A 128,824-nucleotide genomic window follows, 5' to 3' on the forward strand; every position below is an offset into this window, starting at 1 on the left:
GCGAGGGGGAAAAGCGAACGTTAAAAGATGAGAGAGTTCTCGACGTAAAGCCACAGCGGCGGGGAGTTCAATTGGAGTATGTTGTACGAATGTTCGTCAAGCCTTTGTCGTGTTACGCACTATATTGAGATCTCATACAATGCATGTGCAGAGCGATTGCAGTGGCATCGTCTATTGCTGATGAATGGGAATTGCCAAGGCAGATATTCTGAATCCTGAGTCAGACAATGCGGGGTCAAGCTTGCGCTTGCAGAGACACACGTTATCCAAGAGACGAAGTCATACCTTGAGTCCCAGGGGTCATCTTCGACATTTTCTTCCCGAGCGCGGTCTGATACTACAATACTAGTCATCCCCTATGGCACCACTGCGGGTGAGATGTTCGAGTTACACGGGGAACTCAGCCGCGTCATCGTACCACCGGCAGGTACCATGCGGTGGTGGAATTCGAACAGGCAGATGAAGCGCCAAGGCTTTTCGAGCTGTAGCTTACCGACGTCTGGAAGTAGTGTCGTCTACTTGGAGAAGGGTCGATGGGCATGTTCCAGGAGACTGCGGATGCAGCAGGGAACTCTGACCGTACGCTGATAACTGCATTCAAGTCGATCACTATCGCCAAGCAGGAAGCTGGCAGCGGTGCTGATGCGGACGAGCTTTCTTTGTCTGCTGGGACGACTTATTCGTCAAGAATCTGGCTTTCAGTGCCACTGCAGAGCGTCTGGTGCGAGTCTTCCGGGGTTTTTCTGGTTTCTCGTTCGCGAGAGTACGGACTGAGCCTGATCCCAAACGACCTACTGTTCCTAGTGCTGAAGCCCCCAGGCTGAGTATGGGGTACGGGCCGTACACTGCCTTCATTGTGCTACGGTACTTCCTGCACTAGGAGCTCGGAGCTAGTGTTCGTGCGGCAAACCCTTATGCTCGTGTCGAGCAACTCGAGTCTAGTTCAAGTTTTGTACTCCAGCAGCCGCTAATCACTAGTCACTCTTCAACGATGCACAATTCCGACAAGCATATACAGATACCGCTCCCTCCGGCGAACCTGTAACGCGCAACCTCACAAGCAGTCGCAGAATATCGTGATTATCGTCTAAATAGTCGCAACTTTAGTTCGCTGACGGTGGCATCTTTAGCATGAGATTTTTCCTCTTATTTTTAAACGATGTCACACTTGGTGCTTAAAAATCTGCCAGAGCACCTTCGCCTCAGAAAGCACTTCGAACGAGGGCGCACGCACTCTGGAAGCATCATAGATCAGTGAAACTTCGCTCCAGCCAGACGGCACTTCACATCGATTTAATGTCGAGACAGATCGAGAAGCAAGAGCTGCAAGGTGGTTCGACCTCAACGTTATTGCATCTACCTGTGTCGTGAATCAATGTTACCATTGACGTCTTCACATCCTGGATGGCTGGGCTCATGAAGGCCTACAGTTCGGACGACCTTCATGGGAGATAATATCGATCTTGCATCCATACTTCAAACACTGTTTCTACCTATGTCACCTCCGATACTCGAAGTCAATTCTTTGGGGGAAACAATCAACTTTAACTTGTGCAAAAAAGAAAAGATTTACTGGTGAATTATCATCACGCCACCAAAACATCACGATCCTTTTGCACAGGAAGTGGAGAATCCGACTTAGAATTGAGGCATCATTCTTCACGTGCCCGATCGCAGGACCAGCGACTGTCGAGGACTGAGAGGCAGAGGTGGCTGATAACTGTGAGGACGACGACGTGCTCTTGGTTGTTTCGCTGGCTTGCTGTGTGGTCTTGGGAAGCTGAGAGGATAGACGTGTCTTTCCTCTTGCGTGATGGTTTCTCTGCGTAAAGACTGAGACAGTGAAAAGAACCTAGAGGAACGAACAACACACAGGCTGGGACACACAGTTTCTTCTTTTCCCGATGGCCATCACTTATAGGTACTTGACTTGTACAGAGAATGAACACGCACAGGTTGAAGGTTGCGAAGGAGTGGAGTCTGGACGTTTTGCTGAAAGAGTCGAATCAGGAGGTCACTTATATGTAACTTCTGCACAGGTTTTCGGGTTTTGTCACTTCATCACAACTTGAGTGCAGGCTGTGCAGATCGGACCTGAGGGTCAAATTCAGCTCCTGCCTTCCATTTGGACAAATAAGCCATCGATTACTTACAAGTACTTCCTGCTACGCGGACTGAAAACTGCTGTGGAGTGAATACTGTGCTTGATACAGAGAGGGAGGCCGCTGTTCATATACTTACTATGGACATATGATGATAGCATGATGCCTCGTGTTCGCTTCACAGCTTTACACAACGTAATAGTATGCTGTGGAGATCAATCTTTTGACGGCATGCAAAGTTTTTTCATCTCTGTCGGCATCTCAGCATCAATATGGTGTCTCTTACTGTCAAGTAAGTCCACACCCTTCACTGGGCCAATGCAATTATCTTGTCCTGGTCTTGGGTCCTACCTCCCGCGCTAGACTTCCGGTCCTGTGCTAAACAGCGCCTTCCTTGCCGATTCAACTCTGCATCGAGATTCCGTGTGAAGAAGCCAGGCAAGGGGATCTTCTTGAGCGCCATGTAGGTCCTTCAAACATGGACAGTGTTTCACATCTCAAATCGGGTGCGTAATCGAGAGTTGAAGCTTTCGCTGAGCTATGGTGAGACGAGCCTTGAGTTCATGGTGCGTACATGTCTGATTCGTGAGATGAAGAGATACTTGACGATCCGAGCAGCGCGTTCCTGCTTAACGGTAGGATATGAATACCGACGAATGGTCGGGAACGACTTGCTGATAGATGATTTGTGTTCAGTAGACGAAGGGCGATAGAGGCAGCCTATTCTATTTATTTGCTCGACACGTTGCTCCGAGTATAGGGACGTGGATCTGGAAGCGACCGCAAGTGACTGATTAGACGAAGACTAGAAAAATGTAAGCAGAATAACTAGAATGCGATTTAGTAGGGAGAAGAGGAAAAGCTCACGTAGGACGTTGAGAGTCACGATCGATGAGTCCATTTGTACTCAACAGAAATGTGGAAAGCAAAGATAGGTACGACAATTGCAGAGTCGCATTGGGCGAGCAAACAAACACTGGTCGCAGGATCGCGGGATAGTAGGACCATGATGCCGAGGCGTTAATGCGCATATTGTCATGACTGGGCGCTTGACTGCACGAGCAGTACTAAATCAGTAAAGCTAACACGAGGATGAAGCGAGGAAAACGTACCTGCAGAAGATTTTAACGACGACCTCCCTCCTGATTTGAGTCTCCATTGAACGAAACACCCACCCCGTCTGAGCTTTCGTTCTGCATTCCTCTTTCAGTACGAATCGAGTAGCATCTGGATTCTGAGTAAGTGATAGATTTGTACAGCGGTTGAAGGCAAGAGCTGAAATTAATACGCACCCATCAAGTGAATCCCGAAACCAAAGTCATGGAGCGACCAACCCCTGCGAAGCACGAGAACTTAACGACAATACCTTACCGAAAGATCAGAGTAAACTATGACACCAGCCACATCCTACACCTGCCCAGTGGACAGCAGATCCTCACCTATTCATCGAGTAATGGATCATTTCAAGTCTGGGACATGGAGAGGGACACTCAGTTTGGAGAGGAATGGGAGGACAAAGAAAGAGAAGTGGAGATCATAGCATTATCGCCGGATGGCAAGAAAGTAGCAACCGGGAGTCCTGATGGCGCAGTGAAATTGTGGAGCATCGACACGGGCAAGGTCATCAAAACATTGACGGGGCAGACAGAGAAAGCGGGTTCTCTGTGCTGGAGTCCGGATGGAAGACGAGTGGTGAGCGGAGAGTCTTGGTCTGGAAAATTCAGAATATGGGATGTCGAGGGTGGAGAAACTATCGTCGGACCAATCAAGGGAGGGGGATGCATGTACGCGGTTTGCTACTCACCCGATGGCAAGATGATTGCCACAACCGGGTTGACGGGGCTGAAAGTCTGGGATGCCAACACAGGCGAATTGCTCGAAACTCCTGATCGCGATGGTGAATATTGGTGCCTGGCATGGACCTTGGATGGAAGAGCACTTTTCGCCGGGGGATCCGACTTGATCGAGAAATTCGACACAGCCACGTGGACAGCTGTTAGTATCGACATACACGAAATATTTTTCAAAACCATTTCAAATGATGACATCGATGAGGGCGGAAAACTTCGTCCACATCCTCGCAAGCACATCATCCGTCGACAAGACAGCTGTGCAACTATGGAACATCGAAACCAATCAACCCATCAGAACACCACTTCACCATGAAGATGTATACGTGGAATTAAAATCTGCGTCCTTTTCTGCGGATGGAAAGTTCCTCGTCACTCGCCGCAACTACGATCTTATATACATATGGGACGTTTCAGCTATCCTCAAAGAAGCTGGCCTTCCATCAGATAATGTAAGCTTAGATACATTTCTTTTTCAATGGCATCATGAGCTCGCTCATCCTCCCAGGTGGTCTCGTGCACGATGCCGCCCTCTCATCTGGGCTCGAAACATAGTATCTGGCATGCTACGCGGAGGAGATTACTATTAGACGTAAGAGCACGTAGTTTTGGCAAGCCTGTACCTTTTTTCCACTCTCATTTATTCTTCATTACTGACTTTCACGCAACAAAGAAGAAGAAAGCTTCCGGCACCTTTCGACCTCCCAATACTTACGTTATGCCCACTGGAACACTACAGGGCACAGCATTATCATCGCGGCTACCACTCACCACTGCTACGACACCCAAGGGACTTCCTACAACCGCCACTACCGCGGTGGCAACTGGCACATCGTCACATTCTCATATTATCATAACTCGGGGCCGGGTGGTGGACTCGGTTCTTACTCTGGATTGGTTGCGTATCTTTTCAACACACAGACGGTCAACGTTAGGTACATCTTGGACATCCCTGTATAGCATGCTTCATGGTATATTCATTGTAACTCAGTCTGTAGTTAGTAGTCAGTTCTTGTGTTCTTAACCTTCGGCATCAGGCCAGCCATAAATGAAAGCCTCGTCGTGTGTATACTCGCGAGCTCATATTGCTCTTAACCTTCGCCAATTTGTGTGATTCATATGACACGAGCAGATCTCACCGTCCTTGTCGGTGTCAAGGAGCATTGCAATGACGGGGCAGCCGTGCCCATCTCACCGAATCCGATTGTGGAGAATTGTACCCAATTGCTGATCATCTGCGAGGTAGGTGCCAAGATGTGGGCTATCGTTTGTCGCGCTTGATGGTGTTGTTAACAGCCTTTGCCCTGCCATATTCGAGATTTTTACTGAAAGGCAAAGGGCGTTTGTACAGCTCCGAGTATTAAAGACATGAGTGCAGACAACGTACCGACGAGGATGACCAGTCTCATCCACGAAAATCGGAATCGTTATGGCCAGACTGCGATGTAGTTAGTAGGGAGACGAAGAAAAGCTCACGTAGGACGTTGAGAACCAAAGTCGGAGAGAGGACCAGGATGAGTCCAGTTAGACTCAACGAAAATGTGGAGAGAAAAGATAAATACGACAATTGCAAAATCGCATTGGGCAAGTGGAGAAAACAAAGTTTGCGAGATAGTAGGACCGTGATACCAAAGGATTAATGCGCATATCGTCATGATCGGGCGCTTAAACTGCATAGCCATGAGCTGAAAACCGCGAGGCAAACACGAGAGAAAGCGCACCTGCAGAAGACTTTATCGACCTCCCTCCTGACTTGAATCTCCGTTGAACGAAACACTCACTCTATCGCGGCTTTCGTTCCGCATTCGTCTTTCTGTGTACAAGTCAAGTACATCTGGATTCCAAGTAAGTGATGGATTCGTACGACAAGCTGAAATTGTCATGCACCCATCAAGTGAATCCCGAAACCAAAATCATGGAGCATCCAGCCCCTGCGAAGAACGAGAATCCAGCGACAATAACTTACCGAAAGATCGATGTAAAGAACAACATCCGCTACACCTAGGGTACCGCACGGGTAACACCGAGGGTCGGAAAGTTGACACCGCACCCGCACCCGCCAACACCGTACCCTTCACGGGTACGGGTACACACCGACCCGTCAATGTCGCGGTTTATGGAAAACACCGCGGTGTCTCTGAACACCGCGGGTACATTACCAAGAAGAGTGTATTAAGTATTAACAACAATGAAATAAAATAGTACTACTTTTCCTTGTCATTCTCCTCTGCTTCGACTTCATTTCGCTTCCGTTTTTGAGTCCTGACAGCGGCTAAAAGGTCCTCCATCACCAGAAGATCACTTCTGCCCCACGCTCCGAGGCAGAGAAAGGCACGAATTGTTGATGGTGCGAGTCGGTTGCGAGTAAAATGAAGGAGCTGCCGGCCCTGCGAGAAGACACGTTCAACCGCAGTTGATGTTGCTGAGCAAGATAATAAGTATTGATTGATTGAAAGAGGATTCGAAGGAGACATACCTGGGACAGAGAGATAGTCGAGTGCCATCCGATGCAGCATTGGATAAGCACGGCAGTTGTTTTGCCACCATGCGAGTGGGTCCTTGGTTTTCACAGTTGGTAATCGAAGAAACTCATCCAACTCGCTACTAGTAGTACGAGACATGGAACCAAGTGAGTAGTCACCAAAGTCATCCTCGTTCTGTATAGTTGTCAGTGTCAGTGCAAAATTAAATGTTGCATACGGACTGTGTCTGCTTCAATGTCATCAGTAATCTCGGCAGATTTCTCGTATTTATCAATAAACTCTTCGCGAACGAGCTTCTCGGCAATGTCAATCCATTCTTTCTCCCAGGAATGCTCACGGAAGTACTCGAGCTTCAAGCCAGGATGTAGGACTTTATGAAGATGATTAATCAATGATGTCAATGAAAGTTTGAAAGGCTGACCCATGGCAATGCGGTATACGTTGGAGAGATCTGTAATCTTCCAGTAGCGATCCATCTTGTTCTTTGCAAGCTGCATAGCCGACACAACTGCAGGGTGATATGCTTCCTTCGTCTGTTGATTGAGCTTGCTATCAAGTTTGTCCATTGCCGGTATCACGGCTGCGATAGTGGCTGAGTCCTGAGAGAAGAACAAGGTAGCCTTCTTGTATTGCTGGTGGATCAAAATAAGTGAGACAAATAAATACAATGTATGACGAGCGAGACCTACAGAGAGAACCGCAACGAGGTCAGCAACAATTTTCCACTCATCGTCATCCAATTCATATTTTTTAGCCCGCCTGAGGCTTTTATCACTCGTTATGCGATCAATGGGTACCTGATACTGTAACGCGAAGACCAGCATGTCATATGTGGAATTCCAACGTGTCGCAACATCACGTGGCATGAGCTTTTCTTTCAAGTGTGATGCTCCACATGCCCGTCGCCATGCTGGGAGCAAGAGAGTTGTTGAACGAATTACAGCGAAAGACAGACCACGAATCTGCCATATGATATTAGCTAGTATTAGATGCGGATCTAAGACACTGACCTTTGCAATAGTTCCTTTGACAGCGGCAGTGTCATCTAACATCTTCTCACGATTGGCTTGCGAGAGCATTTCCAACTCGTCAATATTGTCATCAGCGTCATCAAGCTCAGAGGTCAAGTCAACTTCCTCTACTTCCGAATCATCATCTAACATAAGTGGCGGCTCATCATCATCCACATCATCATTGGCTTCAGATGTTGATGCTGCTGATGACTCGGAGCTGAATGGTTTCAGCAAAGCTTTTGCCGAAAGCTGGAGAGTATGATTAAAACATCGAACACGGTTGACAGACTCAAACGAGTTGTCGAGGCTCGCAAGCTTTGTTGTTTGAGTATCATTGGCAGTCGCGTTATCAGCATTGACTGCAAGAATCTACAATCTTCACGTTAGCATGATTTCTGCAATATTCAAGATCGGCTTACTCTCTTCGTCAGCCCAAAGCGTTCAAGCATTGCTTGAAAGGCTTTCGCCATTGCAGCACCAGTATGTGACTATAAGATAAGATTGTGAAGATCGGTGGAGCATTCGAAATGGCCTGTGACGTACCTCGGCAACTTCAATGATGTCAAGCAGAAATGAAAACATTTTACCCTCATACTCGAGGTGGACTGTCCACGCTACAAAAGCACGGTGGTTGGGTGAAGTCCAAGCATCCGTGGCAAAGTGTAAGCGTCCAGGGTGATCCTAACCATTGTGTTAGCCAATTTTCTGATGTTAGCGAAAAGCTTACACGGAGAAGCTGTCCAATGCGTTCGCTACACTTCTCGAATGCTACTTTGATATTGCGGGACAATACATCAGGTGATGGAAGTTCAATGTTCGGGCGACCTGCACAAAGAAGCTCGCGGAGTTCACGATCATTGATTATATTAACTGGGCGATTACTTTCAGTGATCCATTTCACGAGACGAGCACTGAAACTAATGTTAGCATGCAAAAATATCCAGATTCAGATCATTTACCGAACTTCTGGGTTCGTGTGTGTCCGATGGGAGTAATGGACGGGCTGTTGGCCTTGGCGTGCAAATGCTGCGTAGACAGAGCCACTATTAGCACCAGCATCCTTGCCCTTCATGGCGTTGTTGACGGCATCCTCGCCAAAGCATCCAATGGCATGGTGCTTCAGATTAGTCGTCGAGGACTTATCCTTTGTATCCTGATAGCGGCGCACACCACCTAAAGCTGTCTTACACTTACGCGCACCACACGGGAAAAAATGACACAAGCGGCCATTGTGGTGTTGGACCACAACTTCGGATGAAAAGAAACTATAGATAGGTGACCGCCAAGTCTTCTTGAGAGCCTCTGTATCATTGTATAATCAGATATTTGCAAAAATCAATGGAAAGAAACATACCAAGATCTGCAGAAGGATCGGGATCAGGCTCGAATGCACCTGCCGTTGATTTGTTATCGTCAGTGGCAAGTGAATCAGTACTTGATCGCGTAAGATCAACGGTGTCTGTGGGGCTCGATCGAGAAGACCGAGACACAAATGACTGCTTGACCTTCTTCAAGGGGCGGGCCAGAGCCTTAGCACCCTTTGCAACAGCCTTTTTGAGTGACCTGGCCTTCTCGGAGATGGACGACGAGATAGACTTAGATGATGAGTGTGACTGGGTAGACGAAGCATCAGATGCCTTCTTTGTGAGCTTAGTTTTCATGGGGAGACGACTCAGTGGACTTACTGGTCTCGAGTTTTTGCCTTGGCTTTATGGTAGTGACTCGAGCTTCTCTGCAACGAAGTGTCAGCTCAATAAATTGCTAGAATGATTCACGGGGGTACAAAAGACATGACAGAAATCAGTATAGCATTCACTTGTGATCCTCAAGCTCTCAGAGGAAGGAAAAACAGAGAATCAAACACGGTGTTCAATGGCTGTCGCGCGCCTGGTTCCCGATTTGGTATATTATACCCGCCCAAACACCGTCAACCCGCGGTGAATGGCCACGGTATGCTCAAGGGTACGACTATCCTACTCCGTACCCGTACCCTCCAAACCCGTCAGCATAGAACCGCGGTGTTACCCGTACCCGTGCGTTTCCCTAGCTACACCATACACCTACCCAGTAGACAGCGGATCATCACCTATTCACGGGATGATGGCTCATTCCAAGTCTGGGACTTGGAGAAGGGCATGAAGTTTTGGGAGGAATGGGAGGACAAAAAAAGAGGAGTGCACGCCGTAGCATTGTCGCCGGATTGTAAGACCATAGCAAGTGGGAGTTCGGAAGGCGCAGTGGAATTGTGGAATGTCGACACGGGCAAGGTCATCAAAACATTGATGGGACATACAATAAGAGTGCAGTCTGTGTGCTGGAGTTCAGGCAGAGGGCGAGTGGTGAGCGGATCCTGGGATAGAACATTCAGGGTATGGGATGTTGAGCGGAAATACTATCTTCAGAACAATCAAGACAGCCATGGAAGCCATGAATGCGGCGGTTTGCTACTCACCGATGGCAAGATGATTGCGACGGGGCGGGTACGCAGTGTTGAAAATCTGGGATGCCAACACACGCGAATTACTCAAACACTGGACGCTGGAGTTAACATTACGTGCCTGGCATGGACCTCGGCCGTTCAACATCATGAAATTCGACACAGCCACATGGACGGCTGTTGTTGGCAAGTGGAAAATGTTCATCAATTACCATTTCACTATCTCCCAATGAGCACATCCTCGCATGCGCAAGCGGAGCACCCTTGGACAAGGAAGCACAACTATTGAACCTCGAAATCGACCAACCCATCGGAACACTACTTCACCATGAAGACCACGTGAACTCCGCAACCTTTTCTCCTGATGGAAAGTTCCTCATCACTAGCTGCGCCGACTGCCATATACACATGGGACCTTTCCGTTATCGTCAAAGATGCTACACCACGATCAGTTCTAGAGATAAAAGGTGCCCGTCGGATACCCGCAGGGTTTTTTTGATGGTGCACTGCCAGATACCAATGTATATGTCTCCATCTATGGTTGAATGCTTTGACAAATACGTTGGCAGTTGCGCACTCGTCTATCCCAATCCCATGAGCCACATAACCGTCCCACTCCAGCACCAAGTCAACACACCCTCCGCCGCTTTTCCTCCTTCTGGCGCGGCTCCAAGCCACATGTGACAACTGTTCTTTGGTACCTTCTAACTGGCAATCGTACCGCTTTGCTGTGGGACAGTACTCATTCGATGTTTTGGTGTATCTTTTCACAATCAGCATTTCATCACACGGGTCTTGTAGTTATTACACGTTTCTGTCGCCACGTCACCCAACATTCGATCTACGTAATTTTTTGGGGGGCTATAGGCGCCTACAGACATGGTCACTGTGTGATAGCAACAACTCGGTGCCTGCGTATGAGTATGAACGGGTCCATAGTATGTATACTGCATTTATGTCATGGAAAGAGCATAACGGGGCGCTTAGTTGCGAGGTAAGGGCCCGATTCCAGAATTCTGAACTTAAAGGATGACTCATTAGAAGGACGACTCGTGCCCGAGCAGAGTCAGCAGAAAAAACGATATCACTAACATTCAAATACACACGTTGTCATCGAGCAACGAATGACTTGGCTGAAGACTCCAGAACAGACAACAATACTTGCGAAAGCGAAAACAAGATAGCTGGAGCATGGGAGTGCGACAGAGGGCAGTACACTAATTCCTACAACTTTAAGTACAGCATAGACGAAAGAGAATAACCTGAAGAACTGTACGATATCGAAACAATGAGACATAGAACTACACACCAATATGTATGAAAACCATCCGCTGCTCGAGCGGCACTTTCGTCTTCACGGCATTTGTAGCACGGTTGAGTGCCCAGGCCGCCTTCGTACAGTCCATCATATCACCATCCTCCAAACCCTTGACCATCTTCTTGTAGAAAGCTTCGACAACATGTTTTGCGACAGCGTCGTCGACCACCCACAGCGTGCCAATGACGCTCTTGAACCCTGAAAATTGGAGTCCAGCTGCGAGGTGGATGACTTCGTCTGGTGTCTTCTCGTCGCCAACAGCGGTATGACACGCCGACAAGAATGCAAACTCAGCGTGAGGAATGTCTTTCTCCATGATATCGAGCAACGTGAGAGGTTTGTCTTTCATGGCGAAACATGAATAGTAAGGCTGCTCGCGGTCTTGCTTCCCATGACAAGCGAGGTGCACCCAGGTGTTGCGTTGTAAAGCATCGAGTGCACCTGCTCGAGTGGCATCGTCGCCGGAGAGAGTGGTGGAGTTGGCCGTCGCGGGGACGAGTTTGCGGACGAGCTCAAGCTCGCTGTCAACAGTCAACAGCGCCTCGCCTTGCCCCGCACCCGGTGAACTTTGTCCGATTGCGACGAATGACGGAGTCACACGTTTCTTCATCATCTGCCTAGATCTGATCAGAGCTGAAAGGTCGGCGTGTAAGAACAGATATAGACGTCCTCCAGGCATAGTTCACGCCGTCCGTCTGCCTTCGTTCGAAAGGGGTGAGCTGCGTGGAGAGGAATGGAAGTGAAGGTTGCAGTTGGACACAGCCAGATTCGAGAGCCACTCGTTACTCTGAGATCACGCTGGAGGACGATGACGATGGGGAGCATGATCTCGTCCCACACTGTCCTCAAGAGGACTTGCAATTCCTTCCTCGTCTCCTCTGGGCGCATAAAAGATGCAAGTCGTATCTCCCTGCAAAGTCACTCTTGAGCTTTTCCAGATGTGTGAGAGTGACACGCGAGAAGCTGACGTGGTGGGGCTCTCCTGAGGTCGGGACAACGATGGCGCTGCACAAATATTGACTCGCATTGAGGATGATGACTGGGCCATGACGCGCTGCCGCTTGCAAGTCTTGGTATGCAGGTGGGAGCAAGAAACCGCGAGAAACCCTTAAGATTCCGGATCTCAACTACCACTGCTCCCCACTGCTGCTGGAGTCTCCTGTGCTGTATCGCTGCTCGATCAGCAGCAGCTCGATCAGCACTGCCGGCGGAACCCTGAGCATCAGACAGACGCTTGCTGAGCTCCGAGAACTGGTGAGCAAGGTTGGCATTTGTCGACTCGAGGTCCTCAAGTGGACTTCTCAGACGAGAGGCCAAGGACCATTGCTGGCCGCGGCCCTGCTCACAAGTTCAATTGTGTCTCGTAGTTTGTCAAGGCGTATGGCACATGATGCCGCATCCACAGGCAATGTTCTGGCACGACGAAAAGCAGAAGCAGCTTCGCGCCGTGCAACAATTGAAGATCGCGTTGACAAATGTCTGTCGAGAAGCTCGAAAAAGATTTTGTAGGCTTCTAGTGCAGAGGCATGACTGTGACTCTCCCGCTGCAAAAGTCCAATTGATCGCCTCGTTGATGCGTTCTGGGAGTCCTTGAGTGGGATGTTGTGATGCCAGTCTGAAGTTTTCTACAGCAAGGGACAAATCAGCAGACTCGCGTTGCACCCTGAAACGAGATAAATAGGCTTCCTGCAGCCACATGTAGCTGAAATATCTCTTAGGGTGCAGTGAAGGCAAAGCCTCCAACGACTCTTGGCAGAGTCGAATAGCCTCCTCGATATCTTCATTCTTCCGAGTTTGCGTGAAACGAGAACGGAGCGCCGAGCTCAAATTGTTAAGAGTTGAATAGCGAAGTGGATGGCCATGCGGCCTTAACTGAAGTGAATCCCGGTAGAGGTTGATGGCCTCGTCGAGATCCTCGCTGGCATCTAATTTCTCATATCTGGTTTCGAGCCCGAGCGCAAGGTTGTTAAGCATGTAATCACGATATGGATTCCCAGGCGGGCACAACGTCAGTGCCTCGCGCTGGAGGCTGATGGATCTGATGATGTCGTTAACATCACCACGTTGCTTGAAACGGGTCCAGAGGGCGAGTCCTAGGTTGTTCAATGAGAAATCACGAGATTTGTGCCCAACAGGGCACAGGCGCAGCGCTTCTTCATACAAAGAGATGGCCTCATTGAGGTCATCTGAGTTGCCTTGGTGATCAAAGCGGGACCGGAGTGAGTAGGCCAAGTTATTCAGGTAGGTGTCGCGTTCAGAATGTCCCTTGGGGCACAGAGAAACGGCTTCACGGCCATGTTGTACGCTCTCTGCTAGATCATCAATGGTGCCGCGCTGGTCAAAGCGTGCTTCAACTGCCTGTGCAAGCTTGTCGAGTGCTTTCGGACGGTGTGCGCTGCCCAGAGGACAAAGCTCGAGTACGACTCGTCGAAGGTGGATGCCTTCATCGGATGCGTCTTTTGGAAGTTTGTTGCATTCGCGGATCACATAATCGACGCCATTTGCCCCTGCCGCGATGCTATGAAGGTAGGTGCCCTCTGGACAGAGGGGCAATAGCTTGCAGGACAGTTGCGCGCATTCCTGGATATAGACGACGGCGAAGTTCTCTTTGCTGTAGCGCCAGGTCAGCGCTTCAGTGAGGTTATAGATGGATAAGGGATGATCGGGGTGGCCTTGCGGACGCAATGCAAGGGCTTCGCGGAAGAGAGAAGTGATAGAGTCGATGTCTTGAAAATCGTTTCGAATGTAGCCTTTAAGGCGAGCCCACGCAAGGTTGGTGAGAGCCGCTGCCCGATGAAGATGGCCGACTGGACATTGGTCCAGGACCAACTGAAAATGCTTTACAGCATCATTCAGGTGAGAGACCGTCTTGCTTGTCACGTATGTGGCAAATCGTTCATGGCCCGCATCCGTGTCTTGAGCAATCTGACACTCAACGATGGACTACAGCAGGTGTTCCGTCTACAAAAGCGAACAACACAGAGGCTGATGTTACTCACGTCAGGCAGTGCGCTGTCCTGATAGTCACAGTCATGTAGAACCGTGGCCTTTAGTGTGAGGGAAGAGTGAACAGACGGAAAGGAGATGTCTACAAGATGTGAGTGTACGCGCATGAGTGGGAAGGAGGTTACTCACCGAAAGGCTCATTTCCATGATCTAGCAGCTCATCCCATGATTTGTCAAGTTTTCCGACAACTTCTCCATTGCCTAGCATGCAATCGAGCTCGAAGGAAGCCCTGATCTCCACTGATAACGTAGGCGACGCATCTGATGATCTACAAACACAAGATCAGTCCTCGAGTTGCGTCGGAAAGTCTGGATGAACATGTACAAGGTCACACTATCGCGCCACGTTATAGATTCGTCGGATGATAGGACACCGATTGTTGATTTCCAGCGTCTGCTCGAGTCGAGATTGACGGACACATGGATGCCTGCGGGGATGCGCAAGGAGGGAACTTTGATATTTTTTCCACTGATAACTGTAGATAGAATGTGAGGATAACAGATACGAATGTGGTATGAAGCAACTCACTCTCAAGTCTGATATATCGGCCTTCTAAGCTACCGGGCATGATAGTGCGATGAAGCAAAACGACCAGGATTGAGGATGGGCTGGATGGTAGACAGAAAGGGTAGTAGAAGAAGACGGGAATGGGGATTTGGGAACTGTGGATGAAGTTTGGGTGAGAGGGAGAGGAAGGGGTTGAGGGTTGAGGTAATGTTACACGTGTATTTCCATGTTGTTGAGGGTAGTCTAGGGCGCTTGTGTGGTTGCAGTAAGCGCTGAGGCGGACTAAACTAGGATTAGCGGGAGAGCAATGTCAAGGTCAGCCAACAGTGAAAGCGACAGGCTAATGTGAGTTGGGGGACGTGTTGTGACTCTCAAAGTGTACCGTGATGCAGATCGAACATGTTACTCTCATCATAGGTTGTTCGAAACGTGGTACTCATTCTAGTAGCACAAGGACTAAGGCAAAATGTGGGATCCAATGTATTGCATAGTGCACTGCATAGAAAAGCTGAACGATGCTATATGTACGTGATTGGCATGGGGGTAGAATTATCGAGGGTGTTATGGCAGGTGGTAACGGACACATTTAACAAAGGCGAGAAGTACTAGAGAATTCGAAGTACTCGAGGTCGGATTTTGAGATGACGTTCGAAAGGTGAACGCGTCAGAGAGAAACACTCGAGGTTTGGACTTTGAGATGATGTCGGAAAGTTGCCCCGATGGAATTTCAAAAAAGGCTCCAACACAGTACAAATAGGGTAATTCACTCGTTTCCGCGTACGTCATTTTGTCATACACATCGATGCATCTCACCACATCCAACAAATACCTTTTCTTTCGTTGAGGGCAAGAGTACTTACCAGTAGAGTGCAAGCTCGAACCCCGCTTCCAGTTTGTGCAATGACAAAGACGGGTACGTCCAGTCGGAGTTTGAATTGGTGTTGCTCTTGTCCTCACATTTGATTGTGAAAAATCTACCCGCGTACCTCACGCCAGATCGCCTCATAAAGCACTTCGAACAACAAGGTGCTCCCTCTGCAACCATCACAGATCTGAATTTTTCACTCAAGCAGGACGGCACATCGCGTCGATTCGGTTTCGTCGTTTGACTGCACGTTCATCGACTCGACTGCGAATTAATGTCATGGTTGTCGCAGTAAGTTTTCTTGCTTCCCAAGTGTCGGTGTTTCGTTTTACAAATATATCTGCAAGGCGTGAAGGATGCTCTAGCTCCTCGACCAAATAAGAGAAGACGCCTGGAAGATATCGCTGCGGACCCAGGACCGTCATCGCGACCACACGTTCACAAGGCGGACAAGAATGGTAAGACAAGCGCTCCAGCTCCTGCAACATCAGCCTCTCCGCTAGATCACTTCATGGATGTCATGCAACCCCGCACAATAAATGGTCCGTCGTGGGCAAATGAAACTAAGGAATCTTATCCAGTACTGCCGGTCGTCTCTCCAGAGACAACGGCGACGTCTGATGGACCAGATAATAACGAAACTGTATCGGACCTCGATTGATGCGACAACGCATGAACTTGGTATCAGATTCATCACTCGATAAAGTCTGAGCAATCAGACAACGAGCACCAGGTTGGCGCCATTCCTGAGGAACACCAGGACTCGACAACAAAGATGATTACGCACACGTCTCGATTACTTCTTCGAAATCTTACCTTCTCATGTACGGAAGCCGAGGTCATGGAGCTATTTCAGCCGTTCGGGGAAATTGCACAGGCGAGTATCCCGTAGCCTTGTCATGTATTCTCCATTTCTTTCGCTTTTTCTTGATGATAAACATTTAGGGACATCTGATCCTCCAAGGATTTGCTGATCCCCGGGAACCAATAGTAGAAAATTTATCTGATTTTTATTCCCATTTTATAATTTGTGTCGCTGATCACCTCGCTGACTCATCCCTATCCTAACAGGTCCATATACCCATCGACCACTTGTCTAAGCAATCGAAGGGTCTAGCCTACGTGACTTTTAAGTCTGCCGTCTCGGCGCATGAGACATTGGACAAGTTAGGGAAACGCACGGGTACGGGTAACACCGCGGTTCTATGCTGACGGGTTTGGAGGGTACGGGTACGGAGTAGGATAGTCGTACCCTTGAGCATACCGTGGCCATTCACCGCGGGTTGACGGTGTTTGGGCGGGTATAATATACCAAATCGGGAACCAGGCGCGCGACAGCCATTGAACACCGTGTTTGATTCTCTGTTTTTCCTTCCTCTGAGAGCTTGAGGATCACAAGTGAATGCTATACTGATTTCTGTCATGTCTTTTGTACCCCCGTGAATCATTCTAGCACGAAGAGTTTATTGATAAATACGAGAAATCTGCCGAGATTACTGATGACATTGAAGCAGACACAGTCCGTATGCAACATTTAATTTTGCACTGACACTGACAACTATACAGAACGAGGATGACTTTGGTGACTACTCACTTGGTTCCATGTCTCGTACTACTAGTAGCGAGTTGGATGAGTTTCTTCGATTACCAACTGTGAAAACCAAGGACCCACTCGCATGGTGGCAAAACAACTGCCGTGCTTATCCAATGCTGCATCGGATGGCACTCGACTATCTCTCTGTCCCAGGTATGTCTCCTTCGAATCCTCTTTCAATCAATCAATACTTATTATCTTGCTCAGCAACATCAACTGCGGTTGAACGTGTCTTCTCGCAGGGCCGGCAGCTCCTTCATTTTACTCGCAACCGACTCGCACCATCAACAATTCGTGCCTTTCTCTGCCTCGGAGCGTGGGGCAGAAGTGATCTTCTGGTGATGGAGGACCTTTTAGCCGCTGTCAGGACTCAAAAACGGAAGCGAAATGAAGTCGAAGCAGAGGAGAATGACAAGGAAAAGTAGTACTATTTTATTTCATTGTTGTTAATACTTAATACACTCTTCTTGGTAATGTACCCGCGGTGTTCAGAGACACCGCGGTGTTTTCCATAAACCGCGACATTGACGGGTCGGTGTGTACCCGTACCCGTGAAGGGTACGGTGTTGGCGGGTGCGGGTGCGGTGTCAACTTTCCGACCCTCGGTGTTACCCGTGCGGTACCCTATGGACAAGACGTCCTTCCAAGGTCGTCTTCTCCACATCATTCCTGCTGTTGACCATAAAGGTAAGTTCGAGGGCGAGGAGGAAAAGCGAACGTTAAAAGATGAGAAGAGTTCTCGGCGTAAAGCCACAGCTGGGCGGGAGTTCAATTGGAGTATGTTGTACTCGAATGTTCGTCAAGCCTTTGTCATGTTACGCACTATATATCGAGATCTCATGCAATGCATGTGCAGAGCTATGCAGTGGTATCCTCTATTGCTGGTCGGATGGGAATTGCCAAGGCAGATATTCTGAATCCTGAGTCAGATAATGCGGCGGTCAAGCTTGCGCTTGCAGAGACACGTTATCCAAGAGACGAAGCCATACCTTGAATCCCAGGGAGTCATCTTGTCGACATTTTCTTCCCGAGTGCGGTCTGATACTATGATGATACTATGATACTCGTGAAGAACATCCCTTATGGCACTACTGCGGAACAGATACGTGAGATGTTCGAGTTACATGGGGAACTCAGCCGCGTCATCGTACCACTGGCAGGTACCATGGTGGTGGTGGAATTCGAACAGGCAGATGAAGCTGCCAAGGCTTTTCGAGCTGTAGCTTACCGACGTCTGGGAAGTAGTGCCATCTACTTGAAGAAGGGTCCGATGGGCATGTTCCAGGAGACTGAGGATGCAGCAGGGAACTCTTACCGTACGCTAATAAATGCATTCAAGCCGATCACTATCGCCGAGCAGGAAGCTGGCGGTGGTGCTGATGCGGACGAGCCTGCTTTGTCTGCTGGGACGACTTCGTTTGTCAAGAATCTGGCTTTCAGTGCCACTGCAGAGCGTCTGGTGCAAGTCTTCCGTGGTCCTTCTGGATTCTCGTTCGAGACCAAGCCTGATCCCAAACGGCCTACTGTTCATGGTGCTGAAGCCCCCAGGCTGAGTATGGGGTATGGCTTCGTGGGGTTCAAGACGGCTGAAGATGCGAAGAAGGCTATGAAGGGTATGCAGGGCTTTATACTTGACAGACATTCATTGCACGTCAAGTTCGCTGGGCGCGGAACAGAAGACGAGCCCAAGGACAATACAGTCGCCAAGAGCAGGTCGACGAAGATGATAGTGAAGAATGTTCCATTTGAAGCTACGAAGAAGGATATCAGAGAGCTGTTTAGGTCAGTACAATTCACTGTCTACGTGTCTAATATCCCATTCAACCTGCACTTATATATAGTGCACATGGTCATCTCAAATCCGTACGTCTTCCGAAGAAGTTCGACTCGTGTTCGCGTGGTTTTGCGTTCTTGGAGTTCCTCACCCGGCAGGAAGCGGAGAATGCATACGCACGACACACGCATTTACTTGGGAGATATCTTGTACTTCAGTGGGTGGAAGAGGTTGAACAGGACATAGAGGTGCTACGGAAGAAGGCGGGCGTACTACGTAGGGTATGGTGATAGTGCTGAATTGCCTGTGCGTAAACGGAAACTTGAAATTGCGGGAGATGATACTGGTGGTGATGTAGAATGATATCGATGACGTATACTACCAGCACCACAATTTGGTCCCACTATTAGACGCGACGCGTCCATTTCCACGCCACCGACGTGAGATCAATGGCACTATGCATAATTTGAACTACGATCATGTCAACTACAACAACTTCAAACTAATCACTCTTCCACGATGCACAGTGCCAGCGAGGATATGCAGATAACGCCTCCTCCAGCGAAACGACAATGCACGAGTCACCGGAGGACATCCGAATCATTAATTGAGCAGTCACAGTTTTGGTTTGCCGATGGGGACATCGTGATTAGTGTTGAAGGGCAATCATGGAAGATTCACCGGAGCAAGCTCATGTGCTCTATCATTTTTGCGGACATGCTCGAACTTCCGCAGCCGGCCGACATCGAGAGAATGCATGGGTGTCCTCTGGTCAGTTTGTCGCAAGATTCCGCGAATGACTGGCTAGTCGTCCTAACATGGATGTACCAACGCGAGTGAGCCATCCCCTCATCCGTCAAACTGTGATCGTATATGACTATGCCTCTAGGAAGTTCAATAACCAAACTGTCGTCTTTGATACCATAGCTGGAGCCCTACGACTATCCAACAAATATGACATTGCAGACCTCCGTCAATGGAGCACACGTCAGCTATTTCTGCGCTGGCCTCGAGACCTCACCAAAATGACATATACCGCATTCCCTCATGCCGCTGGTGAGCTTCCCTTTTCTCCTGTAGATCGGTCTAAAATGTGTCCTAGAGGCCATATGCCTCGCACGAGAATGTAATGTTCCTGAGATCCTTCCTGCCTCATTCTATGCGCTTTCGATTCTCCGTTGGAGTCACCTAGCCGAGGGTGGCCAAAGCCACCTCCAATTGTCCTCATCAGACCTTCGGTGCTTCATAGTTGGACGCGAACGCCTTCAAGATCATCTATACACAATCTTGACTGGTGCAGACGAGCGTCCAGGTGGACACACGACGGCTATTTGCGTAAGTTGCGAGAATGCATCTCGGAAGTGGCTCAGCTCATCGTTGAAGCCGGATGCTTCCTCTCCGTATGGGGTCTGGCTTCTTCGTAACTTGCAACTTTTTGCTGCGAACGGCTGTCCAGGCTTGAGTTTACATCACGCCCGCTGTGATGTGAACTTTTGTCTGCGAATCACCGGGTTCGTTCAAGACCTTCACGAAGCGATTCCTAGATATTTTATGCTACGAGCATGATTATGTTATTCACCACCATAAGACAGGCATGCTCGAAGTTTGTTGCATCCCTTTCCAGGACACAAACGACTAAACTTTGGGTGCAACATTTTACCTTCCGTGTTCTTTGCCTTTTTTGTTTCATCTATTATTTCGTTTTCGTTCTCCATGACTGTTATCATTATATAGTATTTCTTGGATACATCAGCGTATAATAATCTGTGGGCTGTTGGGTGGTCTGGTATCAGATGAGTCGAATTGTTATCTACGGAGAAATCAAAGTTGTTTAGGAAACTCTTGTCGTCTTATATGAGGTTCATGGAACCCCAAAGCGTGTTATGACGCGACTCCTAGCAGATAAGATGAGCTCAGCCAGTCGCTTGAAGATATGTAACTCTCTTGATGCCCAGATGAACCACAATATAAACATGGTAACCACCGCACATCCACTGACAACTGATGCCAGCATGACCACTGTCGTAGACTTGAACACATTGTACAGTAGAGCAATTGAAAAGTAGATCATCCTAGTAAGGGGAAAGGTAACTGTCATTAGCCCTGGCCATAGAATATCAATCCCACCCACCCCCACATGAGCATCGCGTAAGGAAGACTGTTGACCGTCGCAAGGCCTTTATCCCCAAAAAACGTGTCAGTCATATTATACAGGAAGTCTCCCTGTGCAGACTGGTTAGCCTAAGAGAGATGCGCGCTAAGGCAACGATTTACCGCTTTGTCCACTGATTCACAACCATATCTTTGGTTTTGACGGACCAGCAGGACTGAGACGACCAAGGAGCCAGTTATCAAGATGATCGAGAGATAGGTAGCAATGATCCCGATCGACTGCGATGTGGAAATGTTCACGTTCGGCACTGCAAGAAAACTCACATCCACGGCTAACATGACGGTGGACTGGTGGGAATGACCTCAGGATAAAGTTATAAAGTGCGATGTTAAGTTGATGATACACACATAGATGGTGATTCCGGTCCACTCCGTCATGAGCTTTGCATTGTAGTCTTTCCACCGCGGTGAGTTGAGGCACTTATCTACCCACACCCTTCGAAGATCGTTCAAGTGTGCTTGTGGTGCCCAAAAAAGCATGGCGTCAAGGGCCAAAGAAAGACTACCGCTCAGTGGGTGAAAGCTAGCAATATTGTTGTACACAGGTTTATCGGCATCGAGACGAGCGCAAGGTAGGCCGCAGAAGTTGTAATACTTGGCTTTGCCTTGAAAATAAATGAGTTGAGTGCCGAAACGTCAAGACTGAGAACATACAGAAATAATGCATGAACCTCGCTATTGTTAAAAAAGTGAATCTCTGGGATATATTGCACCGTATATATAACTTCACGTACCAATGACACAAGTGGGATGAGGGAAATCAGTTTCCTGAGCGTTCTCTGGAAGTATGTAATATTTAGATTTTGCAAGATAAATAGTTCGAAGAGGACTTGTCATACCTTGAAGATGGTTGACCAGCTCCAGGATGCTGGAAAGTTCATCAGCACCAAAAGGCGACAAAGAAGTATCCGAAGTGATGATCTCTAAGTTTCGCGTTCAAAAAGGATGCAGAGATAATTACAGGAGGTCGATTACCTGCACTCGCATGCACAACAACCGCCCTCAGTTCTTTCAGGAGCTTGACTCGATCCAGCTCGTGTTTCGGGTAGCGTTCGCAATGCATCCTACTCGTTTCAATTGAGGATGGTCATATTGTATCTAAAAACGCATTAACAATCAAATTGGAATCGGTCCGACTAGAAGTAAGCTGGAAGTAAGTGAGACTCACGATTATAACCGACAAACCAGTATTGAGACTCCAAGGCATATCCTGTTGGTTAGTTCATATCATGAGCGCCACAGGTTGCCATAACGTACGAATATGACTCGGATCACAGACGCCTTGGAACCCATCGAATATATTCTCCGTCGCTCGATCATAATCGTGCAGCCAAAAGAGAGTTCGGGTTGCATGGTCAACAAAGTAGTACTGACACGAATCTGCTTGGTTCAGAACTACCTGCACGACGAGCTCGATATCATCAGCGTCAATGCTTGGTAAGTTTGTGCGTGCCAGGTCGTATAGCTCATCCGCACATCTGTCCATCAAGCGGAACGAATATTCGTTAATGTGTGCTTCAGTGAACGTTCTCTGCAGGCGTCATGGTCGATGGTCGAAGACAAATATGCATTACTTACCTTGCGGCCATTGTACAGATACAGTGCGCCTTCGGGATGTATACACCGCTGCCAGTCACCATTCAACCAAGAACATGACCTGTACCAGTCGTAATCCGCTTTAACATGATGCCTGGTTAGGTGTACTCACTGGTTGGGGAAGGACCTCGTGAATGCTAGAATTCCGCTAGAGTGAGATGTATCTCTAGAGGGCAACTTCTCAAGGCCATTCACTGTGATGAGCTGCATACACATACACAAAAGGACGATCGTCATATCGTGATTTGTGATCTACAGCAGATGGCACAAAATGGAGAGTGATGGGGAGGCCATTGGCAGAGATTGCATTACCGACAGCTAGAGGCAAAGGCGTCTGTGGCGGATTAACATGTTGGGGAGCGCCTGAAACAGGCATGGCACACGGAGGTGTTGAAGCCATAGGGCTTACTGCACTCGGCGGAGTAGTGTGAAGCGGCAATGGTAAGGTGGACTGGGAACATCGTGCACTAGAAGTCCCAGTCAAGACAGCACAACACGAGTCTACGGTGGAAAACTTGGAGTCAGTATCATGCAAAATTGGAGCATGAACCTTGGCCACAAAGCGTCGAAAGCATGATACGAGAATGAGCAGTCGCCGTGCAGATGAAGTTGCGAGCGTCGCCAACACTTGAAACAGACGTTTCAAGAGCTTTCGAATTAACGTCGCGTTCGACATCTGTTGATTCTTGTTGTTTGTTGTTCAGCGGCTCTTAAACACGTTGCCTGAGGAAGACGGAAGCTAAAGATGGACGTGATTGGAATTTGGCTGCACACGGGCACTGCTCTTTCACATAAATTTATGCACGGGTTTGATGATAAAAATACATGCATGGGACCTAGCTTGAATTTGAAGGCAGGAGACGAGTGTTAGCCGGAAGAAGGCTGCAGGGGAGTTCGGTTGATGTCAACTAGATAATCAGGCCTAGTCAGACAACTAGGAGTCAAACTTTGTAGTGTTGGAGTCGTGAAGAGTAACTGAGTAACGTTAGTAGAGAACATTACATAATAACAAGCGCGTTTTTCCCGCCTTGATCTCTTGCTGATGTGGCCATCTGCATCATTCCTCCGCCTAGCCGATGATTGTGAGGACTTCAAGTGAGTATGCACATGGCGCGCTCGGGAGCCGGGACTTTAGCAGTATCAGAACTTTACAAGTATGTGTTAGCCAATCCTTGTACTTATGCTACATCTGACTCATCTGCAGCCTCCTCTATTTTGATGCATACTTACTCGGACGTACATTTGCTGTTATTGTCGGGCCTATATGATTTGCTTCAACTGCCTGCATCTCAAGCTTCACCGTTTGCGTTGTCCTTCTTACCAGGGATAGGCATTTTGGGAGATGATTGTTGATGGAGTACTGGTGCCAGTGGTGGTTCTACAGCCTGGCGAGCCCTCGCTATTTCATTGATGTACGCGAGCTCATTCTGAATTCCATTGAACGTGACTCGGACTACAAAAGTCCCGAACCCCATAAAAACGTTCTGTCGCGACACGCTTGATTCCACAGATCAACTTGCTTAAATGCTTCACCTGCAGAAGAATGCATCTAATAGCAGGTGAACGAATCGTGTCTGGGGCTGTGGTGCAAGCTGAGACTCGGTGTACGCGCAAGAGTGGGCACTGTAATTTCGCGTGGACCGGATAACCGAGGGTGCTGATAATTTATGAGAACAAAACTGGTACTGCAATATGAAAGGACTTGGGCGCCTGGGCGTGTGATCTGTACAGTCAGCTCAATTTGCTGTGAAGCAAACGTGCGCTCGAGTCCGACTGCATTGAAACGTCCACTGCGAGGCTCAATCGCCTCAGCATATACAATGATAAGTTATGCTGGATTTAGAGATCCGAACGCCAATTGCGGACCTCCAATTCAGAGTTATTACAGTTCACCTGTGTGTTTTTGTTTTATTCTAATTTTTTTTACTTTCTCATTTTCAGGCAGAGGAACTATTATGCGGGAAGGGAGATAGTTGCAAAATTCCCTGACGCTGGTCAGCTGGCCACGCATCGCTGTCACAGTTCGCCTGTGCGTTTTTGTTCCATTCTAGGCTTTTTTTTGCACTGTCTCGTTTTCGTGCAGAGGAACTATCATGCGAGAAAGAAGATAAGTGAATCACAACATCCCAATACTCATGCCATGTATCATGCGGGAAGGGAGATAGTTGCAAACTCCCCTGACGTTAGTCGGGTGGGGATTCAGCCGCTGTACCGTCAGATCTCGCCTGTGCGTTTTTGTTTCCATTTTAGTGTTTTTTTTGGCTGTCTCATTTTCGTGCAGGGGAACTATTATACCAGAAAGACAAGTGACTCTCAACATCCCAATACTCGTGGCATGTGGTATCAACCCGGTGAAGCAACACAGAACATACCACCACCATCATCACAGCAACCACCTGCCACAACCGCATCGGCAGCTGGGACGTCATCGCGCCTTGATATTACCATAAAGCATGCTGGATGGTGGACTCGGTTCTTGCTCTGGATCAGCTGCGTGTCTATCCAAGACACAGACAGTCAACGTTAAAGAAGACATGTGGTGGATTTCGTGCATTATTTTGATACTTTTTATCCTGTTACATCTAACACTCCTTCCTACTTTTCTGATTGTTCCGCTACCTTTTCCCTCTTGAACCATTTTTTTCGTCCTGCGCAACGGACAGTATGTGCATGAATTTCAGCCTGAGCAGGCATACTATTATGTATGCTTGAAGGTCGAATGCGATGGTCGTTGACTATCCTATTCTGTGCACCTCATGATGCGACATAGCTATCATCTTCGGCTTTGATTGTGCTGTGCGTATTTCTACTAGGACCGAGGCTCAGCCCGGTTCTTGTGTGGGCTCATTTTCATTTTCTAGGACATACGGTTTATTGTCGGGGCAATTCATACACAATGGGGTTCACCTCTCCTTTAACTGTCTACATCTCAGGCTTCAGGGTTTGTGCAGTTCTCCTGCCAGGGATAGGCGGTGATGTGGAAGATTGGATGGACTATCAGGATCAGTGGTGATTCCGAAGTCTGATGAGTCTTCTAGATACTTCATTCTCATCTGGGAGCTCATTTCAAAGTACTGTACATCACGTGTAGGGATCATATGTATACTTCATGCTACAAATTGTCCAGCGTGTCCTCGCAGAATATGATTTTCCGTCAATGTTAATCTACAAACTAACTACAAAGTATTTTGACCAGTATTATAACGCTCATCTAATCAATCGGACAATACCAGGAATTTATAATAGCGCTGCGCCCCAGCATTCTCAATCGACTCGATCTCCTCGGTTGTCAATTCTGGAACATTGGCGGTATCAAGATACTCTCTCATCCTATCCGCTTTGCTCGAAGTGCTGATCGATACTATATAAGCATCTACAACATAGCATATCCGGAACAGATGGAACTTACGTGACGACTAGAATCCCGTACTGCTGCAACCACTTGTTGAGTACCTGGCCGATTGACACAGGTTTCCCTCGAGTGGACTCAAGGCGTGCCCGGATTTTCTCGATGACGGGATCCAGGGGTCCTCCGGGTGCGCGGAAGAGGGGCGTTAGGCCACCATAAGCGGACGTGATGATGCCGTGCTCTTTGTGCAACGCAATCACAGGCTGTAAAGACTTCCACGCATACGGGTGGATCTCAACCTTTCATTGGGGTTGTTCAAAAGTAATACTGACACTGAGGTGATTAACTCACCTGGTTGACCGAAGGCGGAAACTCAGCGCCCTCCAAGATCTCTTGCAAATGTGCAACTCCGAAATTCGATACCCCAATGGACTTCGCCAGTCTTTCCCTTTTACACTCTTCCATCATCTTCCACACCTCCTTCAGCCGGCCTGCATGGTGTCCTGGCGCGTGCACAAGGTATAGATCTACGTACTCCAAGCCTAATTTCTTCAACGACACCTGCAGCGCAGTCTTGGCAGTCTGATCAGGCTGTAGTTGGTTAAGTTTAGTTGTAACAAAGAGCGCAGAGCGCGGTGTTCCAGAAGCCTTGATTGCAATGCCAAAGCTCTCTTCATTCTCGTACATCTGGGCACCATCGAGGTGCGTGAAACCGTTGGCGATGGCGTTTTCGACAGGGCTCTGTACATCTTGCTGGCGGAGCGCCGTGCCGGTGCCAAATGCGATCCAGGGGACTTGATTGCCATCGTTGAGGGTGAGTGTAGATACCGTCATGTTGTCCGTGTGAAGTTAACAAAGAGATATAGATCATGGGGCAGTACTTATACCTGCAGCTATATGTTATCAACGTAGCTTGAGCGGAGATCGACCAGTGAGATCGCCAGTACCCAGGCTATGTCTTCTATCTAATCCTCAGATCGCTTTTGGAACGGGCTGTCAGCGGGATGATGCACAAAACTATATTTATACCTCGAACAGGATGGTATCAATTGACGTAGTTGTATAATTACAGATTCATTTAACGCTGGAGGTGAAGGTAGAAGTCTTTCAGTTACTTGCCTGTTCAGAGAACTGAATTACTGTGTTGACGAGTAGACCAATCTGAATGAAGCACGGGCACTTCCTTGATGCTAGAGTGACCTAAGGTCAATAGTTGAATGTACTAGGAGCAGACGAATGAGTTAGTGCAGACCCTGACAAGTCAGATGTGGGTCTCTATGCACACACAAAGGAATTAATCTTTCTGAAACATAGCTTGCCAGCGTGCTTGTGATCGAGTCCCATGGAAGGGAATGGAATCACGAGTTCACTTTTCCAGCCTTTTCGACCTTATTTGTTGAACGTCGAGATCTACAAATGCCGCATGCTGGCTGTGGTGAGCGGGAATTTCATCAGCATTTTTGATTGTCCTTAACAACTTGTTTGTGTAGGAATACTATGTATGTCGACTGAGTCTGTGATGGTGTTTATTTTGTATGGAGCGGTCCTCCGTCTGACGTCTCATACGTTTTTACCATACCACTATCATACTTCATTCCCACTCGGTCCCTTACTCAGCAAGGATCAGTATTTGTGAACGACAGGACGTGACAAAATGAAACACGGATGCAAAAAAGGCATGTCGCTTGTTGTCTTCCGGTACTAATTACCACGATTCGGACGACAGGGTGAGTTTCACTCTGTCAATTCCGCTTCTGCTCAGTGATCATGCCTGCAGCATTGGAGCATTTGTGTTTTATACCTGCAAGTACTTGTCCCCAGTGTTGGACTTCACACAAGTTCGACAGACACACAGATTCAAACGTACATTGCAATCAACAATACACCTAGCATCTCAAACTGACTTGTATCCTTGTAAGCACTGCTCATATTCTTCCTTGTAACTCGTTCTGCATAAAGACCCGATCCCGCACAGCAGTTTCCCTTCATACAATATCCCGTGAGTCATGGGGACCTCAGGCATCAGGCTCGGGCCTGTGGGTTCTACGAGGAACCTGCGGACGTCGTATGTCAATATGATAAAATTTCACGCCAGGAGAGGCTTACTGGCGGTTCATTCTCGAAGTCCTCAGGATCATGAGTCCCGCGAGGAACCTACGGACGGTGTCGTATGACAATATGATAAAATTTGACGTGAGGAGAGGCTTACTGGCGCTTCAGCGCTGACAAGAGCTGTCAGGCCAACAAGTATAACGAAAACAGTAGAGAGGCGGATAAACATGATGATAAGTTGATTCCACCTGTAGGGAGGTTGTTGTCAACTTGATTGTTAGTGCTGTCTATTTTGTACTCCACAGAGGAGGGCGTCAAGTCACGTTTTGGACATACTGGCAGAATGATGAGACGAAACCGTTCGAATGGTATTTGCTCAAAGGAGTTGGCTGTAAACTGGACCGAGTCGATGGGATCGAATGCTTGTTTAGCCAGCTGCAAGATTTGTAACAGAGCCAGATGCATGCGGTTAGTATTGCGGTCCGTGCACGCGTGAACTTTGATTTTGATCAATATCGTGCTTCCAAGTTAGTGGGGAGGGCTTTGTAGTAAATAATCGTGTTCCTGTCGTATCCTGGCACCAATGATGTCCCGCCGTTACTTTCCGGTCAACCCGCTGGCGCAGTGATAGGTGACGTCACCTTGTGCATATACAACTTTCACTTTTTAATGTTCATGGCTAGCCAATTGCCACGAAAGCGGAAGGAGGTTGCCACTACCTGCTAGGCTTAGTGCACCTACTACATCAATATTGGTGGCTAGTGATCCGCACTTGACAACAGCGACCCGAGCCTGCGGCATGAACGACTGATATGGTGAGTCACAGGTGAATCATGATCATGATATCACCGGTTGCTCTTCAAGTTGGGTTCATGAGTATGTCTGATTGTTTCCTTGCCCTGTTATATTCCGTCAATTGGCCAACACAATCTGCATGTCATCGTGAAGGTTACGCGCACTTGCCCGTGCGAAATCTATGTACTTACGATGTACATGATCGATGATCAGTGGGCCCATATAAAGCTTTAAGCGCTTACTAAGCCCAGGACCTCAACGCTGGCATCAGATTATGTAATGAACTTGTCTACCAAGTCGGCGCCATTAATTACTACTAGTAGTAGTAAGTGAATGGCGTAGGTAGGTGTAGGTGCGGATTCCAGGTACTCCATCTGTGACGAGTTCTCATGCAATCCGGGAGGGACTTGGCGAGCCGTAGCAGGAGATACCACTAAGAAGCATGTTCGATAGGCAAGTTTGTTTCCCATCCTCAAATTTTAGATAAAAGTGATGCCATAGTCTTGTCATCACAGATAAGACAATATTCAGTCGGTGGATAAGGATGGCGGGGGTGTACAGTGTTCTTGTTCGACCATGAAGATGAGGACATTACCATTATGCTGCGCGTAGCCTTTCCTCTGAGGATCGACATCATCAGCCAACATATTCCGTGAATGTGCTGTCGCAGAGCTCTTGAAAAAGAATGTGCAAAGAGAGTCAAGCTCGGTGGACAAGAAAGGTATGACCAGCAAACTCTTCCGCAACGAATCAATGATGATCTGAAGGGTCCTCGCTCCCGCTGGCCGACACAGTAATCATCAGGTCTGACAGTGTTTGTAGGATGGCAACTCTTTTCTGAAGAGGAACGTCTACAATGCGTGGCATGAAGTCAGCCATAGCATAGAGTCCCTGAAAAATCTGAGGGTAACATTTCGAAACAATGGGTTGATGGACACGTATGTTATCTCTGCATTGACACCGTCCTGGCTTTTGCGCATGGGATTGGGCGGAACCGCAGAGTTCCAATGCAAGACATGGACACGAAATGGACAGAAATTATTTCGGCAGATTGTGGACGTTCTCCATTCGAGAGCGCTTCTCATAACGGGCTTCTTGACAGAATAACGAGCATCCCAATCTAAAGCTAGATATGCTTCATGATTATGAATATGTCGCCAAAGGATGACAACACATGCCACATGCACAGCCTAAAAACCGAGTGCCACGTTCGATCCTGAGCTGTGGACTTGCCATACTTCCTGAAGATTGATCTGTTCGAAATCTTTCTCCTGCATGCGTCTAATATTTAATTCCGTTTGACAGCGTTTGACGTCAACTCTGGATAAAAGGTTGCCGCATCCCCGGGGGTCATAACGGTCATGACCAATGTTATCAGACTTTCCGCGAAGCATCGAAGCGGTCCATCGTCTCTGTGAGTGATGCGAAAGCCATGGAGCGAATGTGATCAAATCCTTCAGTCCCAGATAGGCATTGGCAAACGTGTGTATCCGAGAGTATCCAATATAAAATTTTCAAAGAGGCCCAGCCCTTCTAGCTACTTCCCCGATGCCATCTTGCACTATCTGCCTGTGATGGATGTATGCGGGTGTTTGAGATGCCAGATGGAACCCTCAGCTGAACAGAAGTTGGTGTTACAGACGGAGTCACAGTAGGACGCCTGCATTGTGCAGTCCCATGGTGTACCAACCCACTCGCAAGCGTCCGTCACCGATTTTGTTCAGTTGATCCTGTGCACCAGCGACTGGAGATGAATTGTGCTGTCGACGGGTGTGATCGGCCTGTGATTTGTTACGGCCAGTAAGGCAAGCTTCGCAATGCTTGCGAAGACCCTCTTCACATCCATATGGAAGCCCTTAATGTTGAATCCCTACGAACTGGCAAGAGTTAAACCCGGCGGCAGAAGAGGCAAAGTTAGATGATACCATGGCCCTCCTTCTATCATCCACTGGTATTGCTGGCGGTGCTCTCCCTGCCCAGTGTGAATGGGCGGTATGAGCCTGACGAACAGACTGGAGACACTCGACCTGTGCAGCCCGCAGTCACAATGTCTACTGACGTCTCAGAAGAAGCACCCGCCCAGTGTGAAGCGAAGGAGATCCAAGCCAAGCTCGAGGCAGTCTTCCGACGCCAGCGCACTAACGATAAACAGCCTGTCGTCCGTCCTTGTGGAATCATCAATGCGCGCAGTGCTATGCATCATCACGAAGCCGTGTCGAATGTCCTTGTAAGCCTCTTCTATTCTAATCATCGCATTCTTACTGAATCTCGCCTAGATCCTGATTGAGGAGATATATTCACTCCCTGTGCACACAAGCGACAACATTTGATCTATGGCTCTAATTGTAACGCATTGCGCGAGGTAATGAGAGACAGTGTCCCTGACTAGATAACCAAAATTAGCTAGGACACAGCGTAAGAGGAAGAAGAAATTCTTTAATGCACAGCTGCGTGAAACATATAGCTCGACTCGACCTGGTGGAGGTACACCTTAAAGATTTCGGGAGCGAAGGCAGTCACAAAGTGCTCTGCAAATACACCATACTCGTTCTGTATTGGTGACGGGAGCTGAGAGGGATTTACAAAGCTACCATGCTCTCAGACACACAGAATATGTGAAGAAGCTGCACACCGGTGGAACAGTTGACCGAGAATTCCATATGCCCGTTTATTGGCCTTCCACCATACGCATCTCTCCCGATCTTTCTCGTCGGTTGGAACTGCAGGGTTAGCTTTTAGTGCGAAGCGGTCAGACTGAGTAATTGGAACCTGGTCTGGGCATGGATTTTCCGGAATGATGTAGGAGGTAGCCTGTCGTGGATTCAGCATCTTGAAACTATTCACAGAAAGAATAGACTTGCAATTCAACGCCGAGGAGGTCGATGAGGAAAGTCAGAAGTTCCATGATAGAACGGTGCTTTAGAGTTGGCTTCGTGGTGGGCGGGGATGATCAAAGCATGGGGAGATCGACAGCGGCGGCAGCGTTGGGCGAAGGTAGGGTAATCTGCCGTGTGACGAGGACCATATAGCCACGTAATATTAGAATTTTTTCAACCTGTAAAATTTGTTAGGGTATGTTTGAAATGAAGCAAAAGGTATGACATTGGGTAAAAGCGTACCAGAAAGGCTTTAGAAAAAATACGGGCGCTAGCGGTGCGGCGAAGAACTTGCGCAGGGGGAGGAGGGCATCCGCATACAAGCCACCAGGTGATTCTCGCGAGGAAGTGTGCACGTAGGATGAGAGAAGCTGGCTTTGTTATGAAAGGTGACCACACGGAGATGGGAGGAAGATGTGTAGGGTTTATACCCCAGAAAGGAGCAAGATCGACGTCCACCTGGTCGTATTCGTCTGGGAGCTGGACATAGGCCCATCTGTTGTCAATCGAGGATGGTTTAGACAAGGAAGGGAAACGTACCATCTATCGAAGCCTCACGCGCACGGTGGAGATGCTCTTGCGCATCTGCGGGGGTACTCACGGACGGCTTCTGGTAGTATTTTGCTGACGCGTGCGAGTTTGACAGTTGCCCATGTAGGGTGGACGCTCACCGGCGCTTAAGCTTGAGGTTTAAAGTGATAATACTTTTTATGCGCCAAATAAATTACCATATTAAGAAGGCGTGGGGTACCGGTTCAAACACGGGCCTCGGAATTCCGACCATATATACAGTCTGAATCTTACATAATGATATGCTGTGTCGTGCCCCTATCTATGACCCGTTACTAAAAGCTTCACCTGGGGGGTTTAAAGATCCCCTTTCCCCATTCCGCGATGGCTACCAAGTCCGAGGTCTTCTATGACAGCAAGTGTGTTACCCACCCACCACCCCCTTACTACCAGAACATTTATACGCCTGCATCATCATCAACGGCCCGGGACTCCATACGCATTGAATACGCTGGAAAACTAATATCACCACTATTTTCGTTCCTCAGAAACAAGCAGAAACGGAAAACTGTTCTATCTCACATCCGTGACATCATTTCTGATTCCAATTTTGCCTCTTCTTCCATCGTCCCAACCGTTAATGCATGCGCTGCTGCTATCTCACCAACAGAATTCTCCAACCTTTTGCAAAAACCCAATATTGAAGGTCACACGGCGATGTATTGGGCGATTGTGAATCACCAGCCAGAAGCATTTTCGGCATTTGCTGCATTCATACCAAAATTTTCGTCTGTTTGCTCTTCTGACTTGCGTCTCGCTTGTATGTTTACTAGCAACCATGCATTGTTTACCCAGTTGAATCTGGGACGTGTAATCAATCGTAAGTGCATAATATTGTCTACCCGAGAGTACACCGACTCATTTCCTTTACACTAATCAGGCAAAGATAACGCTTTGAGAAATTTTTTGGGTTGCCCACCCGATGAGGTTCAGGTCCATGATGCAGGGGATGGACTGCACAAGATCAAATTTAACATTTGTTTCTGTATCAGAATGTTCCAGAAACGTCTGCTCATGAGACAACAATTGGGCATAGAATTTGTTGCCGCTGGTAAAGTCCACGTCTCTCACTGCTCCTCACACTGAACATCTCCATCCCTGTAGGACGTATTTGGCTATTCCAAATATTCTCAATGGCGCTCGACGGGCTGTGGCGCATTTTTTTAAGTCTTTCTAAGGAAAGCTTGCCGGCATGTCCAGAAGCTGTCCTAGTCATTGAGGCTCACTCGGGGAAACATGACTGCGCAACTCCACCTCAAGATCTGCGATTGCTACCGGTTACTAACAGCCAGTCTATGTTCCTTCAAGTTGCATCTCAGGAGTAGGTTTTTTGAATCATTTGGAGCTAAAGCACACTGACGGTTTTACGACTCCTCTATCTGCCATTGGCTACGCAGGTCGGTCGCTCTATCAGATGCCACCCTCTTCACATGGAGATTGAAAGATTGGTTCTTGAACGAGTAAGTCTTCTCCCGTATGCTTCGTGGATCCACGCCACAGAGTTGGGGCCGTTCTCCTATTTATATCAATTGTACTGACATTTTTGCTGCAGGAATACTATGTACGTAGATCGCAATGGCGCTCTGCATGCAAAGCTGGAGGTGACGTTAATATAGTAGTAGCATTTATGTTTTCATTGATCTTAACACGTGTCATTTATATCAATACCATATCAAAAAAGCGCTCCGCTCGCTTGCGGACGGTCTCAGATCTCTTTACAGTAGCAACGAAGAGTAAACTACATCTCTCTTTCTTCATTCGTGGGTGACCACAGCGTTCAAATATCGCGTCGATTCTGGACTCTTGACAGTTCAAGTTGACCATGTGTAAGCGCAAGCTTGCGCTTACCGTCGTTGTATGTGATTGACGTTGATTAGACACCGCACGATATTGTTCTATGTGTTTGGCTGCTCATACTGATTCTCGTTACGAGCTACTATCGCACACTTTACAAAAACAGTCAAGGTCCCTGCCGACGAAGTTCGACACCATTTCAGTAGACATCCACATTCCAGATTTTTGCTGAAACGCAAAGGGCGCTTGTGCACCGGCAATACAACTCCGAGTATTAAAGATAGGAGTGTAGACAACATACTGAAGAGTATGACCCGTCTCATCCACGAAAATCGGAATCGTCATGGCCAGACTGCGATTTAGCTAGTAGGAAGACGAAGAAGAAAAGCTCCCGTAGTACGTTGCGAACCAAAATCGGAGAGAGGAGCAGGATGAGTCCAGTTAGACTCTCAACGAAAATGTGGAGAGAACAGATAGATACGACAATCACAAGATTGGACGTATCTCCATTGCGCCCTGGCTCATGTACTTGTATCTGTGCTGCACGCGACGTGTCAGTTTCTACGCTGGCAACCAAGTCCATCGTTCGTACTTCTGGAGCAAAGTTATTCAAAGCAACCGTGCCCCTGGAGATCGGTCCGATTCCTCATCTTAGAAATGCAGTTCGGCAGGTACATATCACTTGTGCTTGTGTTGCCCTATGCGATAAGCAGCTGCTTTCCGCCAAGTGCTGAATTCTATCCATCTACACCTCTCCCTCAGCCTCACCCTAAGCACGTCATTCATTAGTCGTTCATACATACCTACCGAGAAGGGAAAGTGCAGAGAAGAAATTGAAGGATGGAATGATGGTGTGACCTACCATGTTTATATTTCGCATGATTTATACACTAGTGGCCGGCGTTGCTGTCTAGGACCTTGCTTGGTCGGATGATGTTGCAGTTGTGCGTAAGTACTGCGGACATGTAGAATTTTCGGCACCCCTGCGGATGAATCTGATGGAAGTCTGCTTAGAAACTACCATTTCCGAGTCGACATACAGGGAAGACGCGGCTGTGAAGGATCCAAATTGACCCTGGGTGACAACCTCATGATCTGATTCTTAGGCACGAACATGCTCCAAAGCGGGAAGAAATAAGCATATGGCGAGGTATCTTTTGAACCTTTCACAGATGCTCGTGATGTCATTAGAGGCCAACAAAGGCAAGGATAAGATCATGCATCTAAATGTAGGCGTCCTGGTGATGGACAGCCTGAGGCCTGAGGGTCTCTATGCACACGAAGGAAACTGCATCTCGGCGTCGAAGAACGAGGATGTATGTAGAACTCTTGCGCGACACATGGGCATTTGAATATGGATGCGCTCCTGAAGTCGGGTGGTAAGACAAACACTGAGCTCATCATGCGTAAATACCTAATGTGCGATACTCGAGGATCCTAGCAACGCATTCCTGCTTGATGGCAGGACGTCAATACCGCCTCCAACCGAGGGATGCGTGTGAAGACATAAGAAGGGCTTGCCAATACATACATGCTTTGAAAAGATACATGATGTTTTGTACTGAGTAGACGAAGGGGTGGATGATACTTTACTAGCGACGGAGACAGCCTATTCAATTGTTTGCTCGACACGGTCCTCCGAGAATGGGCACATGAATTTGGAAGAGACGGGAAATGGCTGATTAGACGAAGACAAGGAAAATGTAATCAGGATAGCCAGACCGGATTGCGAAAAAGAAAATCTCACGTAGGATGTTGAGAACCAAGATCGGAGAGAGGAGCAGGATGAGTCCAGTTGAACTCTGAGTCAACGGAAATGTGGAGAGAAAGGATAGATACGACAATCCCAAAATCGCATTAGACGTGTGGATAATGCAGGTTTGCGAGATGATAGGACCGTGATGGTGAGGGGTCAATGCGTATATTGGCTATTGAGCGCTTAAACTGCACAGCTAGTGCCTGAAGCTGTGAAACGAACACGAGGATGAGGCGAGGAAAACACACCTGCAGAAGACTTTACCTCTCTCCCTCCTGACTTGAATCTTCACTGAACGAAACACCCACTCCTTCGCAGCATTCGTTCTGCATTCCTCTTTTTGTGTACACGTCAAGTACATCTAAATTCTAAGTAAGTAATGGGCTCGTATTGGATTTGACTGGCAAGAGCTGAAGATATCCACGCACCCATCAAGTGAATCCCGAAACCAAAATCATGGGAAATCTAGCCCCTGTGAAGGACGATAATCTAGCAACAATGTCTTGCCGAAAGATCAAAATAAACAATGGCATCAGACACATCCTACACCTGCCCGGTGGACAGCGAATCATCATATGTTCATGGGATGGGTCATTTCGAGCCTGGGACTTGGAGAGGGGTGCGCATTTTCGGGATGAATGGGAAGACAAAGACAGAGGAGTGGAGGCCATAGCATTGTCACCGACAGGCAAGACAGTAGCAACCGGGAGTGACGACGGCACAGTGAAATTGTGGAATGTCGACACGGGCAAGGTCATCAAAAGATGGACGGGACATAGAGCAAAAGTGCATTCTGTGTGCTGGAGTCCAGACGGAGGGCGAGTGGTGAGCGGATGCTGGGATGCTACATTCAGAGTGTGGGATCTTCAGAGCGAAGAAACTATCATCGGACCAATCAAGGCAAGGGGAGACGTGCAGACGGTTTGCTACTCACCCGATGGCAAGATGATGGCCATCAGCTTGTACACGGTGCTGAAAATATTGGACGCCAACACAGGCGAACTACTCAAAACAATAGACGATGTTGCCTGCAAGTGCCTGGCATGGACCCTGGATGGAAAAACGCTTTTCGCCGGAGGATGGCGCATCAGGAAGTTCGACACAGCCACCTGGACTGCTGTTCTTGACGGGGGCGAAAACTTCGTTGACACCATTTCAATATCTCCCAACCAGCGCATCCTCGCAAGCACATCATTCTTGGACAAGACAGCGCAACTATGGAACCTCGAAACCGATCAACCCATCGGAACACCACTTCAACATGAAGATGAGGTGAACTCCGCAATCTTTTCTGCAAATGGAAAGTTCCTCGTTACTGGCTGCCCTAACGGCCACCTATACACATGGGATATTTGTGCTATCGTCAAAGGAGCTGGCCTTCTGTCAGATATTGTAAGCTTTGATGCAATTCATTCTCAACGACACTGACAACGGATCTGCTCCCAGGCTGATGCTGCACCGCGACTGGCTCCAAAGGTGAAATGTGCTCGCCGGATGCCCACAGGGATTTTTAAGGATGTGCAGGAAGCTAATGTATGTGATCTCTATCTATGATTGAATGCTTTGACAAATATATTGTTAGTTGCGCACTCGTCTATCCCGGTTTCGTGGGCCACGTAACTGCCCAACCCCAGCACCAAGTCAACGCATCCTTCGGTCCCTTTTCCTCCTTCTGGCGCAACTTCAAGCCGCATGGGGCAACTGAGCGCATTACACAACCCCGATCCCACCCTCTCAGCTGGACTCGAAACCTGGTCTCCAGCATGGTGCGCAGGCGAGATACACCAGACATCGAGTTGCAAGAGTCACCTGTAGTCGAGATCCCCTGCATAGCGGGCAAGCCTGTACGTTGTTTTACTTCACTGTTCTTCTTTATCGCTGACTCCTCTGCGCAGGAGAACTATCATGCAACAGGGAAGCCAGCTGCCAGCTGGTCTCGACCTCCCAAAATCCATACCACGCAAAAACCTAGCGCAACAACTCAAGACGCACCATCATTATCACAGCTACCACCTCCAATTACCACTGCTTTGACACCTTCCGCTGTCAATTGTATCGCTGAGGCATCGGGAACAGGTTCGAGTTCTCAAATGACCGGTGCTGGATGGCGCGCGCGTTTCATGGGCTGGCTTTACAGCATGCCTATTCAGAACACAGATGGTCAACATTAGAAACACAATCGCAACTAGCATATGGGCTACTGGAACGATATCGCGATGTGATACCACTCATACAGGCTGCGACTCGTTTCTTGCTCTGCATCAGTTGTGCATCTGTTGAGTACACAGACAACGAACCTTGGTGAAGACCTTCGTTGTTCTTATTCTTCATTGACATTTTCTATTCTCTACTCTAGTTACACATAGTCGTCCTACATCATTGTACTGTATTTCTTGCTTCTTCAACTACCGTTTTCTTTTTTGACAGAGTCTTACAGCTCTTTGCATAAATGATAGCAGTGGCGTGAAATTTTGCTCGTCGTACACTCACATTCCCTATCATCATGCCGCAATCACCGAGTATAATAAGGCTTACAAATTGGGCAACGCAGGTGGCCGCGTCACTTGCGCGTCATGCATTAATATTGCGAAGCGCAGTTGGTGCAGTTACAATGGACAATTATCGATTTCAACCGAAAGAAGCATAACTCGACATTCACTCTTATCTCAACATATTCAGGGCACAGTCAATTCTCACTGGGCGTCATGCCGCGTCACAATAGCTTATATAGAAGATGATGATGATCGCCGGTTCCAGACTGGTCCAGACTGCCGCCTGGCAGTGAACGTGACTTGGTTAGCAGGTCTTCGATGTGAAAATGTTTTCCGTTTGGAACACAGATCTATCCAGATTTGCCCCCCTTTTTCCGCAAAAACAACCGTAGTCGACTTGATATGACGTCCTTCTATGGAGTCTCTCCTTATTCCACTCAAAACCGCGCTTGTTTCTTCCCCATCAACTACGATCGCCAGTATCGTTGTCACTAGACATGACATCCGTGCTTGATACCACTGCCATCGGAAAGGTTCAACGCCCCCGCAGACATGTCAGGACACTTACTGGTATGTCCAATCCGTTTGGTGTTTCCTCGATAACATAGGTGATGTATTTCAAACAGGATACCTGCCAGAAAAGGACCCCGAAGGCAAGGAAAAGTGGCCTAGAGGCGAGGAGAAAGTCTGGAAAGATGGTTTGAGAAGCCTTGATACAGGTAGCTAATCAGAACACCTAGTTCGTGTATCGCTCGACCACCTCCCACAGGCGTGCCGTCCATTACCAAGTCGATCGTCAACCATGTCCAAACCTCTCTGGCTCGCCAGCCACACGAGATCGACAATTTTGGAGCTTACCAGGCTGCAGCTCTCTCCGTCCGTGATAATCTGATCGTATGCCCCCTTATCTTATATCATTCCACCCACCCAACTCATCGTCCGATCCACAGATCAACTGGAACGAAACACAACTGCACTACTCTCGCACCGCAGGAAAGCGGGCGTACTACTTATCACTCGAATTTCTCATGGGCCGCGCCCTTGACAATGCCCTCCTCAATCTCGGCCTCAAGCAGCAATACACGGAGGGGGTCGACAAGCTTGGCTTCAACATGGAAGATCTCCTGGCGCAGGAGCGTGACGCCGGGCTCGGCAATGGTGGCCTCGGGCGTCTTGCCGCATGCTACCTCGACTCTTCCGCATCTCAGGAGCTTCCTGTATGGGGTTACGGCTTACGATACAGATATGGCATCTTCCAGCAGCTCATCTCTCCCGACGGACAGCAGCTGGAAGCACCGGATCCTTGGCTGGATAATTCTAACCCGTGGGAGCTCCCTCGCATTGATGTTAGCTACGAGGTGCGTTTTCACGGTCATGCAGAGCGCTTGAACGATGGAAGCGGCCGCGCCGTTTGGGAGGGTGGTCAAGAGGTTCTCGCGGTCGCTTATGATGTGCCCATCCCTGGCTGTAACACGCGCAACACGAATAACCTCCGTTTGTGGGAGAGTAAGCCGAAGAGGGGATTTGATTTAAACAGTTTCAATGGTGCGTTTACAGCGACATCATTGCGTCTTCTGTTCAACTGATGGATTTTATTTGTAGCGGGAGATTACGAACGCGCCGTCGAGTCTTCGAATAGCGCAGCAGCGATCACATCGGTCTTGTACCCCAACGATCACACCACCTGTGAGTATACCCAACAATATGAAATGTACGTGGTACTTAGAGGCCCGTTTCAAGTTGGAAAGGAACTTCGCTTGAAGCAGCAGTACTTCTGGACCGCAGCCAGTCTCGCGGACATCATGCGCCGGTTCAAGAACCTCGGAAGGCCCATCACAGAGTTCCCTCAATGTACGCGAACCTGTTTCATTCTCAAATATCAAAGCTCACATTCCTTCTAGACGTCTCGATCCAGTTGAACGACGTAAGGCCGATTTATGCGTGTGCGCGTAGTACTAAGGACTGACTGTTCTTTACTGAAGACGCACCCAACACTCGCCGTTCCGGAGCTCATGCGACTCCTTGTTGATGATGAAGATGTTCCATGGAATGCTGCTTGGAACATCGTCACAGAGACGTTCTTCTTCACCAATCACACTGTCCTCCCGGTAGGTCGAGATAATGCCAAGTTCTCATGATATGGATGTTGACGCAAGACATTGATGATAGGAGGCACTTGAGACGTGGCCTGTACCCTTGATGCAACATCTCTTGCCTAGGTGAGCGTCATGTATTGCAACGATATAGTGGCAGTTAAAGCTGTCCATTTGTAGGCACATGCAGATCATCTTTGATATTGTGAGTCTTTGTGTTATACCAGTGATCCTCTTTACTGAACAACTTTGGATTTCAGAATTTGTGAGCAGCGGAAAATGTTGTGTTGTACGCTGACCCAAACATCGGACCTTAGGTTGTTCATGCAGTGTAAGAAAGACAGACTCAATCCCATATCGAACGTCCGACTGATCTTTTCCACAGCTGTCGAACGGAAGTTCCCTGGAGATAGGGAACGGCTTGCACGAATGTCACTAATCGAAGGTATGGTGATTTTACAACCTATGAATCGCGGCTCAAAAGTTTTCCTCAGAGAGCGTTCCTCAGAATGTTCGCATGGCTTACCTGGCATGCATCGGTGAGTTTCGCAAGACTCATTTCATATTCCTACTAATGTACATGTGTATAGGCAGTCGCAAAGTTAACGGCGTGGCCGAAGTAAGTCTTCACCGAGTATCCACCATCCGTCTGAATGTGTAGCACCATCGCTCCTCTAGCTGCACAGCGAACTGGTTCAGACGACTATTTTGAAGGATTTCGTAGAGTTCTATGGAGTTAGCAAGTATGTTCATTCAGCAACTAAATAGCCGCACGCTGACTGTGGTTTGCGCGCAAGGTTTGGAAACGTGACCAACGGCAGTGAGTACCATACCTTCAATGCATTTCTGCTTCTCATCACCTTGCAAAGTCACTCCTCGTCGGTGGCTGGACCAGGTGTGTGGCTATCTTGAAATAGGTGTGACATCGATGCTAAGTCACACATACCAGTGCAACCCCGGACTCAGCAGGCTCATCACCACGACCCTGAATATAGAGAAGAGCGTGTGGCTCAAGGACCTTCACCAAACTCGAGGGTCTTCTTGATTATGTCGAGGACGAGGACTTCAGGGAAGACTGGGCAGCTGTAAAGCAAGCTAACAAGGAGAGGCTTGCCCATCACATGCAAGGTTACTTTAGGTCTCAACGTTAATACCTAAAGCCATGTTCGACTGTCCAGATTAAGGTCAGTCAGACATATCATATTGCGGAACTTGAGGGCTGATCGGTGTTTCAGCGGTTGCACGAGTATAAGGTACGTAGACACCGATGTATGCCCTCTCGAAGTCCGATCTATCAGTCTTGTTAGCGCCAAACTCTCAATATTCTTGGTGTCATTCATGTGAGCATCGTCAATAGTATGATCGTTGAGTTTTGCGCTCAACTTTTTCTAGCGCTACCTCACTCTGAAATCTATGACTCCCAAGGAGCGGAAGACAATGACCCCGCGGAATGTCTTCTTCGCAGGCAAAGCCGCCCCAGGATGTAAGTGTTTGTGCGCGTCAACAATTCCATCGAACTGACCGGCGTTTAGATTATATCGCCAAGCTGGTTCGTTCAACGAGCGAGACGCACAAACCTGTGATGCTAACGAGCTTCTAGACCATCCGCTTGATCGTCAACGTCGCTCGCGTGGTCAATTCTGATCCTGACACAAGGGACTACTTGAACGTCTTCTTCTTACCAGACTACTCAGTCACCTTGGCAGAAGTCCTTATTCCAGCTTCGGACATCAGTCAACACATCTCTACCGCAGGTACAGAAGCTTCTGGCACATCCAACATGAAGTTCTGCTTGAACGGCGGGCTTTTGCTGGGCACTGTTGGTGTGTACTGGTGTTATCCAGTGCCATAAAGATCTGACTGTTCGGATAGATGGTGCGAACATCGAGATCGCGGAGGAAGTTGGCCCTAGCAATGTTTGTACGTAGTCTTGCATTTATTACCTGTGCTACGGACTTACTTTTCTCTCGTCGAAGTCTTCTTCGGTCATCTGACACCTGCAGTGGAAGATCTTCGTTACCAACACGTATACCACCCTGTTCCTGTCGAGCAGAAGTCACCTGCTCTTGCACGAGTTCTTAACGAGATCTCATCTGGGTTGTTTGGCGACAGGGGCGTGTACGAGCCGTAAGTAATGCTCCAGCAAGCGTATTACGAAGTTCACTCATTTCTCTGAACAGCCTGCTCAACACGATTCGTCAGGGAGATTATTATCTCATTACTGAAGATTTTGACTCCTGTGAGCAAATTGCTAGGCGGGCGATAGCGTCCCTGATGAACCCTTTTCAGACCTCGAGGCTCTTCGTATGGTAGATGAAGCCTATAATGACCGAACGGAGTGGATTAAGAAGAGTATCAGGACCACTGCAAAGGTATGGATTATCATTTTTAGTAAGGAACGGCGAACCACAATTTGGAACAGATGGGCAAGTTTAGTTCTGATCGTGCGATCCAAGATTACGCGCAGGAGTACTGGAACATTGAAAGCACCAAGGTCGAGTAAGCATCCGAGAAAGGCATATGGGATATCAAGGAAAAACGATGGGGCCGTGTGCGGGCGAATGACGATCCAAATGACAGTTGTATGAATAAAGTGGGAGAATGTGATATTTGGAATCCTGGATATAACAGTAAACGTGGATTAGTGGAGGCTAGCGAAGGAGGTATGGGTGCAGATGGGGACCGGTAAATGACAAAGGACAGTTGGAGGTTTCGCAACCAAAGTTCAAACATGAAACGATAAAATAAACCCAAGAACCAATCAAAAAGGTAATCACGATGGATCTTCAACAATGTTCTCAATATGATGGATGCTCCTCCGGGACGTTCACGTCGTCCTGCGCATCTGCAGATGATGGTAGTTCCATGGATGCTGCGCCATCGGTATATTCAACGGGCTTCGGCTCAGCAGCGGGTGGTATGGGTTCTACGGGGGTTTCTTCCGGAGTTTCGGCCTCGGCAGCTTCATAAACCGAAGCGTCTTCAGGAGTATCTTCGATGCCTTCATTAGCGAGCACCTCGGAGGGCGTTTCCTCGACAATGGAGGTCTGTTCTTCCGGCTCGATGAGTGGCTCAGGTACGTCGTCTACTACGGGGACTGCAGGGAGAGTATCATCCGATGCCGGCGACTCTGGAGTTCCAAAAACAGACGTCTCGATATCATGTGCAGGTTCAGGCGCTGTGGACACGACCTCTGGTTCTGCAAGAGACGCTGGTTCGGGCTGTGAAATAGATTCCTCGACAAGCGTAGCCTCAGACTCTGGAACAGATTCATCGGGGATGGCTGCGAGCGCGACAGACTCGCCAGTCTCAGGGGTCTCCTTGTCGAGAACGTTGTTGGCTTCTTCGACCAGGGCTTGTTCACGTAGCGCTGCTGCAGCATTGTCCTCCCGAGGCTGCAGGGCAGGTTCTGCGGGTGCGGCTACGGCAGGTGACTGAACAATTTCCTCGGGGATAGGTCCCTGTGAATGTGCAAGCGGTTGAACAGCCTCTATGGCAACTGAACCAACTGTGGCAGCACCAGCGATGCCCAGTCCAAGTTCCTTACTTGTACTCGTCCCAGCCGTCGGCGTCTCAGATCTATCTTCCTCAGGCAAGATCTCACCAAGCTCGCCGACCTTGGGCGACTTTCCCATTATACCCTTCTTGCCCGTTAAACCCGTCTTACTCGTACCACCAAAAAAGCTGAATCGCTTCCTCGTAGCAGCAAGTGTGCCAGAAATATCCGAGCGAAACGAAGGGCGGGGAGACGTACGACCACGCCGCTCGGGAGACGTCGGGCGGGGCCGCGCGGGCTGCTGGCGTACATATGTCTGCTCGACGACGAGCCAACTGACAGCTTCATTCGCAGGCAGCGGCTTCAGCCCACAGATAACAAATGAGGGCCAGTTCTCCGTGATGGGGTCTGTGATAGCGTCGGACCAGAAATCGATGAATGCCTCATCAACTTGTGTCATGTGGACACTCGCGAGCTTGGTGCTGAGGACTGTGGACTCTTTGGTGCTCGTCTCGTATGGGGAATCAGCAGAGCGCTGTCCTGAACGTGATCTTCCCCATCTCTTACTCGACTTAGGGGACACGAGCGGTTCTGTAATCTCAACATCCTTGTCTGTATCGAGGAGGGTTGCAGCGAGTGGTGTGACTGTACTTGTTTCACCGAAGCCGCTAGTGGAGAACTGTGCCCAGTCGCTGATGATTGGCGAGGAAACAGACGAGACGGGAGACGTTGCACTGTTCCCGTTTCCGTTCCCGTTTCCGTTTCCGTGGGTAGCATTGTCCTTACTACGGTTGAGAACCTTCTTGAAAGGCGAAGAGCGTCTGGGCACGGGCGATGCAACTTCAATTGTCGGGGACATGACTGGAGAAGAGGCGTTACGAGATGTGGACGCGAGGAGGTGGATCGTCTCATCCACGAACACCCGACCGAACTGTGGGCCATCCTGAGCACCAGCCGCCGAGGATGAAGAGACAATTTCGGTGGCGGCAGTCTTGAGCGCGTTCCACAACCCAACATGCTCAAAGGTTTCACCTTCGGAAGATAGGTTGAATGCATCCAAGAGAAGGCGAACGGGCGATGGTTTGGGCTGTGGTGCAGACTCTGACAAAAGGACCTCTATGCGCACAAAGAGGACACTGCAGCTCCGCGTAGAGAAGCGAGGAGGGGGAAGAAGATCCTCTTCAACATCGCGTGACCCTCTCGAATATGGATAGTGCTTGACAAGTTCCTGAAGTCGGGTAGGCAGTCGAGAGTTGAAGCTTTCCTCCCTGTGCTATGGTCAGACACACCCTCAGCTTCATGCGGCGTACACACCTAATTCGTGCAAGGAACAGATGCTCCAAAATCCGGCCAGCGCGTTCCCATCGAGCATAAAAGGTGGTCCAGTTGTCGGTTTGCTCGGTCCTCGTCGCGGTGAGTAACCATAAGCCCAAAAACTTGGAAAGCTTGCTACCAGAGATGCTGTTCGCTTCAGCATGCGAAGCTAATGCGGATATGATGTCAACAGTCGCGAGAAGCAACTCGATGTGCGCTTGAGGGAGCTGGGGGAGGAGCAATTCCGTGAAACTCTTGGGTGGATACGATGCCCCTTTTTCAGCATCGAAAAAGGACTTGTACCACGCCCATTCAGGTGCAGAGACATCCTTGCCGAAAGAGTTATTCTCAAGCACAAGGTGACGAAGGCCCCAACGGAGCACAGCTGCAACGTCGTGAGGAGAGCGGATGTACTCAAGCTCAGCCTCAAAGGCGGATATTGCCGCGGCAGGCGTTGGAGAAAGTGCGGTTGTGCGGCTTTTGGGAGCCAAAGAATGGATGAAGAGCGAGATTAGCTTTCGTTGAATATCGGGTGACGCGGAGTGCCAATGAGGGTGCATGATTCCGAGGGTTTCTAAGCCTGAGACGATCATGAACGTTAGATGGGTGTGTGTTAATTAAGTGGCAATAACTTACCTCGCTCAGTGATAGTCTGGGCACAGGCTCGAACAAGTATGAGGGCTTCCAAAGGATTCAGGAGCCTTGCACCGAGGACAGAGTCATCGAGAATCCTTTGAGATTCGGGATCAACTTCGAAAACGCCGAGTTCGAGAGACTCTGCATTGTCTTTCAGACTCGGAAGTTGGAGTGACAATTGAGGAAGGTTCTCCGTGCGTTTGTGCGAAGAGTGAGGGGGGGTAAAACGAGATTTTGGCCTAAACAACGAGAATCCTGCATGATCTTTTCCCGTCTGAACCTTTGACAAGGTGTTAATATTGGGAGCGGTAAAGTTCGGTGGAGAAACAGCCTCGTATTTTCCGTCCAGTAAGCCGTTGTCGTTAGAGTCCTGAAGCTTTGCTTGGATTCTATCATCACTTGTCTTTCTGCCAAAGACCTTGTTCAAGAACGAGGGCATGGTTTAACTTATGGCTTGGATCTCAGCGAGGGAACCGAATGAGCTGGATAGTCGCAAAAGCAGGCCGTGATCAGGGACTTCAAGGTTGACAACGAAATAAAGAATGAAAACTCACAAATCTCGCGTTTTTGAGTGACGCCAGAGTGATGAACGGTCGTCGTAGTAGACAGCGCGTATATAGCTCCTCAGTGATATCTCCTGCGTTAAAACGCAACTGTCCCATTCAAAATCTTCCGCCGCGAAACCACGTGCCAGCTTAAACCGATCAACAACCGCAAACTTGGCAGGCCCAGGCAGGGCCGAGCACCTGTCACAACCCGGCTCCGAAATGTTAGTTCGTACTACCAACCAGCTCAAGGAGAAAATCATGGCCCATGGCACATATCTTGTCGACAGCGATGACAGTATGTTTTTTTCTTAAAGATACGACTGAGTATAAGTCTGGGCTAAGTGTGCATTCAAATGATGTCCTTGGACCTTCAGGCTTCGGTCGATAAGCCTATTAATGCTATCACCAACACTGGCTAGAAGGATTTTTAAATGACCAGGGACTAGACACTGACGACTACTAGCGTACTATCTTACTAGGAGGCTGAACGACTACGATTCGAATTCCACGGTGACCAAACTTCTTTCTGCCTCCTAATAATTCTAATATCAGAATCAGCACACCTAATATGGACCCTGAGATGCGAAGGAGTAATACGAGACGCGAAACACAACGAAGAGACCGTTATAAAACGATGTCAACACGCAATAGACAAGCGACTACAGTTAGATAGAGCGATAGCAAGCAAATCCAGACGAGACACCAAAGCGGCGATGCGGGCCCAAGCCACGTGGATTAACGTCATAGACGACACAGCCTTGGCAACCCCTCCAAACAACTGGGTGCCTTGAGGTTTTAGTGAGTACCAGACTACCCAGGCCCTCGCAGCACGTGGCAACTAGAGTCCCACAGTGTGCATAAGTAGACGACGCCTAGGCGTCGCTATAAGTTATACTATAAGCGTTTACATAGGGCCAGACGGTGTCGGTTGTTATTATGTAATAGACTCTCTTTTCCAAAAACAAAAACAAAAATTTCAGCTTTCCCCTTCTGCGGGGATTCATCTACCGTGACCCCGTTAATTCACCGGGCAACTCATCGCTACCGGAAGAATGCCATGGTGAAGTCTGGCATCTCGGGGAATTAACTGGGCTTCTGTGCGCCAGTCAGCGTCAAAGAACCTGCTACATTCTTGAATTATCAGCGCTGGTGCCGCTGAGGGCTATATACTCCGAAGCCGCGAGCTTTTGAAATGCAATTTCTTGTTCTGCCTGTCCTTCAAGTTTAAGCGTTGATCTCTGTTCATCTGCAGGTGTGAAGCTCGTGACAGTAGCATTATGGCCCGGGGCAATTAACTCGGCTCGGTGCACAGTCCTGGAAGTGGCAGAATCGCAAGCCTATCCGTGTATCGAAAAGTAAAACCCCGGCGAATATGTTTTGGAAAATCCCGGAAGAGATGTTGTTGTACCCCTCCATGTTACCTGTTCCCTGGAACCAGATTCAGTACTTGGCTTCTAGATCCGTTTACGGATCTTCGTCCGCAGCGACATTCCGGGCACCTGATTAGTGTCATTTCCACCGCCGCTGCCTCACAGCTGTCACGGTGCAGTCCCCTCTATACCCACCCAATTGTTAAACAGCTTTGAAGCTTGAAGGTTTTCGTCAAACTTTGTATGCGCGAAGACCGGAGACTTCCCTTGTTTTCGCAGTGTCGATCTCTCCGGCACTCACATGGTTTATAATAGATGTGTACCTTCAAGAAGACCGGTAGTTCGGAAACTCCTAACTTGTTAGAGCGATCTTGTGTCAAATACCGTTTGGTGAGTACTGAGTTCGTACTGAAGCACAACCCTGCCTGCTCTTCGCATACTTGTATGTCAGTTCGTAGGTCCAAGATTGCACTATCATGGTCATCACAGATACAGGTGACCATAGAAACATTCGACAATTCACAGCGCACACTGATAGGGAACCAAATCATTTCGTAAAATGTTTGGGTTACTTCATGAGCAATGCAGGCTAGGAGCTATATATACTAGTGGCATCATGACGCCCCCAGAGACACTTTGTCTAGGTGCAAACCTTGTCAGACGTGCGCCACTTCAGGTATTGTCTATCAATGAATGGTGTACTAACTCGAATGATATGCCATGTGTCCTTCCTGATTCTTTGCAGTGACAGTTACGACAAACCGGTTATCTGAATACACACCTGGCAATAGGCCTGTTGTGCAACAACGTTTAACTGAGACATTGCAAGGACAAAGCGGCGAGAAGCTAACCATACTGCTTCTTCCGAGGCCGATAGGCTACCGTGTCCCCGACCCTTGCAATTTTAGGCAAATCCGATGGGAAAGGGAGTCCAAGTTAATTAACCATTGACATGAGGCCTAGGTTTGTCTCATGCAGGATACCTCACATGCTCACTGTATTACGTTACCTACATCATTATTGCATCTGGAGTATATGTGTTGTTCGTCCGTCCGCGTCAAGACTCGAGTGAATTACTTGTTTAACGTTAAGCGCTCAAGCTAAGATCAGGCTCAGGGCTACTTGGGGCAACTCCGCTTGTCAGGCAGCAGGCACACAGTCACTTGACACTCAGTAAGGCTGTCCAGCAAGTAATTGCAAGCGAACTGCAAGCGCCTGTTGTCTATGTGACCTTTCACTATCGCCAACATCTTCGAGAAGCATCATGTCATCTCAAAACGGAGCATACGACCAGAACCTACTTGATGAAGCTCCCGCAGCGACGAGGGCACAGAGGCAGGTGTGCAATACCTGTTCGCTTACCTGTCCCGTTTTGTCACTAAAATGTATCCAATTTCTAGGAAGGCTACAACGTTGATTTACTCGATGACCGTCCTACCCGCCCCGCATCTACCCAACCACTCAAACCACAAACAATTCCTGGTGATACAGACGTCGAAAGCAGCCCATTGACACGAGAAAAGATTGTTCCTCTTCCTGGAGCTGCTACATATGCCTCGCGCCCAATTCAATCTTTTTGGCGGACTCGCAATGGCAAAATCACCATCTTCGTTATTGCCATTGTCGTTATCGGTGCTGTGGTTGGTGGGGCCGTCGGTGGGACTGTCGGGAAAATCAGCTCAAATAACAACGCCCCTCCTAAGGATATAACTTCAAGCACTTCTACAGCCTCGGACAGTTCTACGACCTCGTCTAATCAGACAGGTGTAACCCCGGCTACGTCGCTGGGAAGTGGTACTTTTAGTGTACTACCATTCTCCACTGCCGCGAGTAGTACTGCGAGCATCATCACCTAATTCACCACCGTACGTCAGGGGACAGGTAAACAGGGGACGCCATAGTTAGGCAGAGGATGCAGAGAGCGGTGATGGCGCACTGGAGTTTTATCGACTTTGACCAGTAACTTCTCTCGCGGATCACTTTTTCGTTGGACAATCATTATACATATGTGCTACCCTTTTACTATATGAACAGAATACATATGATACCGAATACCATTCCATCACGCAGCTGCAGAATCCGTGTTGCACTCATTGCAACTTAAGGCGGTGTATACACCTAGATTTGTCAGTTTCCTGTCCGAACGTTTATGAGAACCAGCCTTTGGGCTGATCAACTTCATCCTGTTTCGCCTCCCCATCTCTCTGCTGCCTGATAGCTTCCAAGATTCCTTTCACGCCTTCAACGTCCCCTATACTGGCACGTCCACCAATCCTAGTCAACGACAACGGGCCATTTGAACACATTCGGGTTTTTGCTCCGCAAGACTCACGATACCTTTCACAGTTTGTGGCTGTTCTCCTAGGCCAGACGATGCCGGATGAGGCAGACAAAAAGGTAGACAACGCAGGGGGTGCAGTAGATCTCGGCGGAGTGATATACGTCAGAATGGTCTTCAGTTGATCGGCGGTCGGCGGTTTCGTTTCAACGACTTCTAGATCAAACTCAAGCGGGGATGCCGATTTCTTTCCAGGGGGATAAGGTGAGGAGAGGGCGTTCCGCAGTAGCGCGAGGGCCTGAATTGATGGTGGCGATGACGGGTGGTGACTGTAGAAGATATATTCAGTTATCATAAGGTTTCCTCACGGATGACAGATGGTGCACACAAGATAGAGATTTGAGGCTATAGTTGATGTTCAGCTTATGATCACGCCAGAAGCTTCAGGTAATTCCGGGTACTCACCAGTGACCGTTTGAATCCAGAGAACATATCGGAATATTTGTTGTGACAAGTTCTGGTCGACGTTCGTAATCAAGAAGTTCCGTCTATATGTGTCAGGGGCGTATGTATTGGAGTTCTAATTAGTCAGCTGTGTGTACCGGCCACCTCGAATTGTTCTCTTCGAATTCGAAATGGGGCGGCGCTGCCGTCAAATGAAGCTGCATGCTAGCTTGCAGTGACAAACACTCCATACCAAATGAGTCTTATTGAGTTCCGAGCCGTAGGCATGGTCATTTGCACTGACGAAATCTCGATAATACAAGAAAAACTATGCGTAGCTCCGTGCATATAGATCCCTGCTTTTAGGCGGGATCAGTGTATCACCGAGCTTGAGCAATAGTGGAGTAACGATTCGTGATCAAAACAATATGAGATATTTAATACAAGAAAATGGCACGTGTCGTAAGTGGGGGAGAACACAAAAGTGACCTGCACGATAAGTCCGCAAGGCCCAAAAACAATCACTGGTGGTATAGTATGTACTAGGTCGTGGGTGATAAATAGATTATCGATACATTTAAAGCTAGCAAGATGAACAAAAACGAATTATGATGACACAAGAGAAGTATACAGTATTCCGACTCGAACGGTTTAGATTGATAACGAATTTGATTCGTAGGCGTTGGGGTATGCCTGTGAAAGGTCGAATGCACTAGGTTCTGAGAATAGCGTCATGTGGTTCGAGAAGATGCCGTCAAAATTGAGGCCGCCGATGTCGAGCGCTCCATGCAGGTCTTGGCTGGCACCGAAGGAAGGCGCTGAGAATGAACGTGGCTGCGACGCCCTCAAGGCCTCACGAGACATAGCCTGTGATGAAACCGCTGAATTATCAAGAGAATGTGTGAGAGCACATGGGCTGGAGTGACTTGAACTGGGGCACGAATGAGAGGATGATGCATAGGGGTGGTAGTGTCGGCTAGAGCCGCTGGACACAGAATGCGAGCGTATGAGAGATGGGGTCGCGCTTCTGTGACGTCTGTGAGGTCCGACCTCTGAGGGTGCTACATGGAGAGACGTATTGTCCAGGGCAAAATCCTGTCTATGAGACGGAGCTGAAAGAGCCGCCATGATCGATTCCCCGTTGCACGTTGAAGTCAACGACGGAGAGTTCATGAAGGGCCTAGCCCAGTTCATCTCCGCTGACTCAATGTACCCGGTGTGGTTCCCGGTGCCACTTTGCAAAAAGTAGCTGTTACCGAGCCCACCATCTGAGGTGGCGTCGGTATCCATAACAGGGGAGACGCCAGGCAACGCAACTAGACCCTCTTCATCGCCTTGCACATCTTGCACCTGGCCTTGCAGTTCCATAACACACGTCTCCATGTCCTGTAAGCCACCCTCTGCAAAAGAGAGAGCGGCAGCAAAAGCAATATCGACTTCGTCTGCTTCCTCGTTTTCCATATCAATATCGCACGCATTTAGATCTGCGGACGCTGAGTCAGCCCGTGTGTGTATGCGAAGATGCTGGTTGAGGTTGTCCGACCGAGAGAACCGCTTCTTGCAAAAGTTACACGCGAATGGGCGTTCCAAGGTGTGCGTCCGCACGTGCCTCTTTAGGTGTTCCATGCGCTTAAACAAGCGACCACAGGAATAGAGGGGACAGACAAACACCTTTGAAGTGAGCGTCATCCCGCTGGTGGCGTGATGGCCGTCAACATCCGAAGGGAACGAAGATAGTGAGGGATCCTCCGTAAAGGGATGGAGATGAGATTGCGATGAAGGCTGCTTGATTGATGACCGTCCGAAGACTGATCCGTTTGGAAGGGTGGCAGAAGTCTGTCCTGGAGCGAGTTGCGGTGTAGCGGACCAATCGTGGGCTTGTAGCACAGCCTTCGCTCGTCTCACACTAGGCTCTTGTTCACCTCTAGCTTGAGAAGTGAACATATCGGCAGCTGTCATGTTGGAATCATTGGATCCATAGCCAACGCCAATCTCGTATGTGTGAATGGGCGTTTCTTCTGAGTCACTGCGCGTGACCGCATCGAGCCTGCTGACTGGCTTTTTGCGACGTTGCTTATAGGTGGGAGAACCTTCGAAAATAGAAGGAGGCAGGCACGCCATATGGGGACCATGCAGTGCTGAGGGAAGATGAGGGACGCCCCCGTCATCAATACGACAGTTACTAAGATGCAACTCCCCCAAGTTAGAGTTGTGCATCGCCCCCGCACGTGATACCGTTGATGCTGATCCGCTTGTGTCATATTTCCCATTCATTTGCGTAACGTCAAAATTGCTGATGACGTCGCCATCGACCTGTATAGCATTCTGTCCTTTGCTGAATTGTTCATACAGGCTGCGCTGCTGCTCGTATGTAAACGAGAGGGCAGGTTCACCGGTGATGATGGTAGTTGGTTCCAAGCCCATCTTCTCGCGTTTGAGATCGCGCTCGAGGGCATCTAGGAAAAGGCGATCATGAGGGACCGAGTACCTATCGAGGAAAGTGAGCCACAAATTTCAGGACAATGGGGAAGATACATACCAGTAGAACACCTTTTGCTTTTTCTGAGTGCGTATGCACTGGTATTTGAAAAGAAGATCCAAAAATGGTGACTGGTGTACATAAGATGGAGCATCATGAGAAAATCTAGACGATACTAACTTTGGGTTCCTCCAAGCAAGCATCGACACCAGGCTTGAGATTTCGCAGATCGCTGAAAACACCTTCCTCGAATTTTTTCATGTTTTTGACGGGTCTTCCAAATGCCTCAAAGCGGAAGACAAGCGCACGGACAATGTCAGTGCCTGTTATGTGGTAGCGATTATTCCACGAGACACAAGTGATGTATTCCGAAGAAGGAAGAAGGAAGCGGTTCATGGAGGGATGTGAAGAGGCTGGGTGGCCAGAGGAATCCATAGGAAAAGAATCATCTTGTGTTAAACCAGAAGGTGTCGACGACCATCGCGATGGCGCAGTAGCGAGAAAATACTTGAGGTTGTCTAGTTGAATGAGATTGTCTCGCTCCTGCACGGTCAAAAGCCTTGTGAGATTTTTGCATGCACTTAACCCAGTGGCTGATGGGTTAAAGCGAGGGACAAAGGCAGATTGATTGCGATCAGTTATGTGAGGCTGGTGGGATTGGAATGAAGCTGTTGTTCGTTGGGAGGAACGATGGCTATACATTGAAGGTGATCCTCCTGATGTCAGAGCGATGGAATTCGTTACGCGCCGATCAGACGCTTGCGTTAGATGGGCATTGGGATAGTCATTCAGTAGAGAAGGGGAAGAAGATGCGGAGTTCGATGAAGGAGTCAGCCTTGCGGCGCCTGTATCGAGTGAAGAATCAAACGATGGTAGATAAGGGTTCATGAGATCACTTGTTTGAGTGAGGTCGTCGTGAGCCTTAGAGAACAGTCAGACGCAGGGCTAACCTGGTATGATGGTGAGCTACAAAGGTTCGAATTCAATGTGATGATACGCACTACTTGAATGAAGAAGAGAGATTTGAAGACCTGGAGGAGGGAAGATGGATGCGATGACCGATTAGATGAAAAGTAGGACGGTATATGTAGTTATAAAGGGAGTAGGGTGATCTAGTTGCGTGTGCACCGGAAGATTTAAATTATATACAAACCATATCATATAGAAGTTATAAAAATATAGAGATGGGCCGGGGCAATCCAGAAATGATCATGAAATCATTGGATGCTATAGTTTGGGCGGCATCCACCATTGGAAAGGGTGTTGGCGCTGTACGGTATGTTGATGGCATCTTTACTAGGTCAAGATACCGGGGCAATGTGCTTACCCAATCAATCCACTTTTGTCCATTTTTAGTCATCTTCTCCGACCCTTTCACAGCCTCACAATGCCAGCCTGAGTGCTCAAGCGAACAACATGGACAACCCAGCGCTCATACAGCATAGTACAGTAAAAATCGTACCTATACATCCCTTCATTCAGGCAATTTCTGAACACCTCCAAAGGCGCTTTCGAACGGTCTTACTTGGTAAACGTGAACATAGCTGTGCTCCAAATCTCAAGATCACGTCCCAATAGCACCGCGGAGCGATATCGCGTAACCCCCGAACTTGTCGTGTTACTTTGATAAGCTCAACAAAATGCAGTGGTTCATCTACACGCTAAGCTGATGCGATGCGCTGATGCCTTGAACATGAACCTCCTCGTCGGATATTATCTCCTTCACCGGTATGCAGCCTTCGCGGGATGATTGTGTTCGTTATGCTGTGATGCGATCTACCGTTCCATGTTGTTGTATTCCACACTTCAAGCTGATACTCACATGCATTTAGTGATCCTTTAGCACCGCAAATTAATTCATAACCTATTATCCGGACACCTTGGAGTGCCCCGGATCGAAGACTCCCTATCAAGGTATGAGTCCGACCCAAGACTATTAGCGATCCGATCACCTTGATTATCGCGTATCCTGAACTCTGTCACTCAGTTCAGAATGAATGTTGTAGGTCCGACACATCTTCGTCCCGAATGCCGTGCCATCGCGTTTTGCGGCACTTTTATATCCGTCTGCCAATCACAAACTTAGTCCTCAAACACTTGTCTGGGAAACTCTAAGTACAACAAAATGTGTTCATCAAAATAACTTTGTCGAATATAATCACTCGTGAGGTGATCCTTCTGAAGTGGGTAGGCAACGTAAGCTACCATTATTGTTCCGCGACCCAGACGTTGACCCACACAGTGGCTGAATAGAGTAAACACCGAAGTAAGACTTATTTTCGAAGTGACGCTTCACCTCAATTCCCGGGGGCCGGCGGCAAGCCGAGCGGAAGATATCACTCGACTTACGCCACTAGTGATAGTTGCACACCGTGCCTTTTTGTTAACGGGCGTGAGTTCAGAACTGAAATCGAGTCGGTTGCTACGAACCTGAAAGGAATCGACGATCGTGATGATCTCAACGTCGCAGCATAATGTTTGAGCATGGAGAACCACATATATTTGGATATTACTGGAGGAAGAGCGTACCTGAAGTATTCATATGTCGAAACTGTGGGTGCGCATTTCGTTAATATTCGTCCGCCGGTCGAGTGAAGAATGGAAATCGCTAGAATACACCGCTTCAACAATCGCATACGCATCTATGTTGCCCGACGAGCATGATGAATGGAAGGAGCTATTTCTTCAGGGATGCTACCTCCCTGTAATTGCCGTAAGAATGGACTGGTTGTGCGCACAAAAAGCCCACACACGTGTCGTCCCTACTAGTGATCTGGATTGTCGCTGCGGACTACGACAGATACAATTCAAGCATTTCCGCAGCGGTCCGAGCAGCCAGCCCAATGAATTCCGGAAGTAAATGAGGTACTATCTCGACAGTTTCTCCGTGCTACGAAAGCAGCGGGAAAGATTTGTTGCCGAACAGTAATAGATTCTAGACCGATGTCCTCGGGATATTCACAATAAGAAACGTACAGATGAAGTGACAAGTCGGTGATGGAGAGCCGACGGTATAATGTTGAATTTTAGTTCTCAGGTCATGACACCGGAGGTTTCTGTTCTGTTGAGTCCTTGATTTACGGGATGATATCAATTCAGAAGCAAGCTCAGGGATTACATACACGTAAGCTGCGAAACAATCGGTCCTGAGGAGAGTAGGTCTCATCGAGATTTGCCTGTCCTGTAGTGAATGCATCGCGGCAACAACAGTTCTTTACCGAGGCAGGTGTAGATATCACTGTGATGTTGAAGCGCCCAAAACAGGTAATAGGTCGATCGATCGGGCGGCAGGCCGCCGGGCGTTTGTTTGGTTCTAAAGCTTTTGCCAAACACGCCAGAAATTAATGTGTGCGAGCCTGAAAAGCATTTGGACCAGAAGTCGGGTTCTTCGCTCATAAATCAAGCAACGTCATGACTTCCATTGCTGACCGTTAACAATCATCTGCTGACGGAGTTAGGGTTGCACTGTTTGTCCGAGTTCCCCGAGTTCCCCGGGTCGTTTCTTGGTCCACAGCATCTACCAACCAACAGTCGTCAACAACTCATCTGAAGCGGCCAATGTGGCACTAGCTGCAAACTTTGTTGTGGGGAATTTTCACAATTGACCATCCCAAATATATTCCAGGAAGAGGTTCCTCGACCACCTAACTTCTGACGCAGTCCCACTTCCGCCTCCTTTGATCGCCGATCTTTTGTCATCCCGGCAGATCACACCGTCAGCTTCAATAGCAGCAATCATTTCATCTGCAAGTCCAATCGTAATGTTCTCCTCATAGGCAATCTGACTTGTCGTCATCATACCGGACATGGCAAGATATCCCACTATGCGGGCCGTGAACGAGGCGTGGGTGTACGGCGGCATGTGGAGGACGGATAAGCCTGATTTAAACACTCTGCTGCGGATAGGTGGTGACGTATATGCCGGGAGGTGAGGGAGTACTTGCAGGAAGGTGGATGGCGGAATTAAAGCTGCGTAAGATGTGTGTTCAGTAGCTCACTTGGGCAGTGTTAAAAAGGTTTCCTTACCTACGCCCCTCGCGCGATTCCATCCACCCCAAACCTCATCCAGTCCGACAATCCCCCGTTCTTTCATAATCCCGACCGATTTCTGACCGGGAATATCATCCGGCGACCCTTGCAACACCCTCGCTAGTTCCCGCGCCAACTCTTCTACCCACCTTCTTTCGTCCCTGATCATATCTAGCGTGACGGGAGCATTAGACATTTGTAAACCTAGTTGCGCAAGTGAAGAACGTATAAATTTGGCTTCTTCAGGCTCCGTTGAGGGAACAAGCGTGGTCGTTGAAAATAGACTTGACAATTGGGTGCCTGAGGTTGATGGGGACGAAGTCATGGTTGTCGTAGAGGATGCAGTAAGTTTCTCGTTCAGCTCCCCCGCAAGGTGAACAAGATCCTTTGCTTTCATCATTAAGCCCTCTAAGTCTTTCAGGGCATCGTTCAAATCTGTTTGTGTAACATGGGCCGAAGCTTCTACGTTACGCATGATTCCATCTTAAGAACCAGTCATCAATGTCAGCGCCAGCGGTTCTAACAAAACAAATTTGTATTCCCTACCTATTCCAGAAGGACGCATGGCAACGGGTGTCGGCCCATAATTAGGGCTTGTAATGGCAAGGCTAGAAGTCCCGCTTCTCGCAGTATGACCAATACGTTTTCCCTAATTGTCGTGATATGTGATTAGTTATGTATTTTTTTCTTAAAATGATGGCACCATGCTTGCCTCCCAAGCCTGAGATTTAAGTGCACGCCTGAGCACGTTGTAAAATGGTTTGTCACCGCCCTTGCGGAAGCTTAATTTGACTGAGGAGATTCGCGGGATCGATGTTGTCACCTACGGGCGATACTGGTCGAGTGGAGGGGGCGGATTTTGCCCTCATACTCCCAGCGTGTTCGACATTGGGAAGTGGAGTTGTGCATATTTCGCAGACACGCAAAGACGGGTGATTAAGGAATGTACATGCAGGACACGCAATTCCATCAGAATCATCATTCGTTGATGGAGGAGATGGAGGTCCTGGAGAACTCGAGGAAGATAGAGAGGTGTATGAAGACTCGGTAAGGGAGGAGAACAAGGATTGGATTTGAGATGATGCCTCCGACGCTGTTGACCCCGCAGATGCGCTGCGCGGAACGCCACATAGAGCACATATTCGAGCTGCAGCTGGACTCAAACCTGGAGGATTGCGATGGCTGCAGACTTCGCATTCCCAGCTCTCGAATATTTCTGTTCGCTGCCCGGACGTTGTGGTCAAAGGTAGGGCAGTATCGGCGTCGAGGAAGAGTGAGACCTTCGACGAAGATTTGAACAAACCAGCATAATAATTCGTCCGTATCACATGAAGTAGACCCATAGTAAAAGAATATGAAGTAGGGTTCTGCGAATGAACGAAAAATAGGCGATGCGTAGAGACGTGAACAGAACCTGTCTGATAGTCAGGAGCTTTCTGCAGACTGTTGATCGGTGACATGAACACAGAAACCAGGTCAAAAACAGAAAGTACACGCACCCATCATATATGCCTACGCCATCCTGGGATGCCAGAAGTTCTTCATCGTCATAGAGGAGTGCAGAGACTGGAATGGTACCATCAATTGATGCTGTATACCGCCGAAGTGCCATGAGCAATGCGATTTGAAGCAAGTATGTATCAGAAGACCAAGTAGCAGAACAATGACTGTTGGCGGGTAAGGAGATGAAGGTATATCGGGATAGGAATACAATCACACGGCTTACCTCTCGCACTAAAGATAGAAGAAGTCGGTGCTCTTTACGAATGAGCTCGATGTCCTCTCAATGCGATACATTCGACCAGTTATTGAACTTGGGTATGTGAGATGTTCCAAATAATTTGAGATGTCCGCAATGCGCATAGAATCGACGTAGATATGCAGCGTCGAATCTGGAATCGGAAGAGTATTGTCGGTGCCACTGCCAATGGGGGTGACAGACATTATTTATGTACGCGTGTTTATGGAGATCAACTTGCTGGACCACTGGCAATACAGCCGTCGTTCAAAACATGAAACATACAGCGAGGGTAAAGCATGTGCGACTTAGCCATCTTTCTTTGCGTGATAATTTAACCGTTTCTAACATCATGCACCATTCTTAGACTCGTTCGGAAAACGACACCCCATCATTGCTAACTTGAAAGGAGTGTTGTTGGTGACAGCAACTTCACGTCAAGTGATCACATATGTACATAAGTCCTTGGTTCCGAAACCTCTTCTCCGAGGACTGTTTGAAAGGCTGCCTAATTCCCCTCCTTTATTCCTAGCCGATTAGTTGCAGCCCGCTGGCATCCAGAACCAGGTGCAGGAGAGGCTAAATATTGACACCTTGCGATGGTGTCAGATCTGAGTATTGAGTCCTGTCACTCCTGTGTTCTACACTGTCTTTTTTGCTCACTTTTGCAAGCTATCTTGCCACTTCGCACCAGCTTTATCTTTACCCAACGTTGCACCAGTTGCTGCTACCAAATAGGCCAACTTCACAGAAAGACGACTTTGCATCGACGTTCACGTCTCGCTCATCTCGCTTGCGGTTCGATTCCGTTCCCACTTTTTACAAACTTCTACCACTGTTGTGCCATCCAGAAGAAATGCATCGACTAGAACCCCGCTGACTACAAATGATGGGATCCTTGGAACAATCTCCATGTCGACTTCAATTGGAATCGTGGTATGTTCCGGATTACTTGCGCAATTATGGCTCATCAAGTATCCCAGTCTATCCCGTCTAGTGCACTTTGTTTCGCTTTTTGCCGTTCTCATTGACTGTTAATCAGTCTATTTTTGAGGAACAATGCGCTGAATCTTAAATGATGAGATCACTTGTCCTGTATGTCCATGAGAAAGCTGTCTTCTCAGCGGGTTGGTGAGTAGCGACCCCCGCAAGTCGTCCCTAGGGCCTCAACCAGGCTCCATGTTTCTTTTGGCTACGCGATTTGTTTTCATACTGGTACGTACTACCTCAAGGCATTGCACTTTTTTTTTCAAACGACCGACAAAGAGTCGGAACCGCAATCATATCGGATAATTACTGTCAAGCCGGACCCTGCGAATAGAACTCCCTCTGAGTCTTAACGGCGTATTTACTGGCAGTTCATTAATCTGTCACATCAGTCGAGTACGGTAACCCCTCTTTAGGACCCAACGTGCTATACCTGATACAGGAATAGTTTCTCGGCGCCAGACCCGCCCCGGTCTTTCCACGATCATCCCTCGGAATAGTTTGCACTGCACCGCCTTCAAGTTTATGATCGTATGATCCGCAGAGGTTAACTCACTGTTGCCCACCTCTCATCTGCCAGTCTTCCGCCTCTAGTGGATATTGGAGTTTATGATGAATGCCTGTGGCCCGGGCCCTGCATTACCCGTTGTCATTTAGGCTATTATCTTGCACCTCGATTGTCGAGCGTTACTATCGTGGCTGCGCACGGTCGCGTGCTCTGATCAGCCACATCACCATCCCGTCTAACACTATCAACAATCTGGTAGATCAGCACTGGGTACTCGGTACTCCAAGGCACCGTTGTTTGATTGGTAAGTTCTATAGCTTAGTGCTAAGTTAGCCTGTGTGAGACCGAAGCTAGACGTTGTATGTCTATTTCTATCGTTCCCATATGGATGGCTCAACATGCTTGCCTCTTGTATTAGAACAATGTAGCGATGATCAACGATTCACGATCGGTCGGGTACTGGGACTTCCGTCGTCCGAACGAATAACGGCACATTGACAAATCGGATCTACAAACGTTGGTCTCGCTCTGGTAATCACTGTGCACATTCACATTCGCTCCACCCCAGGAGATGATGCTACCACAAAGCCACTGGACGGAGACGTTATCAGACAAAGATGGGATAGCTGGGCCATTACGGCAGACTTACCAGAAGTCGCATAGCAATGTTGTTCCTACTTTTTCTTCTTTGGCTTCTTCTTCTTGACACCTCCAGCTGCAGGACCCGCAGGTTGTGCAACGAATGGAGACGACGAGCGCGTCTGGTCTGCGTCTTTAGTGGTATCAGGAGCACCCAGGGCGTGTACGATTGGTGTAGGGCGTTTATTCTGCATTTTCTGCATTAGTGATAGGTTCAAAGCTTCGAATCGATTGAGGAAGATTGAGGAGTAAGTTTTGAACTTTATGCACTGCAGAGATGTGTAAACATGTAAGTAAGGTGCAGATTCAGGAGTAAATAAGATAACGACACACTGTTGTGTCATCTGTAATCTTCAGGACGAGCTTGCCCTCTGATGATCTCCACTTCACACAGTATCGAGCCTGTGGGCATATCATCGGTGTCAGACGGAGATAGATATCAAAAAGACAAACTTTATTGGGAGACTTTGTATAGAGATTTTCAGCTGCTTCCTGATACTCTTGCCAGGAGGCGATGTATACCATGCTCGCATGAGTAACGCGCACTCTAGCAACTTGATGAAGTCCATTTGGTGCAAGGTTTGGTCACAGTCACATGATGTCACGCCATCACACTTTAATGGTCACGAGCAGGAAGCGATCCAGAAAGAAACTTAAAAAGTACTAGTGGTCGGCGTCCAGGCGAGCCGCATTTCCGTCGCGTTTACGTCCGACTCTTGTCCGGCTCTGTGACGAACGGTTCCCTTTTCTTCCTCCTCGACTTCATCCTGATTCTTCATAACCACAACCATAATGGCTACGGATCAGCGAAAACGTGAGTCAGGCAACTTGCAGTGTATTGCACTGTGCATGGTGCCATATTAGGCGCCATACTTGAGACTTTCTTGCTGACAGAATAAACTATAGCACTCCCTTTCGTTGCGAATTTCGCCGCCGGCGCAATTGCTGGTGTCTCAGAGATTTTGACATTTTACCCTCTAGGTGAGTCGCGTTCATCTAGCAAGGCGCCTGCTCACTCGTAACTTAGATGTCGTAAGTAAACATGTATATAGGACGCTTGGGTCGATGACGGAGCATGACTCAGGTCAAAACTCGTATGCAACTTGAGACCGGAAAGGCCAAGCATGGAATGGTTGGCACTCTATCGTCTATAGTACGGGAAGAAGGGTAAAGTCATGGCATTACGATGTTCACGAGACCATGCTGCTGATCTCCTCTTAAGTTTCGGCCGACTTTACCGAGGTCAAGGATACTCTTACAGTTTTCGTTACGGGGCCTTGAATTTTATTTACAGGCTTGGTCCCTCCTCTTCTTCTCGAGGCGCCAAAGCGCGCGGTTAAGTTGTAAGTTAGGCTCTCGCAGGTACTCCGGTGTATTGTCTCACCGCCTTGCAGCGCTGCTAACGACTTCTGGGGGAAGACTTATATGGGCTTTTCCGGAGAGTCTAAGATGACACAGCAACTTTCTGTTTTGACAGGGCTCAGTGCTGGTGCAACGGAGAGCTTCGTTGTCGTTCCATTTGAGCTTGTCAAGATTAAGTACGACCATCGCTATCATACGTCCTCTTTCTACTTCTAACCCGTGTCATTAGGCTGCAAGATAAAACTAGTACATTTGCTGGTCCCATTGATGTCGTCAAGCAGGTCATCAAGAAGGAAGGCCCTCTTGGTCTCTATGCTGGCATGGAGGCAACTTTCTGGAGGTCAATAGATTCACAATCTAGTGTCCCTGATTATTGATACAAGAGACTAGGCACGTCTGGTGGAATGGTGGATACTTTGGATGTATTCATCAAGTCCGTAGCATGTTGACACCAGCTGAGGCAAGTCTTCAGCAATACGTCGTGGTATTTTTCTCATCGCCTAGCTTAGACGCAGCAAGGGCAGCTGTTCAATAATTTCGTTTCTGGCAGTGTAGGTGGCTTCGTTGGAACCCTCATAAATACCCCGTGAGTGGTAATTCAGCAAAGTTAGTAAAATGAGACTAATGGGTCTCTCAGCTTCGATGTATGCTTTCCTTTGTAGTCCCCCAGTCTGGTCAATGACACCGCCACGTGTAAATTAGGTCGTGAAGTCTCGCATCCAAGGTGCTGCTAAGGTCCCAGGAGTTGTCCCAAAGTATAATTGGACATATCCTGCGTACGTTTCCTCCTGTACTGTCGAGGGAGATACTAAACAACGTAACAGACTAATGACTATCATGCGCGAGGAGGGTCCTGCAGCTCTTTACAAGGGCTTCTTGCCAAAGGTCCTCCGTTTAGCACCTGGAGGTGGCGTTTTACTCCTAGTGGTAGAGTTTACACTTGGAGCATTCCGGAAGGGTGAGTCTCTGCTCATTCTCATTCTCTGCCATAGTTGACTCTGCTTCAAGCCCTCGGTCCACCTTACATATAAAACTTGGAGTTAGCGCTTAAACGCGAGAAGGCTGAAACAGCACCGTAGCTAATAAATTACACCACACTGGATCACTTTCGTAAACATCTTCACAAGAAGCCGTAGTAGCACCAATCGGAACCAATCTTATGCGGAAACGGACCAGCCATGATTCTGATTCTGAGGTAGTTACCATCGGGCCACAGCCCATATGGCATAGCGATTGTAGTCGCCATGATCCAATGTCTCAACCGCACAATGTTCACACCACTGCAGGACCCATCTAGACATCAATAGTCACGGCAAGCACAATACACAACCGAAATTGGCACATGCAAAAAGGTTTCTACTTCCGCTGCAGGTCGAGAGCCGTCAATTACTCCCAAATACAACGGTATGTCGGTTTGGAACCCTCCTAGCGAAGCCCGATAGGGATAGCATAGCCCAGGTGCGACCCTATACATGCGGCCAAGGCCGTTTAAATTTGACGGGCCTTCAGAGAACGACAAGTTAGTAATAAAAGATGAATAATGACATCTCATTCTGGTTGTCAGAATCAACGGCACTGATAATGGATAAGTTTCCATGAGTTTCCAGAGCTTGCACATGCGTCTTTCGCCAGAGAATATATATCATCGTGCCGCTATATTCAAGTCAGCACAACTAAAAGCAAGCAGGGGGATTAAAGTATTTAATGGATAACTTTGGACACATAATATTGTGGAAGTGTCAGTCTGTGTTAGTACGTTCGGGACAACATTTGTCTGAAGTTAAAATGACCTTCACCGCTCTAACCACACATAACTTGAAGTGTACGCATCCTTGCATACTTCGAGGTTAGCTACTAGTAGATCGAACTTATATTTGGTTCTATTATTTTCAAAAGCTCTTGATAAATAAATCCAAATAAAGCTCCGCGGAGTTGTTACTAATAGCGGATGCGTGTGCGGATGTTTCAGACTCGCTGCAACTAAATTACATGACGCACTCATGAAACCCATCCACCCGCATTTATAGAGGAGGATCCGCTATGGTATAAAAAGGCTAACGCCACCGGATCAATCCGAGTAACCCCGCTGTTGAAAATGTCGACTTCAAATTGGACCTGTCCCCCTGCACATCCATTCATCCCCGCTACTCCGGGCGATCGACGTTCTCCTTGTCCAGCACTCAATGCACTAGCAAATCATGGGTACTTGTATGTTTTTCTTTGTTTCTGCGCAGGAGTTCCAAACCTAAACTTCATTATTGCCAGGCCCCGCAATGGACAGAATATTGGACTTTGGCATCTGATACGCGCGGTCCAAGAAGTGTACAACCTGTCCTTTATATTGGCAGCCTTGCTCGCCTTGGCAGGAATTCTCCTTTGCGGTCGCGCCTTTCATTTGGACCTTGATGCACTAGCGATACACAACAAAATTGAACACGATGCATCCCTCGTTCATGCAAATGCATTGGGTCAGCAACGTGCACCTACTGAGGTCGACCCAAAACTTTTGAAGTCATTTTTAAGCCATGCAGATCCTCGAAGAGGTATGAGTCTGTACGACCTCGCGCAAGTGCGCATATCTCGCGAGGCCCAGCTGGCTCGTCCACTCGACTTCATCCATTCCCAGATCGGGGCTGGCGAGGCAGCCCTGTGTTGGTTGCTTCTCAAGCAAGACAATGGTCGCATCCCGTCAAGCATACTTTTACAGTGGTACGGGGAAGAACGTCTGCCCGACAACTGGGCGCGACCACATCATATTATAGGGTTGCTCAATGCACGCACAAAGGCGGTGGAAGTGGCAAACATCATGAGAAGTCTCAAAAAGTCTAGTACTTGCCGTGGTCCACCATCGTCTTCCAACTTCGATGTCTCTTTGCTGGGCTTAAGGACAATACTTAACTGTGATTCATAGGATCTCTGCGCAATAATATTTACTGCTAATAGAGCCTTCCACCTTCCATCGTGCATCCTGAGAGTAAAATGCATGTTGAGAGCGTACTGATAGACAAGTGTTCCAAGTGCCTACCAGCGATCCCTGCTTCTATCGAATTGCTTGTGGACTTCTCCGCCCCTATTATAAGGTACGACTGCCTTCCTTCTTTCGAAATCTTCTAAGGTTTACTCTTTGTTTAACTATAGGTTCAATTGAGGTTCAAGTTGCTGGGATATCGTCATTGTGGATTCAACACCTCAGGTTCATCTTGCTGCTGTGCGTTGCAACTGTCTGCTGCAAGGCGTTTCACTAAGTACTCAGTACTCAGGGTGTGGAACATCGCAGGATACACCACAGTTCATAGTGCCCTCACATCCTGCTCTGACGGAATCTTAAATTAAGAATACAAACCTCTCATCTTCATCAAATCGAGTTTCTCGCTTATCACTGGTCATGAACCTGTATCTCACGGCAGAACCCTACCAGCCAACCGCTCTTTATCCACGAGACTATTACCATGTCTGGCGACATCAATTGGGATGATTTTCATTCTTCCTGCAGACGAAAAAAATCACGGGGGGCTGCCCTGAGTTGGGAATAACAATCATCCGACTATTTATATTAGCAAGTGATGTGGAAAGGTAATAAGAGGCAAGTTTAGGCATTGGGGGTAGGTGGCTACGGGAGATCGCTTCATAAATCTGTCGGACGTAGCGTGCGCAATTGAAGTGAAACAGAGTCGGTAAGAGGACCCCATGTCGTGATCAAAGTAAATAGACGACCGTAGGGAATATATTGGTCGGCCTACAATTTGGGTTGTAGAGGGGAAGGACATCGTCAGGGACTCTGTCCGTGGTCCTCCCAAACAGTACTTAGCGTTTACCCGTCCCTGAATCCTGATCACGAAAACACGTTTGTTCGAAAGTCGTCAATCGTGTGCCACTATTTTACGAGTAGTGGGCCAAGTGAGATTTCATGCATGAAATGTTGCACAATGGAGGTGCTTGGTTGGTTCTTGGACCATCAACATGTTCATTCTAGCTTGCGACTGTCCGTAGATTTGTGGAACAGCAACGTGTCTACCATGAGATACTCCCCAGCGGTGCAGATACCAGCCGACCAAACCAATAATAGAGATGTTATGCAAAAGAAGCTGATCGATTGTCCAATTTCCAACCACGATCCTGCATCATATGTCAATTCGGTACAATCTGACCACCAGCTAGCCCGCTCACCAGTATCCGTAACGTTCAGGAAAAACGTCATTGTCATTCCTGATTCAGAAGTTAGCGATTAGTGTAGGCCAAAAGGAACAACCTACCATCAGTGAGCGTCAGGGCAACCAAAAATAGCGAGAAGGGCGGTAGGTGGAGTCTTGCATTCAAAGTGGCAAAAACAGCTGACAAGATTACATATGGAGCGACGATTTTGAATATCTGTGGCAATCCATTCAAGCTTCTGGTATGCGAAGCAATGTTTGAAGAACCCACCAATAACGTTGCCATCAAGAATGGATTAAAAATTGGCACCAGACGGTAGACAGGTTCCAAGTAGAAAGATCTACAAGAGGTGAGCAGCAGAGCTGAATCGGCTCGTCGGGAAACTCACGAGATTGAAGCAACGCTGGACATAGTCAATCATCAACATCGGCACCACGAATGTCAGTCCTGTTCACTACTCACTTTCCAGTTCCAAAGAAAGCCACCTGAACGAAAAACAAGAAAAAGAGTGCTATTCTGATATCGTCGGTGTGAAATTCGTATCCTTGATTCTGCGAAGCGGTCCCAGCTCGATTCGACCGGACGGTCGCTTCAACTTCTATCCACAAAAGTAAATTGCATGTGAAGGCAGTATAAAATAGACCTTCAACACTAATCGACAAAATGACGAAACAGACGCCGAAGCCCAAGAAAAGCGACAGGATTCTGGAGGTCGGAGTGCTGTGCTGTGCTTTGGAGATGAATGGATATATCGACGATACAGCTGAGAAGCATAAAAATCAGATGAATAGCTGATGTCAGTTGATTAGCAAAGGTACCGAGTATGACCCATGCTGAAATCTGGTTAATGATGGGCAATCCCTGCTTCGCTTGTAAACTTTTCACCGAGCTTGCAGTAATTGTCATGGCGAGCAAGATAAACGATGCCTTGGATACGAATGAATTAATTACATAGCGCCATTTACGACTACCTACCTGGATAATCTCAGATGGCGTTAAGGTTTTCAGAGGACCGTTCGACGCCAAACGCGTACAACCTGCGCCAACTGCGAGGATCATTGCCCCTCCGCACATTCTAACACATAGCTGAGCATAAGCAATATGCACAAATCCGTCAGACTGCGCTCACATCATATATAAATCCTCTCTCTTGTTAACATCGAGTAGGGGGAATATGCCAGTTACAACACAGCTACTCATCCAGGAAAGTAAGAGTCTCGGGTGCTGCGACCGAACATGACTTGACCACGATGCATATGGCCATAAAATACCCATGACCAAAAACCCAATGCTCCAGAGCGACCGGTGAGTATAGGCAGCCTGGATCATTCGTAAGTCGAATGAGCTTCATGAAATGAACAAGGGTCGACGCACGACCATGCACTGGAGCACAACCACCACGATAACCAAGTGGAACAACACTCTGCCTATAAAAGGTCCGCGTCTGTCGCTCGACTTGAATTGTTGCACAACGATTGGAACTCCATGCAGCGCGAATTGCTGCCAGAAGTAGCAGGGGAAAGTCACATAGACATAAAACGTCCATGGAGCTCTCTCTGCAGTAAACAGTGCCCAAAATATTGCTAATATAGTTGCGGTGGCAAGTCTAATCGTGGTACGCTGCCTGCCCGAAACCAAGGAAGCTGGCGGGGGAAAGATCGACAACGATGCATAAGCAGACCATCCCAGATATGCTATCATGACGATGATCCGTATAAGTACTCGATTATAACTGCATTCTCTCAGCAGTTGTTTCTGGTGGTAGTCGAGCAGCTTACGTTTCGAGATATCGAAGACCTTGTAGAGTAACCTTGATGAGTTCAGCTGTCTCTCGACGGGCTTCGAACCATCTTTCATCACTGATCAAACGTTGTATTTTGGATAACCAGGACACTCTTGAAGGCTTCCCATCTCGACTGACTTCTTCCAAAGGTTCAAAACCTTTGTATAAAATGGTTTGTGCAGCCTTCGATTCTGCCAGGCAACTAGTTATGGACAGAAAAGCCGGATAGCGTATTTGAGACGCACCATGTTTTACTCGGTAGTGTTCTAAAATACTTTCTGCATTTGCCAATGCAAGCCGGACCAAGGCTGATTCTCCTTCTCGCGGTAGCAAGTAACCAGGTCGCGTAGGGTCTGCATCAGGGAGAATTCCTACTGAATTCACCGGGTAGTTAATGCCAAGCAGCGCAGCCATCAGGGGTGCAAGATCCGCTTGTTCCACGTCTCGTCGCAGAAAGTCGTCAAGTTGCCAGGGCCGAGAGTACTCATCATGCGAAGAAGGAATGATGTCAGGAAGTGGGCCCCTTATGCCTCGCCCCCATGCAATTAATGGGGTACGCGTGTTGTCCGGGTCTACAAACTCCTTCAGCACCTCATTGTTAAACCTGATGTAGCGCAGACCTCACCACCATCACCATGGTTGCCGATCTCAGACATGCCGTGATCAGCTGTAAATATGAAGCTTGTCTCTTCATCGTTGTAGAATTTGGAGAAAAGTTCTTCTGTTTGTCGGACGATGCTATCGACGACTTGGATATTGTTCATGTATTCCTGCAGCGGAGTAAATCTAAAAAAGCGCACTGATCGGGATGCTCACCTTCGAGTGTGGCCTGTACGAGTGACCAGTGGTGTCCAGACCAAGGAGGTGCAGGAAGAACACTACTTTGTCAGCACGTAATTCTGAATCAAGCAAGTCATTTGATGATGCGTTCTGAAACAACGTCTGAAGTTGGTCCAAAACCCAGGTATCTAGAGCTGTGGCATCTATCCAGTTGGTCCGATTCAATAACACGATTGCAGTAGTTTTAAACCATCGTGCCTTTAGTAAAGTCTTCATCCTCCTCATCGTAGCTCCAAGTGTCGACTTTTCCGGGTGTTGCACCTTGGGCGAACATTGGTAATATGTCTGGGGAGCCGAAGGAGAAAGTGTGACTGGATTGATTGAAGACAGAGTCAAAGTGAACCTGAAGAAGGAATGAAACATTGCTCGCGGTGTCCTTTGTTACGATACTGACCGGATTCGTTTTCCAACCCTGTCTCACGAGTCTCATCAGTAAATAATAACAAGAAGCAAGAAATTGACTATCTTTACCTTGGTCACAGCAGAGACATCCTCATACATACCCCCTTATGTTTTCTTAGCTCAGCTCAATATTACTGACGTATCAGGCAAGGCGTACCAATGATTGCGACATGCCCAGGTCGACTTTCCGTTGGTACTCGGGTGTGCGATAATCCAAACGCCCCCCGTGTTTGAATAATATCGCGCAAATGAGGCGCTACAATTTTTGGTGAGGAAGGAACAAAAGAGAACGCGTTCACACTAAATAAAAGGTCTGCGCGTAGACCATCTCCTGATAGAAATTGTTGGCTGAGCAGTTGGTGCTACGGAAGGTAAAGCTATACTTGCCCACAATGAGAACAACCCGTTTTGCTTCCCCAGGGCCAGCCCTGCGAGGAAGCATGCCATGGACGACTGGGCTAGTGAAGTAGCAGTCAAAAACAGAAGCAATGAATACAACGTGGAATATGAGTCCCAGTGTTAGCAGCTTGAGAACATTTTTATGGTTTGACGCTGTCATTTGCATGCTTGAACAGAAGCCGCCGATCTGCAGGCTGACCGGGCATATAGTATGTCTGTAACTGAGAGTCTGTTTGACTTTGCGAAATGCAAAGCGTGTGAATAATATGCCTTTTCCACATGGCACCTTTGTCAATATTCATGTCCTCGTCAACCTGTTAGAACCGATTGATATTCGCTAGACATGGGCTACACAACGTACGCATCGTTTGGACTCCCGTCATTCCTCGTTGTCATAGTTGCTTTGTATTTGCTATTCACTGGTGTGTCAGAGGTTGTCCTCTTTGTTCCGCAGTACTTATAAACTTTTCGAACAGATTCTGGAGAAGCGTTTGATGTTGGTCGGTTTCTTGAGGAAACCAGCCCGTTCGTCTGGGGTTCACTCGGAATTGGACTTTGCATAGGCTTGAGTGTTCTCGGAGCAGGATGGTGGGCTCGCACAGCTCCACTCTTGTTCAGTAACATTGACGTTGTTTTGTAGGGGAATATTTTTGACTGGGGCATCGATACTGGGTGGAGGAGTAAGGACTCCAAGAATTAGTACCAAGAATCTGATCAGGTGCGTCGTTTTCTCACATACATCGTGCACAGCAGTGGCTGAGTGCTACTCACTGTCAGCGTCATTTTCTGCGAGGTGGTTGCAATTTACGGAGTGGTGCGTAGTCGCTCCCTCGAGTTTCTGTATTATGCTTACCCCACTGTGGTAGATCATGGGTATCGTGTACTCGTCCAAACTCCAAACGGTGCCCGAAGCGCAGCTCTATACCAGAGATAACTATTTTACTGGTACACCCTTTCCTCTTAGCATCTTCATTGAATACCACTTATCAAGCTACAGGATATGCCCTATTCTTTGGTGGGCTCACCGTTGGATTCTGTAATCTTCTTTGCGGCCTTTGCGTCGGTATCGCCGGCAGCACTGCTGCGCTCGCTGACGCAGCTGATCCTACACTGTTTGTGAAGGTACTTGTAGTAGAAGTGTTCGGAAGCGTGCTGGGACTTTTCGGACTGATAAGTGAGTGGAAGCATCTGTTTCGTGATGCAATGCACTGACCCTACCGAAGTTGGCCTTCTGATGATTGGGAACGCGAAGGAATTCTTGCCAGGATCGCCTGCAGTGTCCATCATACGTATATGATTGAAGGCTTGTCATACATGCAAAGCGTACGCTCAATGTCATCTATGTTAATTCGCCAAGGTATGGCTAGTCAATGCATCGTCACCGAGCACCTGTGTCCGTACACATAGCTACCACAGGAACAGGTATTTTGAGCGGATACATCGCGTATATTTTAAGTATCGTCCTTCTGCACCATGCCCTCCGATATCGATACGAAGTCCAATGACTCCGAGTAATTGCAATATCTAGAGCAGTCCCTACCCTCAGGATACTAAATTCGAATGGCGAATGTCTGCACCTCTTGCAATCAAGCTCCCGACGCTGACGCACAGTGGAGCTGAGCAAATACTGGAAACGGCAATGATGGATCCGTGCATAGCTAGTCTGAATTCTGTGCAGGTCAAACCCTCGTGCTAACATTCCCATATGAAATGTCCCGTACTAATTGTCTCATAAGATGCGGATCGACAAGCAATGATACTCTCCGTATTCTGCGTCATCTGTAGGGTCTATACAAATTACACGGATATCACATCATCAGTGCTCACCTGCCGTTAGAGGCGCACAACTATTGCCCCTGCTTCTGCGCCTGCTTCTTCATTTCCCCAAACGGCTCATGTGCCATGCACGTGACCGACGCGACGGCAAGAGCCTACGGCAGCGGACTTTGTATGTAGGAATACAAACCGACGATGTAGTATTTAGTTCGGCCTGCTTCGTCTTCTCTCCTCAATCTGTTCCATCACGACCGAGGGTGAGTTCTAATCACGCCTACTTAATAGACAAGTGCTAACGATCGCTTGTTACTTGGCGTACACTAGTAACTTGAACTTCGCTGTGTTATACTACTTCACGAATCACGATGGAAACTCTCAACCGTGTGACTCTGGTCCGTGTCCGACATGCCCTTAGCACGCTGTGGCAAGCCGTCACTTCTCCGATTCGGCACCCAATGCGCTTCTGCAATAATATCCGAATAACCAGCCTCGATATTCTCCGACGGGCCCTTAGTCCGCTGAAGTCAGTTCTGGTGGGCTTCCTACACAGTGTATGGAAGTCTATTCCTGTGTCGATTCGCAACCCAATGCATTCTGTGCGTTCCAGCAATAAACTTCGGACGACTCCATTAGGACTTCTTGCCAACGCATTGTTGACGATTGCACTCTGGGCAAGATGGATCGTAGTCGCTGTTGCACTTAGCACTCTCCTACTAGGGCTGACTCACGCCAACAACCAAGGAATTCTGATCACGATCGTGGCTCTGGTTTTGGCCTTCCAAATCTTCTTAGCAACTAAGGTACATACCTTCACTTCGAATTTATGGTAGAAACATTCATCACATTATTTACTTAGCAAATCATCGCCAGTTACCGCCAGCTGCTCTGTCTGCATGTGGAGTTGGATCGTTTTTGGCGTCGGTCGAGCCATTTTCGGGCACAGTACCCACTTTTGCGGGCCAAGCTTGAGAATGTAAGTGGATCAACGACAGATATCTGATTCATCTATTTATAAAATTCTAGTCGAGACTTTGCCTCTTATTACTTCACGACCGCAACCTCGCGCAACACGTGCTGACACTCCTGGAGTTTCATTACGTATTGCTACAAATTCGAATCATCTCCGGTGATCTACCACGGCCCACCTTATTTAGCATCATCGATGACGCCGATCCGCTTGACGTTGGACCTGAGACATGGGAAGCAGACTTGCCTATCTAGGAGACCGCTCACCCTCACCGTGTACCCTTTTCTTCTCTCTGTCTTGTATCAGATCGAGTTCTTTAAAATTACAATCGGACATGTTCATTTTTTCGTCAGATATTTTTAAAAAAATGCGAGGCTTCAAAGCGTCATCCCGTTTGCATTCCCATAACGATTTTTCGCCTCACACTTACCCTAAAACCTGGCGTGTTTAGGTCTGTTGTTCCAGCAGGTACGACTAGACAATCAGCAAACCTACCTGCAAGATGATCTGTGCGTCGAGGAGTAGCGGAGATTCGGACTATTCCTGTACCCCTCGCGAGAACTGCATTGAGTGCTAACGTTCTACCACCTGAAGCTGAAGTTCATATAACAATTGCAAATAAAGCAAGGTCATCGCCGGCGACGGCGCCTAGTTTGAAATACAGAGTGTTAAAAATTCATTTTCCAAAACACCCACATGATACGTCCCAAACACGCTGGAGACAGTGATGTTTAGAGTACTTACGGTACGGTCCCATGCTCGTGATCACATCTCGCTGAAACACAGACCAGTCACCCGAAGCTAACTTTCGCAAAATAGGTGTATCGAATGCTACATAACGAGAGGGGTTAACAGATGGACAAACCGAAACCCAGTCTCTTTTCTTACCTGGCACCTCGAGATACCCTCCTTCATCGTTAAGAAACAGAACGGACCAAAGATCTCGACACTTCGCACTTCGGAAAACCATGAAAAGGTGGCCACTCACCCTGACACGAAGACGTCTGTAGGCTGCGTGAATGGTGTACTAGATCTTTCGTTCCCCCGAACGGCGTCAGATTTCTGGATGCCGTATGTCAACCAGGAAGCGATGGTCAATTCGCGCAGGAGGATGAGTTTCAAGAGAAACTTGAGAAGGCTTCAAGATAGTGCTATTTAAATCAAGTACAAGCGGTTTATAGGCATGCAGAATCACAGCCGACGATCATCTGAACCCTTTTTGCCCACACACTGATCGATCATGTCCTGATCAAGATAGATGTGCTTCCTGCCCGCCACCTTCTCGATAATATTGGGACCATCATGAGGGAGCCCGCCACCGATGGCCGCTGATTTACTACTAACAATCACCGGACAGTTGTACCGAAGAAGGCCCCGAATTTCATCCACTCTCGCGAGCTGTGACTGTGACGTAGGATTGTCTACGAAAGTGGAGTTTGCCATGTACTCCAGAGTGTCCCCGGAAGAAAGAAAACCTTGCCGAGTTTCGTCTACCAGCTGATAAAATGGATGATCTGGGAGAAGCTGTCCTCCACCATTGTCAAGAAAGATGCAGAGTGACGTGTCGGCACTGTAAGGAGGAGGGTTGTTTGTAGATGAGTTTGCAGTCATGACGGTCAAGTTCTGATATTCAGGGGCCAGTAACCTCTAATTTATATTCAAATTTAGGGGTTAACGTTCAACACGACCCATCATGACTATCTCATATCCTATATGTGTCTTCATCGAGAGTCGCGAACAAGGAAGAATATCTCATGATTATCCTTTCTATCGCCTCGTCGAGGAGACTATTCAGAATGTCATACATTGCCCTGTTGTCTTGCGTCACATGGCGAGGAGCACTCTCAAAAACCCCGACAAAGTTGCGGAGAAGCGCAGGGTTCAGGAGATCATCCAATATATACAAAATACCTGCCCCACAGTTTCTGGCAGTGACTCCCCCGCAATATATTCGAAATTCGTTGAGGTGCGCGCATACTCGGGCTGTCACAGTGGCAAAGATCCAAAGAGCAGGAAGATTGCCCGAAAACACATCTATCTACAGAAGCGCTTAGTGGATGACTGGGTGAAAGCATCCACCGAGCTTACATTAGAGTGGTATCCACATCGTCTCGAAGGATTTCTGTAAGTGCCTCCACCTATAGATTGTTGTTCGTTGCTGAATATACCATCTCTGTAGCCTTCTGACCGTCTTCATGAAGCTTTGCTTGGCACGTGGGCTCATGGCTACGGTCAAACTTGCATTTGCTTCAGAGGGCATTGACCTGAAGGTTCAGGTTCATAGTAGTGGTCCCCCATGCTCGCTGGACAATTTTCTCTCTCAATGGAACGGTTGGCTCGAGTTTGACAAATCTGCGTTTAGCGAGGCATTGCCATATCACCGCAGATTGCGCTCGATAGCAATTTCAGACAGAATTTCTGAGCTTGCTCTTGGTCACGTCCGCATAACATGTGTGTTGAAATTTCATTTCAAAAAGTACTGACCTCATCACCCCTTTGGACCGCCCTAGATGAAAGTACCGGTCTTTGTCGATTGGCTGCTGGAGATTGGACAGCATTTCCGCCTGTGTGTCCCATCCCCTACAATGTGTTTCAGCCGCACTGCCTACGAATGTGGGATTCTCAACCAATGGAAGATCCTAACCCTACCGTGACCGAGATAGAGACGACACTAATTCCAAGCACATCTATGATGGCACATGCTGGGTGGGTTACCAGGGCGAAACAAGCAGAACTTGAAGAGTAGTGGTTGGAGCTTTCATTCTATGTCCAAATTGTATCCATCTTTCTTCAGTTTCATTTTATTTCTTCATCTATTTTCGGAACTCGCCGCATCATCGTCTGACATGTAAGTGATCGATTGTGTTGCGACAGATGGGCGCAGTGTAGGTCATTTTTGTGGGGTCTTGGAGTTAGCGCATGAGGAGCTGGCGTGTATGAGATTCATGATTCGGACGGGAAGATGGAACATTCTTTAATCTCATCGCTAGCATATCTAGCGCACGAGATTCCGAATAGTGAGGTGCATGTAAAGTAGGAGACGACAAGCCTGTGCAGAATGATAGCATCAGGGACCCGCGCAACGCGCGAAGCGAGAATTGATAGTATTAATAATAGATGAACAATTGAACAAGGGTGGCCAACAAGCGTGTATGCGAGACAAGGTAACTATACTCAGCCGGCACCCGTAAAAATATGGCGCGCTTGTGCTAGTCGAGCGAGCACAGCAGAGTCTGTGTACGTGGAAGACGAGTGAGCGCTTGAAGGTGGGGACGAATCTGGAAGAGTAGTGAGTACCGAGTACGTGCATTGAACAAAAGACTACCAACGAGATTTGCGATGGTCTCTCTTAGCACCACTGCTGTGCTCTCTCTCCTTCCAACAAGACCGAGACCCTACCTTCTCTCAACGCATTTACCTCACTCATTTCTTCGTCCTGGAATACATCTGAGAAGCCCCTGTCCCAGGTCAGATCGCCTGCAAATGAGGGGCACCGGATGGTGGAATGTAGGGCTGAGCGGCAGAAGAGGTGCCACGCGTGATACCAGACGTCTGATGCACTGCATGCATGTACATTGACTGAGGTACGTTACTAGGTGCTGCATTTACCACGTATAATATCCCGTGGATTGTCTAGATCGGGCAGATGGCAGGAACGCCGAGACCCGGCGGGAGATAACGTGACATGTATTGGAGGCGTGGCTGTGAAGGGGGGACGGCAACGAGGTTGAAGTAGAAGGAATGTGTGCTGATGGTAGGGAGGCCACTACGCTGAGATGGGGAGGAAGAGGTACACGTATATCTACGGGATACAGAGAGTTTATGCTCGTAATGAGCACAAGCAACTTGGAAGTTTGATATCTGCGTCAAACAAGTTCCCAATTTGTGGTACCGGAGGCGGTGATTGTATAACGATACTAGTTCAAGCCGATGTTTGTTGAGTTTTGAATAGGGAGATAATGGAGGTTGACTGTGTCCCCGAAAAAATACAAAGAATCATCTTCATGCTCCAGCAGCTCATCGAGGACAACCCATCTATTCTGCTGAGAAGTTGTTTTCACGCTGGAAGTGAACTGATAAAAGTAATGCAAGCTTGCGTTCCAAGTGATGACAGGTCTCCGAGACTTCAGGGCAATAGGTTCGGCCACCGGAAAGTCAAATGAAAGCGGGTCCTGAACAGCAGGCATTGATGTGAAGGCACCAAATTCGGAATATACATGACCATGGAATTTATGTCTCGCTGCGGGCGGGACTGATCACGAAAGACAGGTATTTGGATTGCTGGGGGCGTTGCAGGGGCGAACAATGTGGCCAAACAGTTGATCTCAGCTGCATCGAGCGGGTTGATGCGTGGAGAAATTGATCGGGATTGTGCAATTGGCCTTTGAGAGGGCCGCCGTGTATGGTTATGAGAGGGTAGGGGGAGATTATAGCTCAACTTGAAGCTTGAGGTGAGGAACCGAAGGTATTTACGAGCATGGGTCGGCGCCCACAGGTGAATTGACACAGCAAATTTGGACTAGGGGCAACGTTGCACATCAATACACGGGAATGCTCAGTCCCAGTGCAAGTGAAATGTCGAATGCCGGCATTTGAAGAGCATTCGAATCCGTGCACCATTCGTTGAGATAAATTTTATAGATGACAGGCTCCAGTACTAATACTTAGTATGAGACAGAAAGCACACAATTTATTTGTTGCGACGTGTTGTGTTGATGTTGTGTCAACATGTGTTTTTCGCACGACTCTAAGATAGGGGTCTCATATTCGTCTCTTCAACACGACCTATCATGACAATGCCATACCCACTATGTGTCTTCATCGAGAGTCGTGAACAAGGAAAATTATCTGCTGGTCATCCCTTCTGTCACATTGTGAGGGAGACTGTCCAGAACGTTGTATTATCCCACCCTATCTTGCATCATATGGCGAGGAACACTCTTGAAAACCCCGACGAAGCTGCGGAGAAGCAAAGGGTTGAGGAGATCATCGAATATCTGAAAAACACTTGCCCTACAATTTCTGGTAGTGACTCTCCCGCGACAAATTCAACATTTGTTGATGTCCGTGCATACACGGGCTGTGGTAAGGATATGAAGAGCAGGAAGATTGCTCGAAAATATATTTATATCCAGAAACGGCTAATTGACGAATGGATGAAAGTATCCGCCAACAAGCGGATTTTTCTGTAAGCGCTTTCACCTCTAGCCTAATTGTTGTTCATTACTGAATACACTATTTTCTCTGTAGCGTTCTCACTATCTTCATGAAGCTTTGCTTGATACGTGGACTCGTCGCTGCCGTTAAACTTTCATTCGCTTCAGAAGACGTGAATGTGAAGGACGAAGCTCACGGTTCTCCATGTTCGCTGTAAAATTTCCTCTCACAATGGAATGGTTGGCTTGAGTTTGAGTCTGGTACCTTTGTTCAACGCAAGAGATTACCATACCGCAAATTGCGCTCTATAGTGTTTTCAGACAGAGCTTCCACCTTTACTCATGTTAGCATAAACGGTAAGGGTATATATCGATTTCACTAAAAGCTTCTGACATGATCACTCCTTTGACTGGCAGATTACGGTTGGCCCCGTCTTGAACCACTGGCTACTGCAGATTTGACAGCATTGGACGCCGAACTCAACTGCACCCCTTACAATGTGTTCCAACCGCACTGTCTACGAATGTGGGATTCCCCAATAGACCCCGAAGCTCGAAAGATAGAGACGAAATAGGAAAAATGCAGATTATTGGTGGTACATGCTCAGGCTGTGTCGCTTGAGGGCAAAACTTACTCGATAAGACCATAATCTTCTGTTTTGATTGATTGTTGTACTTTCTATGCACAATGGGAGTAGCTATTGAAGATCGAAAAACCACTCTGAAGGAAATAGCGAGTGCGATGGATGCGGTTGATAACCCTAAGTTGACGAGGATGACCACGAATTTCAGCGTGTCGAAGACTTCGATCGTAGGTTCGCTCTGCAGCGGACTGGCAGAGGTACGCCTCACACTACCAGAGCCTTTGTGACTTGTTGGGGACACTGGGGTCCCTTGTCCGTGAGGGCCGAAGAGACCAAGTAATATGGATGCTCATGCCTCATGTCGGATTCCGTGGTGTTAGAACAGCGATAAGTCGCAGGCGGGGGCAGACATGAGAAATGCATGCGGTAGTTAGTAACTTGGTTAGTGAGGGTCCCCGCGGAGTGTCTGGGGACAGTATGTTATTCACACGACTTTGCCAACTTTGTCGAAGGCGAAGGTTCTTTGAAAATGTATATCGCTCCCATGAACTCCCACCCTGCGTAGAATGGAATAATCAGATACGGTATGCATATTCCGGATCACTGGCACTGATATGAGATACTACAGGCAATTACAGGAGGCTAATCGAGGTGACTTGTATCGCCCGATTTCCCAAGGGCACTCATTTGCACATCCTAAACTCTCAGGGCACTGAGGGCAGGGATACCTATATAAACCCTCATCTATTAGATTTTATCTTCAGATAGTTGCTCCCTTAGTGGCCCGTGATTCTCCTTGCTGGTACGCCCATATTGCGTCCACTTTCTAATCAGTCGGTCTTACGTGATAAACAAATTTTACAGCACAAAACTTCACTAGACCAGATGACTTTAGCAATCTCTGACAATTCCACTGCGCGCAATCCGCCTCCCTTTCCTCCTGAACTTTGGATTACAATATTTAGCCTCGCCACCGATGTCCCTGGTCTGCTGAGTTATGATGGCCAAACCCCATCTGATCTTCCGCATCCCCTCGTCCAAGATCACGAGCACAGACTGTTAAAAGAGTCTTTTATCACAAAGAGGAGTATTATCCTTGTCTGTAGGTCATGGAACGCTCTCGCCACCAAGTTCCTCTATCGGAGCGTCGTAGTCACTCGCCCGGCTACCCTGTCTTCTTTGCTTGTCGCCCTCAACAGGAGATCCTCTGGGGCAGCCCGCTCCGTTCACGTAGGGTGGTGGACGAGACGACTTGATGTTTTGATACAGGATGACCATTGTGAGGCATCTGATTACGCCCTCCTGGCCAACATCATTCGACGGTTCCCAAACTTGTCGATCGTCAATTTATCTATGCCTATGCTTCCCGATAATGATTCCTGGCTTCGGCAGCTACCCGAATCGGTCGTTATAGCGCTAGTTGAATCCTGCGGTCCATCATTGCGCGTATTTGATTGTTCTGAGTCCATTTTGCGCCCCTGCAGGTATTGGCTCATCCCTATCGCGCGTATGGCACTTGCTGATCACTTATTAGAGAGGATCTGATGAAGTTGATGGCTGCAGCACCAAATTTGAGCGTGCTCCGCTGCCCAATTTGCTCGCCCAGTGCGAGGGACAAGTCTCCTTCTGTTAGACTCGATGTGCCCGTTATGACCAAGCTGCAGGCGGTGTCACTCATGTCGGTCTTTTTGCGAGATTACCTGCCAGACGATAGAAATGCCAACCACTTCCCGGCTCTCCGAAAACTTGCCTACGACTGCATCCCTCCTCCGTTCCTTGACCATACTTGGAAACATTTCGTGAGGCTGAGCTGCGCGAATGTTACTACTGTGCACCTCGACTACTCCCTTCAACCCGATTGTCTTCAAAAAGAGCTGGATCTGCTCAGTGAATGTTGTTTGTCTTTGAACGACCTCGTCGTTTACATCCGTTCATGGACGGACATCAATCCGAATCTCACCCTTCCTCCTTCCGTTTCATATCTGGGACTACACTCCAAGTTACGCAAGGCACCCGCGTTCCATTTTAAGCAACTATTTGCTGCTCTTCGTACCATATCGGGTTCGAAGCTCAAGATTGTTCGATTGCTGCACGCGGACGCCGTGGAAGATTTACGGGAGAACCACCGGGCTCTGTTGGAGAGTGAACTCAGCACTTCCTGTATTACATTCCGCATCGAGGACAACGAGGGTCATCTTCTGATGGCTTGATACATGGGTCATGGGTACAGCATAACACATGCGGTTTAGATATCGGTGTATTCTTAGGTGAGAATATCTACATTCACGCCACATATTGGCTCACTCACGCTCTAGGCTAATCTTCAGGGATCTATTTAGACCTATCATGGATTCGTGATTTGTATCCAATACACGTACACTGCTGCAAACATCGCCCTGGCATTGCTCCCGGCGTCCGCCACAGGCAGGAACGCCCTGATATATTATGCAACTGATCGCCTGACTCTTCGACCATCTGAAGGCGTCTTTTCAGTCGCTAACAATAGATATTGTCTAAGCGCCAGTTACATCGCCAGCCAAGTATTGCTTACTAAGGAATGAGTGCCGCATCCTCGCCTTCATGCTCGCCATCGATTAAGCTGATCCTCACCATACTCATCAATATAGTCGCTCACTACACGCTTTTAAATGGCTGATGTGTCGGATGATGGTGGATCTGTTGCTGATCAGATCGATAATTCTGAGGAAACCTCTCCAGATGAGTTGAACGCAGTCGCCAGAGAGAACGCGCTGAGAGTCGAACGTAACCGCAGACGTGCTGAGAGACGTGCTGATGTCGTCAACTTAACAGCCGTGTCTGACGACGAGCCACTGATTGAGGCACCCTCTCGAACAACTTCTCCCGGTCCTTCTCTCCCAGAGACTCCATCTTCCGTTGATTCATCCCCATCTTTGGTGATGCACCCGGCCTTGCAAAACTTTGATATCATATGCACAATCTGTTCACACGTGCACCGCGGGTCGCTTCCTGCCCTTGCATCCACATGCCGCATCTTCGAGCGCCCAGCGCTTGATGTCCTTTGGAGGAATCTGCAGTCCGTTGAGCCTCTTGTCAAATGTCTACCAAGTGACCTGTTTGCTATTGAGCTAGGTCGTATGGTAGGTGTCCCGATTTTATGTGATCATCGGCTTCTGACTAAGTTCACATGCGCAGGCATTACTGAAACCTCTCGACACCAGGATATGGGGTATTCTTTGCAAATACACGTCTCGCGTGCACTCCATCACACAATCAGACCGCTCAGCGGTTATTGAGCCCCTTGGTTCGATAATGCTGTCTTGTCCTTCGGCGCCTGCGTCCATGTTTCCGAACCTTCGCGAATTAACATGGCATGCAGATGGAACGCACTACGCTGCAGAGTTCTTGCGCATGGCTTTTGTACCCACCCTACTGTCCTTGGACATGAATATTTCTTCAGCTTCCACCGTATTTCTCTCAGTTCTTTCGTCTCTTGGAATCTTGTGTCCTCATCTCCAGACACTGAATATGCGGTTCCCATCTGCAACCAACGAGTTGCTTCGTAAAACTTCACCCTTCGTTGCACAATCCATTTCCCAGCTCCACCGTCTCCAGGTATTATTTGTATGGGACCTAGGAAACCAAGGCAACGAGCACCTTATGCAGCTGCAAGCTCTGCTGACACTGTGGTTGGACTTAAAAGCATCATCAGCTTGGGAAAGACAGTCGCTCTTGCAATTCCCCGGCTTTCACAATTTGTATTCTTTGGTCCTTTTCATCGACGATCTCGAGCATGCCGCGGAGTTCTTGCGTTCGTTTCAGGTCATCGACAGCAAAAACATTGGAATCCGCTTCACCGCTGCTCACCCCTCCACAAGTTCATCTACGACGCTATCCCAGTTCTTCACTGTCCTCGGGGAGACATGCGACCACAACAATCTTATGTCCTTCAGTCTCCGTGAATCGACAAAAGTCAGCACAAACCCGGACATCTTCAAGCCACTGTATACATGCCACAATTTAACTCGGTTGTTCGTTGGGCGCAGCTGGAACATTTCTATGGCTGATGAGGAGCTCTGCCAGCTGGTGAGAGGCTGGCCTAAGCTCCAAGTGCTCGACATCAGCCGATTTGTCGCCATCAATGAGACCACGATACCTACATTCCACGGGTTAATCAGTTTACTTCGGCTCTGCCCTGCCCTGACTTCGCTCACTCTTGTCATCGATACCACCAAGCTGGATGGTATAGATTTCAAAACCCCTGGTGATGGAATTTTCAACAACCATCTTGAGAAACTTGTTCTCACCAATTCGCCCATGACATCCCCGCTAAACGTAGCTCTAATCCTTAGTGGCCTCTTCCCCAACCTGCTTAAAGTTGATCTTGGTTGTTGGGATTCGGCCCCAAAGAATTTGTTACCCCAGAAGCAGTCAGCGATGCACCTTGAACAATGGGAGGCGGTCAACCTCTTTCTTCTCGGCTTCGGCGTCGTAAGGGAGAGATGCACGGGAAACATGACGCCGTCCGACTTCTAGGCTGCGCTTTCGAGTATCGCATTGTACACTTTCAAGTCTCTATGCCTGGATTTACGTGGTTTCTGCAGTACATGTTATGCTATGCGCTTAGATTTCGTTTAAATACAAAGCGCTCGCAAAACAGTTGCCAAATTCCGTGATCTCTTCTCTGGTTTTTTTGCGGGATTACCTGCCAGACGACAGACGCCAACCACTTGCCGGCTCTCCGAAAACTTACCTACGACTGCATCCGAGTCCCTCCTCCGTTCCTTGACCATACTTGGAAACATTTCGTGAGGCTGAGCTGCGCGAATGTTACTGCTGTGCACCTCGATTATTCGCTTCAACCCAACTGTCTTAAAAAGAGCTGGATCTGCTCAGTGAATGTTGTTTGTCTTTGAACGACCTCGTCGTTTACATCCGTTCATGGACGGAAATCAATCCGAATCTCACCCTGAGGCCTGAGGCCTTCCGTTTCATATTTGGGACTACATTAACCAAGTTATGCAAGGCACCTGCGTTCCATTTTAAGCAACTATTTGCTGCTCTTTGTACTGGTACATATCGCTCAAGATTGTTCGATTGCTGCACGCGCACGCCGTAGAAGATTTACGGGAGAACCACCGGGTTGTGTTGGAGAGTGAACTTAGCACTTCCTGTATTACATTCCGCATCGAGGACAACGAGGGTCATCTTCTGATGGCTTGATACATGGGTCATGGGTACAGCATAACACATGCGGTTTAGATATTGGTGTATTCTTATGTGAGAACATCTTCATTCACGCCACATATATGGCTCACTCACGCTCTAGACTAATCTTCAGGGATCTATTTAGACCTATCATGGATTCGTGATCTGTATCCAATTCGCGTACACTGCTGCAAACATCGCCCTTGCATTGCTCCCGGCGTCCGCCAGTATCGCCCCGATAAATTATGCAACTGATAGCTCTTAGCTTCATCGCCTGACTCGTCGACTACATCTGAAGGCGTCTTTTCAGTCACTAACAATAGACATTGTCTAAGCGCTGGTCACATTACAAGTAATTGTTTACTAAGGAATGAGTGCTACATCCTTGCCTTCATGGTCGCCATCGATTGAGCTGATCTTTCACTATACTCATCAATATAGTCGCTCACTGCACGCATTTAAATGGCTGATGTGTCGGATGATGGCGGATCTGTTGCTGATCGGATCGACGATTCTGAGAAAACCTCCCCAGATGAGTTGAACGCAGTCGCCAGAGAGAACGCGCTGAGGGTTGAGCGTAACCGCAGGCGTACCGAGAGACGTGCTGATGCGGTCAACTTAGCAGCCGTATCTGACGACGAGCCACTGATTGAGGCGCCCTCTCGAACAAATTCTCCCACTCCTTCTCCCCCAGAGACTCCATCTTCCGTTGATTCATCCCCATCTTTGGTGATGCACTCTGCCTTGCAAAACTTCGATATCATATGCACAATCTGTTTATACGTACACCGCGGGTCACTTTCTGCCCTTGCATCCACATGCCGCATCTTCGAGGGCCCAGCGCTTGATGTCCTTTGGAGGAATCTGGAGTCCGTGGAGCCTCTTGTCAAATGTCTACCGAGCAACCTGTTTGGTATTGAGAAAGGACATATAGTAGGTGTCCCAATTTCATATGATCATCCGCTTCTAACCGAGTTCACCAACGCAGGCATTACGAAAACCTCTTGACGCCAAGACATGGAATATTCTTCGCAAATACACGTCTCGCGTGCGCTCCATCACACAATTAGACTCCCTGGCGATTATTAAGCCCCTCGCTTCGCTAATACTGTCTTGTCCTTTGGCACCTGCTCTCATGTTTCCAAACCTTCGCAGATTAAAATGGCATGCAGATGAAACGCACTGTGCTGCAGAATTCTTGCGCATGGCATTTGTGCCCACCCTGTTGTCCTTAGACGTGGTGATTTATTCAGCTTCCTCCATATTTCTCTCGGTCCTTTCATCTCTTGGGACCTTGTGCCCTCAACTCCAGAGAATGTCTGTGGAATCTCGATCTCCAACAGACGACTCGGACATGGTCCTTAAGGCCTCACCTTTCATTGCCCAATCTATTTCACAACTCCACCATCTCCGGGAATTGTTTGTATGGGACCTAGGAGACCAAGGCAATGAGCACCTTGCGCAGCTGCGAGCTCTGCGTAAACTGTGGTTGGACTTGGAACCATCGTCAGTTTGGGAAAGACGGTTGCACTTGCGATCCCCCGGCTTTCGCGATTTAGATTTCTTGATGTTTTTCATCACCGATCTCGAGCACGCCTTGGAATTCCTGAAGTCGCTCCAGGTCATCGGAAGCAAAAGCATCCAGATCCGCTTCATCCCCACTCGCCCCTTCACAAGTCCATCTGCGACGCTACACCAGTTCTTCGCTACCCTCGGCAAGATATGCGATCACGACAATCTTGTATCGTTCAGTCTCGCTCAATAGTTCCATCAAAGTTAATGCAAAACCGGACATCTTCACGCCATTATATCCATGTCGCAATTTAACTCGGCTGCTCATTGAGAATGGCTGTGATATTTCCATGACTGACAAGGAGCTTCGCAAGCTGATAAGAGCATGGCCTAAGCTTGAAGTGCTGGCTATCAGCCGCTTTGTCTCCATCAAGGACACCGCGATACCTACATTCCACGCGCTAATCAGTTTACCCCAGCTCTGCCCTGCTCTGACTTCACTCACTCTTGTCATCGATACCACCCTGAGGCACGGTATAGATCTCAAATCCCCCAGTGGTGGAATCCGCAATCAGAATCTCAAAAACCTCGTCCTCGGCAATTCGCCCGTTGATTCCCCGGCACAAGTGGCTCTAATCCTCAATGGCCTCTTCCCAAACCTGAAGAAGATTGATCTTGATTGCTGGTATTCGGCTCCAAAGAAATTTTTCCCCCAGAAGCAGGCAGTGATGCCACAATGGGAGGCAGTTAATTTCTCTCTTCTGAGCTTCAGCATCGTAAAGGAGAGATGCACGGAATGAGGATGTCGTTTGACTTCTAGGCTACGCTTTCAAGTATCACCATGTACACTTTCAAGTCTCTCTATGCCTGAATTTACTTGCAGTACATATTATGCCATGCGCTTAGATTTCGTTTTAATATAAAAAGCACTCGCAAAACCAGTTGCTAAAATGCTGCTCGTGCGAGTTCTGTGATCTCTTTCTCTGGAGTACATGAATACGCAAGTGACTGTAAGCGTCATAATAACACTCCGCTTACATATGCGATTCGCTAAAATACAGCGGTGCAGATGTCCGAACTTCTATGAAGTCTCCAAGTGCTCGTACGCGACACAGTAACACAGAAATGACGCCGCACCAGGTCACCAGAACTGCCGTAAACATATTCGTGGATGGGGGAGTGAATGATGAGAATGCAAATTATGATATATGTTGGGTATCACTGCGTGGATATGACCAATGTTCTAGATGAAGGGGCGTAAAAATATGCGTGCAGATTCGTGGTGGGGACTTTGATGATGCGTAAAGGCTAGATCTTGAGCTCGCGGAATCCGCGCACGTCAAGCCGCCCGGTGCCATTCGTCTGCCATTCCTCATCAGCCGCTTTGGAAGCTTTCTTGAATTTCCCGCCAGGAATGACAATCTTTCCTGCGCTCATATACGCAGTGCGTGACTTTGGAAGCCCGAGAGCCTTACGCTGGCGTCGAGTAAGGGGTTTCTGGGTTTCGGGAGGCGGTGTGTTACATGCGGGAGGGGTACTAGGAAGCGGAGATGAAACAGCAGATGATGAACGGCTGGATTCTGCGGAGGAGCCAGGGGTGGAGAGGTCAGGTGTCGAGTCATCCATATCATCATCTGCCTTGACTTGACTCAAGGGTGTGCGAGAGGGCGATCGCCGTGAGTTTCGCGTTCGCTTGGAGATCGCAGTCAGATGTCGACGATCCAGACGATTCGTCGAAGGAACGCTTAGGTGACCGATGAGCTCTAATGCTCGACGTGAAAGGCCGATGGGTGCCGGTCGGCTGACCGGGGACGGGAAGGAACGAGTCCGCCTCAATGCTCAAGGAATCAGTGGAAGAAAGTGGTGAGGGGGAGCGGGATATGGGGAGTGGGACATGGGCAGGTGTTGGTGGTGTATTTTCACGATTCAATCTAATACTGTCGATTGGACTATTCTTGGGAAAATTCTTGGGATCAGATTTGGCTTTGCCCCGGGAGACTAGTTTCTTCTTGACAGGCGAAGCGGCAGGCGGTACTGCATCGGCGGGTAGCTCGCAAATCTCGGGAAGACCAGTGTGCGGCCCTCTCAAGTTTCGTATCGAAGAAAAATGTTCCCAGTCATGATATCTGGAATGGCGGGTCAGCACGCGGCCTAGGTATGCTAGGGGAAATGACTGACGCCACATATATCGTCCCCTCTGACTCCTGAGATTCGTTCATTTCATCGCGCTGCTGCTGCCTCCTCTTCCTCCGCGCATCTCGCTCGTTATCTTGAGATGACGACTGGTCATCGTTCTCGGCGCCCGCCTTCCACTCGATGACATATACCAATCCAGGCTGGATAACCTTGACATTCCTTCGCGCAAAATGCGCAAATGCAGAAAGTTCAAGGTGCCCGCCATAAGTGCCTATAGCGCGTCACAACGCTGCACAGGAAGAAATCGGGAGGGGCAAGCCCTGGCACACCTTGTTCTCGCATGCACCTCAAATGGGCGCTTAGTCCGCGCTCATCCTCACAAAAGGGCTGATAGCGCTGCGCATGGCTCTCGATCCAGTCGCATATATCTTTGCGCAGCTGGAGGTGCTGCGACGGCGAACCATAGAATTGATCACAAAGAGCCCGAAATAGGCAATTGCCATCGCCCACTGTTTGTGCAGCGTAGAGACCCTGCGAGCGAAGTTGCTCCGTAAGAAGCTGAGTGTTCTGTTCTGGATCTGTTATGGGCTGTGTGGAATATCAGAACAGACGAAACGTGAGTAGGGTGCATGGATGACATGCGTGACACTCACTCTCCCCTTGGATCTTGTCGTGCGCGACCTCACTAGGGTTAGCAACGTCAATAAACCATCATTAATTGTTGCTATCAAGATCGACGTACTTGGCAATGGTGCTTTAGCACGTCTCTGGGATTTCTTCGATGGGCCCATTCTACTTGTAAAAAATTCAACGAGTTCTGTATGTGAGATCGTGTTGGTTGTGAATAAAGCACAGGTGCCGCGTTTCGGGGTCCCGAGACCCGGAAACCATGGGCCAACGTGCCTCGCAGCACAGCATACTAGTCTAGTACTTGGTTGCAGCAGGGGCCCGAACCCGGTAAATTAAATTTAATGTCTTATCTATAGACAGAACAAATTGTAGAGCAACACGCGATGACAAGCACATTTGTAAACTGTCAAAATCTGGGTGCTAAGCACTAAGCGCTAAGTATTACCCACGTTTAGCGTATCCCCACTCCTGAGTCCTAATGTAAAAGGAAACGACCGTTTTTATCTCAGGGTCTGCATACGAGAGACTCAGCCGGAGTAGCTATGTCTCTCAAGGCAATGATGCTTCTAATGTGGCCGTGAAACAAGCTGCTGCACTGAAGGTTGGGGTGTGCTTGAATCCAACGTTGGACAATGATTGCTACCGGGCAGAGGACTCATGCAGCCAAGTTCGCCACGGCGCCTATCATCCCAGTGACGCTCGACTCCCCACCCCACCATCACCGACTGGCGTTGGGAATGTCTTCTCACCGCCACTTCGATCTGACACGAACTCTCGATATCTAGTTTGCCCATAATGAATAACCATCGACACTTCATGAAAAAGAAGACGCTCACATTCTGCCTAGCCTTACCTGTTCCTCGCGCGAAACAGACGGCCTTGTCGTTTTAAGCACTTTCAATAGATGCTCTTGAGTGATCTCGTGCTGCAGAAAACGTCAGTGATCAGAGGGGTCTATATGAGAAAAGCAAGAAACACAAACCTTCTTGGGCGTCACAACGGCCCGGCTATCAGCCTCCGCCCCCCCAGATTTCGACACCCTAATTTTTTGCAGCTAGAAACATATCAGTCAGAAAGATCTGTGCCAATACGAGCGCAGTTTCTTACTCGTTGCTTCATTTTCGTCTCGTCTGCCTTAGACGCCTCTTTCGCTGCATCCTTCCTAGCGCCCAGTACCATATACTTTACCGGGACCTCGTCACTGAGCCCCACGCCCAACCTCCTCCGGCCCGCCCCGACACCATCTCCACCATTACCATCCGCCTCCTCAGCATCTATAGCAGCATGCACTACCTCCAGATGCGCATTGTATACAAGCGCCTGCAGGTCCGCACCCGAGAAGCCCTCAGTAACACTTGCAAGTTTATCAAAGTCCACAGAGGGAGCAAGCGTTAGCTTCCGGGATACTGCAACCAAAATCTGAGCAGGTGTACAAGACAATGTTAATATTGTGATATATGAAGCACAGTGGGGCACTGACGTCTTTTCGGTCCTCAATATCAGGCAGATCGCATAGCAAAGATTTATCCAACCGACCGGGACGAAGCAGTGCGGAATCGATGAGGTCTGGCCGACTTGCGCAAGATCAACAATCAAACGACGCGCTCAATGGAGGTAACCCACCTCGTTGCAGCGAGGACATAGACTCCATCAAGCCCCTCGGCACCATCCATCTGGGTTAGCATCTGATTTACCACGCGGTCTGTCACGCCCGTACTGTCATGTCCTCTGCACACAAACATTTATATTCACAGCAAATAGAGCACATAACAATAAACTCACCTCTTTGGTGCAATCGAGTCAAACTCATCGAAAAAGAGCACGCAGGGTTTGGCAGCCGACGCACGATCGAAAATGTCTCTCACCTAAACAGAGTAAGTATTTCCTTGAAAAACCTCATATATGCGTACTGATTTTTCACTCTGTCCGATATATTTGTTCAATAGCTCTGGACCCTTAATACTGATGAAGTTCAACCCGCACTCTTTCGCGACGGCTGACGCAAGTAGCGTTTTTCCACAGCCAGGATAGCCGTACAAGAGTAGCCTACATTCCTTCCATAAATTGCATCCACAATAAAGAGCATTATAGACGCACCCAGATCTGAGCCTCAGCGGAGACTGCTTGAACAATTGAGCATACTTCGTCGGCCACTCTAGGGTCTCCCTCAACACGAGCTTGGTGTCCTTCAAGCCTGTACCGCCACAATTAATGAACCGACGATATAATCCTCGAAGAGAAACACACACCGCCAATGTCAGCCCACTCTACGTCCGACTTTTGCAAGGGCACATCCCTCAGTGAGAGAGGCACAAATCCCTCTTGGGCCTCTACAAAATCTTTCGCCGAAAGTGTGACCTTCCCAGACAATTGTCAAATAGTGAAACATGCGCATCGGGTGATTCTCACCTTCTCAACATCTGCGCCCACTTCTGACACTGCCCGCCCAACAGCGACCTGTATCGTCCGCGTGACAAGGTCCCGCAAGTCCACAGGGGAATAGCCCTCCGTCCCTACCGCTAACCGAGTGTACTCAGGCGGGTCCGATTTGTCGACAACAAATGACAGTGGCTCCTTAGCCATGGAAAGCCGGCGTGACACAAGATTGGCGAGAATCTGTTCAAATCGCTTCAACTCAAAAGGTACCAATAATCAAGGAGAAACCCACCTCCTTCCGCGCCTCCCTTCCCGGGGGAGGAATGGAGGCGACATCCTTGAAGATATGCAGTGTATGTAGTAGCGAGTGCACGCTAGTCTGGCTTTCTGCTGTGGCGAGGAGTACGATACCACGGAAGTTAGATGGTGCAAGGCGTGCGTTGGAGCTGTATTGCATGAGGAAGAGCTCCGTTATATGTCGCTGGCGGAAAGAATCCGCGTGTTCGACCTCGGCAGCACAGACTTTGTCAAGATTGTCAAAGATGAGGACAGAGGGGCTGTGCCATCGTGCCAGCACAAAGAGGTGGCGAAAGAGTGCACCGAGGGTTTGAGCGGGCTTGGATGCGAGCGGGGAGAAGTCAATATAATGTATGGCTGATTAATATTTTTTGATATCGACGATTTCAAGCAGCAACGAAATTGGTTAGGCTAGAAAAGCATTAGAGCATAGAGTATCCCACTCACAGGCATACACGCGCTCATCTGCTTCCAGTCTGCGCGCGATCTCTTTCGCAACTGATGTCTTGCCCATTCCCTGACGGCCTGTTATTAGGATGCCAGGAACTGTAGTACATGTGGAAGCGCAAGGATGAAAGATGCATCAGAATGTGCCAGAAACAAGATCTGATACACATACCTCCCCGAATGACATCCTTGCGCGCATGTACGGCGTAGTTCGCGACGCAAGTCTTTGTCGTATCTTCGATAATATTGGAGACACCTGATAAGCGAAGCGATGGTTCAGAGGGCGTCACTAGTTCTGGTGAGATCACTGCGGAAGCTGAAGGCGAGGATGATGGGGACGCTGGACTAACGTAATGATCAGCTTATGTCGTAATCAAGGGAATGTTCGAGCGTACTCATCGAGGTTTCCATTGATTACAGGCCCCTGCTCACGGGCACCCGTGAGCGATATCCTACAAAGTTACTATATTAGCAATGGTGGTGGTGGAACTACACATGAAAAGAAAGCAGCGCACCGAACGAGATCCCAGTCCCCGACCCCACCCTTCACTTCACCGACAAACATCACATGGGTCTCCAAAACGCGATCAGAGATTCCCAGCCACACTTCCCACCCGTTCTTTCCGTTCCCTTCATCATGTTTTGCCCCCAACTCTCTTTTTGATCCCGGGTGCAGTACCTTTGCATCGCCATCATCCTGCTCAGTTTCAGCACTTGGCTTGATGCTGGTGTTGTTACCGGTACCGGAATTTATGGTATCTGTTGGATCCTTGGGTGGCTCAAGCCTACGTGCATGCGCGCACCACCAACCCGAACGTGGAGGGTCAGGATTTGGGTCGAACGGGATGTACCGAGTCCCTGTAAGCAACGATAGAGTGTAAGGATGAATATATGCGCGCGTTTTGGTATCGCGTAGATTAGTCATTTCGGGGACGTTGACAAGGCGCGCAGGGAGCGTTCGGAGAATTTCAGATGGATATGAGGGTTTGTCCTGCGTTGGCGCAACGGTTCCGTGTTCTAAGCTTGTTGAAGACGAGGTTTTGGTTTCGGTTTTCGATTTCCTGTGCGACTTGGGGGCAATGCTAACCTCGGTATCGGTTGTGAGCAGCGCTGCGGTCACAGACGTGTCGAGCGAGACTTGTGATTGAGGGAAGATCAGTAGGGGATATCAATGTGAATAAGATAGTATGATGGCACGCACCAATTCTTAGTCGTACTCTCGTCCGCCCGAGCACCCAAACATTGATCTCTTGTCCGACATTCGCAACTCGCACTTGAGAGAGGAGAGTACCTTCAACGTGCGCTGCATGCAGTCCCTGGGATAGGTGGAGTCAAGCCAGCTAGTCAGCAGGGATGTCAAGACCTACTACTATGTCCCAGTCATCTGCACTGAGAGGTTCAGTGCCCACTGTCTTCGCGTATGGGAGGTCATATAGTAAACCTAATTCTACCTGCCGATCCAAGCTACACCATCAGCCGGAGGAAGTAACAGTTGTGCGAGGGAATAAAGAACGCACCACATCTCCTTCTTTGAAGCCCAAGCCTGCCGCGTACTGTGGATCTATCTCTAGCGTCTCTATTCCACGTTCGCCTGCGGTAGAGTTGAATGAGGCAAGGGAGGATGCAGAAGCCATGCCGGTCCAGCCAACATACGCCTCTCTTCCCTCGCCATCGGTAGGTTTTAAGTGGACAGCAAGGGTTTGCGGACGCTGCAATAATAATTCCAATCGAAGTCAGAGTCCAGGTATGAGACGGAGAAACAATGTAAACATACAATCTGTCTCTCGAGAAGGGGACCGTATACTGATATTGGGAGATTGACCAGGGATGATTTCAGCGATACAAAGTGTACTCTTGCGCGCCTGGGCATTTCGTAGACGATCAATTGACTCTTGAGTATTACTGTGTGTCTACAGTCACTTCTAGACTCATGCTACTACAAATAAGTGGGTAGACCCAAAGCGGGACTAGTTTAGTGAACGGGGTCCCAGTCTAGACAGCGACTTCTACCGGTGACGTACTACTGTCGGGTATGTTGCCATACTTGTTGCGCTCTATAGTACTTGTTTTTAGTTTGATTCATATCATCATCCTGCGAGGGGATTTCACTAAAGCCACGATCGCTTCTTTGGACCAGACTCGGGTTGTTCCCGTCTTAAAGCTACCGGAGATTGAACAGTATTGGACGCCACGCCCGCTCCATCCCTGACAATGTGTTCAAACCGTACTGCCTACGAACTTTGTGGGATTCCCCAATAGACCCCAAACTTCGAAAGACAGAATCATTGCCAATTGGTGGCACATGCTTAGGCTGGGTGGGCGAAACATACGCCGCAGTGAGGTCATAATCTATCTTTTTTCACTGTAGCTGAGTATGGCGACTCCATCCCGCCACCGTGACTTAGCATCTTGGGCACCAGTTTCAGCCAAGTGCTTGATATTTGCTTGATAATTCGTTCTTTATTTTTCATGGAGCAGTCCTACATTAATTATTTTACCCACATCATGCATTGTTCACCCTTGCAGAAGGTATGTACCAGTAACTAGTACGTCCACATGCAAGACTAACTGGACACGGTCTAGGGTAGACTACGCTTGTGCACCATCATGAGTCCGAAGTTTGATCTAGCACCGTACTATCAATAAGCAGTGGAAGCAAGGAATCTGAAACTAAATGATGCCACTAGACCTTGAACCATCGCTGAGCCAAACCTTCAGTTGCCGCACAAGTTTCTTTGCAGTGACCTCTAGCTTCTCATCTCTCGTCCGTGCTACATCCACAATCGTCCGTTTCCTACCTGAAGTCGTTAGCACGAGGCCAACTCGCCTCGGTGAGAACGAAATAGATAGCGCGCTGAATGGTAGTGGTGCAGGGTCTGATGTCCGTTTGCTTGTGCTCGCAGATCCAGTTCCGCTGTTATTCAACCTGAAAATACTGGACGATGAAGACGAAACATTCACTCCGGATGGGTTTGTGTGTACAACTCCCTCGCGGAGACCATAGTGTCGAACAAGGTCTTCTAGCCGGCTGCGCGGTTGCATGAGGTCAAAAAGGTCTTTGAACGAGTCCTCTCGCTCGAGGTGAAGTGATGAGTCATCAACCATAACATCTTCGTGGACCTTGAGTGCGATGAAGAGGTCAAGAACTTTGGTCTCCCGTTGCAGGGTATCGCAAGAGGAAGTAGAAGCTGAGGAAGAAAATGGAAATGGATCGGATGAATAGGGAGAGCGTATCATCGAATTGTATGCCGGTAGATATGTGGAGCGCAGTACATGCTCACACGCTTCATTGGCAATGTGAGTTCCGGCCGTCACGGTCAAAGGACTTGAACAGCACGCACCAACGTAAAATGAGAGATTAACCAGTCGGAGTTGTGTGGAGAGCCAACAAAGTGTCTTTCTCTGCCGTTCGATCTTTCCCTCGTCAATCCCAGGTGTTTGTGGAAATGTCATATACACGATCTTTAACAATAGGTGTGGAGGTAGGTCAGATGGCTTCGCTGCTCCACGATGTTCACCCGGGAAGGGGGGTGGGGGTAGAGAGCTGGCATTAGGGACGTAGGGAGGAGGTGGAATAGACTGCATGCACTTCTCTTCGACGATGACCATAATATGATGTGTGTCTTCAGATGCGCCTTTATAGACAAATGGAGTTATTCTAGTTTCTGGAAGCAGTGCAGTCTTGTGAAAGCTGCGCGGTGATTAGGAATAGGCGGTTTAAAACGCTGATCGGCGGAGAATTCAGTTTGATCTGACTGAAGCTCAAGAGGCGATGGATGGTCAAAGAACAGCATCCTGTCATACCTTCCTTAACCTAGTAACCTCCCGGTGCATTGCTTTGCACAGCATCACGTGACTAATCGAGCCAATTCAAAAGTCACGTGTTTTTCATTTTTGCGTCGGAAATTCAATGCTCCCAAAGTAATACTGCTCAGAGCCCCATCCGAGCCATGTCCTCATGTTCAGCATGTTCCGAGCGGGTACCTCTTGGATGAAATAATCGCTCGTCAATCTCATTATCTCCCAATATCAATATACGACCGCATTCTTCAATTGGAACTACTCTAATTAGCTGTTATCACAGCATCTGCAAACCTTTCCTATCCACATCAAGCCCATCGATGGTTAGAGAAGAGGCATACGCATGGCCTCTGCGTCCTCCCTTGCCTCATTCAACTCTAGCGCAGGCAATCATGGAATAGAGGCTCTAGAGATGATTCCACAAATCGTGGAAGATTGTAATCTCGTTTAGCGCGCTGCCTTTTTTTTCCTGTGCGACATCCGCCATAGCTCATAGTTTGGAATTTGCTGGTACGGTCTCGCTCCCACGTGTCCGATCAGGAAGAGCACGATAAACCGACGAGTAAGCTCCTATAGTTTCTTGGCTACGACATACGCTGATCATCTCATTAGTCCTGCATTTGCATCGTCATTCTCGCCTTCACCTTCCGCAGATCTAGTGATACCCTAGGAATCGTCAATTCATCTACAAGGGGTATCTGAGATCCTCAAGGCCACGACAAGACTTGATGACAACTACGCCGTACATGCAAGGATATTGTTCGGGGTGAAATGTGTGCCAGATTTTGGTTCTGACGGATTCTGATGCATTTACCTTGCAACATAGACCTGTTCTATCGGCTCGACAGTGGCTTTATTGTGTGTACATGATGTATGTATCACCTCTGATGGGCAAGACATCGGTTGCGAAGGAGATCGCGTGCAGGCTGAAAGCAGATGAGCGCATATGTGCTTGGACAATTCTTTTCTTTTTGTGAACACGATGACTCGGCCTCTCCATACCCATATTCGATAACTTCGACGAGGTCTGCGCTGCCGAGGCTGAACCGCAGTACAGTTCCAATGCACGCATCGTACCTTCTAGCGTCCGTGTAATAGTACTCTTTGTCACAACAGAGAGTCAGACCAAGGATGCATGCGTTCAAAGATGTAATGTCCATTCCTTCACCCGGAAGGGAGGAGGTAGGTTTGTTCTAGGATTGCTGGTAGCCTTTGAGTTAAAGCAGCTCGAACAGATTCTCACCAGTCTTGTGTTGTGCAGCCTTTCCATGGTACCGAGGTCCTCGTAATAGAGACGGAGGGCTACTCCCTGACGATACAGTTGACATTGGCGTGCTCATACTAGGACCAACGTTAACTTCTAGCCGAATACTATACAAAATCTGAAGAAAATATAATATGGTATGTAGATTGAGTAGCCCTGACGGTAATGCAGTAATGAAAATCGACGAAAGTCATTATGTAGTTTGGAAGACCTGCAAGAAGATAATGGATATGAAAAACGTTCATGCACGACATTTTCCTGTTTCTAATCACTGAATATCACTAAAGGGTAGCTGCGCATGTGTCAATGAGCGTTTGCATACAGAAGAAGTGTAACTTACAGTTCAAGCCATCTCTTGGAAGTCCTCGCTCGTCAAACATCGAGCATCCAATAGCTTTCCGATGTGCGTAGGCAAGTACCCCATTCCCTTGCGACGGATACCGAAAAGCGCTTTCAACATGGGGATAGGCGATTGTTGGAAGGTGTTAAGGGAATCCGCAGTGCGAGGCCGATGCTCCGGTTTGATGAATCCATCACTTTGAATCTCAAAGATACCCTGATATCTGAGATTTGCAGTATAAATCCCTAAGAGGCGACATAATTTCACGTATGCGGACTGGTGAGGAAAGTATAGTTGTCCAGCAAAGACGTTGAGCTGGCGGATGAGGGTGTCATCTGGCGTCCATCGTGGGGAAATTGATGGGGTGATGTAAAGGCGCAAGTCGTCGCACGACTTCATCATCTTGATGACGCGAGGTGTATAAGCGTGCAAGTGAACTTGCTTACTTGCTTGAATGTCAGGTAACAAAACGTTAACCTCGAAGGGGCTGACAACGACTAGCACCTGCGTGCCGGATGCTGTACTTGAAAGAATCCAGTTAACTGGGCGTATGTAGCTGTCCGTTTTTTCTTCGGTCAGAACGGTTGTAGCGAAATCCCTCGAGGCAAACACGTCCTGTGACCATGGCTGGCGCCCGAAGAAAGCAGCTGAAGTGGTGGTGAGGGTGTCGAAAACGGCAGTGAACGCACAAGATCCATCCGGAATGGTGCCTGTTTGGATGAAGTACCGGACGTCCTCGTCAATGCCATGGGTAGCAGCCAACACCGGTGGTGGTCTCTCCACCTCGCTCTCGCGCTCAATCTCATGTACTACTTCTCTCTCTTGCTCTTCGTCCAGGCGGTTGTCAGACAAAATGCCTAGTCCGAGGCTGTTGCATCTCTCCAGAAGGTCTTCGTCTAGCGATGTGTGTGAAGCAGATGTATTAGTCAGAGCTGGAGCGTATAGCTCTTCCAAGTGCTTGGCCTCTGGCTGTAGCCACGAACGGGTAAGTTCGGTGGGTGTAATATCGCCGGATAAGAACGACGACCATGCACTGTGGCGAGACTGGTAATCTACACCATGCTGAAGCCATTGTGAAGCACGATGTTGGATGTCCGAGCACGTTTCAGTCATCGCCCACACGAGGATATCTGATACATGAATGTCAATGTCTTCATCGTGCTTGTTGTTCACCGCTCGGATGCTGCGATCTATTTCTGGAGGTGCGAAAAACATGACTGAGTGGCCGTGGCCGAGTTTTCTCATACGCATGCAACCTAGTAATATGTTACTAAATGCTATTAATGAACATATACATTGCGTCCTCACCTTGGACAAGGCGATCCTTGGTGACCTTCGGCCCTAATGTGACAGCTGCGCGGAATCCCCGAGGCAACTTCACGTCCGTTCCTCTGGTGTGTTCATCGTCCAAATACAATACACACTGGTCCACTTGCTGAGCAAAGGAAGATGCGGAAAATGGTTCTATAACATGATCTCGAGTGCGCACCACAAGCTCATCGTGCTCGCTGAAATAAATTGCCGCTTGAGCATCTTGATTGATGTCCAGCCACATCTTCGCCACCTCGTCATTCTGTAAGTCAAGGACTTGTGCACCCACGTCGAGCAAGACGCGTATTTCAGGCGACTGCTTCGCGATGACATTGAGGAGCTTTCCAGCGCTTCCGCCGGCAGCAAGTGAATCATAATGATCATTCTCTTGCTGCAAAAGGTGACCGAGGACTCTGGCGTTCGTACCGCGCTGGTGGTCTAGTGGATGCTGCGTTATGGTGGCGGGTAGCAAGTAGCGGAAGTCATTTGTTCCACTGAAGCCCGTGGTAGGCAATCCGGAAGACTTTCGCTCTGCAAGATCCCAGGCAGAGCAAGATAACTTGTGTGGAAACTCCTTGGCTTCCTTTGGAAGGACGAACTGAGCCAAGAAGAAGTCTACGACGGCCTTGTTGCGCCCGAAGAGAGGTACCAAACAATCAGTGAACTGTTCAGTAGACTCCATATTGATTCCACTGAGGCGTCGCAGATTGTCTGGAAGTGAATCTGAAGACAACCCCTTGATCCACGTCTCATATTCCAATGCAGGATTGCCTTGCTTGAGTAGCTGGCGGAAGCAGAGGGCCACCTGTTTCTCAGTGAGGCCTCCGTAGTAGTACGAAAGGCATGTGAGTGCGACTGCGATGTCTGGATGCCCAAATTCTGCCCGAGGTGAGGGAACATCCTTAGCACGGTAAGGCACGGCGAGCATTGTACGCTGAGGATCCAGACCGTAATCTACGCGCCAACGCCGATCCTTCAGCGTGTAGATCAGTATGCCGTGTGCGAGGAGTCCTCGAATGAGCAGTAGTCCATTCCACAGACTGGACCCAGCGCAATAATTCCGGACATCGCGAAGGAGCTGCGGGTCAATAGTCGAGAGGGTAAGATGCTTGCGGATGGAATTTATCATACGAGGTGGAACATGTCCGAATGCGAAATTTGGAAGGTTACCGGCAAGAATGTCGTCACAAACTAGCTCGACCAGTCTTTCTCCTGCGCGAACGTCCAAGACTCTGAGTGGGAAGGTTCCGATAGTAGCGCCTGGCTGGAACTCTACTCCAAGAGGAAATTCTTGGTGAAGGAGGCGAGCATGCTTTGCCACAAGGGTCATCACCTGTTGTGTTGTGGTCCATCGATCAGGATAACCTTCCAAGTGCTGTTGGTCGCCCATGGTGTAGACAAGTTGGAAGCGGACATGCAGCAGTTCATCACTCTCGTCCAGTATGTCACGAGTGTGCATATCAAGCCACCGCTGAGTATTCAGCAAGGGCGTGGCCAGCTCTGCTGAGGATTGTCCGACCGCATTTGTGGGCGGAAGCTGTTGCTCCACGGTCATCAACTTAAAAGAGAGGATATGGTCTGGTTGAGCAACGAGGATACCGCCAACAGCTTTGCACTCTTCGAAGAGCGATTGGATGATGTTTGCATGATCAGAAGTAATGGGCAATGAACGCGAGAATGGCAGGTAGAAAATTCGCCTGTTGGTAAGGCCGCCGATCCGTTCCACAAGCAACTGAAACATCTGAACGACCAAAGGCTTTAGCACGACGACCCGCACCAAATTGCTGCGATCTGCCAGTGCAGCACAACAGACAGGTACGATCACGGATGATTTTCCTTCCCCCATATGAAGCTGCAGTGTGGTATTGTCGCCAGAGCTTGGGGAAATCATCTCCATTGCAACGTTGGCTTGCATGGGACGGATAAGAAATCGGTTCTCTGCCTAGTACCGTTAGTGATCGATCGTATCAATTGTTGGCAACCATTGAATACCTGAATTAGAAGCCAGTCCAGATATTTCTGTGTACCATCCAGTCCGATGTGACCGTCATTCACCAGCTCCTTTAGAAACTCCCCATTGTCCCCACCAGTCGCCAACTTCAACTTCAGAAGTCGTTGCGATCTTTGTAGTCGAAGAAGAATATGGACGAAACCGGTCAAAGGGGCTTTCCACGGGTCACAGAGAGGCGTTTTTGACGTGGAGGCGAGAAGACCAAGAAGAAATGTGACGGTAATGCGCGGCCATTGCCCAGAATTGAATAAACTTTCCTCCGCCAAACCCACGGGAGCTAGATGCTCTTCCAATCTGCGAAAGGCGTTATTATAGAGCCTATTGCACCACATATGATGATGTTGCAACATGTCAACTGTCCAGCGGGTTGGGTCTGGCACAATGGGTGATTGTTCGTTCTCTAGGTCGATTCTACTGTCTTCTAGATGTTCAGCATAGTGGACACTGAATAGGTCCGATCGACATCGCGAGAACTTCGATATAACATCCTCCAATAGAGATGAATCAAGCCCGCCGCCAAGGGATCTGTCGCTTAGTAAAGTGTTACTTCGCTTGAGAGGGTCAGGAAGTAATTTGATGACTGGCGGAGGCTTTCTGAACAGGTCTTGGGTAAGAACGGTGGTGGTGACTGATATAACATCTGAATTGCTCGTGGTGAATGCGTATGATTGCTTGATGGTGGGCATGAGTGTCTGCCTCGCTTCATCAAGCACATTCTGCACACGATCCAGATATACCTTCAGACACCGGTTGCGATAGCAGTTCGAGTATTGCTTTTCAAGGGCAGCGCAAAGGGCGAGCTTGTCGTATCGGGAGCCACTTAAACACTGCAAAGCATGTGCAGGGATGGAATCGCGAGGCCAACAATCAAGAAGGACACCAACCGCCGCTTTCTGTTCACGTAGACACTCGGATTGGAAGTGCCTTTGCCGCCGATCATTAAAGTCGTGGGATGACTCGTTGTCGTGACTAGACCACGACGCCTCGGGACTTCTGTGGAAGGTAGTATGAGAAGAGATGTGGTGGCAGAGATCCTGTTCAAGGGGTATGATCCCAAAAGAAAGATCGTATATATCATATCTGGGGGAGCAGATTGCACGGAACTCTGGATTAGCCGCAAACGCAAACATGGTTGCAGCAAGTCCCACATTTTCCGGGGAGGAGTAAGCCATGGCTGGTAACGTGAAAGCGAGTTGAAATGTGTGAGTCTCCTGGTCTGCGTCGCAGCAAAGTTCGTAGACAGACATCCATCTCGTAGCCAAATCAGGCTTCAACCACTCTCGATCATATCGAAGGGATACATTGCGAGTGTCCCCAGAAACTTCACCCCACTGAACGAAGACATCGTAGAGCGCCTGGCAAGGTTCAAGCGTGACGCTCCAGTCGCACACCATGCGTGCACAATCAAACGCGTTTTGATCGTCGATTGAGCAGCAGTAAACATCTCTGGAAGTATATTCACTGCTCGACGATTTTCTGGGATAGAAGGAATTGACTGGATCGTGAGAGTAAAGGAAAGTGGACCGCTGAGAGGCGCGTTCCAGGAGGGACTCATTGCGTGTTGGAAAATCTGGACAAACTAGAACTGGTGTTTCGCTGAGCACCTGCAGCTTCTGTGCATATTGGACTATGTCCCTGACAGCATGATAGAATGCGCAACTTTGGACATAAGATGATAAACCACATTGCCAGTGGACCTCCTGTGACCTTCTGCTGAACCATGTCCGATCAACAGTCAAGGAACCTATCCGAGCTAGAAGCTCGCAGTCGAATGAGTCCAGCTTCATGAAGGAAAAACATGCGGCGGATTGCAGCAAACACATGGCTTCTTCCAAACCGGTACGTCGAGTCAACGGATCTGGAACATGGGCACTGCACACGGCGTGCAAGTACGCCTTGTACAGTTTATTCGTGAGACCAACATTTCCCGTCAGGCGGCATAATTCTGTGTCAACGGTGTAACAGTGGTAGGGACGGCGAACATGATTAGGACCAGCATGGATGGTGATCCGGATATGATGACCGCTGGGCTCTACTACCACATTTCCCTGGGGGATGATGACACGACGATCGCTGTAAATTTGTCGATCTTTTGGGCGTAAAACGAGCTGGTTAACAAGTCCAAGCATTGTACCAGTGGATTGATCTTTGTCGACAACCATGCCTCTCTGGTTCCGCGAATGCAATTCTCCATCTTTGTCTATGAAGAAAGAGAGTCCAAACCGAGGGAGATCAACCTTGACTTCTTCGTCCACGCTGCTAGTGACAATTAGGTATTGGGAGTTTTCGAGTGGGCCTAGTGTATTTGCTATCATGCAAAACGCGCGACTCCGAATGTCAAACAAAGTTGTTTGGCCCCGCCGTGCAACTGACTGCCCGTCCTTCGTGAATTGCAATACCCAGTTCTCGCTGGAAGGCTCCCACAGTTTCTCCATTGGACGAAATTCGATTGCACGAGTGCGTAGGTTGAGCCAATGCACGTGACCGTTGACTAGTAATACGGGGATGTCCAGCTCAAGTTTCCCCGGAGGTATTAGCTCAAGAAAGTCCCCACTTTCATGTTGTGACTGAATGACAACGTCCCCGCTGCGCATCCCGAAAAATATCTATCAAAGGACAGCTAAGTTTTGGCTCATCCTTCAAGTTGGACTGTACAAACTCACTTTGAAGTGATGCATAACAGCCTTGGCAACAAATTCCATGCTGGGAATCTTTGTGGGGAAAACATCAAACACTTGCTACTCGGTGATATGAGACAGCCGGTCGATGAGTAAGGCGGAAAACTCACATGACCGAAGAGGGTGATGTAGCTAGGATGCCGCAAAAAGCAATCTGGCAGCCTGGTTAATGGCTTGCCGTCAACCAATAGGCGAGCCATCAACATATCAAGATGAATGGTTTGGCGGGATGAATCGTCAGGAGGCGCTGTTTCACATCTAAGCCACCGAGAGTTTGGAGATTCAAGTACATCCCAGGGCGTGTGGCGCTGGTATGCAGGCCAAAGACGCCCCATTGCCAAATCAAGACCTTCTTGGTCATCTTCCACATGGTGTCGCAAATAGGTCTCTAAGAAGTGTGACAACCGACGGTTGCGTTCAAGAAGTAATCTTGAAATTATCGGGAGAGAGTGGAGATCTATAGGCACGTTGTCCGTCACTGTAACAGAACAGTACACCAGGATCTCCAAATTCTGTGGCGATTGGAGGAGTTCTGTGATGTTGTCCGGGCCAACATCGTAGGTACTGAGACAAGTTGCTGCCATGTCACGAACGCGGACTTGGCGTTCACGACTAGACTTTTCGTCTGGAGCATCAGCTTTGGATAGCTCTTGCACCCATCTGAAAGTTGTATTTCGGACATCTTGCAGTAACTTGCATGATTTCTGGATGACGCGGTAATCATCTGCTGATGAGAGAAGGCGGGACACCAGGATGGAGATTGTTGACATTGTTGTGCCCTCCAGCCAATTGGCTTCCACGCTTACTTTTAAGCTTTGGAGCTCATCAATAAGGGCGTGTCCGAATTCTGAGGCTTTCAGTTCGTTGTGCCATGCCCTAGACCCGTCGGCCGAAAGCTTTCCCACCTCTGAACTAGCCTGGAGCAGTAGCAAGTGGACCGCGGGATCACGAAATGTGAGCGTGCGTGCTCGCAATTCACGGAGGATGTTGATCCATTGCAAAAAGCTGCCACTACGGAGGCCCCCAAAAGCGATGAATTCGTGAAGCGTCAACTCGGCATGACATGTGGCCTGGTTAGCCAAGACCTCATTGGAGGTGTGCTGGGTACCCGACAGGTAGTATTGTAGTCCGCGATATGGACCTTGTGGCAGCACGTGGGTGCAAATATCGGATATGTCAGCCTGTCGAAAAGAACCGGAGGCCCAAACATCACAGGTCGTATCGTAAAGAAGGAAACACAGCTGATTAACAGTGTTGGTGAAGATGTCACTTTCAGTGCATGGAAGGGATTTGGGGGAGGTCCGGGGGGGCGCTGTCATGGAGGCCAGTGTGATACGTTGACTGGGATGCTCTGCGTGATAACGTGAGAGCGGCCCATAATGTGCGAGCATGATATACTGCCCCGCACTTTGAATCTGTGGTGAAGTTGGGGTGCATATGTCATAAAGAAAATGGAAGGTGAAAGATCGCCACATCTTGAAAGCGATCGGGGCACCAAGCTCAAATACCACTACTGCTGCATCGTAGACAGAGTCAGGAAGTGGCCATTCATGAACTTCAACAGAAAGGTTATCCCTCTCCCTCCGCTTCTCGCACCGACGGCAATTACGGTCATGTTGGGACCAACCTCGCCAGTTCGTGTAGTAGTCGCACGTGAGAGCGTCAATTTCTTTTGTGAAACACCGATATCTGTCGCTTTTGCGGCGAAGATCTGCGATTCGTTTTTTACGCTCTGCATTTGCATCGTCTTCAATGCGCTGCTTGCATGACTGCAGCTCCTCGGATTGGTTATAGTAACGAACTGCAAACGTGGACATATCTGCCCCATCCGAGAAGACCGAGAGTGCATTGTGGGTGTGACGCCCAGCAACATACTGTTGAAGAACTCGGAGTCGCTCTATAGCGGCAGCTTTTTGAAGGAGAAGGCGATCGAATATGGCAACTGGGACCTCCGGGGAGTACTCCATGAGGAGAGGGATCGACTCGACAACCAGCTTATCAAGTGCGACCCAGAGTTCGAACAGCGTGAGCAGCATGATGGATATATTCTCAGGATTTCCGGAATAGAATGATTGTGCTCTGGTGGAATAACTTCTAGCGCGCGCTTGAATAGTCATGCAAGCGGCATCAATATGGGCAGCATCAAGGTTCATGACACAATTCACCCAGCCATCAATGTGCCGCTCAATGGTACATTCAAAATCCGAAAGTGCTACAAAGGGGTCTTCGGCATAAGCGCTCTCGAAGAAATTGGCGTCAGGACCAAGGAAGTCGTCAATAGTGCCCCGTGGACGATGATGCGGCTCAAAGTCCAGCACGTTGGGTTGGACATGGGTAGGATATAGGATAGAGGCAATATACTCCTTGCTTTCGGTCAAAGAGAGCCTGGTATCTCTGATTATATGCACATCCGAGGCATCCCAATGAGGGGAATCCGCCTGAGCCACCTGAACATTCTTCCAGCGCAGCTCCAGTTTGTCTTTAATATCTTCCGTAGCTTTGTGCATCGCAATTGCTAAGAATTCGTCTTCGGCCTGAAGCTTGACCAAGCGGCGACTGATTTTAATGGACATGGAGTAGAGCAGATCACTCGACATATCCCCCTCAAGCGCTTCGGACACAAGGTCGGTCATGAGAGAAGCCATGAAAGCCTTGTAACTGTTTCGTCCAAGGCTTGTGCGCTCGAGAGATGTCTGCAATACAACCCTAATGACAAGCCATATGGATGATCTTCGCCAAGGGAGCGTGGCGTTGGACTGTAACGCATCATCGCATATACGTTTTCGAATACGAGGGATGTCAGCCGGCTCGCCAAACGCGCAAAGGATATCAGTGAGAAGCTGGGTAATGTAGCGAGGATGTACAGTCTCTCCTTTGGGAACTGAGGGATCTAACCCATCAGAGCTCATGTGCGAGAGAAAGTTCACCAACTCAGGAGGAAAGGTAGGGTTATCCACCACTGAGTTTGGTACGGCGATCGCGGGTCCTGGATACGAACACAGGAGCTTCCCCTTTGCCTCCATGATAGCAGATGCTGGTGGTGAAACTTCGAAGGATTCAAAGATGGTTTTCGTGTCGAGCTTACGAAGTACGACAGCGGCATTTTGTTCCCGAATCAGATATGCAAGAATATCTACAGAGAAATTTTGAAAGTCAATTTTTGGCGCCAACACTACGTACATACCTCCTGCTTGCATGGATTTGATTTGCGGCTCGACAACATCCCCAGTCAGGGAAGGAGAAGTCATCGTAACAGCAAGATTCTCCAGCATCTTCAACGAAGGACTCCACTGCTCCTGATCATGGTCGGTCAACGAACTCACAAATTTGCGAGCTGAGCCTAGCACGACATCAAGGAGGGAGCGATCATTGTCAGGAGTATAATCGCTGTGCTGCGGTAATTTGATGGGACAGAATATGTGGGTGATTATATACTCCAAGACATCAGTCTGGGAAGATTTTGAGGCAACAGACATGTCAAGTAGCCTTGATTCGCGATATATGGTGTAAGTCTGTCAAGAGCTCTGAGGTTGGACGATCTGGGGGTGTGGGTTAAAAGCAGGAGCTTATAAGAAGCACGCGAGAACACTTGCAAGATGCCTCGTGGCTTGGATAACTTGGATACCCTCGCACCTGGATCTGCGCTGAGCCTTTTTGTCCAATGTGCAGGGCACTGCATAGCCCATCGGCCATCAATTTACAGGCGCATATAGTAAGTCAGGACCAGAAACTTGGGTGTAAGATACCTTCTGGTGGACGATAAGCGGCCAAATCTTATAATAATGGGTCAATTCCGAGGCGTATCGCACACAAAGATATTAAGTTCTCCCGTTCAATGATGGTTCGCGAACAGGGTTTCGGTCACCGGATAGAATATTTTCGAAGGCTTTCAGGAAAGAATTTTTGCAGATCTGGATTGCATCTGGAGTAGATAATTTCAGTTCGATGTCTGAGACCGGGACGTCGTTCAGTGACCCCAAAGAAAATTGAGAAGATAGGTGGATGGAAATAGTAAACTACAGATTACAGAACCCCAACTTACGTACTACCGGCGTATCGATATCTGACCGGGTTTGAGGTAATCGCGTTAGCTATTTGCTTTTCGGTGTTTGCCGAAGCCTATGTACTAAGACCACATTTTACTGTTGTCCCAGACGGCGTCCTAGTGAAGGTTCGCACAGCACTGTTTGCCTCACTGTCCCATTCCTAACGAAATTTGTATATAGGTAAACCAACATACAATGCAGACATTGTGATTATATTTCTAGCCTGTGCCCAGCACGAAACTTTGTAGATAAAGTCAAGGATATGTTAGTCCGCGCGAGGTGCGGTCAGTCCTTTCTTAGGCCTGATACCTTGACCTAATGTTTGGGTCGCAATGATCAGACCACTCAACATCGGACTAACCTTCTGCGACATTTGATAGTGCTATTAAAATCAGAAATCACCTTTTTGTGGTTCAAAGGTACGTTAATTTGATACCTCCTCACAGGTGTCGTGTGCTAACCCCTCTGCTCGAAGTCTGTCCCGCTACAGACCAGCGTATAGAACGATGTCACATTGCCATTGTCATTGGCGCGACTTGAAATCAAGCGCGATCCCTTCCTGACATTGATGATTATTTAAGGCCGGGTTATGTATACAGTCAGTCGATGCTCTTTCGAATCCATTTGTCTATCTAGCTGCAATTTATGGTTCTTTGAAGGTTAAAACCGCTGTGAATCATCATGGAGAGGACTGCGTGAAAGACTGTCTACCGAACAGACGGTTGGCGCCATCACTGCTCATGGTCGTTGTCCGGCCCCCTTTTCATACCCCATGAATCAAATGCAGGAAATGCATGAGGTTTTTCCAACGAAACTGTTTGCGTGTCACGGGGGCACGAATTCTCTCTGAAATTGAAGGGCATCTTCAAAACTCCAATTCCTGGGTCAGTTCACTTTTCATTGACATGCGTGTCTTTCTCAATGCCAATGTCAGGGTTTCCTCCACGAACAGCGTCGATAAGGGTGGCAGAAATGCCACTCAGACATCAAGCTACATCTCTTACGGCGAGCACTACAAGTATGATCCTGGACTTATCACTTGTTTCGCACCATCGCACCATCGGTTCAAAGTATATCAATCACCTGCACGGTCAGTAATGATGCTATTTGATTTTCCCGTGTCTTACGGTAGTTGGTTCAGACAGGAAGAAGCGATCAGGACCTCATAATCAAAAACACTGAATCTGGAGGTCGTGGAGAAGGACTTCGAGGTGGTTTGAGGGCCGAGCGCCGCAGTCAAGCGCACGGGGAATCGACGGTGACGTAGTAGTCTCCCAGTGCCTATCAAATAAATGGAATAGTCGTTCGTTCGAAATTATAGTCGAAGCCAGCATGTAGAAGCCAAGGGTTAAACAACTTGAAGCCACTTAGAAGGACTAGTGCTCTCCCTGCTTAAGTTCCTGACGTATCTCCCCCAGCAACGGCGGTGTCTGAAGGACGTACTTCAAATACTTAAGCAATGAATGAAGTTACAAAAGACGCTTCTAAGAGTAAACAATAGGACGAGAGGGAATGCAAAGCAAGTATCAAGGAACAGGCCAGGTACACCAACGGGATGAAATGACGACAGCTTGTACTAGCGACTATGATGAAAGCCACACGAGATAGAACTACACACCAATATGAATGAAAACCATCCTCTGCTCGAGTGGCACTTTCGTCTTCACGGCGTGCGTAGCACAGTTGAGTGCCCAGGCCGCCTTCGTACAGTCCATGACACCGTCCTCCAGATTGAACATATATTTGTAGAAAGATTCAACGACATGCTTTGCGACAGAATCGTCGACTTCCCACAGCGTGCCAACGACGCTCTTGAACCCTGAAAACTGGAGACCGGCTGCGAGGTGAATCACTTCTTCGGGCGTCTCCTCATCGCCGACAGCGGTATGACACGCAGATAAGAACGCGAATTCAGCGTGCGGAATATCTCTCTCCATGATATCGAGCAGCGTCAGATGTTCGTCTCTCATGACGAAATGCGAATCGTAAGGCTGTGTACGGTCCTGCTTGCCAGTTGTTCTGCTGCAAAGCTTCGAGTGCACCTGTTCGTGTGGCTGCATCGCCTGAAATAGTGGTGCGGTTGGCAGTCGTGGGGACAAGCTTATGAACAAGCTCGAGCTCGCTGTCGACAGCCAAGAGCGCCTTGCCTTTCCCTGCACCCGGTTGACCCTGTCCAATCGTCACGAAGGACGGAGGCACACGCTTCTTCATCAACTGTCTAGATCTGACCAGGGCCGAAAGTGTCGGTGTGTAAGAGCAGATGTAGAGATCTTCCAGGCATGGCTCCTTCCCAGAGCGATCTGCCTTTGTTAGAAAGGGATTAGCTGCGTGGAGAGGAATGGATGTGAAAGCTACAGTTGGACACAGCCATATTCGAGAGTAGCGCCGTAGTTTGAGAGCATGCTGGAGTACGTTGACGATGGGTAGCATGATCTCGTCCCATATTATCCGCGAGAGTACTATTAGATCCGTCCTCGACTCCGCTGGGTTCATCCGAGATGCTTGTCGTATTGCCCTGGTGAAGCGATCTTTGAGATTATTGAGATCTGCGAGAGTGACAGACGGAAAGGGAACATGATGGGGGTCTCCTGATGTCGGGACGATGATGGCGCTGCAAGAGTATTCACTTGCAATGAGGATGATGACCGGGCCCTGGCACGCTGCTGCTTGCAGGTCTTTGTATGAAGGTGGGAGCAGGAACCGCGAGAATGCCCGAAGGTTACGTATCTCAGCTACCGCAGCTTCCCATTGCCTTGTAAGCCTCCTATACTCTGTTGCTGCCTGGTCAGCAGCAGCGCTGTTGATGATGGTTGCAGAATTCTGGGCGATATTGGAAATACACTTGCTCAGCTCCAAATAATTGTGCGCCAGTTTCGGATTTGCTGACTCGAGATCTTCAACTGGAGTCCTGAGTCGAGATGCCAGTGACCATTGCTGGCCACGGCCCTGCTCTACCAGTTCCACTGCGCATCGTAGATTCTCGTAGTAGATGGCACATGATGCTGCATCTACGGAGAGTAGTCTGGCATAATGGAAGGAAGCAGCAGCTTCACGCCTGTGAAGTTGCCGACGATCGTGTTGCCAAATGAGCATCCAGAAGCTCAAAAAATGTCGAGTAGGCCTCCAGTGCGGATCCATGACCATGCTGCTCCGCTGCAACGGTCCAATTATATGTCAGAATGATGCGTCCTGGGAAACCTTGAGTGGGATGTCTTGATGCGAGTCTGAAGTTCTTTATAGCGAGCGACAGATCTGCAGGGTCGTGTTGAATCTGGTAACGAGACAAATAAGCATCCTTCAGCCGCGTATAGCTGAAAAACATGGACGGGTGGAGTGAAGACAGAGCCTCCAATGATTCTTGGCAAAGAGTAATGGCCTCCTCAACAATCTTCATTCTTTTGAGTGTGCGTGAAACGAGAGCAGAGCGTTGAGCTCAAATTGCGAAGTGTTACATGGCGCTCTGGATGGTCAAGCAGCTTTAACCGAAGGGATTCGCGATACCAAACAATGGCCTCGTTAAGATCCTCACTGACATGTGATTTATCATATCTGGTTTTGAGCGCACTGGCAAGGTTGCCAAGCGTGGTGTCACGACGTGGATGTCCAGGTAGGCATAATGTCAGTGCCTCGCGATATAGGCTGATGGCTCGGGTGGTGTCATCAATGTCGCCGTGTTTGTAGAAACGGGTGAGGAGGGCACCCCCTAGGTTATCCAATGAAGTATCACGAAATTCATGCCCGACGGGGCGCAGGCACAGCGCTTCTTTGTAGAAAGAGATGGCCTCATTGAGGTCAGTAGGTTTGCCTTGGTGGTCGAAGCGGGCCACGAGTGAGAAGGCCAAGTTGTTAAGGTAATAATCACGACCAACATGTCCCTCGGGGCACAGAGACACGGCTTCACGACGAAATTGTATGCCTTCATCTAAATCTTCAATATTGCCGTATTGTGCAAAACGTAATGTGAGAGCCCATGAAAGATTGTCAAGTGCTCTTGGACGGTGTTGATGATACAGAGGACAGAGCTCGAGGACGACTCTTCGAAGGTGGACGTCTTCATCAGATGCGTCTATTGGAAGATTGTTGCATCTACGGATCACACAATCGACACCATTTGACCCTGCCGCGATGCTACAAAGGTAGGTGCCTTCTGGGCAGAGAGGCAGTAGCTCATGATAGAGTTGGGCGACTTCGCGGATGTCGGCAGCAGTACGTTTCTTGTTGTGGCGCCATGTTAGGGCTAGGGTGAGATTATATAGAGATAAGGGATGATCTGGATGGCGCTGCGGACGCAATGCAAGGGCTTCGCGGAAGAGGGAAGTGGTGGTATCAATGTCTTGAAGATGGTTTTCGACACAGCCTTCAAGGCGCGCATACGCAAGGTTGGTGAGAGCAGTTGCGTGATCCGGATGGCTGACCGGACGCTGGTCCAGAACCAGCTGAAAACGCTGCATAGCATGGTTCAGGTGAGAGACTGTCTTGCTCGTCACGTATTTGGTGAGATGTGCGTGGCCCGCATCTGTGTCGTGTGCAATATCGCGTTCTACGAGAGACTATGATTGGTGTTCTGTCAGCAAAAGCTAACAGGACGGAGAGTAGTGCCACTCACACCAGACAGTACGCCGTTTTGATTGTCGCATGAATATACAACGGCAGCCTTCAGCATGAGAGAAGGGTGGACGCCGTGCACAGGCAGGAAGTATAGATCTATGACATTTTAGTATATGTACATGAATGAGGAACAAGTCACTCACCGAATGGTTCATCTCCATGATCGAGTAGCTCATCCCACGACATTTCAAGTTTCCCAATGACCTCTCCACCGCCTAGCATTCGACCAAGTTCATAGGATGCCCTGATCTCCACCGATAACGCAGGTGAGGAATGTGATGATCTATGAACCAAAGATGAGTTCTCGTATCGCGTCAGAAAGCCTGTATGGACTTTACAGAGTCACAGTATCTCTCCACACTACGGATTCATCAGACGATAAAACACTGATGGCCGATTTCCAGTATCTCCAGGAGTTGACATTGATGGATATGTAGATGCCAGCGGGAATCCGGGAGGAGGGGACTCGAAGATTCTTTCCGTTAATGACTATAGATAGAGCGTGAGGATGAAACAAATACGAAGGCAATATGGAGGGACTCACCTTCAAGTCTGATATATCGGCGTCTTGAGCGAGGCATGATGGTGCAATGGAGCAAAACGACGAGGATCGGGGATGGGCTGAGCAGTGTACGGAATGAGTGGGAGGGGGAGACGGGATAGGGATATGGGGACTGCGGACGGAATTCGGCTGAGAAGGAAGAGGAGAAGAGGTAGACGCTGGTATGATTGCACCAAGCGCTGGGAATCGAGATCAGCAACAATGATTATTGGAAGAATCTGTGCTAAAGTGGACAATGTCATGATCAGTCTCTAGCGCATAGAGTGTCTCGTGTTGATTGCTGCTCGTGGACTTGTATTGCAGTACTCAGTTAGCACACAAAGGCAAAATGTAGAATCAAGTGTATTTTGTAAGGTAATGGCAAATGCATGTAATATGAGAAGGAATGTCTGATGCGTGATAAGAAAACTCAATGACGAACCGATGACCAAGGTTTAAATTTGAGAGGCGCGAGCGTGATCAAAGAGCCCAGCCTTTTCGGCGTTTGTCGAAAATTTGCGAAAGCGGTTGTTCAAGTTGTTTACATAAGTTTCGCACCGAAACCCGCATCACCTTGCTCCGCAAGGTCATGTTCAAATGTCAGTTTTTATGTGATTACGTATTCATCCACGTGACTTTCTCGCTTCGATAAACTCACCACATCGTTTGGATAAATTGACAACCCTCTATCATGGATTGTAGCAGGCACGATTGACGGTGAAATACTTCATAACTGTTCCATTTTATTCTCTCTGTACATGCTCATATGTTGTGCCCACTTTTGACCCCTAATTTCACTTTGCCTGCACATCCCTATTGATCAATTCTCCAGTGAACGCGAAGTGCACCAAATCTCTGGCCAACGCAAGTGACTCGGCATACACAATTGATGTCCCAGGATCGTTGGAAATGATGTTAGCGATTCCTGTCAACCTTTCAGCAACAATGTCAAAATTCAAGTTCTTATGATCAAATTCTGCTCCGTGATGAGTTCATGAAAGATTTCGAAGGAATGAAGTATCATTTTCGCGCCCAACGACTCCCTGTCTACTATGAAGGGGTCGCCGTTCACCCTACCAATGTTAATGACGTCTTAAATGGTGCCATTGTGGAGGTAGAATTCACCGTACAGCACTGGAAGATCAAAGACTATGATAGTTTCCAAGCGACTTCGCAAAAGATTACTGTGCTCTGCCTGGGACCCTACCACCACAAATCAAATTATAAACGCACCAATCTAGATGAGTCACTAGAAGAACCCCAGGCAAAAAAGGTGCACCATAACGCGACTGCTGGCTCGTCCAAAGAATGAATAGCCCAAGTAGCTCATTAACAACACGGGGATTACTGTACAAACTGTGAGTGAAGTGTAAACAGTTGTCCTGGCTGCCAAAATGGCTGGCAGATTGATAGTGACTCAGAACCAAGTATGTTTGCAATACAATAGTTGTGGAAAAACAAAACAAAGTGTGTGCGCGTGCCACGGAGCAAGGTGAATGTCGGCAGGGCCGGCGCCTAGTACATAGTCATGTCTTAGATAGTTACTGATGTACATCAGTGAACGGATGATTCCTTGAGATGGTAGCCGTGGGAATTACAGAAGGATATCATTCTGCTCCTGCCAAATATCATCATCTACACCGTGAAAAATTTGAGTTGTAGATACATGGTCATCGATGCTTGCGAATCCAGAGTAACACGAGCACTCCATGACAAAATTGCGACACTCCTACATTGCAGCCGATACAGGTTGGTAGAATACTTCTACCAATTATTGTGACCATTGTCGTTTTGCCTTATTTATGTTTGGAATTACAACCTTATTTAATACATTCTCTTGGCAAGTACCTTTAGCACTGGTCAGCAGATGGAGAATAGCGTGGGAGTTTGTAATGAGCTTGTCATATGGCGCCATGAAAGCAAGCGAGAGACAGCAGCGCGCACCTCTCAATAACTTTTGTTGTCCTCATTCTTTGGTTTTCATGTGTTTAATTAATACAGTATGTGATGTTATCCAAGGGAAATGCCCTTTGGCACCGGTCAGCATGTGTATGATAGCTTGGGACTACACAATAAAGTTATCACTTGGTACCATGAAGATAAGCAACGGATGGTAGCGCACTCTTCTTAACCCCTGCGATGGTTCTCATTTTTCCTTCCTCATGTTTTGACTTAAGATGGTATACAGTGTGACTCAAGAGAAGTGCCCTTCGGCACTGGTCAGCTGCACATGGAACATCATCACAAAATTGTAAATTGCTGCCATCATAGCAGATAAGGGATGGCAGCCCACACTTCTCAACCTGGTCTGTTGTTCTGGTTCTCCCCATTTTAGTTTAGGCATTTCAGGGTCATTACAAGCACCCTGCCCACTCATGGCAATTTGAAAGTCTGGATTTATATTACATCAAATCTCAGTACTGCTGCTTCAATAGTCCATGAAGGAAAGGCTACGGTAAACAGCTTGCTCGCCACCAAGTCCTCTTCCATCGATTACCAGACAGCGCAAGCAAGAAAATCTCCTCCAAGTTAAGGAGGCGCCCACCTGAACGAGGCAAGCCGCTAACTGTGATGAACAAATAACAGATCTTCTGAGTACAACAGATCTCGGGCCTAAATGAGGCCCAAGTCCGAACTAAAAAAAACAACGCTAAGGTGAATGTAGGACGGTGAGAGGTGAAAATGGTACAGCATGTTGCACAGGAAGGTGAGGGATGAGAAAGTGACCCCCTTCACAAGGTTTGAGCATCAGATACGATGCAAGCTAGTGCGACAGTTCAATATGGCGGTTATTCTTGACTAAAGCCGAGAACGCTCTGGAAATTGATTCTTATTCGAGCAAGGAGAATGGGGATTGAGTAGATGGAAAAGCTGGAGATCTGGAAATAACTTGAACGACAGCGCCCACTGAATCCTGACTCGGAGGAGTTGACCTTGATGATGAAGAGTCTTACAAGCAACTCACCTGTGCCTCGGAAAAGCTGTACAAACCAATATCCCTGGTGAATGTATGAGGCAGGTGAAAGAGGAGCATAACTGACTTACGTTGAGCTCAGATGGAACACGACCCTCGGTGTATGATATTTCTTCTCCTGCCTCTTACCCTAACACTTTGAGAGCGCGCTGTTCTCGAAGCCTTTGGCTAAAGAAGGGATGTATGTTGTGCTGGGCATGACCAGTGTCAGTACGATCTCCCAAATCGAGAGCCAATTGTTGAAACAGAACACGACAAGAAACGCACCCAGGATCTTCACTAACATCAACAACATCACCCGGTTCAACACTTCTCTACACCCCATCACTGCCCATGTATAACTACCGTCTCTCCCCTTGCAATCAGTGCACACAACAGCCCCAGCCCTGAAACCAAGCGCCTCTACTGGTCACGTCAAACTTTCCATGAACCCACGGACTAACCACCACACAAGCGAAGGTAAGGGACAGTTAAAATGTGAGGCTTGATGGCTGGGCGATACAGTTCGACCTTCATATAAAGTAGCAGGTTTGGCAGCAGTATGTCGAAGTCATTCCTGTGCTATATCACAGACAAGCATGGCAGGGTCGAAATCGGGGGTAAGATATGACTATGACTAAGGACGGTGCAACATGAGAAGATGAAGGCTTCCTCCTGGTAACACTGAGGCCGGTAGTGCTAATCCCTGAGTCCGAAATAACCCTATCAAAGAGACGATCAACAATTGAAATAGTTGCCGAAGATCAAGATCAAACTCACCTGGAAGGCGGTTGGCTCATTGTGTGCCTACAGAAGTCATGAATCCTCCTCTAGTCTTCTTTCAGTTCCTCATGCTCTGGAAGAATGTGCGAATAGAGTTCTCACTGAATGGCAATGTGCCTGGTAGAGCCAAAGGTGACAACTACAGTAGGCTCTGTATCAGAGGACACAGAGGTGAAGACTGACGCATTCCAGGACATGATAACGGCTGTACAAGGAATCAGTGTGCTGAAGACTCGTAGTAGTATAGTACCAGCAGTATGGCAGAAAATAAGGTTTCGATTGAGATGCTTATGCAATCACCCAGCAGCTGCTGTGTAAATTAGTAATCATAGCCCTAACTTGACTTGGACTCGGAAGTGCTGGCCTGTGGTGGGCTGCTGGTATGATATTCTGCGTTTCACAGTTGACCGATCATCATCATCCTGCAGATATATAGTATGTTGCAATTATATCCTTTGGGTGTCCTGTTCTTGCATTGGTTTGGATGCGCAAGATAACTATCAGTGTAGACCTTGCGTCTTCCAAGTCCGAGTCTGACTCGGAGTCTGTCAGATGTAGTACTAAGTCTAACCCCTGCCGCCAGTGATCATGCACATGTACTAGGTCACGGTATAGTACTTCAGTGTGTGGGAGCATTTCAAGGGCCATCATGATATATCGAATCTTGTCACGGTGGTCATAAGGCCATTACTACATCAGATGGGTCTTCATTATCCCTCTTGCCCGCCCATATCATCAATCACAACTGTTAGAAATATATGCAGTCGTTTTCCTCGTCGATGTTGTCTTCGCCGCCTTCCATCTCCCTGTCATCCGAATCACCGATACTCTCATCGTCGTCACACTCCTCTTCATTTGTATCTTTGTCTTCTTCCCCTTCTTCCCCTTCTCCCTCCCCTCTGAGTCCTCCTCCTCCGTCGTCATCATCACCTCCACCCATCTCGCTGTCATCATTATCGTCCTCTGATCCTGGGTTATCCGTGAGGTCTGCGTTGATGCAATCCCTCAGTCGTCTCGCGCAGGACAGTAGGATGTCCAATCCCATAGGGTGTGTACCTCATGAACATATCCCGGTCGACGAAACTGAGCGTTTGCCAGCTTGAGTAAAGACAGCAGGATGGTAGATTACACTCACATGCCAACATAGTACGCCTCCTAATCATCTAACTTGCCATCTTGACGTGCGAATGAATTTCCAGGCCGAAGGGAGGTTGTTCCATGCCCAGAAATGAAAGCCGGGAGTAGGTGAGCACTTCGGATGACTTGGCCAGGATCTAAAATTCCAAAAGCATCATAGTCGGATTCTTCAACAAAAGCAAGCTTTGGAAGCCGAGTGTGGTGCATGCCTGACTGGTGGTCGATCAAGGGTGCCAACCACCTAACATAAAGTACGTCAATTTCGTGCTTTTTGACCGTGCCTTCGACGTTGATTAATGCATCCATGTGGTAGATGCCCAGGACGTGGGCGTACCAATATGGATGTCGCGGCTTTGTTTCTCCGGATAGTACCATGATGTCAGAGTGCAGTCCGAGGATTTATAGTGTCATGCTCTCGTCAAAGATCGTAAGTCATATAATGGACCTGTCAAGTTGAAGGATCGTACACTATTAAAATTCACAGCACATCTAACATACCTGCATCGTTTGAACAGAGTATAGTCTATTGTCTGAGATGACGACCGAGTTGCGCTCATCATCTGAAAAGGTATGGTCGCAATAACTGACATCTAACTTCTGAAGCCAGTATAATATATGATCTTTAAGTTTCGGTATGAACATCTGCACATTATGGTGAGCCAAGATGAACAATGAAGAGAGCGGCACTTACCGCCACAGCTGGGTCATTATCGTGATCTCGCAGAAAACTGAAGATATGCAATGTATTATTGCGGCTGAGCTTCGGTATGTAGTAGTGGTCTTTGAACCTTGCAGCAGGCAATTCGACCAGTGCCTGCTCGCAGCTGTGACCTGTCTCCATCACTCGTCGAAGGACACGACGACGATGCTCATGCTTCGCAAGTTGAGCTGGTGTATCCAGTTTACTTGTCAATGGATAGAAAGCTTTCAGTGCTCTATGAGCCAACTCTCCCTGGCCCGAAATTAAACCAAGATCGGAAGACATTAAGTAGCAAAGAGTCACGTACAATTTGTGAAGTAAATGAATCTATTGTCCCAAAGAGCCGGATTGACTGTAGATAATCCCCCATGGCGTGAAATTTGTAAGTATTCAGATTGAATTTCTTGACCTTTTCGACCGCCACTCGCCGGATCTCGATTGTTGGAATCTAATCGTTCACGCGCAGCCTTACATTCGTGAGTGGCCTTTTCCTTTGGTAATTCAACTGTGATAAAAATAGTACAGGTGAAATCTCGGAAGTTGCGCAACTGACGAGAGAGTCTCTTGAACATTGCATCCAAAAGTAACAAGGTGATTTCGGAATGTATCCTTAATTTTGCGAGGGCGTGCCATTGTGCAAACCTGTACAGAAGTGACTGTACGATTGCATCATGGTCTCCTGGGAACAGCCCTTCGAAGACAGGCATAGCACACTGAGATAGAATATTAATGATGCATATCGGCAACTCAACCAGCGCTACGACAAACCTGCAAAATGTCCTCGAAGTCTCGTGCTGCGAGTTTTTTCATTTCCGAAGTATTATTCGCAAATTTGTGAATAACTCCATTACCATACAGCGGAATTTGACTGAAATCTATATTTAATGCAATCACTTTCAAATCGGTGAGGAGAATGGTTGACAAACCTGTTATCGAGACATGCAACGAGGTGGTCACCTCGGGGAAGCGCATATAGTAGACGGATAAGATGGGTAAACAAGGCCTTCCATGTACCCAGCTCACATTCATGCATAAAATCGACCACAAGCATTCGAAATGCAGTCGAATCCTAATGGCCCGAGTGTTTCTACAAAAGTGTTCTAGTTGAAAATTAGATATCAATTGAAGGCAATTTATTTCGAAGGCACTCACCACAGTCAGCACCCATGACCCTACTCCAAGAGTGGTTTGTACCTTCGAGCTGTCGACAGTATTTCCCTCGCGATAGATAAATACACGGGCCTTGGTTACCTTCTCCAAACAATAAGCTTGAAAGTTAGTTAGGCAATCTTGCATGTCTCTAAACAGGCCCAGGAGGTCGAACGAGGCTTTTGGCGTGAGACAGCATGGACATGGGCAAATGCCCATGTCTTTGATTGTCGCTATTAGAACCCTAGAAACATTGATTAGTATTTGAATAAGGAAATGAAAAAAGTGCTTGCTTCTCTGGATAATCAGCCGAGTAAGTAAATATGCGTGGAAAGACTCTTCTCAATATGCCATCCGGACACCAAATTATAATTCCATGGCGGTATGCATTGAGGAAGTCCGTGTCCAATAAATGTCTCCAACACGCCTGAAACAAGTCCCGCCGACAATGCGCATGGAGGGTGGCCATTCCGCTTTTCGATATCCGAGGTAAGCTGCTGAAGATGTCCTTGATATTATCTGGGAGCTAAAAGTCCAACGTGAGAGAGACATAACAACACAGGAGGCAATTGACTTACAGAAGGTAAGAATCCAACGAGATGACACACACCAGATTTAGGTGCTGAACGCGCATACTTCGTTAAATTTCCGAAGTACAAATAAAGCGGCCACTGCCTTGGCTGTTCCGAAGGTTGCGAGATGAGTCGCATCGGAAAAAAAACATCAGTCCAGCAATGACGCGCTCGAGTGAGCAGCCGGGTTCTTTCGGCTGCCTTTGCAGGTCATCCTGAGCTTCAAGCCACGAGTCGGAGGTGTAGAGTTCGTCGAACACGCGTTCTTGATGGTCGTCTAAGGGGTCCTTCCACAGGCGCTTAAAAGGAAGAAGATGGAATGCACTGGCCTGGATGTCAGCGAACGCGGCACGAATCACGCCCACAAGTGGCCGATAATGAAAGCTTGGAATGCTAAATGACATGGATGGGTCGTCTTTCGACCTCGTAGGTATGTCGAGGGTTATATCTGTCTTTAACCAGTCGTCCGGAAAAGTGACGGCGCTCTTCCCTCCGTCGTTGTCCAATGCATGTAAACTCTTCCTTGCTGAAAATTCATCTAAGTCCCTGGGGTTGAAGTCCTGCGCCTGAATCACGTCTTTAATAAGGCACGTTACCTCAGCCTCCGATTTTTGATGACTGCCAGTGTTCATCCATGTCATGAGGCAGGTAGATAGTCATGTTAGGGAAAGGATAAGGCGGCTCAGAGACACCGGGAAATGGATCCGAACCTCTCAGTATTATATGCATCGGCCACTGGACAGGAGTGAGCTAGTAGTGAAGATGGGATAAATTTATCCGGCTCGAACGAGGGCCGCCTAGGGTACTGTCGACAGAGACCGATCCCATTAAATGCTGTTTGGAGGGAATCGTGCAGGGTCAGAAGGACTCTCTGAATTCTGTGTTGTGGTGGATTCTGAGTTTCCGTTACGGGAGACGGATCATTCTCAGAAGAATTGGAAGGGTTAATATCTTCATCAGCAGGTAGCAAATCCTCGAATATTTTTGGGGGTGGCCTAACCATCCGTCGTGAAGAATGTTGACCTGTGTCCGCTAGAAATTCATGAGTATCATGGCACAGATAAGAAATGTTACGGAGATGCACACCTGAAATAGCATGATCTCATTTAGTGGTATCGTCCATTGCAATATCCAAGACGTCCGAGTCATGAAATGTACTACAAGCTGGGATGCTATCATAATCACAATCGGTGCCGCCTGCAGTATTGATAGGCTCAGGTTGTGTCCAGGATGTCCTAGGTTCACAGGAAGCTATAGGCTTCAAGCAGCGGTCCCGTTGTATGAGTCGGATCGGTCCGAGCTATTGCATGATAGGTTAGAAGGTTAGGCGAGACAGATTATGAGAGCTGTGGGCAATATCATGATATTACGACTTACATTGGCAGGTACTAGTACCAGTTGTGAGCTGCAGGGTCGACTTTTGCAATGCTTCAATCAACTCTCTGGCCCGATCCCGCCTTCTCTGCGTGGCTAATGTGCTTGCCTTCTGGTAATGCTTGCACGTAGTGCGATGCCTGCTAAGTCCCCGAAAATCTGTATCCCTCTTCCAAGAGCAGCGTAATGCACCGCAGGACACCATCGAAAGTATCAAGATAAGGAAAAGAGTCCAATGTGGTCGAAAAAGACGCATTCCGCTTCTACTGAGGTTAGTACAACAGTTACTTGAAAAATACCGTGACCATCGTTGCAGTATATACTATCGCTGGCCCGAGCGTTTGAGCTATATCTGTGCGTCCTCATTAAGCATCACCATATTTGTCGTAGAATGATGTCCATTTTACATTGATGAGGCACATAGATATGATAGCAGTTGACAACGGGACGAGCTGTTTTAAGAGTACGGTGGGTTATTGAGATAAAGTAATGATGAGAAACGAGAAGGGGCAGAATTTCAGATACGGAACACTACGGTCTTCCTGTAGTAGGGTGATCATTGGCACTGGCACCTCGGCTGGTAATCCGGCATTACACAGGTTGCTTTCTGAAATCTTTGTGCCCATGCCTCTTCCTCACCCTTCAGAATGGTCAGGAATTGGGTGTACTGGCGGACTCTGTGCTGGGCTGCAATATAGTTGGCAAACACTGTGTCAGTGGTGCACTTGAGTAACATATCCTGCTCATCATCTTCCACCTCGATTCCATCGAGTGCCACCCTACACAAACCCTGTTCCATCACTACATAACCTGCCTCCTGAAGTCTCTGTGCCCATGCATCTTCATCATGCTTCAGGAGCACCACAAATTGGGTGTATTGGTGGACACAATTCTTTGCCGCCAGGTGGCTTGAATGCACGGTGTCAATGCTGTACATGGTGAAGAGCTTATCCTGCTCATCGTCGTTCGTGTCAATTGTGTCAAGCGACAACTTACACAAACTCAGTATTGACCATAAAGTGAAACAAGGAAAACCCTCGTACTATATATATCCACTTCTCAAGGCTATGACCAGCACATATTATCTTCAAAAGATGATCAGACTGAACGGATAAATTGCTTGAGCTGCCTTCATTAAGAGAGCATTCAAAATTGTAGGGAAGTGGCGATAGCGTTGAAATTGGAGATGACAACATTGCGCGGCGTACTAGCACTCTCGGTTCTAAAGCAGAAGCAGACTATCAGTCATCTATTTTTGAAGACATTTTTTGATCGGAGTATGCAGTGTTTTAAAATGTCTCAAATTCATAGTAGTACTAGTACTACGGTTGTGAATCATAATGAGGCCATCAGTGAGGTCGGGGACATGATCCACACCATTATGACCATCTAGATGGGTAATGGGTAAATCACAGTGAAGTCCAAGAATGAAAGCTGTCTCCTACGCCAAGAAGGTACAGACACCAGATCATCATGACTCGGATAGCTATCAGACTCGGGGCTCTCGGGCTTGACCTCCGACTTGGAGTCATGTGCGCGCCTAGTATCCGGGTAGAGACAGGGCATTTTGGATGCCCCGACCGACATATGGCCGAGTTTTTCAGTCAGAGTCATCTATATCGACTGCATGTTCTTGCTGAGCAATGAAGTATCTCTACTTAGATGATGAATGACTGACTGACCGTGGTCCATTTTCTCAAGAAGGTACTTGCAAACCACATCGATGATCATATAAACACTCTTGCTCTTCTGCTTGAACCCGAGAACCGGTAATGGTGGGGACGGCGCCATCAAATACCAAGGGAGATCGAACAGGATTCCGGACGTCCCAAATCTTCTGTTGGAAGGGAGTCTTAATGTCGGTATCAACATTTTGCTAGTCCAGTGAATGGCACATTCGTTGTGTACAGAATATCGTCTACAGTAGTGGATGAGAACGACGATACGAGCGTCTAGAACAAAATATCTTGCCCATTCTCCGAGAGGAAAAGGTCTATTCAACAGTCAAACACCAAGACCAAAGGAGGACTCACTCTGTGCATGGATGAGACTCTACGAAATTGCTGCGAGAAATCGATACGTGTCCGTTTAGCACCTTAATAAACAGGTGCTCTATGACGCGATCTAACTTGCCGTCCTCGGGCCGTGAATATTTGGGCCATATGTGGGCACAAATAACAGTCCAGCAGTGACAACAACATGTCGATCTGTTGGGAAGCATTGACTAGCAAAACATGGCGTAGCTCCACATAAAGATCCTCATCATTCCGACGAGACATTACCGCAGAGATTGCCTGAGGAAAAGCTTGCAGAATGCGAAATGCATTTTTAGCAAACATGTTATACATTCTCTGCCAACAGTTAGAAACTGTACTATTACGAAAGAAGGAAGGGTTACACACCACAGCGAAGTCGGTGTGCTGGAATAGATAAGATCCAAACGTCTCCATTAGTGTGACCACCACGCCGATGTTCTTTGAAATTCCAGCACTGCCAGTGGTTGCATAGAGGCAAGGACTGTCTCGCACTTTCCTGCACACATTTGCTTGAGAGTGTGTAACCTCTGCAGGAACTTGAAGGTCTTTCGTTTTAAAGTGTCCACAAATGGCCCGAGCACCAGTAGGTGCAAGAGAGAGACCCTCGTTCTCTTGAGAAAGTATTGCACTTGAGAAAGTCGCTTAGTATGGTAGCCTGAGTATCCCAGGCATTCACGGTCATGGTTGTGAAGAGATCTGCGAAGACTCGGAAGACATGTCTTAGATCAAAATGGTGGTGGGCGTACTTAGTAACACACTCACCAATACTCATGCGATGCAGAGATAGTAATGAACTAGCTATCAACTTCCCCACATCTTTCTCATCGGTATCTTTGGCGCCTTGCTTTAAGCTCTCCCCAAATGGTCTGGGTGACATGTAAGTTATTCCCTGCTGGTACCCGTGGATATATTTGGCAATGCCAAATAAGGATGAGCGAATCGCGATTCGAACTTGTGCGTTGCATTTTAAGCTCCGAGAAGACTCCGACTGATCTTGTCACTGAATCTATCCACTGAATTCTCTACAAACAGTCCAACTATACAAGTAGCAAGGTAGTACTATTCCTCAAAATGAATGCAAGAGGTCCACATTTCTGCAAATGTCTTGTCTGACTCGCCAGTTTCAGCCTTCTTGGCCGCACCTTCAAGTTCAGGTTGGGGGCTGGCACCTGCCAGTACTGCGTCAGCTAATGACTCGGACCCGTCTGTCCCACCAGTCACCGATGCAGGTGATGGCGAGGGTATTACCAGTGGATGAGGTGGAGCAGGTGGTGGTGATGGTGGAGGTGGTGGTGATGGAGGAGGAGGTGGTGATGGAGGAGGAGGTGGTGATGGAGGTAGTGGTGGTGGTGGTGGCAGTGGTGATGGTGGTGGTGGTTGAGGTGGCAACACGGATGGAGAGTTCGATAGTACTTGGCGTGATGAAGAGCGGGCAGGTAGCTGCGGAGACAAATCTGAAGGCTGGTAATAATAGAACATTGTGTTGTCCACCGCTACTGCAAACGACTGCCTCACAGTGCGCTGCGCCCTAGCCGCACCTGCCGGTTTGTAGAATTTGAACTCGAGGCCTTTGTCACTGTTATTATTGTTACGTTCTGCCAGTCGTCATGAGTTTGAGTTAATGATGCCTTGTGTCAATCAAATTGAAGGGAGAAAACGTACGTGGGGGCATGTCTGAGTCCTATTCCAAGTAGTAGTACTACTACTAGTATGCCACACGAACGAGGACAGCAGCAAGTAGGTCCGACTGCAATCGTTTGTCCAAGATTGTGGAGGGTATTTAAATCCTACCTGTACCGTGGCAGGAAACTTACATATTATAATGCAGTGTTTGAACCTTGAGGTACTTATGTCACAGAACATTCAAATCAATTTTAATGGGCGTATTCGGAACTTACCACACGATGCTCCCTGGCCTGATGGATGCTGTTCAGTCGAAACTGTATTGACACCTAGTACATACCAAATAGAACCTTGGCTAGAGCCTCGAACAGCGGAAATACAACTCCCTGGTCGATAAATTGAGGAGTACCAGGTTGCGAGACCTCGAGCTCCAATCCTGGGGTTTTCTGATGGATCGAGGGTTGAGAGACTTCAGGTCATCCCTCACTGGGCAATGACCCTGCGAAAATCTGTGAGTATGGGGGTACACCAACCGGGTTGCTACTATGAGTATCACTCCCCCTAATTTTCAACACTCCCTAATCTAACGCATGCACGTGGAACTGCATCGTTATTCGATGTCATATCAATTTGCGAGAGTGTCGAAGACGTTGTGGGAGTTGTAGCAGAAGGTGTGGATGGTGAGGGAAATATAGATCTATATTTTCTTTATTTAAAGAGTGTCTGGCATTCAACGTCATGGCGCTCTTCTTGTGAAGTGTTCTGCTTCGTAGCATCGTTGAGAGACGGTCATGCGAGGATGCGAAACCTACATCTATTCCATTGAAGAAGTATCTGGCATTGAACTTCATTGCACTCGTCTATCAGCAAAGTCAAATGTGAATTATACTGACTTACATTTTTTGTCCTGACAATTCCTGCAGGTGGTGACGCCGAGATAGTAGCATCAGAGACTCGTGAAGAATGAGAGTGAACAAGAGTCTACATGCAGGGCCAGAACACCGTGGTGGACAGCTCATAACTGATGAGAGTAGATTGCAATACATCAGAGCACGCTGGCGGACGAACTTACAAGGAAGAGTGGGGAAGAACAACTTGAAGAATAGACGTTCAGCTTGATGAAGTGACATGCTTGAAACAATTATGTAAATCAAGTAATCAATGAGTATGGCACGTGCCGTTCCTGGTTGATGGATCGATCGCAGCTTATCAATTTGTAATCTTGATTATCTCTTCCAGAGCTTCCACGACCTCACTACAAGTCAGTGCTCGCCACACAAAGTCAAACATTCAGGAATCAGCATCCAGCACCTAACAGTCATGTCTACCCTAGTGGCTCAGCATGACAAAAATTCCTACTGCAGCTCATTTACCCCCAAGCACCCCAAACACCCCTACAGGCACTATGAAACCAGAAACAACTCTGCCTCGCAGATGACATCTCCCAACTACAAAACTTCAAACCTCATAAAACCAGCAACCCCAGGTTTGTCACCAGAAGACAGCACCGAAAAAGGTCTGGAATCTACCAAATCACCTTTTGGGAAAGAGGAGGCACCAGAGAACACACCAGTCGCAGTTCAGTTACATGTCCCTGCTTCCACAGATCCCAGCCCATTGCGTGATGTCTGCCAGCGGTCAATTGATCACTCTTCCTCCAGTATGTTCAATGAGAATTAAGTTTTAATTGACAATATTCTAATCGGGCTGAAGATGTAGTACGGAGGGTATTGAATTATTTATCCAAACCACGCAAGAATTACATGGTATGACCTCTTGTTCGATGCTGTGCTTGTATGCTTACTAAATACCACAGGAATTCCATGGTGTGGGAGCGCGAGAATTCGGATTAATATTGGAGGAAGCGGCCCGAGTATCGACTAAGCCCAGGCACGTCATTAAGTCTTGACTGTATCAGGCAATTCTAAACCTATCCAGGCTGACTTATGATTGCAACACTCGCATTCTCATCATCATGTTGCCTACTGTTCTCCATGAAGCATCGTTCGATGATGTGAAGGATTATGTCGGCGATTCTATCAGGGCTCTTCCATATGATCGCACCACCATCTCTCCGAAGATACATATGAACTGGCCGCTCGACATCCCAGACGGAGTAGTCAATCCTGATATGACTATTTCCATCACTGCTTTGGAGGGCCCAACGGAAGTCGTTCTGATCCCCTTCTTTGGGGAGTGCGCGCTCTCAGAGACTGATAAACACGTGTTTGGAAAGACGGAGAAAGTGATCTTAGCATATCCGGACACCATCTGTGTGGTGGTTGTATTAGTACGCGAAGCTACATTGTACGCCAACCCCGGGAAAGATTACACCGCGTTAAATACTGTGTTAAAAGTCCTACTTGGCAGCACTGACAGTGACCTGCAACCGCTAACTCTCAAAGAGTTCATTAATCTACGCACTACACCACGTTCGTTCGGTGAGCCCACCGTGATCGGCGATCACACTTGGTGCCACCTCTCTTCGGTGGAGTACTTCGTTTGGGTGAAGGGTGATGATGGGCCGATAGATATTCGTTCCAATGACCCTGCGCACATGGTGTACGGTGTAAGTTTTCATCGTTCTCAGTTTTTCAAATCAATCTAACGAATTTGATGCAGACTTTAGTGCCCACGTTAGACATGGACGCCATCACTGAGATGCTCGAGTGAGGGGTGACTAAGATCAGAGATTCTTGTGTCACTTTCCAGAAGCAGCTCATCCCTGACCTCGACTGCACCATTCTCGCAGAAGCCCGTGTCACATCTTTCACTGACTGGTACGGTTCATCGAAACGAATCTTGTCCACCTCGGATATCACTGCCCACAAGCGCTATCTTGCTTGGCACAAGTCGCTTTTCAACAAGACTGAGGACAGTGACGATGCATCTTACGTTGATTCGCAGGAGGAAAGTGAGGAAGAGCAGATGATCAATGAAGGCTCCGAGTGTAAGCATTCGAGCATGTCTGAGCTTCCTTCGTCTAGGTTCAAAATCCCAAAGGCGGCTTAGCGGGGATCATGCGATTGAACGCATCTGAGTCATGTCACGCATTTTGCATCTCGGCTTGAGCGAAGTCACGTTATTCAAATACTCATAGTCGCATTGTAGTAGATATGAATCGTTTATGTTAGCAGCCGCATCTGAGTCTACGTAGTATGCCTCACCCCTGACTGTTTTTTAGACTACTTGCCACAATTCAAATGCTCTCTTTGATTGATTAATAACGCGCAAGGCCGCACAGCGGCAGAGCCCGCTATGGTCGCTTTTAAATTTCGAGCCGTCACAACGAGAAATCGATTGGAAGTGCTACTAGCAATACAGATACAAGTCTCAAACTAGGTCAGCCCAGACGAGTCGCGAGAACAGCGAAAAATAACAAGTATTGTACAGGTAGAACAAGCTGCGAGATGAAAGTGAGTACTATAAATACAGGTGAACTTTAGTGAATGCCCCAAATATCGATAGCGTCACGGTGAAATCGAGTCGCAAGATGAAGGCGAGTGCCACAAATCAAAGTGAACTTTGAAAATCTGAGGCCATTCATGACAAAGTTGACTTTGACGGTTTTCATGATCATTCTGTCGAGCTTGTGTCCAATTTTTATTAGAGGATTTCGACTTTGCTTTTCGTAGCTGACTGGATATGTTTTTTTCAATGTGCAACGTGGTCGTCCCATTTTTGATCCAGGTTCAAATTCAACTCCGTTTGCTTTCAGTAGTTGTTCCAAAGGGCGTCGTTTCATATTATTCAATACAGCTGTCAAAAACGCGATTCAGCCAGAAAGCACCTCTCCTTCGTCTTCACAATGGTTGCCTAACTGTTTTCGGAGCGAATCACATCCTTCGAATGCTTGTGAAGAAGAAGAACAAAGTCCAGTAGCAACATGATGAGAAATGATCTCTCGAAGTTCTTCGATGGACAAATTTGCAGGTACCGAAAGTCCATGGGTGGTCACCAATGCACTCAGAGCTGGTCTTCGTAATCTTTCATACCCATCAAAAAAGTTATCCACAACATGATCATTATCATTTGATAAAGATACGCCCGCTTGGGTAACAATGATGAACCCTGAGTACACTGATGAACTCGCTTGGGTAACACATGATGAACCCGCTTGGGTAGCTAAACATGATTCGGCTTGGGTAACGAACAAAGAAGTGGACAAATCGCCTTAAAACCCCCATTCAGTCATATCAATATGATTCGGAAGAACACGCGTACCTCCAGGCTGAGCATTCCAAGTATGAGCGACAGAAAGCTGCGCTAGATCCGTCTCCGAAGGTCGAAGAAAGCGAGAGCCATCGAACCTTGCATTCACGAACGTGAGCCAATCACGACCAAGTCAACGTTGCACCCATTCAGATAAACGGAGCGAAAGGTCTGCCGAGAATTATACCAACCGTCAACAGTAGGAACACGTGCTAGACCAGGGTCCAGAACTCGACTCCACAGCCACCCCATTATGATTAACAACAGAACGCGGCACATTGCAACTGTGCAGGAAAGGCAAGGACACAGTGGAATCAGAACTTGCACCGTTGACACGGATAAGAGCAGGAACATCGGCAAAGGATCCAAGGACTTCGTGACAGATAAAAGACATAGTAGGCGACAAGTAAGGAAGATCGAAATAATACACAGAAACCACACATGTCGATTAGAAAGAAAGTCACATGACTGTGCGAACAAATCACCATTTTGTAGTGAAATGCATTTTTCACCAAAATTTTTGGTCGATGTTGTTTTTTGGCCCATGGCACTGGCAAAACCCACTACTGCCGTAGCGGGAATAAGCATCGTGCACCATTGGCTTGTTGATCATCTACTACTAATGTCTCATCAGGAGCGAACCCACCGATGGCCTGATCGCATATGGTTATTTCATTTATTTATAGTGAAGATAACTGATCATTCGTGCACCAGATCC

At 48.2% G+C, this 128,824-nt stretch overlaps 38 protein-coding genes across 38 annotated transcripts in view; 19 read left to right on the forward strand and 19 right to left on the reverse strand.

Annotated features, from left to right (window-relative positions):
• Positions 1 to 171: 171 nt before the first annotated feature.
• DFJ58DRAFT_913403 (uncharacterized protein) lies at positions 172 to 902 on the reverse strand (the record flags this gene model as incomplete). Its single annotated transcript, XM_041395322.1, has 4 exons — positions 651 to 902; positions 494 to 609; positions 286 to 337; positions 172 to 215 (listed from the first exon to the last, which is right to left on the reverse strand). Exons 1-4 carry the CDS (start codon positions 853 to 855, stop codon positions 172 to 174), a joined length of 417 nt encoding a protein of 138 aa, XP_041244898.1. The 5' UTR covers positions 856 to 902.
• Positions 903 to 11,096: 10,194 nt separating this feature from the next.
• DFJ58DRAFT_744980 (CHAT domain-containing protein) lies at positions 11,097 to 14,956 on the reverse strand. The gene is made up of 10 exons (XM_041387357.1): positions 14,739 to 14,956; positions 14,535 to 14,685; positions 14,339 to 14,478; positions 14,203 to 14,291; positions 12,833 to 14,146; positions 12,550 to 12,783; positions 12,335 to 12,490; positions 12,172 to 12,272; positions 11,870 to 12,113; positions 11,097 to 11,816 (listed from the first exon to the last, which is right to left on the reverse strand). The coding sequence occupies exons 1-10, from the start codon at positions 14,776 to 14,778 to the stop codon at positions 11,187 to 11,189; spliced, it is 3,099 nt and encodes a 1,032-aa protein (XP_041244899.1). The 5' UTR covers positions 14,779 to 14,956; the 3' UTR covers positions 11,097 to 11,186.
• A 2,846-nt stretch (positions 14,957 to 17,802) lies between these two features.
• DFJ58DRAFT_878045 (uncharacterized protein) lies at positions 17,803 to 18,170 on the forward strand (the record flags this gene model as incomplete). The annotated part of the gene is made up of 2 exons (XM_041394484.1): positions 17,803 to 17,970; positions 18,033 to 18,170. The coding sequence occupies 2 exons, from the start codon at positions 17,803 to 17,805 to the stop codon at positions 18,168 to 18,170; spliced, it is 306 nt and encodes a 101-aa protein (XP_041244900.1).
• Positions 18,171 to 18,227: 57 nt separating this feature from the next.
• DFJ58DRAFT_878048 (uncharacterized protein) lies at positions 18,228 to 19,347 on the forward strand. Its single transcript, XM_041394485.1, has 2 exons — positions 18,228 to 18,958; positions 19,018 to 19,347. The coding sequence occupies exons 1-2, from the start codon at positions 18,234 to 18,236 to the stop codon at positions 19,238 to 19,240; spliced, it is 948 nt and encodes a 315-aa protein (XP_041244901.1). The 5' UTR covers positions 18,228 to 18,233; the 3' UTR covers positions 19,241 to 19,347.
• An 84-nt stretch (positions 19,348 to 19,431) lies between these two features.
• On the forward strand, positions 19,432 to 20,664 carry DFJ58DRAFT_324628 (uncharacterized protein). Its single transcript, XM_041379857.1, has 3 exons — positions 19,432 to 19,786; positions 19,840 to 20,006; positions 20,053 to 20,664. Exons 1-3 carry the CDS (start codon positions 19,470 to 19,472, stop codon positions 20,514 to 20,516), a joined length of 948 nt encoding a protein of 315 aa, XP_041244902.1. The 5' UTR covers positions 19,432 to 19,469; the 3' UTR covers positions 20,517 to 20,664.
• A 96-nt stretch (positions 20,665 to 20,760) lies between these two features.
• DFJ58DRAFT_324618 (uncharacterized protein) lies at positions 20,761 to 23,689 on the reverse strand. Its single transcript, XM_041379856.1, has 14 exons — positions 23,548 to 23,689; positions 22,937 to 23,497; positions 22,831 to 22,884; positions 22,701 to 22,779; positions 22,380 to 22,653; positions 22,308 to 22,332; positions 22,098 to 22,186; positions 21,962 to 22,045; positions 21,857 to 21,901; positions 21,777 to 21,797; positions 21,471 to 21,727; positions 21,225 to 21,410; positions 21,082 to 21,173; positions 20,761 to 21,022 (listed from the first exon to the last, which is right to left on the reverse strand). The coding sequence occupies exons 2-14, from the start codon at positions 23,392 to 23,394 to the stop codon at positions 20,812 to 20,814; spliced, it is 1,875 nt and encodes a 624-aa protein (XP_041244903.1). The 5' UTR covers positions 23,395 to 23,497; positions 23,548 to 23,689; the 3' UTR covers positions 20,761 to 20,811.
• Positions 23,690 to 25,855: 2,166 nt separating this feature from the next.
• DFJ58DRAFT_324702 (NADP-dependent oxidoreductase domain-containing protein) lies at positions 25,856 to 26,971 on the reverse strand. The gene is made up of 3 exons (XM_041379858.1): positions 26,419 to 26,971; positions 26,128 to 26,366; positions 25,856 to 26,069 (listed from the first exon to the last, which is right to left on the reverse strand). The coding sequence occupies exons 1-3, from the start codon at positions 26,899 to 26,901 to the stop codon at positions 25,934 to 25,936; spliced, it is 858 nt and encodes a 285-aa protein (XP_041244904.1). The 5' UTR covers positions 26,902 to 26,971; the 3' UTR covers positions 25,856 to 25,933.
• Positions 26,972 to 30,961: 3,990 nt separating this feature from the next.
• Positions 30,962 to 31,244, forward strand: DFJ58DRAFT_726802 (uncharacterized protein; the record flags this gene model as incomplete). The annotated part of the gene is made up of 2 exons (XM_041385407.1): positions 30,962 to 31,141; positions 31,191 to 31,244. The coding sequence occupies 2 exons, from the start codon at positions 30,962 to 30,964 to the stop codon at positions 31,242 to 31,244; spliced, it is 234 nt and encodes a 77-aa protein (XP_041244905.1).
• A 106-nt stretch (positions 31,245 to 31,350) lies between these two features.
• DFJ58DRAFT_744985 (uncharacterized protein) lies at positions 31,351 to 31,819 on the reverse strand (the record flags this gene model as incomplete). Its single annotated transcript, XM_041387358.1, has 3 exons — positions 31,351 to 31,501; positions 31,547 to 31,725; positions 31,772 to 31,819. The coding sequence occupies 3 exons, from the start codon at positions 31,817 to 31,819 to the stop codon at positions 31,351 to 31,353; spliced, it is 378 nt and encodes a 125-aa protein (XP_041244906.1).
• An 865-nt stretch (positions 31,820 to 32,684) lies between these two features.
• Positions 32,685 to 34,022, forward strand: DFJ58DRAFT_744987 (uncharacterized protein; the record flags this gene model as incomplete). Its single annotated transcript, XM_041387359.1, has 5 exons — positions 32,685 to 33,180; positions 33,241 to 33,411; positions 33,465 to 33,681; positions 33,758 to 33,820; positions 33,913 to 34,022. The coding sequence occupies 5 exons, from the start codon at positions 32,685 to 32,687 to the stop codon at positions 33,974 to 33,976; spliced, it is 1,011 nt and encodes a 336-aa protein (XP_041244907.1). The 3' UTR covers positions 33,977 to 34,022.
• A 4,877-nt stretch (positions 34,023 to 38,899) lies between these two features.
• DFJ58DRAFT_715906 (glycosyltransferase family 35 protein) lies at positions 38,900 to 42,998 on the forward strand (the record flags this gene model as incomplete). The annotated part of the gene is made up of 29 exons (XM_041384171.1): positions 38,900 to 38,972; positions 39,029 to 39,121; positions 39,172 to 39,296; positions 39,353 to 39,947; positions 40,005 to 40,088; positions 40,143 to 40,253; positions 40,304 to 40,326; positions 40,385 to 40,510; positions 40,572 to 40,621; positions 40,813 to 40,940; positions 40,990 to 41,034; positions 41,086 to 41,114; positions 41,174 to 41,238; positions 41,293 to 41,315; positions 41,365 to 41,390; positions 41,445 to 41,498; positions 41,530 to 41,580; positions 41,624 to 41,641; positions 41,674 to 41,679; positions 41,731 to 41,748; positions 41,803 to 41,835; positions 41,888 to 41,978; positions 42,028 to 42,044; positions 42,096 to 42,318; positions 42,368 to 42,415; positions 42,472 to 42,622; positions 42,676 to 42,734; positions 42,785 to 42,867; positions 42,918 to 42,998. 29 exons carry the CDS (start codon positions 38,900 to 38,902, stop codon positions 42,996 to 42,998), a joined length of 2,529 nt encoding a protein of 842 aa, XP_041244908.1.
• A 190-nt stretch (positions 42,999 to 43,188) lies between these two features.
• DFJ58DRAFT_324842 (uncharacterized protein) lies at positions 43,189 to 46,608 on the reverse strand. The gene is made up of 4 exons (XM_041379859.1): positions 46,496 to 46,608; positions 45,942 to 46,423; positions 45,306 to 45,885; positions 43,189 to 45,259 (listed from the first exon to the last, which is right to left on the reverse strand). The coding sequence occupies exons 2-4, from the start codon at positions 46,378 to 46,380 to the stop codon at positions 43,294 to 43,296; spliced, it is 2,985 nt and encodes a 994-aa protein (XP_041244909.1). The 5' UTR covers positions 46,381 to 46,423; positions 46,496 to 46,608; the 3' UTR covers positions 43,189 to 43,293.
• A 411-nt stretch (positions 46,609 to 47,019) lies between these two features.
• DFJ58DRAFT_659021 (uncharacterized protein) lies at positions 47,020 to 47,280 on the forward strand (the record flags this gene model as incomplete). The annotated part of the gene is made up of 1 exon (XM_041382065.1): positions 47,020 to 47,280. A coding segment is annotated over one exon (261 nt), but the record flags the coding sequence as incomplete, so codon positions are not given.
• Positions 47,281 to 48,914: 1,634 nt separating this feature from the next.
• Positions 48,915 to 49,905, forward strand: DFJ58DRAFT_913412 (uncharacterized protein). The gene is made up of 2 exons (XM_041395323.1): positions 48,915 to 49,198; positions 49,260 to 49,905. Exons 1-2 carry the CDS (start codon positions 49,124 to 49,126, stop codon positions 49,713 to 49,715), a joined length of 531 nt encoding a protein of 176 aa, XP_041244911.1. The 5' UTR covers positions 48,915 to 49,123; the 3' UTR covers positions 49,716 to 49,905.
• On the reverse strand, positions 49,906 to 50,763 carry DFJ58DRAFT_782918 (uncharacterized protein). Its single transcript, XM_041389863.1, has 3 exons — positions 50,603 to 50,763; positions 50,526 to 50,542; positions 49,906 to 50,466 (listed from the first exon to the last, which is right to left on the reverse strand). The coding sequence occupies exons 1-3, from the start codon at positions 50,627 to 50,629 to the stop codon at positions 50,007 to 50,009; spliced, it is 504 nt and encodes a 167-aa protein (XP_041244912.1). The 5' UTR covers positions 50,630 to 50,763; the 3' UTR covers positions 49,906 to 50,006.
• A 115-nt stretch (positions 50,764 to 50,878) lies between these two features.
• On the reverse strand, positions 50,879 to 54,113 carry DFJ58DRAFT_324924 (STE-12 alpha). The gene is made up of 4 exons (XM_041379860.1): positions 54,062 to 54,113; positions 53,241 to 54,010; positions 53,121 to 53,191; positions 50,879 to 53,069 (listed from the first exon to the last, which is right to left on the reverse strand). Exons 2-4 carry the CDS (start codon positions 53,946 to 53,948, stop codon positions 51,233 to 51,235), a joined length of 2,616 nt encoding a protein of 871 aa, XP_041244913.1. The 5' UTR covers positions 53,949 to 54,010; positions 54,062 to 54,113; the 3' UTR covers positions 50,879 to 51,232.
• A 2,113-nt stretch (positions 54,114 to 56,226) lies between these two features.
• Positions 56,227 to 59,108, reverse strand: DFJ58DRAFT_782924 (EAP30/Vps36 family-domain-containing protein). Its single transcript, XM_041389864.1, has 6 exons — positions 58,589 to 59,108; positions 57,913 to 58,532; positions 57,802 to 57,881; positions 57,636 to 57,738; positions 57,087 to 57,572; positions 56,227 to 57,029 (listed from the first exon to the last, which is right to left on the reverse strand). The coding sequence occupies exons 1-6, from the start codon at positions 58,699 to 58,701 to the stop codon at positions 56,656 to 56,658; spliced, it is 1,776 nt and encodes a 591-aa protein (XP_041244914.1). The 5' UTR covers positions 58,702 to 59,108; the 3' UTR covers positions 56,227 to 56,655.
• Positions 59,109 to 60,693: 1,585 nt separating this feature from the next.
• Positions 60,694 to 61,536, reverse strand: DFJ58DRAFT_324988 (signal recognition particle SRP9 SRP14 subunit). The gene is made up of 4 exons (XM_041379861.1): positions 61,415 to 61,536; positions 61,295 to 61,363; positions 60,972 to 61,230; positions 60,694 to 60,913 (listed from the first exon to the last, which is right to left on the reverse strand). Exons 1-3 carry the CDS (start codon positions 61,484 to 61,486, stop codon positions 60,997 to 60,999), a joined length of 375 nt encoding a protein of 124 aa, XP_041244915.1. The 5' UTR covers positions 61,487 to 61,536; the 3' UTR covers positions 60,694 to 60,913; positions 60,972 to 60,996.
• An 81-nt stretch (positions 61,537 to 61,617) lies between these two features.
• Positions 61,618 to 63,599, forward strand: DFJ58DRAFT_782936 (mitochondrial carrier). The gene is given in 14 exon segments (XM_041389865.1): positions 61,618 to 61,775; positions 61,868 to 61,942; positions 61,962 to 61,993; positions 62,046 to 62,128; positions 62,184 to 62,203; positions 62,256 to 62,304; positions 62,356 to 62,499; positions 62,553 to 62,663; positions 62,714 to 62,783; positions 62,833 to 62,909; positions 62,961 to 62,967; positions 63,026 to 63,099; positions 63,148 to 63,281; positions 63,332 to 63,599. 14 exon segments carry the CDS (start codon positions 61,754 to 61,756, stop codon positions 63,352 to 63,354), a joined length of 921 nt encoding a protein of 306 aa, XP_041244916.1. The 5' UTR covers positions 61,618 to 61,753; the 3' UTR covers positions 63,355 to 63,599.
• Positions 63,600 to 64,286: 687 nt separating this feature from the next.
• DFJ58DRAFT_782940 (Chloroperoxidase) lies at positions 64,287 to 65,273 on the forward strand. The gene is made up of 2 exons (XM_041389866.1): positions 64,287 to 64,531; positions 64,589 to 65,273. The coding sequence occupies exons 1-2, from the start codon at positions 64,419 to 64,421 to the stop codon at positions 65,232 to 65,234; spliced, it is 759 nt and encodes a 252-aa protein (XP_041244917.1). The 5' UTR covers positions 64,287 to 64,418; the 3' UTR covers positions 65,235 to 65,273.
• Positions 65,274 to 66,157: 884 nt separating this feature from the next.
• Positions 66,158 to 70,099, reverse strand: DFJ58DRAFT_913419 (Phosphatidylinositolglycan class N-domain-containing protein). Its single transcript, XM_041395324.1, has 19 exons — positions 69,888 to 70,099; positions 69,658 to 69,831; positions 69,570 to 69,604; positions 69,493 to 69,510; positions 69,297 to 69,441; positions 69,075 to 69,241; positions 68,884 to 69,028; positions 68,504 to 68,830; positions 68,254 to 68,449; positions 67,850 to 68,207; positions 67,605 to 67,795; positions 67,451 to 67,550; positions 67,294 to 67,402; positions 66,938 to 67,238; positions 66,864 to 66,878; positions 66,746 to 66,815; positions 66,577 to 66,691; positions 66,491 to 66,529; positions 66,158 to 66,439 (listed from the first exon to the last, which is right to left on the reverse strand). The coding sequence occupies exons 1-19, from the start codon at positions 70,063 to 70,065 to the stop codon at positions 66,288 to 66,290; spliced, it is 2,835 nt and encodes a 944-aa protein (XP_041244918.1). The 5' UTR covers positions 70,066 to 70,099; the 3' UTR covers positions 66,158 to 66,287.
• Positions 70,100 to 70,203: 104 nt separating this feature from the next.
• Positions 70,204 to 71,472, forward strand: DFJ58DRAFT_782950 (ATP synthase subunit C-domain-containing protein). The gene is made up of 7 exons (XM_041389867.1): positions 70,204 to 70,321; positions 70,376 to 70,487; positions 70,540 to 70,617; positions 70,677 to 70,713; positions 70,766 to 70,844; positions 70,897 to 71,073; positions 71,123 to 71,472. Exons 1-7 carry the CDS (start codon positions 70,243 to 70,245, stop codon positions 71,194 to 71,196), a joined length of 636 nt encoding a protein of 211 aa, XP_041244919.1. The 5' UTR covers positions 70,204 to 70,242; the 3' UTR covers positions 71,197 to 71,472.
• Positions 71,473 to 71,881: 409 nt separating this feature from the next.
• DFJ58DRAFT_744998 (uncharacterized protein) lies at positions 71,882 to 72,989 on the forward strand. The gene is made up of 4 exons (XM_041387360.1): positions 71,882 to 71,932; positions 72,000 to 72,475; positions 72,532 to 72,648; positions 72,699 to 72,989. Exons 2-4 carry the CDS (start codon positions 72,041 to 72,043, stop codon positions 72,894 to 72,896), a joined length of 750 nt encoding a protein of 249 aa, XP_041244920.1. The 5' UTR covers positions 71,882 to 71,932; positions 72,000 to 72,040; the 3' UTR covers positions 72,897 to 72,989.
• A 38-nt stretch (positions 72,990 to 73,027) lies between these two features.
• DFJ58DRAFT_913422 (uncharacterized protein) lies at positions 73,028 to 74,253 on the reverse strand (the record flags this gene model as incomplete). The annotated part of the gene is made up of 6 exons (XM_041395325.1): positions 73,028 to 73,095; positions 73,138 to 73,230; positions 73,387 to 73,473; positions 73,531 to 73,598; positions 73,631 to 73,780; positions 73,874 to 74,253. The coding sequence occupies 6 exons, from the start codon at positions 74,251 to 74,253 to the stop codon at positions 73,028 to 73,030; spliced, it is 846 nt and encodes a 281-aa protein (XP_041244921.1).
• An 82-nt stretch (positions 74,254 to 74,335) lies between these two features.
• Positions 74,336 to 75,414, forward strand: DFJ58DRAFT_745000 (uncharacterized protein; the record flags this gene model as incomplete). The annotated part of the gene is made up of 3 exons (XM_041387361.1): positions 74,336 to 74,766; positions 74,822 to 75,093; positions 75,153 to 75,414. The coding sequence occupies 3 exons, from the start codon at positions 74,336 to 74,338 to the stop codon at positions 75,386 to 75,388; spliced, it is 939 nt and encodes a 312-aa protein (XP_041244922.1). The 3' UTR covers positions 75,389 to 75,414.
• Positions 75,415 to 77,432: 2,018 nt separating this feature from the next.
• On the forward strand, positions 77,433 to 78,797 carry DFJ58DRAFT_913424 (uncharacterized protein; the record flags this gene model as incomplete). The annotated part of the gene is made up of 3 exons (XM_041395326.1): positions 77,433 to 77,830; positions 77,893 to 78,005; positions 78,216 to 78,797. The coding sequence occupies 3 exons, from the start codon at positions 77,433 to 77,435 to the stop codon at positions 78,371 to 78,373; spliced, it is 669 nt and encodes a 222-aa protein (XP_041244923.1). The 3' UTR covers positions 78,374 to 78,797.
• Positions 78,798 to 78,900: 103 nt separating this feature from the next.
• On the forward strand, positions 78,901 to 80,886 carry DFJ58DRAFT_782957 (uncharacterized protein). Its single transcript, XM_041389868.1, has 5 exons — positions 78,901 to 78,966; positions 79,021 to 79,184; positions 79,247 to 79,866; positions 79,917 to 80,649; positions 80,710 to 80,886. Exons 3-4 carry the CDS (start codon positions 79,268 to 79,270, stop codon positions 80,590 to 80,592), a joined length of 1,275 nt encoding a protein of 424 aa, XP_041244924.1. The 5' UTR covers positions 78,901 to 78,966; positions 79,021 to 79,184; positions 79,247 to 79,267; the 3' UTR covers positions 80,593 to 80,649; positions 80,710 to 80,886.
• Positions 80,887 to 80,895: 9 nt separating this feature from the next.
• Positions 80,896 to 83,096, forward strand: DFJ58DRAFT_782961 (uncharacterized protein). The gene is made up of 2 exons (XM_041389869.1): positions 80,896 to 81,501; positions 81,557 to 83,096. Exons 1-2 carry the CDS (start codon positions 81,031 to 81,033, stop codon positions 82,895 to 82,897), a joined length of 1,812 nt encoding a protein of 603 aa, XP_041244925.1. The 5' UTR covers positions 80,896 to 81,030; the 3' UTR covers positions 82,898 to 83,096.
• A 935-nt stretch (positions 83,097 to 84,031) lies between these two features.
• DFJ58DRAFT_878111 (uncharacterized protein) lies at positions 84,032 to 86,068 on the forward strand (the record flags this gene model as incomplete). The annotated part of the gene is made up of 3 exons (XM_041394486.1): positions 84,032 to 84,502; positions 84,558 to 85,245; positions 85,322 to 86,068. 3 exons carry the CDS (start codon positions 84,032 to 84,034, stop codon positions 85,879 to 85,881), a joined length of 1,719 nt encoding a protein of 572 aa, XP_041244926.1. The 3' UTR covers positions 85,882 to 86,068.
• On the reverse strand, positions 86,069 to 88,008 carry DFJ58DRAFT_878115 (uncharacterized protein; the record flags this gene model as incomplete). The annotated part of the gene is made up of 6 exons (XM_041394487.1): positions 86,069 to 86,729; positions 86,800 to 87,207; positions 87,260 to 87,488; positions 87,547 to 87,805; positions 87,871 to 87,902; positions 87,960 to 88,008. The coding sequence occupies 6 exons, from the start codon at positions 88,006 to 88,008 to the stop codon at positions 86,390 to 86,392; spliced, it is 1,317 nt and encodes a 438-aa protein (XP_041244927.1). The 3' UTR covers positions 86,069 to 86,389.
• A 144-nt stretch (positions 88,009 to 88,152) lies between these two features.
• Positions 88,153 to 92,915, reverse strand: DFJ58DRAFT_782966 (P-loop containing nucleoside triphosphate hydrolase protein). Its single transcript, XM_041389870.1, has 20 exons — positions 92,742 to 92,915; positions 92,485 to 92,676; positions 92,335 to 92,418; positions 92,169 to 92,283; positions 91,483 to 92,104; positions 91,363 to 91,419; positions 91,140 to 91,312; positions 90,968 to 91,066; positions 90,516 to 90,877; positions 90,257 to 90,463; positions 90,097 to 90,205; positions 89,945 to 90,041; positions 89,758 to 89,893; positions 89,630 to 89,712; positions 89,471 to 89,575; positions 89,328 to 89,421; positions 88,955 to 89,266; positions 88,830 to 88,901; positions 88,684 to 88,772; positions 88,153 to 88,628 (listed from the first exon to the last, which is right to left on the reverse strand). The coding sequence occupies exons 1-20, from the start codon at positions 92,835 to 92,837 to the stop codon at positions 88,532 to 88,534; spliced, it is 3,201 nt and encodes a 1,066-aa protein (XP_041244928.1). The 5' UTR covers positions 92,838 to 92,915; the 3' UTR covers positions 88,153 to 88,531.
• Positions 92,916 to 93,406: 491 nt separating this feature from the next.
• Positions 93,407 to 94,767, reverse strand: DFJ58DRAFT_782969 (uncharacterized protein). The gene is made up of 2 exons (XM_041389871.1): positions 94,309 to 94,767; positions 93,407 to 94,251 (listed from the first exon to the last, which is right to left on the reverse strand). The coding sequence occupies exons 1-2, from the start codon at positions 94,574 to 94,576 to the stop codon at positions 93,638 to 93,640; spliced, it is 882 nt and encodes a 293-aa protein (XP_041244929.1). The 5' UTR covers positions 94,577 to 94,767; the 3' UTR covers positions 93,407 to 93,637.
• A 1,608-nt stretch (positions 94,768 to 96,375) lies between these two features.
• On the reverse strand, positions 96,376 to 105,848 carry DFJ58DRAFT_726829 (uncharacterized protein; the record flags this gene model as incomplete). Its single annotated transcript, XM_041385408.1, has 6 exons — positions 96,376 to 97,628; positions 97,681 to 99,625; positions 99,676 to 102,300; positions 102,358 to 102,432; positions 102,483 to 105,505; positions 105,557 to 105,848. The coding sequence occupies 6 exons, from the start codon at positions 105,846 to 105,848 to the stop codon at positions 96,376 to 96,378; spliced, it is 9,213 nt and encodes a 3,070-aa protein (XP_041244930.1).
• Positions 105,849 to 108,023: 2,175 nt separating this feature from the next.
• Positions 108,024 to 111,607, reverse strand: DFJ58DRAFT_745006 (uncharacterized protein; the record flags this gene model as incomplete). Its single annotated transcript, XM_041387362.1, has 8 exons — positions 108,024 to 108,472; positions 108,528 to 109,440; positions 109,490 to 109,806; positions 109,871 to 110,968; positions 111,025 to 111,122; positions 111,170 to 111,309; positions 111,365 to 111,515; positions 111,571 to 111,607. 8 exons carry the CDS (start codon positions 111,605 to 111,607, stop codon positions 108,029 to 108,031), a joined length of 3,198 nt encoding a protein of 1,065 aa, XP_041244931.1. The 3' UTR covers positions 108,024 to 108,028.
• Positions 111,608 to 120,791: 9,184 nt separating this feature from the next.
• On the reverse strand, positions 120,792 to 121,172 carry DFJ58DRAFT_840566 (uncharacterized protein; the record flags this gene model as incomplete). Its single annotated transcript, XM_041392623.1, has 1 exon — positions 120,792 to 121,172. One exon carries the CDS (start codon positions 121,170 to 121,172, stop codon positions 120,792 to 120,794), a length of 381 nt encoding a protein of 126 aa, XP_041244932.1.
• A 452-nt stretch (positions 121,173 to 121,624) lies between these two features.
• On the reverse strand, positions 121,625 to 125,024 carry DFJ58DRAFT_878151 (uncharacterized protein; the record flags this gene model as incomplete). Its single annotated transcript, XM_041394488.1, has 13 exons — positions 121,625 to 121,775; positions 121,914 to 122,072; positions 122,269 to 122,298; positions 122,435 to 122,529; positions 122,638 to 122,882; positions 123,034 to 123,222; positions 123,414 to 123,866; positions 123,934 to 123,952; positions 124,170 to 124,223; positions 124,245 to 124,340; positions 124,707 to 124,754; positions 124,792 to 124,847; positions 124,967 to 125,024. The coding sequence occupies 13 exons, from the start codon at positions 125,022 to 125,024 to the stop codon at positions 121,625 to 121,627; spliced, it is 1,653 nt and encodes a 550-aa protein (XP_041244933.1).
• Positions 125,025 to 125,214: 190 nt separating this feature from the next.
• DFJ58DRAFT_878153 (uncharacterized protein) lies at positions 125,215 to 126,934 on the forward strand (the record flags this gene model as incomplete). Its single annotated transcript, XM_041394489.1, has 7 exons — positions 125,215 to 125,554; positions 125,608 to 125,660; positions 125,711 to 125,796; positions 125,833 to 126,463; positions 126,517 to 126,563; positions 126,585 to 126,844; positions 126,882 to 126,934. The coding sequence occupies 7 exons, from the start codon at positions 125,215 to 125,217 to the stop codon at positions 126,932 to 126,934; spliced, it is 1,470 nt and encodes a 489-aa protein (XP_041244934.1).
• A 1,425-nt stretch (positions 126,935 to 128,359) lies between these two features.
• DFJ58DRAFT_878157 (ubiquitin elongating factor core-domain-containing protein) overlaps positions 128,360 to 128,824 on the forward strand; it is a gene marked incomplete at both ends in the record, with an annotated part of 4,977 nt that continues 4,512 nt past the window's right edge. The window contains 2 exons of the mRNA XM_041394490.1: positions 128,360 to 128,512; positions 128,821 to 128,824. The exon at positions 128,821 to 128,824 is cut by the window's right edge and continues 275 nt beyond it. Coding sequence (XP_041244935.1) covers positions 128,360 to 128,512; positions 128,821 to 128,824 — 157 coding nt within the window. The remainder of the gene's footprint in view (positions 128,513 to 128,820) is intronic.

Source organism: Suillus subalutaceus (genome assembly GCF_016647625.1).
Source record: "Suillus subalutaceus strain FC151 chromosome Unknown DFJ58scaffold_40, whole genome shotgun sequence".
NCBI classification, from domain to species: domain Eukaryota; kingdom Fungi; phylum Basidiomycota; class Agaricomycetes; order Boletales; family Suillaceae; genus Suillus; species Suillus subalutaceus.

Bases quoted from the DNA above. Each gene is read 5' to 3' on its own strand.
- DFJ58DRAFT_744980 (XM_041387357.1), bottom strand. From the start codon at position 14,778: ATGCCCGGTAGCTTAGAAGGCCGATATATCAGACTTGAGA. The intron at 14,686-14,738 runs GTGAGTTGCTTC...TTCTATCTACAG, and splicing joins CCGATATATCAGACTTGAGA to TTATCAGTGGAAAAAATATC. The intron at 11,817-11,869 runs GTCTATATCTGT...AGATCTAGGCAG, and splicing joins GTGAACTATGCCTGGAGGAC to ATGATGAAGAAACGTGTGAC.
- DFJ58DRAFT_878048 (XM_041394485.1), top strand. From the start codon at position 18,234: ATGATACTCGTGAAGAACATCCCTTATGGCACTACTGCGGAACAGATA. The intron at 18,959-19,017 runs GTCAGTACAATT...ACTTATATATAG, and splicing joins GATATCAGAGAGCTGTTTAG to TGCACATGGTCATCTCAAAT.
- DFJ58DRAFT_324628 (XM_041379857.1), top strand. From the start codon at position 19,470: ATGCACAGTGCCAGCGAGGATATGCAGATAACGCCTCCTCCAGCGAAA. The intron at 19,787-19,839 runs GTGAGCCATCCC...CTATGCCTCTAG, and splicing joins ACATGGATGTACCAACGCGA to GAAGTTCAATAACCAAACTG. The intron at 20,007-20,052 runs GTGAGCTTCCCT...AATGTGTCCTAG, and splicing joins CGCATTCCCTCATGCCGCTG to AGGCCATATGCCTCGCACGA.
- DFJ58DRAFT_324618 (XM_041379856.1), bottom strand. From the start codon at position 23,394: ATGTCGAACGCGACGTTAATTCGAAAGCTCTTGAAACGTCTGTTTCAA. The intron at 21,902-21,961 runs GTATGACAAGTC...ACATACTTCCAG, and splicing joins GCTGGTCAACCATCTTCAAG to AGAACGCTCAGGAAACTGAT. The intron at 21,798-21,856 runs GTACGTGAAGTT...TTTTAACAATAG, and splicing joins TCATCCCACTTGTGTCATTG to CGAGGTTCATGCATTATTTC.
- DFJ58DRAFT_324702 (XM_041379858.1), bottom strand. From the start codon at position 26,901: ATGACGGTATCTACACTCACCCTCAACGATGGCAATCAAGTCCCCTGG. The intron at 26,367-26,418 runs GTGAGTTAATCA...CCCCAATGAAAG, and splicing joins TTCCGCCTTCGGTCAACCAG to GTTGAGATCCACCCGTATGC. The intron at 26,070-26,127 runs GTAAGTTCCATC...AGTATCGATCAG, and splicing joins TACGGGATTCTAGTCGTCAC to CACTTCGAGCAAAGCGGATA.
- DFJ58DRAFT_324842 (XM_041379859.1), bottom strand. From the start codon at position 46,380: ATGCCCTCGTTCTTGAACAAGGTCTTTGGCAGAAAGACAAGTGATGAT. The intron at 45,886-45,941 runs GTAAGTTATTGC...TGATCGTCTCAG, and splicing joins CCAGACTATCACTGAGCGAG to GCTTAGAAACCCTCGGAATC. The intron at 45,260-45,305 runs GTGTGTACGCCG...ACCATAGCACAG, and splicing joins CTGTTCCTTGCACGAATTAG to GGAGGAAAGCTTCAACTCTC.
- DFJ58DRAFT_913412 (XM_041395323.1), top strand. From the start codon at position 49,124: ATGTCATCTCAAAACGGAGCATACGACCAGAACCTACTTGATGAAGCT. The intron at 49,199-49,259 runs GTGTGCAATACC...TCCAATTTCTAG, and splicing joins CGACGAGGGCACAGAGGCAG to GAAGGCTACAACGTTGATTT.
- DFJ58DRAFT_782918 (XM_041389863.1), bottom strand. From the start codon at position 50,629: ATGTTCTCTGGATTCAAACGGTCACTG.
- DFJ58DRAFT_324924 (XM_041379860.1), bottom strand. From the start codon at position 53,948: ATGAACCCTTATCTACCATCGTTTGATTCTTCACTCGATACAGGCGCC. The intron at 53,192-53,240 runs GTTAGTATCGTC...TATGTACACCAG, and splicing joins CTTGCTTGGAGGAACCCAAA to TCACCATTTTTGGATCTTCT. The intron at 53,070-53,120 runs GTATGTATCTTC...TTTCCTCGATAG, and splicing joins AAGCAAAAGGTGTTCTACTG to GTACTCGGTCCCTCATGATC.
- DFJ58DRAFT_782924 (XM_041389864.1), bottom strand. From the start codon at position 58,701: ATGGCACTTCGGCGGTATACAGCATCAATTGATGGTACCATTCCAGTC. The intron at 57,739-57,801 runs GCAAGCATGGTG...CACGACAATTAG, and splicing joins TTAAATCTCAGGCTTGGGAG to GGAAAACGTATTGGTCATAC. The intron at 57,573-57,635 runs GTAGGGAATACA...CTGGTTCTTAAG, and splicing joins CATGCGTCCTTCTGGAATAG to ATGGAATCATGCGTAACGTA.
- DFJ58DRAFT_324988 (XM_041379861.1), bottom strand. From the start codon at position 61,486: ATGGTATACATCGCCTCCTGGCAAGAGTATCAGGAAGCAGCTGAAAAT. The intron at 61,364-61,414 runs GTTTGTCTTTTT...ATATGCCCACAG, and splicing joins ATACAAAGTCTCCCAATAAA to GCTCGATACTGTGTGAAGTG. The intron at 61,231-61,294 runs GTGTGTCGTTAT...ACATCTCTGCAG, and splicing joins AGATTACAGATGACACAACA to TGCATAAAGTTCAAAACTTA.
- DFJ58DRAFT_782936 (XM_041389865.1), top strand. From the start codon at position 61,754: ATGGCTACGGATCAGCGAAAAC. The intron at 61,776-61,867 runs GTGAGTCAGGCA...AATAAACTATAG, and splicing joins GGCTACGGATCAGCGAAAAC to CACTCCCTTTCGTTGCGAAT. The intron at 62,500-62,552 runs GTACGACCATCG...CCGTGTCATTAG, and splicing joins TTTGAGCTTGTCAAGATTAA to GCTGCAAGATAAAACTAGTA.
- DFJ58DRAFT_782940 (XM_041389866.1), top strand. From the start codon at position 64,419: ATGTCGACTTCAAATTGGACCTGTCCCCCTGCACATCCATTCATCCCC. The intron at 64,532-64,588 runs GTATGTTTTTCT...CATTATTGCCAG, and splicing joins CTAGCAAATCATGGGTACTT to GCCCCGCAATGGACAGAATA.
- DFJ58DRAFT_913419 (XM_041395324.1), bottom strand. From the start codon at position 70,065: ATGCAAATGACAGCGTCAAACCATAAAAATGTTCTCAAGCTGCTAACA. The intron at 69,605-69,657 runs GTACGCCTTGCC...AGAAAACATAAG, and splicing joins TGGGCATGTCGCAATCATTG to GGGGTATGTATGAGGATGTC. The intron at 68,208-68,253 runs GTAAGCTGCTCG...GAGAGAATGCAG, and splicing joins GGTCTTCGATATCTCGAAAC to TTATAATCGAGTACTTATAC.
- DFJ58DRAFT_782950 (XM_041389867.1), top strand. From the start codon at position 70,243: ATGGGCTACACAACGTACGCATCGTTTGGACTCCCGTCATTCCTCGTT. The intron at 70,488-70,539 runs GTGGGCTCGCAC...GTTGTTTTGTAG, and splicing joins AGTGTTCTCGGAGCAGGATG to GGGAATATTTTTGACTGGGG. The intron at 70,845-70,896 runs GTACACCCTTTC...ATCAAGCTACAG, and splicing joins CAGAGATAACTATTTTACTG to GATATGCCCTATTCTTTGGT.
- DFJ58DRAFT_744998 (XM_041387360.1), top strand. From the start codon at position 72,041: ATGGAAACTCTCAACCGTGTGACTCTGGTCCGTGTCCGACATGCCCTT. The intron at 72,476-72,531 runs GTACATACCTTC...TTATTTACTTAG, and splicing joins AAATCTTCTTAGCAACTAAG to CAAATCATCGCCAGTTACCG. The intron at 72,649-72,698 runs GTAAGTGGATCA...ATAAAATTCTAG, and splicing joins TGCGGGCCAAGCTTGAGAAT to TCGAGACTTTGCCTCTTATT.
- DFJ58DRAFT_782957 (XM_041389868.1), top strand. From the start codon at position 79,268: ATGACTTTAGCAATCTCTGACAATTCCACTGCGCGCAATCCGCCTCCC. The intron at 79,867-79,916 runs GTATTGGCTCAT...ATCACTTATTAG, and splicing joins TCCATTTTGCGCCCCTGCAG to AGAGGATCTGATGAAGTTGA.
- DFJ58DRAFT_782961 (XM_041389869.1), top strand. From the start codon at position 81,031: ATGGCTGATGTGTCGGATGATGGTGGATCTGTTGCTGATCAGATCGAT. The intron at 81,502-81,556 runs GTAGGTGTCCCG...TCACATGCGCAG, and splicing joins CTATTGAGCTAGGTCGTATG to GCATTACTGAAACCTCTCGA.
- DFJ58DRAFT_782966 (XM_041389870.1), bottom strand. From the start codon at position 92,837: ATGCCCAGGCGCGCAAGAGTACACTTTGTATCGCTGAAATCATCCCTG. The intron at 92,284-92,334 runs GTAGGTCTTGAC...CACCTATCCCAG, and splicing joins CAGATGACTGGGACATAGTA to GGACTGCATGCAGCGCACGT. The intron at 90,206-90,256 runs GTGAGAATCACC...TTGTCTGGGAAG, and splicing joins TGGGCGCAGATGTTGAGAAG to GTCACACTTTCGGCGAAAGA.
- DFJ58DRAFT_782969 (XM_041389871.1), bottom strand. From the start codon at position 94,576: ATGGTCATCGTCGAAGAGAAGTGCATGCAGTCTATTCCACCTCCTCCC. The intron at 94,252-94,308 runs GTGCGTGCTGTT...TTGCCAATGAAG, and splicing joins TAATCTCTCATTTTACGTTG to CGTGTGAGCATGTACTGCGC.